This window comes from Tenrec ecaudatus, chromosome 6 (genome assembly GCF_050624435.1).
Source record: "Tenrec ecaudatus isolate mTenEca1 chromosome 6, mTenEca1.hap1, whole genome shotgun sequence".
Lineage (NCBI taxonomy): Eukaryota > Metazoa > Chordata > Mammalia > Afrosoricida > Tenrecidae > Tenrec > Tenrec ecaudatus.
In genome coordinates this window covers 159,999,333-160,143,511 of record NC_134535.1, presented here as the reverse complement: position 1 = coordinate 160,143,511, position 144,179 = coordinate 159,999,333, and the positions used below count along the sequence as shown (strand labels likewise).

The following is a 144,179-nucleotide window of genomic DNA, read 5'->3' as shown; positions in this document are numbered from 1 at the left end:
CAAGTCCTTCCCACCAGTAGGTTGGGAATTGTGGCTGCGTCTGGTGAGGGGTACAGGCTCAGAAATCTCTGGTCATCCTGCCCCAGTTCCCCTCTCACAGAAACCCCCAGTCTGACTGTGGAATAACTGACTCCCCCAGGAACTGAAGAGGAAGCACCATTCCAGAGCCCCCAACTCCCATGGATGTGTTATTTCTCTTTGTTTTGCTTCCAAAGAAATGGTTGGCTTCACGATCTGTTATTAAGGCTTCCCCATCAACTAGGGCACAGCTGTCCCCAGCAAAGCCTTCCCACCACCAACCCCCAAGACACGTCCCCTGGAAAGCCTCCACACTGCCAGTGGTCCAGCTGTACTCTCCAAAGCCCCCGCCCCACTCAGGGTACAGCTGTCCCCAACAGAGCCTCCCCACTGCTGACGATCAAGCTGCAACCAGCCTCCAGACACACGTTTCACTTCACTTTGGATGCTTCCAATGTTTCTAGATGCATGCGTTGTATATTCTACGTTCTGTCTATGAATGCAAGGTTGCAACCATTCCTTTTGTTTCCGGGTTATGCCCTATCAACAAATGAAGGTTCTCCCAGTTTGCTGCATCCACGTCAGTAAGGTCAGCTCTCCTTTGAGGAGCCAGCTCTTCTGCAGACGTATTTTGAATGCTTTCCAACTTCACAGCGCGACTTCTGGCGACTACCAGACAGTGTTCTACTGCTATTGATAAGGTGTTCACTGGTCAAGCCCTCCAAAGTAGGCTGCCTATTTTTTCTTCTTTGTCTGCTCTTGGTAGAAAGATGAGGCTTTTTACTCTTGTAAAGAATTACAATACAGAAACACACAGAGTGCGGTTCTACCCAATCCTGTAGGGTCCCTCTGAGTCAGAATAGACCAGATGGCAGCGAGTTTGGTTTAGTTTTGGAGTCTGGGTTTAGGATGAAATTCCTGCTGAAATCTGTCTCCCAAGGGCGACCTTGCTGTTATTTGAAATACTAGTGGCATAAGTTCCAGCAGCACAGGAGCGACCAACATATGACAAGCTGACATATAAGTGGTGGAGTCAGCGGATAGCGCTGAAAACTAAATAAATAAACAATGTTTATTTTTAACAAAAAGAGTTCAAAGTTTAAAACCACTGTCCACTTTTAGTACGATCCCTTTAGAAAAAGACAAATCTGTCTTATCAGGCCACATAATCCCATCAGGAACCCATAGCAACAGGTGAAATGATTATAGTCCGTACTGACTTCAAATCCTAGGTGATTATTGACACATTCAGAATATCAGTCAGCCATCCGATAGCTGACTATTGGTGACCAGGCTTGTAGTTGACTAAATGTTTTAAAGGGATCTATGAGCCCTGAGTGTTTAAATGTTGTGTGCTCGGTTACCACATTCTTGGCATGGCTTCTCTCTGTCCTGTGTGCTGTGAGGTACCACAGGGAGCTGCCAAGTTGAAGCAGGATTTTGTTTCACGGTGACATCAATTTACAAAATGCCAGATGAGCCACTGCCAAAAAGTACTTGCTCATCTCTTCTTCAACAGCAGGGGAATCTTCCTTTCTTTTTCTGGGGTTGACTTTAGGAAGGTTCAGAAATGAACTCAATCCCTCTCACCAACCCCAGTCCATACCTCCCAGCAATTCAACTTGAAAAAACCAACAACACCAAATAAACCTGGTCTGAAAAATTACCACCACTCATATTGTCATGAAAAACCACTGTCTCTATTTAATGCCAAAAAGAGAATGGCCTGTATGACTTCCTGGCTGAGCAAACACTTAAAGTGAGCAGCAGTTGACTGTCATAGGGAATGCATGGGCCAGGAAGGGTGATAACCTCATTGGCTTGATCCCCTCTTCCCCCACCCTCCCAGTATGGGATCTAGCATTCTGTGGAAAACATCTTTTCTTCACTGCCCCCTAGGTTGGGGTGCGGGCAAGCAGGATCCGAGCTTGCTTATGTGCGAATTTTGGACTTTCACTGGCTGCGTGACAGGTAAGGGGCCACAGGACACCTTTGGAATTTTGAGAAGGCGGGTGAACGTTACATCTCTCAGTCACAGACCAGGGAGGACCAACTAAGTAGAAAGTTCATGGAAGGGGTTGGCCATGACCCAGGAGTCTTCAATTGTCCACAATCGGGCTTTGGGCCAGGAAAAGTCATAGATGGTTTATTTTGTGAAGAATTAAATGAGTTGCTGGGCTCACTCCCTTAAGAAACAATCTCATCTTAGACTTTTCGCTCTAAGAGGAGTCCTATCTTTAAATAAACAACTCTTTCCATTCCTTAAGGCTTGAGAGTTCTCTAATGAGGTTAAGCCAACTGTCAGCAGATGCAATTTCTAATTGATTCATAAAGCAGGTTCTTACTTTGAAAATTTCCACAGCTACCATTAAAAATGAAGATAGGTAGAAAGCTGGCAGGTGTGGGATATATTTAGTCAACTTGGATGTTTTTCACCTGGTATTATTGGGTCCTGGGATGTGGTTGAAAAGAATTCTGATGTTGCCCAAATGGGATGTGATCAAAGCTGTCTTTCTTAGAAATGTGGAAACTTTGAGAGTTTATCTGTCCCTTGATCATTTTCCTTATATTCTAGGAATTCAACTTCTAGACTAATACAAACAAAGAAACCAACCAGAGGGCATAAACCCAATAAGAAAATTATATTGTCTATAATTACCCCTTCTTGTGCAGACTGCTGCCCACATTGGGAACTGCCATCTTCACATTTAATCATTAAGGCACAAAATGTTAAACTCTTCACATTTAATCATCCACTTTATTTAGATATCAGAGTATTTTAATTACTATTACCTTATTTATCTTTAATCTATACCTTGGGGATGTATCACTTGGGTAAGCGTAGGAAATGTCTTACTTTAAAAAGTCACTACTTTATTTAAAGCTATCTGATGCTGTTGTTTTGTGTCATCAAACCAATTATGACTCACGGTGACACCATTAGAGTAGAAGAATTCTCCCATAGGGTTTCCTATGCTGTGATCTTTTTTTTTTAAATAAAGTTTTTAACTTTAAATATATCTTATAAAAACTAGTTTCTATAGCTGAGAAAAGGCCTAATTATAAAACCACATAATATAGAAACCATAAAGAGAATAGCAAGCAATTTCATCAAGCCATAAGAAGAATGATTATTAACTGGTAGGCATTTTCTTAGTACTGTAAGAATCATTGAACATTGCAAAATTTTCAGGACACTTTTTTAACAACAGGAAATGTTTAAAACAGAAAATATGTAATCTCAATAAAAGCATACTAAGTGATAAAAATGAACATACCTCCCTGATTTTAAAAATATATAGACTACTTGGATTTTTTTTCACTTCTCATGTTATTTTTTTAATGTATTTTTAATTGGGAGTTGTACAGCTATCATGTCATTGCATAGCTCAAGAGGAGCCCAATCTTTAAGCAAACAGCTCTTTTCATTCCTTAAGGCTTGAGAGTTCTCTAATGAGAACCACCGCAGTGTTTCCAAACATTGTTTTCCTTCCTGAACTCCTTGATATCAGCCCCCTTTTCCCACCCCCTGCCCACCGCCAGTGTACCCTGCTACCCACCCAAACCCTTATTCTACTTGTTGTCCTTATAGGCTCATCAATCCAGGGTTTCATATACCAAAAAAACATATAACACAAATTCAAGAGGGTGACGCCCCCTAACGACATAACACGTCTGAGGGAAATCCCAATATCTAAGCTGTAATTGTCATGGGGGCAGATTTCCAGGTCTCCTCTGGAGGAGACCACGAGACGTCTGGTTAGCAGCTGAGCACTTAGTAGGGGTGGGGGTGGGGCAGGGCACCAAGGGTCTTGATACGTTTGAGAAGACTGTGCTACATATCACCTGGACATAGGTTCCCTTTTAGATGTGAGGAAGCTGACTTCAGTGATGGGTTCCTTAGAGGTGTTTGTAAAGGACCGTCAAAGGGATGCACCACTCTGCCACTTCACAACACTCATTTCAAAGAGAAGGAAGTCGTCTCAGACTTTGTTCGCCTTCACCTGCTAGGGCTTTGGGTGTAATGGATACTTCTGTGTAATTTCCTATTCAAGGCGTTTGCCACTTGGTAGAGCTGTTTCTCAGCACTGTGGCCATTCAAGTCTGTAACTTGACCCCTCCATTCATTCTCAGTGGTCAGTGGACACTTGATAGAGAGGTAGACATGTCCACTTAGAAAGTCACCTGAAGCCAGAGGACAGTCGGATTTGGAGTGAAATGAACCTTGTGGGAAGCTAAAAGGAGGCCAAAAAACCCAAACCAAACCAAAGGCAAACTCACTGTCACGGAGATGATCCCAGCTCCCAGAGATCTTCCCAGGGTTTCAAGACTGTAAATCTGTACACAAGCAGACAGCCTCACCTTTCTCCTGAGGAGCAGCTGGGGTGAGGGGGGGGAGGAGCTTTGAACTGCCCACCTTGTGGTTGCAGCCCAATGCTTACTGGACAGCACCTCCTGGGTTCCTGGAAAGTAGGCCAAAGCGCTTCCGACTCAATGCAGTTGGACAGCTGTGGGGGAAAGCTGGGCAGGGGGTGACCTTTGACAAATTGCAATACCCTTCTAAGTCCTAATCTCTCTCTTTAAAATGAGATGGTCAACATAGATGATCTTTAAAACTCGTCTCTATGTTAAGCATGTTCTGAAAAGGAAATAAACTAAGTTCTTTTTCAAGGCATTTTCAACTTGGGGTACTTTGGGCTGAAAAGTTTCCAGACTTACGACTTCAAGGCACCGTCTGGGTCCTGAGACCTTTGAGTGTCACGGTACCAAAGCCCGGCATCACGGTAGGTTCTTTCCAGCTACTGAAAGGCCTGGCCTGTGTTTTGTCACCTCTGCAGCTGGAGATGGGGAGGCTGCAACACCCCCACCCATTGCTGAGCACTTTTACTTTTGTTTTCCTGCAAGGGAATTTCCCTTGGTTCCCCCCAGGGAAGGTCTTAACCTGAAGGGGCCCCTGTCTCTCCTCTCTTTATACCAGGCCATTCACTGCGACAAAGGGGGATAATCCAACTGTGGTCATTGAGTCCCTTCTAATTTATTGTGGTTCCTTGCATGTCAGAGTAAATTATGCTTCATGGGGATTTCTGTTCTTTCTTTTTTTTTTAAATCTTTTTATTGGGGCTCATAAGGCTCTTATCACAATCTGTACATACATCAATTGAGCAAAGCACCCTTATACATTCGTTGCACTCGTCATTCTCATAATTCACCTTCCACTTGGGTTCCTGGAATCAGCTCGGTTTCCCTTTTTTCCCCTTCCCTCTCCCTCCCCGATCCCACCCCTGGTCCCTTGATAGTTTATAAATAATTTTACTGGGGCTCATACTGCTCTTACCACAATCCATCCATCCATCGTGTCAAACATCCATGGGGTTTTCAATAGCTGATTTTTTTTTTTTTCAGAAGTAAATCCCCACATTGTCTGTTCAACCTGCTTCTGGGTTAAATAAAGCTGCCCAACTTTCTGTTAACAGCTCAGACACTAATGTTTTGCATCACTCAAGGGTTTTATGAAAGAAAGCAGATTCACAATTCTGATGAAGAGCGCCTTCTACAGGACAGAATAGAACTGCTCCCAGGGATTTTCAAGACTGTAAATCCTTCCAGGAGTCAAAAGCCTCCTCTTTCTCCTGTGGAGCAACCGGTGAGATTGAACTACTGACTTTGTTCATAGCAGCCCAGCACCTAACTCAATATGTCAACAGCCTTTCTTCAAGAAAGAAAAAGAGAACCTTAATTCAGTTGAGCGCTTCAAAAAGTTGAAAATCTCAAACCGAGGTGGATAGCCCCTTCTTGGAGTACCACCTGCTGGCTGGGGAGAGGGATGGACAGAATCAGGGCACCTTCTAGCTTCTCCAGTCTGATTCTTCTCTCCCATTCCCAGCCTCTATTTCATACTTCCTCTCCAAAGGAATTAGGAATGCATGGCTTTCGTACTTTTCAATTCAAGAAGCACAAGTGTGGATCTTTGACCAAACAAGACTTTCAGTCAGAAAGCATGACCCAGTCCACTCTCTGCTCTCTGCCCCCGACACAGGTAAAGAGTGAGAGGGATTAAAGGAAAGACAATTTGGATGCGAGTGGTGACAGAGCATGGGAAACCGCTGAAAAGATCAAACTTGAACCACGTTTGTGTGTCCTTGGCATTTCCAGTAGCCAGATATTCAGAGTAAAGAGTTCGCCCCACTCCTTCTTCCCTCCCAAGTCATAGATTTCCTTTCTCTGCAAGTTTTTAAGCAGAGCCTAAATGACTTGTGTTTGTCAAAAGCACTGCAAAGATTTCCTTGCACTGCGCAAGAGGCGTGGTGAGTTAAGCATCGGCTTGCTGACCAAAAGGCCAGTGATTTACTTTCACCAGCTCCTTCACAAGACAAAGGTGAAGCAGTCTGCTCACAAACCCCCCAGAGCAGTTCTACTCTGGCCTGTAGGATTTGTGTTTGCTGGGATAAGCTTGGTGGCTGTGGGTTTGTTCGGGTTTCACTTGGTTTGGGGCTGGAGGCTGATGTGAGAGCTTCTGACCCCTTCACACTGAGAATCTGCTTCCTTCTCTCTGGACTGACAGTGCATGAACCTTGGCATCAATCTATGGCCGCCCCACCCGGGACCTACTACGGCCGCAGGGAATCTCTACATTCTCCCAGAGACTCCCTCTCTAGTGAACTCTTCATCTCGACATGTATCAGGAGGAAAGAAGGCAGGATTTGAAGATTTAGAGCTCCCTCCTCCTTTGCCTTCCTCCTGGTGACCCCTGCTAATAACTTGTTCAGGACGTTTTGGTTAGGTGGGGGCAGCCGCTGCTCCTGCAGCACTGAGGGAGATGCCGGGAATGGGCCAGAGGGCCTCACGATATAAAAATGAAGCCCATGGATCAGCCCTATCCACACAGCAATGAGGGGATTAAACAGCGCTTCTCCCTAGTCAGACAACTGAAGGTGGCTTGCTAAGGGTGATACTATGAGGGGGCTTCAGAAGCCATGGGGAAATTCCTCTACCATTGAATTCCCCTTTCCCCACAAGCTTTCCGAAGCCCTCTCATTTAAGAGCACTGCTGCCCAGTGGGGATAGGAAGAAAAAGGGGGCACCCCAAAACAGACGAAGCACACTAGACAGATAGGAGAAGCAACAGAGCCAGGACTAGAAGCCAGGGTTCTTCAGTTCCAGTCCAGTGTTCCCTGCCTGTCTTTACACTGACCAGACTTCGATGATATTTTCCTTCAGCCCCCTGCTTTTCATGCTTTCCACAAACACCTATGAACTTTCCCTCTGGACCAGGAACTTTGCTGCATGCTAGGACTGCAGAGTTGAAGAAGGTCACATGCTGCCCTCCCTGGCTGTCAGACCGCTCATGGCTCAAAGTGGAGCTGAAACATCTGCTGAGCAGGGCCTCTCCCTGGGGAACTGCCAAGGGCAAGCCAAGAGTGTTAGCCAATGAGTCAACAAGCCCGAATTGACTTCCTCTACCCTGCCCTTTCAAGAAAATCATTCATTTAGGGGAAATGGCAACAGATCCCCCTCCTGGAATGATAGCTATTTTGCCTTCTCAGTTTGATCTGATGCCTTTGGCTCTTTGACTGAGATTCTCATGCATCAAAAAGAAAACACTAGCCCCAAGGGGAAGTGTCTTTAGAACCATGACTCCTGACACTGGCTGCGTATTAGCATGTGTATCTGGATGCGTCAAAAAACGATGCCCACGCCCAACCAATTAAATGAAAAATCTCTAATAGGAAGCAGAGACTGTTATTTTAAATTCTTCAGCTGATTTGAACTAAAATTGGGCCATTTAGAGAGCGGCAATCATGGTTTCCGTGGTTGGTCTGATTCCGTTACTATTTCCAGTCACTAAGAGAGGGTCCCGTAGTGCAGTACCTCTCACACCTGCTTATTATTATTATCCTCTGTGTTGCTCTTCTCCTTTTGTAATGACTCAAATCAACATTCAGATCTGAAAGGAAAGGAACCTGTGGGTTTCATAGCGTTTCCTGGGACGTGATTGCCCTTTTCTTTTTGATTTGTGGACCATGAACACACTGTCGCACAACTCATCCCAACAGTGGCAGGATTCCGGCAAGGTCCCCAGGTATGTAGTTCTATTTTCTTACCTCCACCCCCACCCCCGTGACCTACCTATCTTTCCTTCCCGGCACCTGCCCTCCCTACCGCCTCCTCTGGCCTCACCATAGACTTCAAAGTTGGCTTCTTTTGATGTACAAACCACTTTTCTTTTTTTTCGCTTTTTCTCAAAGTGGTGTCGTGGAGCATTTGTCTTTGTGTAATTGATTAACTTTGCTTTCTGAAAGAGCCATGTACACAATAAGTATGCCCTGCTGCTCTTGGCTGTGCATTAGTGAATACTCGGGCCTATAGGACCCCAACCACCATGGCCGTACACCGGCTGCCATTGAAGTGGTTCCAGCGCATGGTGACCCCAAGCCTGTCAGAGTAACACTATGCTCTGCAGAACCTTCCAGGGCTGGTTTTCTTCTATTTTCTTTTCCTTCAAAAGTCGATCACCACAGCTTTCTTCCGTGGTGCCTCTGAGGAGACTCAAATCTCCAGCCTTTCTGTTAACAGCTGAGTGCATTAAGCATTTGCAACTCCTGCGTTTAAAGTCATCTCTGGTCCTTGGAGTCTTGGTTCTCTGCTTCCCTCTTTCCACCCTCAAAGGGTAGCCTTGGCTGTCTCTCTGGCATTTGACTGTGCTTCAAAGAAAACACTGCCTTCGACTCAAGCTGCCCCAGCAGCCCGCGAAACAGGAAATTCTGAGCGCTTCTGGGCATGAGTCAACCCCATGTTCAGGAATTGCCATCTCTGCCCACGGAAGCACCCACTCTTTTCTGTTTGGGACCAAAATAGATCCCTCCTTCAGAAGCCTCACTGCTTGTTCTACTCTCAGCAGTAAAACACAAAACCACAGAGAGCTGTGGAGTTGTTCAGAGGTATAGCTGCTGCGCCAGTGGAGAGACACAACAGAAGGGGTGGGGGTGGCAGATGGCAGCAGGAAACATTAGGTTGTTGGGGACAATCTTGCTTGGGGACAGGACTTCCAGTACCTTGATTGTTCATTCCTTTGTCTATTCATTCAGCAAACATTTATTAGCAAATACTATGTGTCAGGTCCAGCACAAGAGATAAAAGGCAAATAAGACCCAGTCCTTGACCTCTAGGAGCTTACCATATAGTAGGAGAGCATAATGAGTTAGGTGCTAGAAGTTTAGAGACGGAGGAACTCACAGATGTGTACGACGACCAAAGCATTGTTTTTATAAGCAGTTTTATTGGCATATAATTCATGTACCATGCAATTCAATGGTTTAATTTTTAATGTGTGATCATCACTGTAATCAATTTCAGAGCATTTTATTTATACTCATTCCCATTATTATTAGATCTTCATTATCCCCCAACCCCCTCTGCCGTAGGAATCTAGTTACTGTCTCTATGGATTACCTATCCCGGATGTAAAGAAAATCATACCCCTACCCCCAAAATGACAACACAATCTCAAACACAGAAAATCAAAAACACACAATCGTAAAGAAAGCAGAAGACAGCAGAACTGGGTGCTCAGAATTTAAACTCTAATACAACTTATTATATTTAATCCTTGGATCACATGGGCTGGCATGCTCTTTCTATGTAGACTTAGCTGACACCTCCCTTAGATGCCTACTAGTTTTAAAATAAGTCTTTGACTGGTTTTCAAAAAAGTGGCCATTGAAATGAGATGTCAACTAAGCCCACATGGGAGAAACACACCAACATCTCTGATCCAAGGATTGTACATTTTATCATCCCAATTGAAAGGAGGGAATAACATCAGAGCTAATATTATGGGATTCTGATGTGCAGAAGTCTATAGATAATAGTGTAAACCCAAAATACATTTGCAGGATCTGAGCAGAGAATAAGCCTCTGATGATTTCCTTCTAACTCTAATGGAGGGATGGGAATAACCTGGTTGTCAGACAGAATATTAGACGATTACAGGAGATTAAAATGATAAATCTGACTTGAATGGCTAAAATCTTATCCCTTGATCAACTTTCTGATATACTTTGTGCTTGATCTGGGTTTTATTTTTCATATTGGAGTTTGCCTCTGGTGTATTTCGTCATTGTTAATAGCCTTTTGGGCTCTTTGTCATGTTTTTTTCTAATTCTTTGGCATATGAAATCTAGGCTAGGTGAATCGGCAGAGGTGGCAACTAGAATGAGGGTTCTTGAGGAGTATGGTAGGGAGCAGGGGGTGCGGGTGGCGTAAGGCGGCGATGATATCAAGGAGCTCAAGAAAGAGGAAAACACTTTGAAACTGATTGTGGTAGCTACTGCACAACCCTGCTCGATATGATTGAACTATGGAATGGTATAGGCCAGCTCCTAATAAAATGGTTTGGAGAAAATAGGCAAATAAAATAAAATGAACCTTTCTTAAAGACCCTGGACAAAAAAATCATATCAATGTGAATGAGGGGGATTGCAGAGTGGAGACCCCAAACTCATCTGTAGACAATTGGACAGATCCTTACAGAAAGATTACAAGGAAGAGATGGCCCAGTCAGGGTGCGGTGTAGCAATGATGAAACATACAACTTCCCTCTACTTCTTTAATGCATCCTCCCACACACTATCATGGCTCCAATTCTACGTTACAAATCCAGCTAGACCAGAATATGTGCGCTGATAAGAGCTCAAAACACAGGGAATCCAGGACAAATTAACCCCTCAGGACCAATAATGAGAGTAGCGATACCAAGATGGGAAGGGGAAGGTGGGGGGAGAAAGGGAGAACCGATCACAATAATTTACCTATAACCCCCTCTCAGGGGGATGGGCAACAGAAAAGTGGGTGCAGGGAGACATCTGTCAGTGTAAGACATGGGGGAAAATTATCAAGAATAAATGAGGGAAGGAGGGAAAAAGAATGAGGAGCTTATACCAAGGGATCTAGTAGAAAGAAAATGTTTTGAAAATGATAATGGTAACAAATGTACAAATGTGCTTCACACAATGGATGATGTATAGATTGTGCTAAGAGCTGTACGAACCTCCGATAAAATTATTAAAAAATAAAAAAGCCTTCAAGAACCCAGGCACTATTCTTTGTAATAGTCAGGCACCATCTGGTTTCTTTAGCACACTTTGCGATAGCACCATTGTGATAGGTAGGTTTATTGTGCCAACCTGGCCAACAGGAACATGTGGGATTAGTAAGATCACAGTTTGATTGGAGGGCGAAGAGATAAAAGGCTTGACAAGTCTGATCTCTTTCTCTTGTTTTCTGGTCATCAGACCAGTGTGTAGCTGTTAGTTCTCCGCCTCAACTTGTGAGCTACACTACCTGTGGGACAGCCAACCTGTGGATCACGTTGCCAGAGCTTGAGGTTCCTTCAAGACCTGCTTCACCACCCTGCTGGTGTGTACATTGCTTGTGCTTGGGACTGTTGGATCCTGTCATCTTGCTGACTGTCGGTGACCCACCCTGCTGTTTGCTGCCTGTGGCCAGACTACCTGCATTGTCCTATAGAAGACTCAACTTTCTGCTTCTTTGATCTTGGACCCAGCAGCGCTCGTGAGTTGAAGGACTTCCAGTATATTAACTGTTCCATGGAAGTGAGTTGAACTGAGCCCTCTCTACTGCTGTGTGGACTAATTAGCTGTTATATTCCTTCATGCTCTATCATCTATCTATATATCTATGTTCATAAGTGTCCTGGTTTTGTTTCTGTAGAGAACCCTGTCTAATGCACCAATATCTTCAGGGATCTCTTCGTGAGGGCAAGCATTGAACACAGCCATCTCATAAGAAATAATTGTTCTTAGATCAGGGCTTGTGGTAAACTGAGGACATCATAGAAAGTATTTGACCTTATTTCTACAACTTGCAACCATGGTCGGGCATGGAAAACCAGCCCTATTTTGAGAAAGATCTCCATTGTTCTGAGATAGAAATGTTTTCTTTTTTTTTTCTTTTAACAATTTATTGGGGCTCATACAATTCTTATCACAGTTCATACATATACATACATCAATTGTATAAAGCACATCTGTACAGTCTTTGCCCTAATCATTTTTTTCCTCCTCTTTTCTTTTTTTACATTTTATTAGGGACTCATACAACTCTTATCACAATCCATACATATACATACATCAATTATATAAAGCACATCCATACATTCCCTGCCCCAATCATTCTCAAGGCATTTGCTCTCCACTTAAGCCCCTTACATCAGGTCCTCTTTTTTTTCCCCTCCCTCCCCTTTCCCCCCTCCCTCATGTGCCCTTGGTAATTTATACATCGTTATTTTGTCATATCTTGCCCTATCCGGAGTCTCCCTTCCCCCCTTCTCTGCTGTCCCTCTCCCAGGGAAGAGGTCACATGTGGATCCTTGTAATCAGTTCCCCCTTTCCAACCCACTCACCCTCCACTCTCCCACCCAGCATCGTCCCTCACACCCTTGGTCCTGAAGGTATCATCCACCCTGGGTTCCCTGTACCTCCAACCCTCATATGTACCAGTGTACAGCCTCTGTCCTATCCAGCCCTGCAAGGTAGAATTCGGATCATGGTAGTTGGGGGGAGGAAGCATCCAGGATCTGGGGGAAAGAAATGTTTTCAAATACATGTTCTCCAGGCTGAGTAATGTACCCTCCCCACCTCCCACCCCCCCCCCCCCACAGTAGCCCTCCATTAATGAGCAGCCAAAAAGGAGTAAAGGGGCTACTGTAAAAGATGAATCATTTCTGTGTCTGGCTACTTGCTATGCTGAAGGGTTAGCTGTAGATAAGAGCAATCCGATTCTATAGCCAACCCACCTTAAAATGTAGCAACCCCCTGGGGAGAGGGCTCAGGGGCATTAAAGGTCAACGACCACTAGGCCAAGATGATGATTCACCTCATTGTTTATTTATTATGTTACCTGCTCATGATATTGCCCATTGACCATGTAATATGTGAGCTGTTTGAAGTGCGTGCCTTTTGAAAGGTCTGTAAGCCCCATTCTATATACCCCTTGGAAAACACATTCACTCTCAGTCCTGACATGGGACAAGGACACCCTGTAACACGCTGTCTGTCTTTAATATTTTCCATCATCACAAAGTCGCTTCTGAGGACCTGTTCAAGTGTTGGAAACCCCCCTCACCCTGACAAGGGCTTAACTTTGACTTAGAGCTGAAAATTCACTCAGATAGCTAAAATGTATTATTATTATTAATCCTTTTCTTGGGAGCTTGTGTTAGTCTTGGCAGACTAGAGAAAGAAATTCATAGAGAGATGTGTATAAGAAATAGCTTTATATAAAGAGTAATTGTACATTAAGAAAATATCCCCCCTCCGGACCAATAATGAGAGTAGAGATACCAGGAGGATAAGGGGAAAGAGGGGGACAAAAGGGGAACCAATCACAAGGATCTACATATAACTCCCTCCCTGGGGTACAGACAACAGAAAAGGGGGTGAAAGGAGACATCAGACAGCATAATACAGGACAAAATAATAATAATCAAGGGTTATTATTATAATCAAGGGTTCATGAGGGAGGGGGGAAATGAGGATCTGATACCAAGGGCTCAAGTAGAAAGCAAATATTTTGAGAATGATGATGGCAACAAATGTACAAATGTGCTTGACACGATGGATGTATGTGTGTGATAAGAGTTGTATGAATCCCCAATAAAATGATTTTTAAAAGAAAAAGAAAGAAAAAAGAAAACATCCCAGCCCGGTCCAGAGCAAGTTCATAAGTCTGATATTAGTCCATATGTCTGATGTCTGTTTATAAAATTCTCTCCAGACTAATGAAACACATGCAATGACGTTGAATGCAAGAAGATCACAGGCCAGAAGGTGGGAAGTCTTGTGGATCAAGTAGTTTTGTAAGCATCTCAGCACTGACAGAGGTCTCCACGTGGCTCCTCCAGCTCAGGGCACTAGCTCCATGTGTCTGGTCAGCTGCAATGTCTCCCCGGGAGTGAGTCTTGTCAGTAGAGATTCTCCAAGGATCCAAACATCCACTGCATGGACTCTGACAACTCAAAGTGACCACACAGCACAGGGTAGGACTATCTCTCTGAGCTTCTGAGACTGGAAATCTTTCCTGGAATGGAAAGCCCCGTCTTACCTGCCTTGGTGTAAGCTGCTGCTGGCTTCAAATTGCTGACCTTGCAGCCCAATGAGTGACCGCTCGTCCACCAAGACTCAGCACATCTAAGATCAGCAACTGCCTCCAACTTACACTGATGAACGATACAGCGAGGCAAACCTGGGTGCTTTGTTTTATCAGTATAAGTAATTACAGTTAAAATCAAATGCCAGGAATTTGGGGGTTGGGATAATATAGAGAGCAGACACGCTGGAATTTTCTTTTGCTTATGCATCTCCGTTACAGAGATCATGGGATCATGCCAAATGTTTGTTTGCTTAACTTGATTTTGAATTGGGGAGAGATTTACAGAGCAGGTCACTAGTTTATATCCAGTGATTTACACGCATTTTGTTTCATCTCATGGATTTCAATCTCCTCAGTGTGCCATCATCACTGACCTTGCTTCCTTCTGGGGTTTCCTGCTCTTGGCCCCCCTTGAAGAGCAGCTGTCTGCTTGTTTCCACAGCACTAAGCAGCATGGAAGCCCCATTAACAGAGAACACTACAATTGTCATGTGCCCAACTGTGTCTGACCCACCCTACTCCCCCAGGACCTCTGCAAGGAATGAACTCATGAAACGTCTTAGTCCTCTTGAACTTACTATGTCTCCAGAAGCACAGAAACCGTGTTCCCTTCTGCCTATTAGTAATGTTTGAGGATCCTCCAAGCAACCAGGCCCAGCTCTTCAGAGAAATGTATCAAGTTACCCAGTGAAGGAGGAGGAGGAGCTCCTGGTGGTGGGAGTGTTCCCCCCTGGAGGTTCAAGTCCCACAGGCACCTCAGAAGAAAGGCCTGGAGATCTACCTCTACCAAGGGGGCCTTTGAACACTGTGGAACACAGCTCTTCGCGGACACACCCGAGTCGCCACGAATGGGGCCGACTTGATGCCAACAGGTCCCCCCAGCCAGGGGAAGACTGGATCAGCTCTGTTGCGGCCCCCAGTGTCGTCTGTGTCAGTGTCCTTCTGTTGGTGGGGGTTTCCTGGCAGTGCCTTCACAGGGCTCCAGGCTGTGGGCTGGGCTTTCAGGAGGCTTCCCCCTTTCAAACCCAGCTGAGGACAGGTGTGGTGTCTATTTCCGGCCCTGTGGTAGTGACAGCTTTGTCAGGAACGGATTTAGCATAAAAGGACCTTTGCAAAGAGAAAGTGCATGATTCTAAGTGGAAAGCAAAACAAACAGCAACCAAAAAGAAAAGAAAAAAAAACGTTTGCTTTGTTTTTCTTCTTCAAAAAAAACCAAGGCAATTCCCCCAGACATCCTGCTGAGCCACAGAAGACTGCAAAGGGTTAACGCTCATGCTCTTGATGTGCAGTCATTTGGCATCTTCCTCACTTTGGCTTTTGCTGCCTTTCACCCACCAGGCCACCACTTTCACTTTCCCTCCTCCTGACCTGCAGTCTCTCTTCAGTGGGTCAGGGCCAAGGAAGAGACCCCGTGGGGCAGAAGTGGTTAAGAACTCACTTACCAGCATCACCTGGAAGGTCCCATCCTCCCCAGAGGCTTCTTGGAAACCCCTCCTGGTGGTCTGCTTCAGGGGCCACATCCCCGAACCCCCTGCGGGGCAGTTCTGCTCTGCTCTCCTGGGGTCCCCAGGACTCAGAATTGGCTTCACAGCAAAAGGGGGTGGTGGGGGCAGTGGAGCTGAGAGGCAGAGCAGGCAGCTCAGAGCCTCCAAGGCCTGCCTTGCCTTGTTCCCCAGGGAACAGGAGCCTTGATCCACACCCAGGCCTGGGGCGCCTGCTGCCCCATGGAATCCTCTCAACACCCCAGGAGCTGCCTGCTGCTCTCACTCCACTTTCACAGGTGAGGAGGCAGGGCTGCTGGGCAGTTACTCACTTGCCTAGGCTGTGATGGAGCTGGAGTGAGTGCTGGACCAGCCCTGCTGCTGGCACTGGGTTTGGAGGGACGCTTCCTGGCAGGTGCCTCATCCCCATGGCTTTCTGAGGCAAGCCTTTGGCTCCCCTTTGCAGTCCTCCTTGGCCCATCCCCAAGTTAATCTCTCTCCACGGAACTTTGATGGGGTCTTTCCTCTTTCCAAGAGCTCAGATCTGGTTCCGTTGGGACACAGCACACTGTCCCCCGCCCAGCAGGCTGCCCTGTGGACTAGCAGGCACGGCCCTGGGCAGTGGCGCGCGCCCAGCTTGGTGCAGCCCAGCCTGTGGGCTGTTCTTTGCCTGCGGGTGCAGCTTCCTCCTGCGCCTGGGATTTCAAAGTTTGCCTCCCCTGGGCACTCTTCTCGCGGCCGAATGCATCTTTCCAATCTCATCTGCCTACTGGAATTCTTCCTGACCGGAAAGCATCTTGGGAGCATGGGTCACAGGAGTCTAACCGCCTTGAGTTCAAATCCTAGCCTGGACTTTCCTCACCAGTATTTGAGGTTCTGTTTCTGATGGCGCTAGCAAGGTGGTGGCGGTAAAGTGCATACTAAATGAGTAAATATTGTGGAGGAATGATAGGATGGACAGGGAACACAGAGGGAAGCTTTAGACCCCACGCCGGAGAAGCTTCCAGAAGGCTGCTTAGAGAAATGACAAGGAGGGGACACTGTAGGGCAAGGAGGAGTTTAAAAGGTGGAACATAAATGGTGAGCATGAGCAACATGAAAGAGAGGCGATGTGGTGAGTCCCAAGACCTGCACATGGTTCTGCAGGGCAGAGGGTTTAGGGGTGAAGGGGGAGTGGAGACTTTTGAGTGGGGGAGCTGAGATATGTGTGGAAGCCCCCTGCCAAGTCTGTGGGTTGAGACTGTGTCCGGAGAGAAATGGCGCACCACAGAGGCATTTTACACAGCTGTTTGTACTTCAGAGACACAGCATCGGCTCCACGTTGCAGAATGGTCAAAGGCGCCAGAGAGGGGCGAAGCTCAAAGGCCCTGCAGTGCTGTAGGTGAGAGGTGATGGTCAACAATTGTTTTCCACCTCTGGGGGCCTTGGTTTCTGTTAGTATAAAGTGAGAATATCAAATACCTCACTTGCTATATAAGCTTACATAAGATTCAAAATATAAGCAAAACCATTGTTGTCATGTGATTCTAAATTCACGGTGACCCCGTGTGTGTCAGGGTAGAACTGCTTCAGTGGCCGTAATATTTTAGATGCTGATTGACAAACCTTTTTTCCTACATGCCTTTGTGTGGGTTTGAACTGCCAACCTTTTGGTCAGTAGCCTACTGCTTACCTCTTCACCAATGCTCTTGCCCTATCTAACTGAATTCCACAGAGTACTCTGTCATGTTAGGTGTCGGAGCCAGCCGACGAGTCGAACAGTCCTGAAAGGGGGAGTGAGGATTAAGGAAAAAAAGAGAGGCAGAAAGTCTTGGGAGGGCAGCAGTCTGATGGACTGAAGCACCTGAGTTGATTCTACACACTCCTTATATCCATGCAGAAACAACCCAGGGTTAATTATCTCATTGTTCAGCAAGCACATTTGATGCACATAGCAACTCTATTTTCTGACAAGCCAGACATCCTTGAGAAAATTAAACCACCTGTTTTCCCTAGACCTTGCTTGCTTTCTTGTCCTTGACAGTCTGTTCAAAACGTAGTCACAGAAGAAATCAGCAAACACTTAGGTCATAAGACTTCTCAGCCGTTTCAAGGATGAGTCTTAATGGGCTTCAACAGTTAGGATAGAATGCTGTTAGCCTGGAGTGTACCCTTCACTAACTGACCTGTTCCTGCAGTGAGGATGCTGCACAAGGACCCGTTTCCTCTGTTCGGTGAGTGTCCTGTCCCTGTCCTTGCACTTCCAGACAGGCCTTACGCCATGCAGGGGCATGCACAGTGGGCCTCCAGGAACTGAGAGGCTTTGGGGGGAAAGCATCCATTCTCTCTATGTAAGTGAAAAGCCTGATAGAGACTCTCTAAGTCCGCTTTCAGCCATAACATCCCGTGGTTTCATATACACTTGCCCTAAACCCAAACCACATTCATTCCTGTCAACTCTGTTTTGACTCATGATGCTGGTTCCGTGTGATTTGAAGTAGAACTGTGCTTCGTAAGGTTTTCAATGGCTTTTTTCCCACCCCTCAGAAGTAAATCGCCAAGTGTTCCTTCCAAGGCACCCCTGGGTGAACTTGAATCACCTGTCTTGTGATTAGTAGCTTAACTTTTTGCACCTACCCTGACATTTCCATACCTGCCTTAAATTGTTGTTAGTTGACTGTAATTCTATTTCAACTCATGGCTTCAGGCATAGTGTATTATTTTAATGGGTCCCTTCCAGCCAAAGTCTCTAACTTCCACGGGGGTGGGGGTGGGGTGGGGTGTGGGGTTGATGACTCACAGAGCTTCAGTGGAATACCTCTGAGGCTTACAGTGGAGTGATATGTCCCTTTGGGCATTTATTAGCAGACCTGAACGAATTCTGTAACAGCTCCTGATCAACAACCCAACCCTGAGCATTTCTCGCTGGCTGGCGTTACAACTTGTTAGCTTCTTTAATTATGAGTTTTGTCTGTGAGTTCTCTGTAACCATTACAATGGGTATTATAGCCCAGAGACTGGTGAAGGAAGATAGCAGTCTGTAAGACATGGGGCGGGGGATTATAAACTATCACGGGTTCATGAGGGAGGGGGGATATGAGGAGCTGATATCAAGGGCGCAAGTGGAAGGAAAATGTTTTGAAAATGATGGTGGCAACATATGTACAAATGTGTTTGACACTGTGGATGGATGTATGGATTGTGGTAAGAGCTGTAAGAGCCCCCAATAAGATGATTTAAAGAATAAAATAAAATAATAAAGGTAGTATAACTGCAATCACAGTTTTATAAAGTATTTACTTGAATAAAGTCTGTAGTTAAAGGATGCAAAGGGAACAAAAAATAATGAGTACAAGAAAAGAAAGTACTCTAAAATAGATTGATTGTGGTGTGATTGTACAACTCTTCTTATTATGATTGAATTATCAAGTTGTGTGATATGTAAAGTATATGCCAATAAAACTGTTAAAAATAAATTAAAAAAAAAGAAGCCAGAGAAGTAAATGAAAGCACGTGAATTTAGATAACACAAGGGGGAGCCCATGTGTCCATAGTTATCAAGGTTGGGACCTTTCAGAAACAGACCTCCAGATCTGTCTTCCAAGGCTCCTCTGGTGACTTTAACCATCCAGTGTTTGGCCTCATCGAGGAGTGCTTCAACATTTGTACTGTCCTGAGATCTAAAGTTGTCCTACAGCTTCTTAAAAAGCAGCATCTCTTCAACAGTCTGCTGATAAAGTCACTGTCCTTTCAGCAGGACAGCTAGCTCCACGGGTTGTTGCCGTTGGCTGTCAGTTCGATTCTGGTACTGATAATAAAGGAGAGTAAAACATATTGTTTTCCCAGAGGTATTCCATTTATGTCAGAAACAACTTACATTGGAGTTATGAGACCATAAACCTATCATAACTCAAGGACAACCCGTGCTAAAACTTCAAGGGATCCAGAAAAGCACACAGATTAATGCAGAAAAACAATCAAGTGAGCACCATCAGGATTCAATAAATGTTTATATTTACTTTGATTTTTGGTTCCTCTTTAATAAATTGCAGTGTTACAATGGAGGACTGTCTGTTTACCGAAATTCCTTCTTCCTCCAATATGATGGTGCTCTTGAACTTGGGGTTGTATCTTCTGATGTCATCATACTGCTACTTTTTGGTTTAGTTTTTGTGTATTTTTGAATATTTATAATGATCATTTTTCTTTGGTTTATTTTTCTTTCACTCAACACTGAGTTTTGTTGTTATATATACATATATATTTGTAATCATTTCATTGGGTACTCTTACAGTTCTTATAACATTCCATACATCAATTGTGTGTTAGTCTGGGTACTTTAGAGAAACAAATCCATAGCAACTCATGCATAAGAGAGAGTATTATATAAAGGTTAAGTGTGCATCAAGAAAACATCCCAACCCAAAGCTGCCAAAAGTCCATCATTAATCCATTAACACATATGTCCAACACCAGTCCACAAAGTCCTCCTCCATCTCACAAAACAAAGGCAATGATGCTGACTGCAGGAGGAAAGCTGAGTCAGTGAATGTGTAAGCACCTCAGTGCTGGCAGGGGTCTCCACAAGACTGCTCTGACACCCAGGGCTGCATGGGGGTAGGTCCATCTGGCTTCTCCTTGGGGATGTCTTTCAGGAAGTCAGCCTTGTAAGCTGAAGCTGGGAACTGCTAAGGCAGCTGCACCCTGGTCCAACCATCACAAAGCAAGAGACCCGAGAACTAGAAAGGCAAGTCTCGCTGAGCCATTTCTCTCTCCGCCCTTCAACCAACCCCGCATGTGTTTATCAGCCAGGTTGGCACAATTAACTAACTAACTCAATTTGTATCAAGCATATTTGTACGTATGTTGCCATCAACATTTTCTAAACATTTACTTTCTATTTGAGCCCTTGGTATCAACTCCTCTTTTTCCCCTTCCTCTCCACCCTACCGCCCTCATGACCCCTTAATAAATTATAAATTGCTATCATTTTCATATCTTACACCGACTGCTGTCTCCCTTCCCCCACAGCTCCTGTTGTTCATCCCCCTGGAGAATCATTGCTATGGGTTCTCCCTTCCTCCCCTCCTCCCCCCTACCATCATCCTCCCCTCCTGGTATCACTACTCCCATTTCTGTTCCTTGAGGGGTTTACCTGACCTGGATTCCATGTGTCATGAGCTCTGATCTGTACCAGTGTAAATACTCTGGTCTAGTCAGAACTGAAAGCCAGAACTGGGGTCATGACAGTGGAGGGTAAGGAAACCAGAGAAATATTGTGTGTTTCATCGGTGCTATACTGTCCCCTGGTTGACTCATCTCCTGCTTGTCACCATTCTGTCAGGGGGTGTCCTATTGTCTACAGATGGGTTTGGGGTCTATGCTCTGGTGCTCCTCATTCTCAACAATATATTTGTTTGTTTGCTTGTTTCATTTGGTTTGTTTGGTTAGGGTCTTCTGGTTTCTGTTACCTGATCCATAGACACCTCATGATCACACAGGTTGGTATGCTTCTTCCATTTGGGCTTGTTGCTTCTCTGCTAGATGGCCGCTTGTTTATCTTCAAGCCTTTAAGACCCCAGATGCTATATAATTTGATAGCCGGGCACCATCAATTTTCTTCACCACATTTGCTTATGCACTCATTTTGTCTTCAGCAATTGTGTCAGGAAGGTGAGCATCACAGAATGCCAGGTTGTTAAAAAAAAGTGTTCTTGCATTGAGGGAGGGCTTGAGCAGAGGCCCAAAGTTCATCCACTTCCTCAATGTATTGCTATATAAATATATGTACATAGGTCGATACCTCTATTTTTATGAATTAATATACTTACATAAGTGCACACTTATGTTTATACCTCTATGCATACTTTGCTTCCTAGACCTTTCCTCTGTTTCCTTTTACCTTCCTCCTGCCCCACCATCAAGCTTACCCTTCTTCTGTCTCTTAGTAATTCCTCTCAGCTAGGTGCTGTTGCTACAACACCACCATCTCTACGTTCCCACTGTTGCTTTTAATTCCCTAGTTGTTCCCCTGTCTTGTTTGCTCACCACTCCTTTTCCCTACCAACTCCCCCAAGTCCTCCAGGAACCGTTTGGTCCTGTTGCTTTCTTCTCGAGCTTGCTTCCCATGCCTATCTATAGGTAAGCAAAACAACAATTACAGAGACTCAAAAAGAAAACAAAAGATTGAATAAAAAGAGAACAAAACAAACAAAAAAGAAAAATAAGCTAGCTAAAATAAAACGAAAACACATACATAATTCCAGGTCTGTTTGCTGACCTTTATGACTCACAGGTCACTGCCCCTCCTAGCCTGAGGTTTATTTTGGGGGCTCCTCGGGGGCTTTGTGGTTTTGCTTTGCTCCTGTTGCTGATCTGTTTTACTCCCTTCTTGGTTCGCCCCACTGTGGGGGTGGTCAGACTGGACACACTCCCACTACGTGTCCCCAGTATTGTCCTCTATTGCAGTATGCTCCACGGAGGCCGCATCATGTCTCAAGCTGTTGTTGGCCCTACAGTCCTCTTTGTGCTTTAACAGCTCCATGCAGAGACATTATCCTCAGGGCGTGGTGTGCCAGTATACGGTCTAGTCCCTTGCTCTCTCTTTTTCCTTCTTCATTTGCTTTTGCATGGGCATGGCAGGCCAGCCGTCTCCCCAAGCTTTAGCTTTAGTTTTGTTCTCTCTAGCACATTCTTCCGGCGTGTGTGTGTGTGTGTGTGTGTGTGTGTGTGTGTGTGTGTGTGACTGGCTCTGATAGGGACTGTCCCTGTAAACCTCTCTGTTCACCAGTTGCTCCATGTGGTTACATTGTCCTCAAGGTTTGGTGTGCCATGCTGGGGTCTGCACTCACACGCCCATTTCTATGGAGACATAAATAATACCATCCCCTTGGGTGGATTAGTGCCCTACTCTCCCAGTACCATGTCCCCTTCTTTTTTTAACCCCCCTTTCCCCACCGCCCCAACCCCTTTCCCCTTCTTGTGTTAGAATGACATGTACACCCTTGGCTTTGGTCTGTCCCCCACCTGATTGCCTGTACCTCAACTAGTAAAGTGTGAAATAAGTGGCTTTTCTTCTATACCTACTGTGCTGATTATACTTATCTCAGGGGACTCATGTTGTACTTGTTTTTTGTGTGTGATTGGCTAACTTCGCTTAGCATAATGTCCTCCAACTCTTCCCATGAGACTATGAGCTTCATGCGATCATCAGTGCTGTTTAGCGATGTGTAGTACTCCATTGTGTGTATGTGTCAGAGTTTTCTAATCCACTCATCTATCGATGGACATTTTGGTTGTTTCCAATTTTTTGCAATTGTGAATTGTGCTGCAATAAACATTGGAGGGCAGAGGACTGGTCGTGGTCTATTTCTGACCTTTTCTGGGTGTATGCCCAGTAGAGGGATTGCTGGGTCATAACGTAACTCAATTTCCATTTGCTTTAAATATCTCCAGATGGCTTTCCACAGTGACTGTATGTATCTACAGGACCACCAGCAGTGGAGGAGACTTTCTTTCTCATCACATCCCCTCCAATGTTTGTTGCTCTCTGATTTTCTGATTTGGGCTACCCTCAAGGGTGTTAAATGGAATCTGATAGTTGTTTTAATGTGATTTTCTCTGATGCCTAATGATCAGGAGCATTTCCTCATATATTTATTGGCCATTTGGGTCTCCTCCCTAATGAAACTTCTGTTTAGGTCTTGTGCCCACTTCTTCAGGGTGTTAATTGTTTTCTTCTTTTGGCAGGCTCGGAGGGTACTATAGATTTTAGTAATAAGCCCTTTGTGTGTTGTGTTATTGCTAAAAGTACTCTCCCAGTTTGTGGGTTCTCTTGTTACTCTCTTGGTGAAGTTTTTCAACACACACACGCAGCTGTTTTATCCTTAGTGTATCCCATTTGTCAATTTCAACTTAATCTGTATGTGTTCCCTTCACTATTACAGTTAGCCTATGTATTCCTTACACCAAGGTTCGTAGGTTTGTCCCGAGTTCTTTGTTGATGATGCTGATAGTTTGGGGTTTTACTTCTAGGTTTGTGATCCACCTTGAGTTTGTTCTTTTGCATGGCATGAGGTAAGGGCCTTGTTTTATTTTTCTACAGGTGGATATCCATAGTTTCCAGCACCACTTGTTAGAGAGGGCATCCCACTTGATGCCTTTTGGACCCTTGTCAAAGATCAGTTGTCTATATGCTGATGGTTTTATTTCTGGTGTTTCTGTTCTTTTCCATTGGTCTGAGTATCTGTCAATATTCCAGTACTGCACTGTTTTGACCACCATGGCTGCGTAGTAGGTGTTAAAGTCAGGTAAAGTGAGCCCTCTGACTTTTTCCTTCTTCTTGAGGAGTTCTCTGCTAATTGTGGGCTTCTTCCATCTCAATATGAAATTGGTGGTCACTTTTTCCAATTCTTTGAAGAAGGTTGTTGGTATTTGAATTAGGATAGCATTAAACACATATATAGTGCCTTTGGTAAAATTGACATCTTTACTATATTGAGTCTTCTGATCCATGAGCATGGGATATTCTTCCATTTGTGTAGGTAACTTTTGGTATCCTGTGGTAGGGTCCTGTAGTTTTCTTTGTATAAATCTTTTGGTTTTTTGCTTAGATATATCCCTAGATATTTCAGTTTGTTCTTGGCTATTGTGAAGGGTACTATCTTCTTGATCTTTTCTTTCCTGGTCTTGCTGATGTATATAGAAAACCAATAGACTTTTGTTTGTTCAGCTTGTATCCTGCCACTCTTCCATATTCCTCTATTGCTGCCAGTAATGTTGTGGTGGTACTTTTGGGATTTTCAATGTATAGAATCATGTCGTCTGCAAAGAGTGACAGTTTCACATCCTCCTCTCACAGACAGACGCCTTTAATGTCTTTCTGTTGCCTTCCATTGTTAGTTAGGACCTCCAGTACGATGTTGAAAAGAAGTGGGGACAAGGGGCATCCTTGTCTGGTCCCCCTTTTCAGTGGAATTAGTTTTGTCTTTTCTCCATTGACTATGATGTTGGCTGTTGGCCTTTTTGTATATAGCTTGTATTAACTTGAGGAATTTTTCTTCCATTCCTATCTTCTTTAGTGTCTTAATTAACAATGGTGTTGAAGGTTTTCAAATGCCTTTTTGTGTCTATCGATATTGTCATGTACTTTCTATCCTTTTACTTATCAATGTGGCAAATAATATTGTTGGACTTTTGGATATGAAACCATCCCTGCATCCCTGGAATGAATCCCACCAGCTCATGATGGATGATATGTTTTATCTACCTTTGTATTCTATTGGCCAATATTTTATGAAGTATTTTTGCATCTGTGTTTATTAGAGATATCAGTCCATAGTTCTCTATTTCTGTGGGAAACTTGCCCTTTTTGGGTATCAAAGTTATACTGGCTTCGTAGAATGAGTTTGCGAGTTTGACATCTTTTTCTATTCTTTGGAAAAATTTATGGAGGATCAGTGTCAAATACTCCCTGAATTCTTGGTAGAATTCTCCTGTGAAGCCATCTGGTTCAGGAGCTTTTTTTCATTGGTAATTTCCTATTTATTTATTTATTTGGTAGTTTCTTGATAACCATATCGTGACCAACTTCTATCTGGGATAATCTAGGAAGGGATTGTTTTCCCAAGTATTTGTCCATGTCTTCTATGTTGTTGAATTCATTGGAATACAGACCTCCATAATACTTTGTGATTATCCTTTTAATCTTGTTGGGGTCCATTGTACTTTCCCTGGTTTCATCCCTCATCCAGGCTATTGATGTGGATTCATTGCTGTCATCTCATGCCTTTTGTATTGGGTGTTTTCCTATCTCCCTTCATATCAGTGTGCTGTGTTTATGGGGAAGGGGTCATTCATTCTTGCCTCTATTCCCCTCCGAGGCAATCTTATTTGGTAATTGTTTTCGGCGCATTGACTTCTGGATGGAGTTGCACTATATGGTGGTCTCCTGCTTGTGCTTGGTGGATGTTGATCTTCTGACCACAGTGAGTCAGCAAGGATTCTCCACAAGGTTGGGTGTCTTAGGGATTATTCTTTGAGATTTTCCTTGTTTGTGAAGACTCTTACCTCACCATCTATCTTCATAGATCATTTAGTAGGGTAGATGATTCTCAGGTTGGTATTTTTTTTTTCTTTCAGCTTTTGGAAGATGTTACTCCACTCTCTCCTCTTCACGGTATCTGCTGATAGGTCTGAGCATATTCTTACCTGAGCACTTTTATATGTGACTGCCTTTTTTCCTCTTGATGCTCTTAAAATTTTCTCTTTTTCCTTGAAGTTGGATAATTTAACTATTATGTGCCTTGATGAGTTCTTCGTGGAGTTTAGTCTAATTGGTGTCCCCTCTGTTTCCTGTATGGATGTCTGATTCTCATTCATTAAGGTGGGGAAGTTTGCTTCCAGGTATTTCCTCCCTAACTTAGCTGTTGACTTCTTTCTTGTGTCTTGTTCTAGTAGACCAATTATTTGAATATTGTTCCTTTTCATGACATCTGTCATTATTCTCACATTTTCTTCTACCTCTTTGATTATCTTGTTTGACTGTCTTTCCCATGTGTTGAAGTTGCCCGATTGTCCTCAAGATCACTGGTACGACTATCCACCTCTTTTAGTCTGTTGTTGAGGTCTGTTATCTTGTGTTTTGCTTCTGTTACCTCCTCCATTAGTTCTTGTATTTCCCTTTGGTTTGTGGTCATCATGCCTTCTGTGGCTCTGTTGTGGACTTCATTTCCTCTATCATCGTGTCCTTATTCTGCGTTGTTTTCTTTATATCCTGTATTGCTCCAAGCAGAATTCTAAAGATTTCTTTTTGTCACAGATTAATAGCTGTTTCTTCTATGAGCATCATTAAGTTTAGGACTTCTTCCACTGTTGCGTTTTGTTTTTCTTGTTTTCTTGTTGAGGGCGTTGAAGTATGTTACTGTCTGAGTGTTGTTTTGGAAGAACTGGGTGCCATGTTCTTGGGAGACTGAGGGGCCCTGAGCTCTTTCTCTGTGTGACTAGTAAGAGTGGTTTCCAGTACTACCTGTGGCCTACTGTGGTTGTGGGTTGGGCTGCTCTGTAGATGAGGTGCTGAGTTGACTCAGTGGCTGGAGGCAGTGGGGGACCTCTGAGGGTGGGCTGAGGTCTGTGACTATAGGTATGCCACTAGGCTGGGTTGGGGCGGGCCTGCAACGTGGGTACTTGCCTGGTCTGGACTGTCTGGCCACAATTTGCAGTATTTTAAAGACTATCTGTGGAGTCCAAAACTTGTAAAGGACTGGACTGTGGCTTACAGCCCCTGGCTTTCCAGGTTTTGTTATGTTAAAATCCTATGCTATGCTCTGGGAATTAGAGTTCTGTCTGTATTGCTATGTTAATATTATGATAATAGATCAGGACCAGGTTTCTGGCAGCTTACACTCAAAATTATACAAAGAAACACAGCCTAGAATTGCAAGCATTAATTTTTTCCTTTATATAATGGACTTGTGGGGTGCCAGGGTATCAGGGCTATGTTGTAATGTCCCCCAGGGACCGAGGACCAGAATAGCAGAGTGGGTTTGGGACTGACTGGATCTGAATTGTTCCCCCGTCCCCCCCACTGCACTCCTGTATTACTCCCAGCTCTCTCCTGCATAGCTATAGCACAGGTAAATATCCCAGGGGCTTTTCAATTGCTTCAAGTTTGTGACTAATTATCTATCATTATCCACACTGGCAGGTGCAGAGCTGGGGAGAGGTGGAAAGGGGATGGCCTATGTAGTCACTCTGTTCCTGCTGGGAAGGATTGGGGTAGGTAGCAGAGAGAAGAACTCTGGTGTCAGATGTTGTGGCTAGTTCTTGAAGGATCTCTGTGAGCCTGGGATTATGACCACTTTTAGACAGCAGCCTGGGGAAATTACTGTGCACTGTGAGTCTTTGATCTTGGGCATTGGAAGGGGTCCCACTGGATCTGGTAAGGGATTAGTGGAGTGTGCAGGCTATGTGGTGAACTTAGAGCATTTCAGCAAGTTTTTTAATGGATTCATGGGCAAAAATTGTAAGGGGAGGTCTGAACCAGACCCTAGTACACTGAATCTATTTTTAGCACACTGCCTCTCAATATTGGCCTCCTTACCTTTTAATTTTCTGACCTAGCTATAGGAGAACCAGGTGGGTGATTCTACCTGGGTGCCATTTTTACTTCTCCCCTCAAATCTTCCAACATTGTGTTTTTGAGATTTGTTCTTGATAAACCAAAAACCAAACCCACTGACATTAAGTTGATTATAACTCATAGTGACTCTGTGAGATAAAGCAGAATTTGTACTGTTCCTAAGGCTATAAATCTTTGTTTTGTTTTTAACTCTCTGTTGTGAGGTTAACAAAGCAGATTTTCAGTTTTACTTTCAGCAATTTGTACACATTTTGTTTCAACTTATCCATTTCAATACCCTTGCTTATCCCACTAACTCCTAGTATTTCCTATTTCCAATCCTCCTTCTTTCCCAACCCTCTGTTCTTGAATGAATGCTAACTTTGGGGGTGAGTTCAGTCCCAGATGGGAAGGATCACTAGGGGCCATAGTCTTCAGGGTCCTACCCATCTCTATCTGACAAATAAGCCAGATCTCCTTTATGATTTTCTGTTCTGTTCTATATTTTCCTCCAACTCTATCTAGGATCCTCTAAAGTAACCATTTTCAGAGCAGTTAATAAAGGTACCTGGTATCATCTAGTTTCTCTAGTCTCAGAGTCATGCAGAATGATATTTTTGTAGTTCATTAGTCAATTAGACTAATTGCTTCCATTTATATTTCTGTTTTGATCACTTGGCTATCCTCTGGACAGGGAAAGACCAATATTTGCACCTAGGTTGGCTACTCATGAGTGTTTAAGACCCTAGTCCCTTCTCTCCAAAATAGGATGTAGAACATTGTCTTTATAAATTATGTGTGCCAATTGACCTTAACCTTAGTATTTCCCAAAACTATGGTTCTGATCCCCCAGGCCCTGTGCCTCATTCCTTCAATACATTTAGTTGTGTCTATGAAAATTTCCCAACACTTGTATGTCTGTTTGTTGTACAGTGACAGCTTGCATGTTACTGTGATTCCAGAATCTATGTCACTAGTATTTCACATGCCAGCAGGGTCACTCAAAGTGAACAGGTTTCAGTAGAACTCCTAGAATAATTCCTCTACTTTATGCACTGAAAACTTTATGCACATCATCGAAACACTGTTAGATACTGAAGGCCTAATGAGTAGAAGGAGAACACTGTCAGAGACAGTGCCAGAAGTTGAGTCCCTCAGGTCAGAAGGCACTCAAAATAAGACTTAGGAAGATCTGCCTTCTTGAAATAGAATTGACCAGAGGAAAGTCTGTGAGAGCCAAGCCTTTTTGGATCTTTGTTTGCTGATGGGGAATGACCCAAAATGAGAAAAAGTAGCAGCAAAAATATATTAAAAATCAGAACTTGAAATGTACAAAGCATGCATCTATGAAAATTGGAAGTCATTAAAATGAAATGTAATGCATAAAGATTGATATTCTAGGCACCGGTGGACTTAAAGGAATGAGTGTTAGCCATTTTGAATCAGGTTTGCTCTGGTGGGAGCAACTCAGTCAAGAGGAATGATGATGCATACATCATCAATAGCTGTCTGTCATAGGATTATAGCTATCTGCTTTCGAGGAAATTGAATCAAACAATTATTATTAAAATTTATACACAAACTACGAAAAGTAGTGATGAAGAAATTGAAGAATTCTACCAATATCTTCAGTCTAAAATTGATCAAACAGTCAATTGGAATGCAAAAGTCGGAGGGAAACAATAGTTTGAAAATATGGTCTTGATGGAAACAAAGCTGGAAATCACATAATAGAATTTTTGTAAGATCAGTAATGTGTTCGTCTGGGTTGACTAGAGAAATAAATTCATAGACACTCATGTGTGTAATAGAGAACTTTATATCAAACAGTAGTTGTATATTAAGAAACAGCCCAGCCCGGTCCAGATCCAGTCCATAAATCCTACATTAACCCATATGTCTGAGACCAGTCTATGATTTCCCCTTCAGACTCACACAATACCTGTAATGATCCTGAGTGCAGGAAGATCACAAGCCAGTGGATGGAAAATCTTGTGGGTGCAGGGGCGGTGGACAATCTCAGCACTGGTGTGGGTCTCCATGTGGCTCCTCCAGCTCCAGGGTTCTGGTTACATCAGTGTGTCCATATGGCTTTTCAGCAGGAAGACAAATAGAGTGTCTATGTGTATCTGGCCTCCAGTCAGCTATTCATCTCCATCGCGCCTCCAAATGAGGTAATCAAACTGATACCTGATTGACAGGCTAGACTCCACTCTTTTGCAAGTTGACAGAAACTTATGTAGCTGCCACAAATAACTTGTTCATAGCAAATGCCTTTTTCAACAGCACAAACGATTACTATACACATGTATTTCTCCAGATGAAAAACACAAAAATAAAATTGACTATATCTGTGGGAAGAGATGTTGGAGAAGCTCAACATCAGTAGCTAAAACCAGTCCAGGGGTGGACTGTCAAACAGACCACCTATTGCTCATATGTAGAAGTGGATGTCACAAGAGACCCTGAAACTTGCTTTTAATTGCAGAGTAGCTAAGACAAATTGAAGAACTGATTAAGTCAAAGAGCTGCACAGAAAATTCCAAAGGCAGCTTGAGAAGACAACGTAAAATATTATAATGAAATATGAAATAAACACAGAAAACCAAAAGGAAGAACACACTAACCATATTTTAAACTGAAAGGACTCAAGAAAAAAAAAAGCCAAGCCTTGAGAGTCAATATCGAAGGATTCTATGGGGAAAATATTGAATGACGCAGGAAGCATCAAAAAAAGATGGAAAGAACCCACAGAGTCATTCTACCAAAAATAACTAGTCGACTTCCACCATTTCAGGGGATAGCATATGAGCAAGAACCAATGCTATTGAAGGAAGAAGTTCAAGCTGCACTGAAAGTATTTAGCCCAAAACAAGGCTCCAGGAATTGATGGAATATCAATTGAAATGTTTCCATAAGCTGCAGAAGCACTGGAAGCACTCACTCATCTGTGCCAGGAAATTTGGAAGACAGCTACTTTGCCAACTGACTGGAAGAGATCCATATGTGTACCCATTTCAAAGAAAGGTGACCTAACAGCATACTCAAATTATAGAACAATATCACTGTTGTCATATGCAAGTAAAATTTTGCTGAAGATCATCCAACAATGGTTGTAGCAATACATTGACAGGAAACTGCCAGAGACACAGGCCAGATTCAGAAGAGGACGTGGAACAAGGGATGTTGCTAATGTCAGATGGATCTTGGCTGAGAGCAAAGAGTACCAGAAAGATATCTACCTTTTTTTAATTGTCTGTGCCAAGGCATTTGACTGTGTGGATAATAATTAACTATGGATAACCTTGAGGAGAATGGGAATTCAGAATGCTTCATTGTGATCATGCAGAACTTGTACATGGATCAAGAGACAGAACAAGGACTTCTACATGGTTTAAATCAGGAAAGGTGTGTATTAGTGTTGTATCCTCTCATTATACTTATTCAATCTGTAGGCTGAACTAATCATCAGAGAAGCTGATTATATGAAGAAGAGTATGGCATCCGCAAAGGGCTTAAGTGGAGAGCAAATGCTTTGAAAATGATTAGGGAAAAGAATGTACAGATGTGTTTTATACAATTGATGTATGTATATGTATGGATTGTTTTAAGAGTTGTATGAGCCCCTAATAAAATGTTAAAAAAAATTATTAAACTAAAAAAAAAAAAAAGAGTGTGGCATCCGAATTGGAGGAAGGTTTAGTAACAACTACAACAGGCAGATGAGACAGCCTTGCTTGCTGAAAGTGCAGAGGACTTGAAGCACTTGCCGTTGAAGATCAAGGATTGGAGTCTTCAGTATGGATTACAACCCAATGTGAGTCAGAACATAATCCTCACAACTGGACCAACAGATGACATCACATGAAGCTGTAATCAAAGAGCTGAGACAAAGTGTGCATGGATTGTTACGTGGAAAACAGATTTGCTCTGTAAACTTTCACCCAAGTCAAGATGGAAAAAAAACAACATTTTTTAAAGTAAAGAAAAAACATAGTGTTTTAGTCTGGTTACTTTAGAGCAACAAATCCACAGGAACTCATTTATAAGAGACAGTTTTATATATAAAGGTTAAGTGCACAACAGGAAAACATCCCAACCCAGTGCTGCCTAAGCCCACAAGTCCAACATTAACCCATATGCCCAACACCAATCCACAAAGTCCTCCTCCATCTCACAAAGCACACATGGTGATGCTGACTGTAGGAGGAAAGCCAAGTCAGTGAGCGTGTAAGCATCTCAGCGCTGGCAGGGGTCTCCACACCGCTGCTCCAGCACACAGGGCTGCATCGGGGTAGGTCCATGCGGCTTCTCCTTGGGGATGTCTTGCAGGAAGTGAGCCTTGCCAGCTGAAGCAGGGAACTGGCTAAGGCAGCTGCACCCTGGTTCGACCATCACAAAGCAAGAGACCCGAGAATTTGAAAGGCGAGGCTCACTGAGTCATTTATCCCGCCGCCCTTCAATTAACCCCACATGTGTTTATCAGCCAGGTTGGCACAATAAACTAACTACCTCATGTAAGTTGCCTCTAAGAGACTTTTGGTAAGATTTGGATGTCATGGGCAATTCTGATGAGGCCCCAGAAGGAAGCATTCTCTTAGAGCATCCAGGTGGTGCCAGTAACAAAATGTTGCCAGAAATGTGCACTTTGGATATGCGTCTCAAACCAAGCCAAACTTACTGCAGTCAAGCCAATTCTGATTTGTTGAAACCCCATGGAAATTGTAGAACTGCCCTTGTGGGTTTCGGAGTTTGTCAATCTCTGTGGACCTCGAAAGTCTCATCGTTATTCTGAGGAATGGCTAGTGGTTTCATGGTGCTGATCTATGATTAGCTACCCAGTGTGTAACCCAGTATGCTGCCCCTGGTGAGGCTTTAAGAGAAAATAATGAGCATGTGATTGAACGTGGAGCAAAGGGGATACGTTTCCTTTTTTAAAAAATCATTTTATTGGGGGCTCTTACGACTCTGATCACAATCCATCCATACATACATTGTGTCAAGCACATTTGTACATTTGTGGCCATCAACATTTTCAAAACATTTGCTTTCTACTTGAGCCCTTGGTATCAGCTCCTCATTTCCCCCTCCCCCCCACTCTCCCCACCTCATGAACCCTTGATAATTTATAAATTATTATTTTGTCATATCTTAAACTGTCTGATGTCTTCCTTCATCCACTTTTCTGTTGTCCATCCCTGTCCGTTCCCCGGGGAGGAGGTTATATGTAGATCCTTGTAATCAGTTCCCCCTTTCTACCCCACCTTCCCTCTACCCTCTGGTATCGCCACTCTCACCACTGGTCCTTGTAGGAGGCAGGTTGGCTGGTCCAGGTGTTTCTTGTTGGGTGACCAATTAGTCCCCTGTGCCTCTGTGTCTTTGCAGACAAAAGCATTGCCAAATAACTCTGTTATTTATGACCTTGCAGCTAAAAACATTTCAAGATAACTCAGTTATTTACAACCTCTTTAAGATTGTTTTGAATCTTGCATATCCCTGTGCTTATCTTAGAACATAGTGCTCTTATTATTCAAATATTAAGAAAGTGCTACTAGTTAAGTAACATTTGCATAGATAAGCGGTTAGGAATGTTTTTTAAAAGCAAGTTCTTTGATGGTTATTGTGTAACCATTCCCTTTTAAGAAGAGTATAAAAACCAAGCTTTGAATATACTCGGGACTTCAGTCCATCAGACTGTTGTCCTCCCAATCCCATGCTTTGTATATGTCTCTTTCTTTTCCTCTCATCAGCACACCTCATTTCAGACTTAGCTTGATGCGGGATAGCTGGTCTAATTGCCTGCAGGTCCTGAAGGGATCATCTGTCCTGAATTCCCTGTGTTTCCAGTTCCTATCTTTAACAGTATCCATCCTCTGGTCTAGGATGTTTTACAGGGTAGAAATGGGATCATGATAGTGGAAGGGGAGGAAGCATTTAAGAACTAGAGGAAAGTTGTATGTTTCATCATTGCTACACTGCACCCTGACTGGCTCGTCTCCTCCCCGTAACCCTTCTATAAGGGGATGTCCAGTTGCCTACAGATGGGCTTTGGGTCCCCACCCATCCTCATTTACAATGATAAGATTTTTTGTTCCTTGATGCCTGATACCTGATCCCTTAGACACCTCATGATCACACAGGCTGGTGTGCTCCTTCCATGTGGGCTTTGTTGCTTCTAAGCTAGATGGCTGTTTATTTACCTTCAAGCCTTTAAGACCCCAGATGCTATATCTTGATAGCCGGGTGTGGTATGAAGTGGGTGGGGGTTGCCAGCTCCCAACACTAATCACGGGTTCGATAAGCACAGTTGTACGGTTGAGATGTATAAATATTATATTAAAGTCATCGAGAGCATGAGAGATAAAAGAGAGTGTCAAATAATGGAGTCAGACACATTTCATGGTAGCAATGCTCACCTCAGCCTCACTTGATGGTCCACGTGGAGAGAGGGGGAAGAGAACAGGTGCGGCCGGCACAGCAGGGTCCCCGGAGTCCACTCTTATCAGACGACCCTCAGGGGGGTGGGCAGCGTGGGCGGAGACACAGCAGGGGTTCGTCGGGCAGCAAGCAACTTGGGGGACTAGGTAGGAAACCAGACCATATTCTTTAGCTAGAGGGGACGCGAAGGTGATGCCCTGAGAGCTCCCAGGGAAAATGGCAAAAAAAGGAAGCTGTACATTGGTTGGTTTATTTGGGAGGAATCCCGTAGGTGTCATCTCAGCCTAAGTCCGCTGAGTGCCCGCCTCCCCTCCCAGACAACACAGAATCCTTCATCACGTCTATCATCCTTTTACATCGTAGACGAATATGGGACTTCTTAGAAGGGCGTCAGGCTCGGTAGAGGAGAGGGGTAGTGAAAAAAGAGGCGCTCGGGTAATGGATGGACAGTGGGCTGCGACAATGTGATCAAGCATCGGAACAAATGTGCAAATGGCGCAGGACCGGGCTGATGGGCATTGGGTGGCTATGGGACCGAACCAATTCGATGGCACCTAACAATATAGTTGCAAACTGCTTAGGTGTAAAACTAAAAAACAAACAAAAACCCTCCCTACCATCGAGTCAATTCTGACCCTGTAATTTGCAATCAAAGGGAAAGAATATGCTGAACATTTTTATAGGTAAAAACTGAAGAAAAAAACTCCAAACCTTGATGATTCTATGGGAAACTATTGAACTATCCAGGCAACACCAAGAGAAGTTGCAAGTCGGGCGGAGATGGAAAGAATATACAGTCACTGATCCAGGAAGAATTGCTTGAGGTTCAACTAAACTATAAGAATTGGGCATCAGCTCACCCTCCCGACACAACTGCTGAAGCCAAAGCGGGTGAACAAGTAAATGTGGTAAAGAAAGCTGATGGCGCCCGGCTATCAAAAGAGATAGTGACTGGGGTCTTAAAGGCTTGAAGATAAACAAGCGGCCATCTAGCTCAGAAGCAACAAAGCCCACATGGAAGAACACACCAGCCTGTGTGATTGCGTGGTCCCGAAGGGATCAGTTATCAGGCATCAAAGAACAAAAAAAATCATATCACTGGCTGCACACCTCCATGATAGGATTGCTGAAGACAAATGGGTGCATAAACAAATGTGGCGAAGAAAGCTGATGGTGCCCGGCTATCGAAAGAGATAGTGTCTGGGGTCTTAAAGGCTTGAAGGTGAACAAGCAGCCATCTAGCTCAGAAGCAACAAAGCCCACATGGAAGAAGCACACTAGCCTGTGCGATCACGAGGTGCCAAAGGGACATGGTATAAGGCATCATGCAAAATATATATATATATATATATATATATATATATATATATATATATATATATATATATATATATATATATATATATATACCATAGTGAATGAAGGGGGAAGTGCAGAGTGGAGACCCAAGGCTCATTTGTCGGCGACTGGAAATCCCCTCATAGAGGGGTTTAGGAGAGGAGATGGGTCAGTCAGGGTGTGGTGTAGTACCGATGAAGAACACAGCTTTCCCCCAGATCCTGGATGCTTCCTCTCCCCAACTACCATTATCCAAATTCTACCTTGCAGGGCTGGAAAGGGCAGAGGTTGTATACTGGTGCATATGGGAGCTGGAGGCACAGGGAATCCAGGGTGGACGATAACTTCAGGACCAGGGGTGTGAGGGACGATGCTGAGAGAGTGGAGGGTGAGTGGGTTGGAAAGGGGGAACTGATTACAAGGATCCACATGTGACCTCCTCCCTGGGAGATGGATGGCAGAGAAGGTGGGGAAGGGAGACTCCGGATAGGGCAAGATATGACAAAATAACAATCTATAAAATATCAAGGGCTCGTGAGGGAGGGGGGAGCGGGGACGAGGGGAAAAAAAAGAAAAAAAAAGAGGACCTGATGCAAAGGGCTTAAGTGGAGAGCAAATGCTTTGAGAGTGATTAGGGCAAAGAATGTACGGATGTGCTTTATACAATTGATGTATGTATATGTATGGATTGTGATAAGAGTTGTATGAACCCCTAATAAAATGTAAAAAAATAAAGAACTGGGCATCAGGATTAGATGAAGATTCGCTACCAACCTGGGATATGCATGTGATACAAACTTGCTTGCTGAAAACTAAGAGGTCTCGAAGCAGTCAAGTCATCTTCATCAGTGTGAAGATTCGACGACACAGCCTTCCATATGCATTGCACCTTAACATCAAACTAAAATGGTCACCACTGAATCAATAAGCAATATCATGATTGACAGAGCAGAAAGTGAAGCTGTCCAGAATTTCCTTCCACTTGGACCTATAATCAATGTCTATAGAAGTAGCAGTCAGGACATCAAACGACAGATCACATTGAGCACATCTTTGGCAAAAGACCCTTTTGTGAGTATTGATTTAGGTGTTGGACTGCCAAGTCAATGGTTCAAACCTACCAGCCACTCTGCAGGATAACAATGAGGCTAGCAGCTTCCTGCAGTCTCAGAAACCCTGAGGAGCAGTTCTGTGCTGGCAGTGGGCATACATATGCACTCAATGTCGTGCAATATATTGAGCAAATCTTTCCCCTTTTACTGCCTTCAGCCTTGGTGAAGTTAGGACAAAAGTAGATTTTAAAAGTGCAGTATAAGGAAGAAGAAGAGCAAAAAATTGTAGTGTTTTTAGTACTGAGTCTCTGCCTCCCCCGCTCCTCTGGGTTGGTGTTATCATTGAGCTTTTACCATAGAACATTTCACTAGAAAGCTGAGCGGCATGGCTTAGTTGCTTATTTAGCTTCTGATTCTATGAACTGCCTTAGTTGGGAAATTCTCTTCCTGCCTCTAACCGGGCTGGTGGGGAAGCACTGGGAGGCAAGGAGAAACGTCCATTTCCTTGGCTGACACTGCAGCCCCTCATTGTTTAGGACTGGTTCAAGGCCCAAGTGCACTTAGTTTATTGGCATGGGCTCTGTTCCGTTGGAGGAGACTTGATGCTCACTCAAACAGTTGACGGGTGGATCCTTGAATGTGACCTACACACACACACACACACACATACCCAAAAGGGTTGCTCCTGCCTCCCTGTGTCCTCTGGCCATTCGTCACACAAACTGTTGTTCAGTTGTCAGCAACCTGGTTGTGAGTGCCCGACCTTCAGTTTCAAAACAGGGCAATCAGTAAAACTCAGTTCTTCACCTCTGGACCACAGTTCACAAAGCACATTGCACAGCCAACCTCTCGGCCGTCCTGTGCATCATCGTGACAGCTGGCCATGTACTGGCACTGGCCAGAGAGCTTGTGCACTCACTCGACCTCTAACCCCAAGCCCAGTATTCTTTCTGATGAGCCACGTGAGCTGCCATGCCATTCATTTCACAACTACAATAATTAATTATGCATTGGCTTGGAAGTGGGCTAGATGACCTCACAGACTCCATGTCCTTGGATTCTGAGTATTAATGGAGCAAAACGATGTATTACATCTGTCTGGTCACCTTCTGATCTTCTGTTTAATTCATCTATTTTTACTGCTTGCTTGGATGGACAGAGGGCCAGTGTAGAGAACTGCCTCACGTGGGACTTAAGTCTATTATTCACGGGACCAAGCTCACTCCTGCCCAGTAGCAACAAAGAAAGTTCGAGATAGTCTTCTATGCACAAAGGGTCAAACTAGAGTCTCCCTGAAATGTAGATTTCATGGTCTCTGGCCTGTTACTACCCCCATTAGCCTTTTTCCTGTTTCAAGGTTTGGCTTGAACGACTCTGCCTGGGATATCTTTTTCTCCCTCTCCCTATCTCTCTGGCTCATCCTTGTGTCTTTTCAGTAGCAGCTCCCAACAATTATAAGTAATACATTTCCTTTTCTTTCCCAGCAGAGCAAGGCTGTATCTCTCTCAATCACCTGGTGTCTCCTGTCCTGAGCACCATACAGGATAAAAAGAACTCAACTAAGATGGAGAATGGTCATGCAGAATTTAAGGCAGCATCCACCTGTGGGGAACACGCTTGTGTTTCAAACGCAGTGTCTTTGCACTCACAGAGAAATGGACTGGTCTCTCAAGGAGCTCTAAGTGGTGTTGGGGTGAGGTGGAGGCGTCTTAGAATGTCTCTCCCTTCTGAAGTTTCAGGATAGCCCATGTCAGGACCAGCAGGACTCCGGCAGGCAGAGGGCTCGACTCTATGATTTCACAACATTCCATCTCACAGCAGCTCCACATGTGTATTGTATATGTGCGTTTTTATTATGCACATGCATTGTTTGGGGAGGTGGACACATCATACCTTCTTACACCGTGAATTCCAAAAAAACAGACATGGTCTAAGGAAAAAAACAGAAGGTAGACTTCAACTCTTGCCATTGAGTTATTTCCAACTCATAGCCACAGAGTAAAACTACTATACGTCTTTATAGGGAGTAGACAGCCTCACCTTTTCCCTACAGAGCAGCTGGTTTGTTTGAACTGCTAACTTTGTGATTAGCAGCCCACTGGGTAACCCACTACATCACCAGGACACCTAAGAGGAAAAGTAGATGAAGAAAACCTAGTCAGATAGACTCCTGCCAACTACTAGCTAGAATTTATCTAGCCTTTCCCCGGGGACCTCTTGTCTCTTGTTCTCTGGAGTCGTTCATGTGGCGGTGAACGGAAACTGTCCAGTCACAGATTATGTCACATAACCAGAGGTTCAAAGGTCCGAGGTTGACTCAGGCTTTCTCAGAAGGAAGGGACATTTTATCGTTGAACAGAGGTTGGCGTCTTTATGGAGCTGCTTATTCTGCACTTGATCTTAGCCAACACAGAGAAGTGATGGAGCTGCCGGTTCTGGTTTCCCTATAAATGTTTCCAGAGTTGATCCTTACCCCTTCAACACTCTCCCCCATCCCTGTGTATGTTCCCAGCGGTGGCACACACAGCCAAGCACCACTGATGGGGACTGACGGTATCCCAGCTTGGAGCAAAACCAACGCTACTGCCAAACTCAATGCACACAGACGCACACACACATGCACACACGCGCACACACACGCACACACACGCACACCACACACGCGCACACGAAAGGCGAGAACAAGCACAAACACTACCATGAGCAAGATAGCCAAGACCCAATGAGCTCTGGAGGCGATGTGGGAGGATCGGTGCACGGCCGTTCCAAAGAACACACTGGGGCAACGACAAAAACCATCCCCATTGCTGGACTCAGTAACAGACCTGAGGAATGTGTGCATACTGAAAACCCACTCACTGCCGTTGACTCAATTCCAACGCATATCAGCCCTGGGGACAAAGCAAAACTGCCCCTTTGGTTGTTCAAGGCTGTACATTTTTCTTAGAATAGTCAACTAAAATTCAGTTGCCAGGCCAGACATGTTAACCATTTTCAACCATCAAAGGACTCCAAATTTGACATATGAATGACAACTATTTTTTAGTAATCAAAAGAGATTTTGCTTATATGAGTTATATCTAGTGCTAGCTACAATATTAAGGAATCAAACCCGAGAAATTAAAAAATATTATTTATTCAGTCTTTTAAAGATTAACAGGACACAAACTCATTACATGTCAACATCAGAGAAATGGTATGATCATTTATCATGATCATAGCCTCTGGAAAATGCCACTGTTCACAGATGAAAGGTGAAAAAAGTAAAATAATATTTTAGTATTATTATAAAAAGAATTTTGATCCCATAGATCCCCTTCCTCCAAAATGGTAATGGTAATTCCATTGGATTTTGTTCATGTTAGATAAAAACAAAACCAAAAAACTCTGCTCTGAGATTCCTCTTAACTGTAGTCTATCTAGAAAATCCATCTTGCATGGAGAGGGTGGGAGAAATGTGGACAGGGAGTCTGGTTGGGACTTGGTTGGAAAGAATAGTCAACAGTTCTTTAATCTGGACCTAGAGCTTGCCGTAATCCCCACCATCACATGATTGATTTAAAGCAAAACATCTTGGTCAACTTACCACGATGGGAAGAGAAATCTTTTATGTAAGAAATCAATAACACCTGATGCTGAATTTGTTCAGTAGGAGTGGAGAGTGGGGGTGGAGAAGTCTAATTCAACGTTCTCAGTGTGATCTCAGACCGGCAGCAACAGCACCACCTGGGAACTGCTTAGAAATGCATGTTCTCAGGCACCATACCAGATCTGCATACTCAGGAGCCTTGGGGTGGGCCCAGCAATCTGCATTTTAACAAGCCCTCCAGGTGGTTCTGGTTTGCTAAACTTTTTTTGCTAATGTTTGGAAGCCATTTTATGACATTTTCCATCATTACATTTGGTCAAAATGCTCTCCCTCCTCCCCAGCACCTCTCTTCCCTCTTACTTTCCTTCCAAAGATTAAATGTGTTGATTCCTTTCCAGTGTTATTACGTCACTTATTTGGAACGTTCACATGTGCACATCATGTGTCCATCTGGAAGCATCTAATTGGTGCAGCCCCAGTTCAATGAATCAGTGATGCACAGGCAAAGTCATTTTATGTAAAATTCAGTCCTTGGGACTTTGGTGTAGCCTTTGGGTCCCCAAATTAACTCTAGGAAATTCCTTTCAAATGTTGAAGCTCTCCAATTGCAAGGGCTTGGCTGCTCTGTGTTAAGGGTTGCCCAGTGACATTATGCCACGGATAATGTTCTTTACAAATTCCCAATTCGAAATTGAGTAGAAGAGCCGAGTTTAGAGGGCTGAACCGAGAAGAAAACAGAGTTCATAGATCCACAGTCCAGAGAGTCCCTAAAGGATACACATTAGAAATGTCATCTGGCCAATGAGCTGGCTCACCGGAGCATGGAGAAGGATTCATATGGAAGGCCAGTTCCACAGGATAGGAAGTGTGTGTGTCTATTTACATTAGTGCTAGGGTTTCACTTGGGGTAGTCTGAACTAGGAAGGGAGGAGGAATTCTCATAAAGCTGCTTTTCTTTGTTCTGTAGGTACAAGGGGACTTTGAAAAGTTGGTAGGAAATGGAAGGAAAAGGTAATAAAAATTTTCCATGAGCTTTTGAAGGCCCCTCTTAGTGTGGAGAGAATGTCAAACCGTAAGCATTAATGAACACATAGACATGTCCCCTCTTTTCCTCCAATGACTTTGGCATTGGAAGCAGGTAAAGCCCACTCATTGTGACAACTGGCCGGCTTAGACTTGAGGTTTCAGTTGCCAGGTGTTATCCCAGGGCATCACAAGAGGATCTTCTTGGATGAGTGTTGTGACTTCTTTGGCTTTGCCTTGTGCTCCATGACTTTTGTTGGCTCTTCTTGGCTTCTTATCCCTCTTGGTTTGCTAGATGACTGTTCTACGCTTCCTCCTGTAGAGATGAGTCAAGTCAGGGCCATATGTAGAATGCTGCACCAAGAACAACGTGGTCCCCACCCCACACCTATGTGGACAGAGCCTCACCTTTAGTCCCAATGGACTTGTTAACTTTAAATTCCACCCCAGGAGCCTACCACCTTTCCACATGCTGAAATCTGACTCTAAGGACTCTCCATTTCTCCAGAGGCCGAGATCGGCTGCCCGAGCTTAGCCTCCGTTCTGTGGCTCTCACATCATGATCATTAATTTCAATGTGCTATGAGTGGATCTGAGAAAGAGCGCCAGAAGCCTTATCCGTTTCTCTGTCATCCCAGCATTGAGGTTGTTATATGAGGAGGCTTCAAAAAATTGATGGGGACATTTCGTTATCTCCCTTTCCCACAACTCTGTAGACCCTCGTGAGTCAATATGAGCCTGTTCCAGCACATCCCTAACTCACTCTCGATTCTGACTCATGGTGACCCTAGGGGACAGAGCAGAACTACAGCACAGGGTTTCCGAGACTAAATCTTTGTGGGAACAGACCACCTCCTCTTTCTCTCCAAGGTGGCTTTGAATCACTGACTTGCAGGTAATAGCCAATTGCTTAAGTTGCTGCACCAAAGTGTACCACGATCAGCCCTTCATTACCTCTCAATTGCTTTAAAAAAATCCTTGGCTAGATAGGATATGGTGATCATTCAATCATTCAAATGCAGGATTCAAATAACTCAAATGCAGGATTTCTATTTCAACACAAGAGGGCATAATCTTATGAAATTATTGCCAGGAGAGAATGTTGGAAAAAACTGTCGAATCAAAGGACTCATTCTGAGATTTCTCTGTGAGGCTCCAGAAGATTGTATTTCTGGGAGTCCCGTGGGAGCACGTATCTCAAGCAGTTATTTCCTTTGCAATGTACACTCCAAGCCACTGAGCAACATAAACAAACAACAACAAGCCTCTTGCCATTAAATTGATTCTGATTAATAACCCTTTGCCCAGCCCCCCCTAAAAAAAACCCTAACCCCCCTATCACTGAGTCAATTCTGACTCATAGTGACCTTCAAGGACAGAGTAGAATTTCCCTCTTTGGGCTTCTCAGGTGGTAACTCTTGATGAGAGCAGGAAGTCTCATCTATCTCCTAAGGGATGTGTAGTGGCTTCCAACTGCTGACCCTGTGGTTAGCATCCCGGTGGGTCCATTCGTGGCTAATAGTTCAGAGCTTACGTGACAGTGCTACCAGGTCTCCAAGTGACCCTATGAGACAGATAAGGGTTGGTAGGGGTTTCAAGGCTGTAATTTTTTATGATGCTGTTGGTGTAGTGGGTTATGGGCTATGCCATAGGGGCAATAGGCTCCTAACCAGAAGGCCAGCAGCTCAAGGCTACTAGCTCCCTCCTTGGGAGGCTTTCTAATCCCATAGTTATAGTCTCCCAAACCTCCAGGGACAGTTCTGCTCTGTCCTCTGGGGGCGCTATGATTTGGAATCAGATGGATGGCAGTGGGTTTGGCTTTGGGTTTGAGATTTTTTTTTTTTACAGCTTTATTGGAACCTCATCCACCTATCATACAACTCACGAGTCCAATCATATGAAGAAGAATTATGCAATCATCACCACAATGAATTTTAGAACATTTTCCTTTTTTCCCCTCACATGGTTAAATTGCTTTTAAAATGAGTTGCGTAACAGTTGATGTATGCATGGATAGTGATAAGAATAAAATGATTTTAAAAAGTGAGCTGTGTAATCACAATCAGTTCTAGGACTCCATCCCCTCTCCCGCTTACATTGTTTGCTCCGCTAACCCTCCCACCCTCCTCATCTGCTACCCCACCCCTACCTCCCCTATAAACCTTCCAATCAGTTCTTATCTCTATGCATCTACTCCTGTGCGCTTCACAAACTGGGAAACCCAACCGAAACAATAAACAATGAAAACAACATAAAGTGGTAAGGATAAGATAATCATAATACAAAGATAAAAATACAAATAGTGAGTAAGAAAGGAAAGACCACCAACAGTATTTGACTTCCTTCTAGTGACGTGGTAGGCAGAAAGATCCCGGCTTCTGGAGGCTGGCTATCAAATCTTGATCTAGGGGCTTAATCTGTCAAAGCTAGAGCTATTCCAGAAGTCATTGGTTGTACACTGTAATGATGTACTTAAGATAAGCCTACAGCTTGCCTAGAGTAAGCCCTCAACAAATGTTAGTTTCCTTTGCTTCCCATTTCCCTCTTGTCTTTGGTATCATTCATTGACTCTGTTAATGCCCTATTTGACTAATTCTTCCTCTACTAATCCCCAAAGAGCTAGTGACTTAAGGGCTGCATCCACGACATCAGACATCAGTGCGTCTTTGTGAAGTAGCATCAGACTCACCATTTCTGCCACCAGGTGAGCCCACTCAGAAGCAGGATACTGAGCAGCAGGAAAACACAGCTAGCCACTGTCAAAAGAGAACTCAGATCAGCAAAGGAGGGCTCTGGCCTTGGTGTTGTGCGTAGCAGGAAGCTGGGTCCTAAAAGCAGCCTGGGAAAATCCCCCAGTTTCTTCTTTGGGATGGAACTCTGCAGTTTCTGCTTCCCTGCCCTGGAGTGTGAGTCCCCCCACAGGACTCCTGTGAATACAACCAAGGGGAGGGATGCTGTCTTTGCTTAGGAGACATTGTTCTTTCTGGGGGAGCAAACCGATGGATGCTCTTGGCACCAAGGCCAAGCCTCATTTAAGGAGGCAGTGTGCAGCAGAGCCTGGATCTGGTCAAAGAAACATTGACACGTAAAATAACTGATAAACAGAGCATCTCCCTTGAACGCTTTCATATTTCCAAAATTCTACCTTCCTGTGACACTAGAGGGAGGTTCTAAAAAAAAGATTTTTAGTTGGTGCCTGAAAGCCTGGGCTTTTTAAGGTGTATATGGATGTCATTTCTCTATTCCCCAGGTTATGTTGCCTCCCTCCCTCCCTAGCCTCATCCCTCACAGACACAGGGTATATTATCCTTAAGATCACAATACGAGAAATTGGTTGGGGCTGTGTTGAAATTTGGCTTACAATTTACTGTAAGTGATTATTGTAATCTGTTATACAATAATCTGTAATTAAGGTGCCAGGTTGGTATAGTGGTTACACGCTGGGCTGAAAACCGCAAGGTTAGCGGTTTGAGACCAGTATTAGCCTAGTGAGAGAAAGACAGGGTCGTCTAGTCCCATAGAGTTCCAGTTTTGAAAACCCACATGGGGCAGTTCTATCCTGTCCTACAGAGCTGGAACCGACTCGGTGTCAGTGAGTTGTTGTTGTTTTTGAGAATTTGAAGTGAGAATATTACTCTCTGGAGCAGTTCTTTCATGAACATTGTACAGCATAAGGAGGGGACCGTTTTAAACCAATCATCCGACCGACCGACCAACCAACCAACCAGTTCCACAGTGTCTGCTTGGCGTACATTCGGAGAACAGCAAAAGTGACTCTGACCCACCTGCCATCTGATACCATGTAGTAACTATGAACGTCTTCATGGTTGTAACCACTTCTGTGTGTTTTTGAGAAACTGTGACAAAGAGAGATACGTTTATGTCAATGGCAGGGCAGCATGTGATAGTTAGGTTTATTGTGCCAACCTGGCCAATAGGAGCATGTGGGTTTAATCAGGTCGCAGTTTGATTGGAGGGCAAAGAGATAAATGGCTCTGCAAGGCCTGCCCCCCTTCCCTCTGGTCTCTGGTGGTCGGACTTGCATGCTGGAGCATGATGCTGCTTTAGCTAGTTCTCTGCCTCAACTTGTGAGCTATCCTACCTGCGGGCCAGGCCAACCCATGGATTGTGAAGCTAGAGCTTGAGGCTCCTTCGAGACCTGCTTCACCACGCTGCTGGTGCATATAGCGTTTGAGCTTGAGGCTGGAGGATCCTGCCACCTTGCATTGCTTGTGTTCAATATCTCATCCGGGCCTGCTTCCCTAAGCTCCTGAGCTAATGACTGTTGGTGACCCACCCTGCTGTTTGCTGCCCGTGGGAAGGCTCTACTTGCCTTGCCCACAGGAGGACTCTGTTATCTGCTTCCTTGACCTTGGACCCAGCATCCTACATGAGTTAAAGGACTTCCAGTATCTTAACTGTTCCATGGAAGTGAGTTGAACTGAACCTTTTGTACTGCTGTGTGGACTAATTAGCTGTTATATCCCTTCTCGCTGTATACCCCCCCCCCCTCTCGATATAGATATAAAATCATAAATATCCTGGTTTCGTTTCTCTAGAGAATGCTGCCTAACACAGAGCACCTGACTGTATAAACTTAGGGCTCTTCAATGAATTAGGAACTAAGGAGTGAAAAAGAAGAGGTGTGAAAAACAAGTGGTGACAAGGGGCAAAGTTTAGATTCTCTATCTTGAGATTTCCGTCCTCCTTCTAGTCATCTTGATGGATGTCCCTGTTTAGGGGGAGACAGGAGACTGTAAGGGTTGGGTTTTCTTCTCCCTGCTCCTTGACATGTTGGAGGAGCAGGGGACCCACCGACCAGTGAAGGATCACCTTTAATATGACAGATTGATTCTCTGTTAGCATAGCTTGCTTCAGACAATCGACTTCCCTTTCTTGCAGTGTGACTTAATAACCAAGCATCTGTGTTCATAGAAACTCCACCCATACCTGTTGTTATTGAGGGACAGGAAGGCTCACTCTCAGGAAGAACATCAGTGCTTAATTCAGCCTCTTCTTTACCTGGGGGAGAAAGTAGTAATTTTGGTGAAACTTAAAGATGGGGTGGTCACATCTTTCCCTTATTGCTCATCATATGGGTCAGAAATCTTGGTTCAACCAAGAATCTTGGTTCTAGGCACGTCTTTGAGGTCCCACCTCAGTGTCACAGAGAAACACTCACATGGCCACAGTAAAACAGAGTGAGAGGGGATTCTACCCTGACCTTGACTTCCCATGAAACTCTTAGCAACTCTATCTTTCCATGCTTGCTGCCCAGCCCTGGATTCCACCTTCTAAATGGGTAACATCTTTGGAAACTGAAATGTCCGACCAAATGGGTCATAATAATAGAAATATGATTGAACCATCAAATGAAGTTGAAATATACATTCACACAAATGACACCCCCTACCTCCACCCCACCCCAACCCCCCCCCCCAAAAAAAAAGAAGAAGAAAGAGCGGCTGCTGATGCTGCTTGTGTACAAACAAAAAACTCTCATGAATTTCGTTCTTTGATTTCGACTATTAGGGTCATGATTTCATGGGAAATCCCCATTAATTGGCCTAATAACAGTTTGAGTGTTTCTGCTCTATCTCTTAGTCTGTTGATTAGTGCCTGGGGCTCTACGTGTTGGCTATTCAAGACACGACAATTGGTCACTATTCATCTGGAGCAACTGGGAGGTTAGAGTACTACCTAGTACCCAGCTACCATTACTGAACATTTTGATCCAAGGATCTATAGAAGAATCCTAGTCAAAAGAGGGGAAATGCAGAACAGAATTTTTTTAATGATTGTGGACTACATTCTTTCTGTAATTCATGGAGGCTGGATGGACTCCTAGAAGTATTGCCCTGATAACATCCTTAAATTGTAATCCAACCTATCCCTTGAAGTCTTAAAATTGAACAATAGTTTACCTTCGCTAGTAAAAAATGCCTACCTTGGGTATCATGCTATTTTAAGAGCTACCTATATGGGATCAAATTTATAAAAACAACTCAAAAGATTAGATAGGAACACTCAAGGGCAATGAATGCATATTAATGAGGAAGGACAACACAGAAAGGGAGGGTCAGAATGGTTGCACAAGTTGAAGAATGTCATCGATGCCACTGGATTGCTCTTGCCAAACTGTTGAATTGGTGAGTTTTGTCGTGTACTCTCAAAAACTACCAAAAATTGAAAGCATAAAAGGACACAATAATACAAAAAACAATAGCCTCTTCCTATGTCTGTGTATTAACACCTTCAAGACACCTTTCAACTGACTACCTAGTTAGTGGTAGGAATGATGATGTAATGGCATATCATCTAGTTAGATGTTTTTCAGAGAGCGTGTAGATTTAGGGATGGCAGCAATGTCCTTCAGAGCTGTATTAGCATATGGTCCTGGTCAGACTATTTTACAATTAGAAGTGTACGGATCAATATATTTTTGAATGTACACCTAACCTTTCCTTTTTTAAATGGAAGCCTAAGGACTGGCTAGAATTTGAGGGCTGAGCATTTGTCTTCTCAATCAAAACCACAAGCAATAATGGGATCAAAATATATTAATCAGAGAATAAATCTACGAGTATCCCAAAGCAAGAATCAGTGCCACCAGTAAATCAGAAAGTCTGGGTCTTTGAAGAACAGTTCTCAGATTGAGGAAGAAAACCACAGACCAAAATATCTGCTAGAGAAGAATGTAGTACCAAGGGGCGATTATGTTGAGGATACTCCACGTTCAGAGGAAATAGATTTGAGGAACAGGGGAGTTCCTAGAAGTTCCTCAGAGGTGCAAACGATTGACGTGTTCAGCTGCGAACCCAAAGGCTGGCAGTTCAAGTTCACCCGGAGTCAGTTTTGGAGAAAGGCTTGGTGATCACCTTCTCAAAGCCTGTCACTGAAAACCCCCTGGAGTAGTTTTACTCTGAGGGACCTGAGGTCACCTTGACTTGAGATTGATTCAAAGGCAACTGGTGGAGGTGTAGAGACATTCCTTGGGAATGACACTGAGAGGAGCTATGTGGCCTTCCACATTGGGTCAAGCAGAAGGACATTTGCCTCTGGCCTAGAGCAGCAAGTACGGAGTGTTGAGCTGAAAAGGCAGGGCAAGGTTCCGGGTGACCAGCAACTCTCAGAAGGTATGGGAGCCTATCACAGATGAAAATGTACTGACACAACCTGGCTGCCAGTGTGTCTTGTCTTCCCCTCACATTCATTAAGGCAGGCTTTGGGAAAGAAGCACAATATTCCCGAAGAATCCAAGAGGAGACCGAGGTTGTAAGAAATGGTGCTGATTCAGAAACCAGTAAGTCTTACTGTTAAGTGTAAATAACCTTTTAATTGTAGAAAGTGTGATGTGTGAGTATGTACAGTTTCACAGTGAAAATATCGGATTACCTCAACGGGACTGGGCTGTACATTTACCTGGGTGAGTGTGTGTATACGTGCTTGCAGAAGTAAAGAGAAAGGAAGTCAATGAAGGGTGAGGTTTTTCTCCTCTTAGGTCAAGGATGGTTGTGAATAACTCCATATGTTGATCCCAAAGACATGTCTAAATATGTGTTTGAAAAATACAAGTGAAACCACCAGAAGAATAAAAATAAGACTAATAATTTCCAAGCCACGAGAGGAGAAAATGAAAAGATAACTCAATCCAATAAAAATAGAAAATAAGCAGAAATTATAGAAAGATAAATAAGGTGGAGGGAGGGTGGGGTGGAAAGGGGGAACCGATGACAAGGATCTACATATAACCCCCTCCCTGCGGGACCTACAACAGAAAAGTGGGTAAGGGAGACGTCAGTCAGTGTAAGATATGACAAAATAATAATAATTTATAAATTATCAAGGGTTCATGAGGGAGGAGGGAGTGGGGAGGGAGGGGGGAAATGAGCTGATACCAAGGGCTCAAGTAGAAAGCAAATGTTTTGAGAATGATGATGGCAACAAATGTCCAAATGTGCTTGACACAATGGATAGATGGATGGATTGTGATAAGAGTTGTATAAGCCCCAAATAAAATGATTTTTTTTAAGCGAAGAATGTAGAAAATAAAAAGGGTTTAAAAAAAGAAAGAAGGAAAGATAAATAGAACACACACTATAAGGTGTCAACAATTAGTCTAGTCCACTAGGACTTTAGACCCTATCCTTTCAAGGTACACAACATCCTTCACGGACCACACCAGAGGTGTTTGATGTGAAAATCCTACAAAGCAAACAGGGTTTCCCCTCAAACTCTCCTGAAGCAGGTTTAAGGAACTGACAGTCTCTGGGTCTTAAGCGGAAATGTGAGAAGAAGCCGATGATTGCTCCCCCAAGGTATGGAATTAGCGGTCGCCAGCCTTTGGTTGGACCTCTTGCTTTGAGGATGCCCAATTCATAGTGGCCTGGGTCCACCATACATTTACTATTTTAATGTCTTCCTTGCTTCCTAAGGACATGCAGTAGTCTCATAGGCATGGTTCATCTTCCTTTGTGAATAAGTGTTATTAAAAGTTATTAATTCCTATCACCCACCCCATTGTGTCAATATGCCCACACGTAAGAGCTTAATCAATATAAGTCAACAATTCATGTATTGCTGTCTGAACCTGACCTATACTTGTTCAATTTCTTTTTCTCCGTGTATTAATTCTATATAGCATAGGCTAAATTAATGACACTACCAATAAAATTACCTTGTGCCCAGGTATCATTACTAGTGCTCCTTATTATAAAATAACGCTGTCTCTAAAATAAACCAGAGACATACATGACCTTTAAGATATATTCATGAATTTTGGGCTTGCACTTAATTCTAGTTCAAATCTAAGAATAATTAGTTTCATGCGTTTTAATCAAAGGCAGAATTGATGCCATGTCCTCTCCTCCACCTGCCATTGGCATTCCCTAACGTGTTATATAAAAATAATGTAAAATTCCCTAGTCCACATACAACATTTCTCATTGGTGGCTATTATAGGAGTAACCTTATTACAACATCAAGCCAGCATCCCCAGCCACAGTGTACCAGCTTCCTACTTCCCATCTCTCACTTACTCTTCTTTTCAATTCATTAAAAAAAAAAACCCAAAAATGAACTCACTTAATTCTTGTCCAATCTAAGACCAATATGTTCTTATGACAAAGTCTTGCTTGATACTCGATCTCATGAGGAAATCACTGGAGGTATGGGTGCTACAGCAAAGGGGTGACGAAGAAACAAGATGGTGCCGACTATCAGAAAGAATGGAAACTGGGATCTATTAAAAGTTTGTCTTCCAGAGGATGCACAGTGGTGCAGTAGGGATCTGGAAACACAGGGAATCTAGGACAGATGAACCCCTCAGGACCAGCAGTGACAGTGGCGACACCGGGAGAGAAGGGGTGTAGAAAGGGGGAACTGATCTTGGGGATCTACATGTAACCTCCTCTCTGGGGGACGGACAACAGGAAAGTGGGTGAGGGGAGATGCCGGGCAGTGTAAGATAGGATCGAGTAATAATTTATACGTTATTAAGGGTTCGTGAGGGAGGGGGGAGCGGGGAAGGAGAGGGAGGGAAGAAAGGAAAATGAGCTGATTCCAGGAACCCAAGGGGAAGGTGAATTTTGAGAACGATGAGGGCAATGAATGTATAGGGGTGCTTTACTCACTTGATGTATGTATGGATTGTGATAAGAGTTGTATCAACTCTAATAAAATGATTTATTAAAAAAAAGTTTATCTTCAAACAAGCAATCATATAAGTGGGGCAGCAACTAAGTCTACATGGAAGAAGCACATCATCCTGAGTGATCCAAAGATTGTAAAGAATAAAATCCAAATCAGATAAAGGAAGTGGTATCAGAACTTAAATTGTGAATACCCAATCACCCCAGCCTTAGGTCTAGCAGCTCAGGCAGCGGGCAAAGCTTTGAGACAGTTCTAGGTGCCTCGAGGTCCCCAGGCATCTGGCAAGCATGCGCCCCACAGCCAAGTGCCCAAAAGGAAGGTCAGCTGTGCCAAAGGGTGGTGAAGGAGGAGCCCAAGAGGAGATGGGTGAGGTTGTCAAGGAAACCTTTGCCTCCAAAAGTGGAGATGAAGCCAAAAAAGGAGGCAGGAAAGGATGCATCTTCAGACAAAAAACATGCAAGCCAAAGGGAATACAGACTGAAGTAGCTAACCAAGAAATTAAAACTACCTGCCCAAATGGAGAAACAAAAAATGAGGAGAGTCCAGCCTTTGATGAAGCAGGAGAAAAAGAAGCCAAGTCTGATTAATATTTATCTATCACCTCTTATCAGGGGACCCTGTTATCTCCCTTCTTGTACCATCTAGAGGAATATTTTCATCAACAATTTTGTAAATGCAAGTTTTTCAGTAGCTCTAGAAACATTTTTAAGAAGGAGGAAACCCTACTTCATCCCAGCTTTTGAAGTGTAACTGCCTTTTTAAGAATTGAAATAATTTACTGGCTGTTTATTTTTTGGGATAACCAGAAAATAGTGGAATGTCGAAACGTGGGAAGATTTGACTACATTGGGTGTCAACATAGCAATCAATGGGATGGGGGAGGGAGGAGTGGGAGGTTCAGTCCCTAATTTAAAACATACTTAATGGTAATTGGGAGTCATTGTCATGCATTTGTATGACTTGAATGTTTAAAATATTTAAAAATCTGTTTCCATGTTGTTGTTGTTTTCAGTAGAATTGTGTCTGAAAACTATTTTATCAGGGGAACTGATCACCATGGTCAATGTATAAGTGCCGCCCCCCCAGAGGGGCGAACAGCAGAAAAGTGGGTGAAAGGAGATGTTGGACAGTGTAAGACATGAAAAACATAATCATTTATAAATTATCAAGGGTACATGAGGGAGGGAGGGTGGAGAGGGAAGGAAAAAAATGAGGAGCTGATACCAAGGGCTCAAGTAGAAGAAGATGTTTTGAAAATGATGATGACAACAATTGTACAAATGTGCTTGACATAATGGATGGATGGATGGATGGATGGATGGATGGATGGATGGATCGATCAATCGATCAATCGATGGTGATAAGAGCTTTAAGAGCTCCCAATAAAATGATTTAAAAAATAATAATAAAATTAAAATTTTTAAAAAGAAAACCATTCTCTCATCATTGCTTTCTTGTCAGAACTGTGTGAATTCAGTAACACCTGTGTGAGAGTTCAGTTTTCCTGATAATTTTGCTGTGTGCTGTGCAAGGTTGAACATTTGAGTGTGTAGTGTGTGTGACAGGAAACTGTGAATTAGTGGGACTTAAGATGGAACAGCTGATCAACATTGGAAGACAATGGTATTTGCAAACCTCTTAAAGAAAATTTGCCTCCAAATTTAAAGTTGGAAAGTTGCTGGAATGTAGGGTTTTGGTATATGCATTAAGAATTGTGTATGAATTGTTCATACTGTCGCTGTACTGATCTCAAAAAACCAATAAAATGCCAATTACAAAGGAAAAAAATGTAATATCCTGTTTGAGGTAGTTGTTTTATTGTGCCAACCTGGCCAATAAGCACATGTGGGTTAATTGAAGGGCGGAGGGATAAATGGCTCGGTGAGCCTTGCCTTTCTGGTTCTTGGGTCTCTTGCTTTCTGATGGTCAGACCAGGGTGCAGCTGCCTTAGTAGTTCCCGGCTTCAGCTGGCAAGGCTGACTTCCTGCAAAACATCCCCAAGGAGAAGCTGCATGGACCTACCCGGATGCAGTCTTGGATGCTGGAGCAGCCTTGTGGAGACCCCTGCCAGCACTGAGATGTTTACACATTCACTGACTCAGATTTCCTCCTACAGTCAGCATCATTGCATCTGTTTTGTGAGATGGAGGAGGACTTTGTGGACTGGTGTCGGACATATGGGTGAATGTTGGACTTGTGGGCTTGGGCAGCACTAGGTTGGTATGTTTTCTTGATATGCACTTAACCTTTATATAAAACTCTCTTATGCATTAGTTGCTGTGGATTTGTTTCTCTAAAGTACCCAGACTAACACACTGTTGCAGAAGGGGATGGATGACAATGGAAACCCATTTCCCATTTCCAGAGTCCCCATGTGGATTCAGTCTCTCCCCTCTGAACATAGTCCAAGGAGGGGAACAGCCTTGCTATCAAACACAGCACTGTAAAGTGGATGACGGCGATGTAGGTAGTTTAAATACCTTATCATTTGGTCTCCCTTTTGGGCCACTTTAAAGTTAACGTTTCAGCTTTTAATATTTTCTGCTTTAATTTCAATTGAGGTCTTTTCTGTGTTTTGTCTAGTCATTGTGGTTTTTTTGTTGTTTTTGTTTTGCTTCCTGTTTGTGTTTCGCTTGATTTTCTGTGTATGAAATCAAGGATGGGTAAATCTATAGAGACGGTAACTGGATTACTAATACTGCATGAATTATAATGAATAATATTGCTACTTAAATAAACTAAACCCATGATGCTGCTGTGAGTTGGGTGTTAGGTGGCTAATTGTAGCTCAAACTCCCCAACTGCTCTTCAGAAGAAAAAGGAGGCTGTCTGTACCTGTAGAGATTCACAGTCTCATATTTAGACTGCACATCATCACAAGGAGTCAGAATTGACTCCATGGCAGTCTCAGTAATGATCTTGCCCGATGGAGGGAAAGTGTTGTGGACTCAAGATGTGTGCCACAATGCCTGGAAACAATACCTGTGTCCTTGGTGCAAGTGAACCTGGGTTGTGTCCACCTTGCTTTCCCACAGATCAGTCTGCAGGTACTTTCGGCACGGCCTCTCTGTTGGCCTCGATAGCCCTCGATGCACTGGTATTGAATTGTCTGCCCCACTGTGAAAAAATAGATTCTCTCCACGGCTTCATGTTCCCACGACGGAGGCTCCCTGCAGTGCCCTAGAAGAGGGACAGACAATTCTGAAGGTCAGATGGGGAAGATACCTTGTGAGTGAATCCAAGTCGTCTCTTTCTCGAGACCAGTGCTGAGTTCTTGTTCTATTGTTCATATTTTTCTCATTCAGCAAGTGTGTATGGAGAGATTTTCTAGGCATGGTGGGATGAAAAACTCAGCAGCGGTGGTCAGTGTGCTGATGGAGGAGCAAGGAATCACTTGGGGAGCACAGGGAAATGAATGATTAATTCTGAGAACATATGAAAACGTGACAAGGGCTTGATGGAAAGCAGGCGTGGGAAAGGCGGGTCTGAGCCAAGTGGGAAGGGCAGACTCAAGTGTAGATTCAGATTCGGGCCAATGAAATGTGAAGCGCTTCCAGGCTTCTTACTGGACACCTGAGCCAGCACCTTCTCCAGCGGCGACTGGTGTTCCTCTTGAGAAGAGGGGGTCAGGGCTCCAAAGCCAAAGCCCCCAAAAGGGAAGAGCTGAGAGAATCTCAGAGATGGACCTTGATCTCTGATGGAGCCAGGCCTGAAGTTTGATCCAGATGGGCCCTGTTATAGACAGACAATTCTCCATGCCAAATAACTTTCTATTTGCCGCACTAAAGCCCAGGCCTGCTTGAGGTTGGACCGTTGGAAATCAATCCTGTTCTGATTTTCTTTCACTTTGAGGACCTATTACTTTCCCATCACTTCCATGTCATAGCAGCCCTGGGCCGGGCTGTCGGCCCTGAGAGTGGTGTGAGTTTCCAAGAAACTGCGGGCAAACACTGCTGAGCAGCTCTGGCCCAGGCGCTAGCCGTAGAAAGGGGATAAAATGATGGGCTCAAGACACGTTCCTTCTTTGGGCAACACTGCAGCCTACATGCGAGACGAGGGGCGGCCTCGAGGAGTCCGGCAGAGCACCTGGCTATTGGTTTGAAATCTCTCTCTTACCTGGAAGGGTTACTTGTTCCGGAGACTCCACTTGACGTTCCATTTCCATGGGTTTGCTTTCTTCCTGCCCTTTTGGTGGAGGTGTAACGGGCTTTTCTGGGTTGCCAGGGGCTAGAACAATGTGTGGAATGAAGCAAATCACTTCCCAGATACACAATGGATATACAAGGGTAATAAGGGTGTTACAAGGTGTTACAGAGAATGCAGGGGTAGAGAATGGGTGGTAGGGAAGGAAAGGGGAGTTTGCGAGTAAATAATGAAGATGGGGTAGGTGGGGGGAGGGATCCCTGGAGCTGATCGTGATGGAACAGTTCATTTTGGGGGTGAATCAACTCTGGGCGAGCAGGAATGCTCTAGGATGGATGTGGTGGCGACTGTAAAATCCCCCCTTGATGTGTAGGAATGATCGAACTGTTCAACTCTATGAGACGTGGCTTGTGAGCCAATGAAATTGTTGGGGGAAAAAAGAAAACCATCCATTGATTTATTCCCTTAATAAAAATGGCTGTCTCATGTCTGGGAAGTGCCAGGCATCATCTGGGCACTGCTTACAAAGATGACCCAGACATAGCCCAGACCCTTGGGTCATTCTCAGTGTGGCTTGCTGTGAGGCAGCCTGTCACTAGCCTCTTGATAGTCATGTGCATAATGAGAACGCCTGCAATATATCTCAGGAAAAAAATGAATGATGTTCCCAGCGGCAGTGTGTGTGTGTGTGTGTGTGTGTGTGTGTGTGTCCCCAGAAGGATATTAATTCTTCCCATGGATCCTGTCAACACTGTGCATAAATATTTGGGTGACTGCAAAGAGGAGGGGACTGGATCAATGACCCCACAGGCTCCTTTGCTCCTCCAAAGCAAAGCAGAACTTTAAAAGTTCAAGAGCGAGAATCTTCAAGCAGTGACCAGAAACTTGTGCTCTGACATGCCACTGTTGTGGTGTTTGGCCAAGGAGTTGCATTCGGACAACGTAAAGAGATGGAACACAGAATTGGAGCTTAGTGTGAGGGCAGGAAAGATAATGAGATGCTTCTAATTTATGTGGTTTGGGAGGAGCCAAGGTACCGAAGCTCACCAACATCATCTCCTAGGCTACAAACCCAAAAGACAGATAGCTTATTCACTAGATTGTAATAAGCCTACAATGAATAAGAGACCTGTATCCGTAGGAAATGGCATTCCTGTCAAAGAACTAGGATTACAGGAAAAAGGTTCAACAGCAAAAACCTGGTACCAGATAAACTCAGATTGAGAGCGGGTAGTTTTAGAAGGTGTGCTGGGGAGTCGTTCAAGGAAGGCGATCTACCTACACTGTTTAAGCAGGAGGCCTTGTCGACTCTGCTGATCTTCACCAGCAACCATAATGTTTGGGGTACCAGGTCTTGGTAGCCTCTCAGCTGTTCTTTAGCCCTTTCATATGGACCAGGTAGCAAGACACATTATCAGCCATGCATTGGCGATCATGCCAGGCACATAGCAGGTGCTGGGAGCTAGTTGGTGACTTGGGGAAGGCCATTTGAAGCAGGAGTTTGCAACCATGGCTGAGAATCAGCATCACGGGTGAGATTCTGTGTCCCACCTCTGGGGATTCTGATTCATCAGGCCATGATTAATCTGTGGACAAGCAAGGGTATAAAAAAAGATATCCACTGCTGATTCCAATTACATCAAGCATCTGGGACTGGGAATACAGCTCTTATGCCAGAGTTGATATCCTTCTATAAAGAAATTAAAAGTAAACCACCTATTTGAAATCCTGTTTTCCTTCAGCTAATTTTGAGCCCAAACACCTGTTTAATCTGCCTGTGGGTTTAACATTTTCCTCTCTCTCCTTCCAAACTCTACCTTCACTTTTTCCTCCCAGCCCCCCAAAGGCTCTTATTGAACTGGGCATCAAACAGCAAATATTTGGGGGGTGTGGACTCTTTGAGTGCATTCCCCACACTCTGGAATGCCATGTTCTGACCCAGGACCGGGAAAAGCCCTGGACCCACAAACTGCTTAGCAAAACTTTCTCCTAGATTATATATTTTTTCATCCCCCAAATAAATCCCTGAAAGGTCCCACAGAACCAAGGGTGGGAAGTATTAGAAAAAGATAAGACCGTATAATGCAAAATAACTGTCTGCTTGCTCCCTCCTTTTACTCAGTAAGAAGAAAGTTCTTCTCTCATCGCCTGATTAGTTTGGTGTTGTTTTTTTTGGAGGGGGGGGGGGCGGTTTCTGGAACTTTTTCCATAGAATTTCAGGATGGTCATTGAAAATGACATAGGTGAAGGGAAAGAGTGAGAAGCTCTTAGGAATTCACACTCATGTTGTTTGGGCATAGAACTGGGAAATAAATGGTATAATATGTCTGCTTTGGAAAACAAAAAAGTTTATTCAACTTTTTTGCAGATCAACAGTTTCCACTAGAACTGTTTTCAAATAGTCTTGTAACTTCTATTGTCATTTCTTCTTCCACTTGCCCTCCTGGAAGGTAAGCTTCTTGTGAGCTAGGTCTCCTGTATCTTCAGGGTCTAAGGAGTCCTTAGTAACTAATAACCCAAATCTGTTCCTGCTGAGTTGCTTTTGACTCATAGCGATCCCACAGGACAGAGTAGACCTGCCCCAGAGGAGCTAATTGTTATGTGCTAAATATTTGTTTACTGAATAAATATTTCAGGGAATACTAAAATCAGCTAATATCTGAAAATATAATATACCGCTAACTTTTCAAAAGGAAAATGGCCCAGCCGCATTTGTCTTTAGAACTAAGTAAAAAATAAAAAGCTGAACTTTCTTGTCAGTGTATCTGTTTCCCTGCTCTTGAGAGTGACCAAAGGATGCACTTACCAGTACTTATGCATTGACATTTGTTTTCCCACGAAGCGTGACCAGGAGATGCGTTGCATACGATATATTCATTATGTATTCTGCGAAAGTCTCTCTTGCAGTCACACACCAGCAAGGTGCCATTTTTGTATGTGTGGGCTTTGTGGGTGGCATATTTGATTTGTGGAGGATCCTCGGAGCAAAACTCTGCAAGCAAACATACTAGAGGTTCAGACATTTTCTGTGCAATGTTCACATTTCAAATGATTGAATTATCGGATCCTATGGTCTTCCCGTTCTTAAAGAAATCGATACACACTGTCCTTTTGCTAGGTAGGGATGATGGCTGCCACAGGTGTTCTTGAGAGCCCTTTTTGGAGATGGTTTCCTACATGGCTCAAACGTTAACCCAAATGCATGGAGAAAGGGAAACCTAGAAGGCTGAAAGGGTAGATGGGACAACTAGGAAACAGCTGTCTACAAGATAGACCCACACCCAATTCTATTACTATTTACGTTAGCTGTAAATGAACGAAGTACATTATTTTAAAAGGTAGAGATTTTAAATATGGATAAAGTAGCATGACCCAATTACAAGCATGTCCTCAAGAGAATATACTTTAAATACAAAGATAATGCTTAGTTAAAACCAAAGGATACAAAAAGATATATCATGCAAAATTAAAGGCAAAACGCTCACTTTTGGATAATCTCCATCATCAAATATTCAATTCTCTTCTCCCAACTCTTCACCAGTAAATAAAAATCAGTAAGGTATGTATTTAGGCATTATGAACCAACTTTATAATTGTCATTTATGTCCAACAAATGCAGACTACATATTCTTTTCAAGTGCACATGGGACGGCTATTGAATTAATCAAATCGTGATTCAAAAATGTCTCCATAAATTTCAAAAGACTTACTGTATATACTCGTGTATAAGCCGAGTTTTTCAGCACAAAAAATGTGCTGAAAAACAGGGGTTCAGCTTATACAAGGGTCAGTTGCACCCCAGCGAGGTGTAACATCTCGCTGCCCCCTCCCCCAGGTAACAGGATGAGCACCCACCCGTTATCTCCTCGGTGATTGCCGTTTCTCCACTGTTCATTCAAAGCCCCACTGACACTGCAGGGCTTTGAATGTTTGTTTACTCACATCTAACCAACCAGAGTCATCCTATGACGTAGATGGCTCCAATTCTCAGAAGTACCCGTAGCGATTCTCTTATGCCGGAAGCTGAACTGGTAAGGATGTGTCTGTGGCTGCGCTCCGTCTCTCCCCTCTGGTCTCTGTGTTAATTCACATCCTGCATCCCCTGCCCGAACAGACTACCCCCACCTCCTCTGCTAACACCTTGCCGGGGGTGGGGGGGGGGGTGGAGGGAGTGGCATTACCATGAAAGTTCTTTTTAAAAGTCTTGTTTTTTTATCCTATTAGAAACGGATACTCTTGAACCAAAACAAAAATGCTGGTCATATGAGGCTGGTTTCAAAATGAAGGTTGTGTCAAGAGCAGAAGAGAGCAATAACAGTATTGCAAGTAGGGAATTCTGTGTTGACAAAAAGCAAGTGAGGGAGTGTTGGAAAATGAAGGCTGATTTGGAGCAGATTCCAAAAGCTAAAAAAGCGTGTCATGGTTTAACATCTTTTCATGGGGCTCTAGAGAGTGAATTGCATAAATGGGTTCTGGAGTGTCGTCAAAATGGTTACTGTGTAACATGCATGGGAATCCGCATATGTGCTCCACAAATGGCTAAGGATTACAAATATAAAGCACCAGGCATTGACAAATTTGTTGCGTCATCAGGATGGTGTACCCGCTTCATGAATAGATTTGGCCTACTATGTTTGAGACAAAGAACAAAGATTTCCCAGAAATTGCCATAAGACCTTGAAGAAAAAATTATGTCATTCCAGTCATTTACTATAAAACAAAGAAGGATTTATAATTATGACCTGGCAGATATTGGGAATATGGATGCAATTGCCATGACTTTTGATCTTCCAAGCAACAGAACTGTGGCAAGTTTAGGAGAAAAAATTTTTTTTTCAAAACCACAGGAAATGAAAAAAATAAACCACTTTACAGTTGTTCTATCATGTTTGGCTAATGGAACTAAGCTGCGTCCTGTCATTATTTTTAAAAGAAAGACCTTGCCTAAAAAGATCAATTTCCCACCAAGAATTACTGTGTGTGGACATGTTAAATGCTGGATGGATAAAGACTGGACAAAAAATGGCTGAAAGAAATTTGGAAACGACGACCAGGAGCAGCCTTAAAGAAAAAGCCATTGTTACTTGTTTGGGATATGTTCAGAGCCCACCTATTGGATGACATAAAAAAAATTGGCAAAATCTAGTAAAGTTACTTTAGCTGTTATTCCAGGTGGGCTTTCATCTCTACTGCAGCCTCTGGATGTATCTTTGAAGAAGCCTTTTAATGACCATGTGCGAAGGATGTGGCATGAATGGATGTCATCTGGTCAAGCTTGACTAACAAAAGGAGGAAATCTCATGAAGCCTGACATAGAGTTAATAGCAAAGTGGGTTCGAGATGCATGGGAAGACATTCCAGAAGACATGGTGCGACGTGCCTTCCAGAAATGTAGTATTAGTAATGCTATGGATGGCAGTGAAGATGGCGCTTTGTATGAAAATGACAGCAGTGATGGTGATGACGGCGATCTCAGTGAGGACAGCGTCTATGATGACCTCACACCAGCTGAAGCTCTGCATTGGGATACGGATGATGATGAAGGATTTTAACTCTTTACATTTTAGCTTGGTTGCTGATTGAGCTCAGGGAACAGTACTCTTAAGGTATCATTGTTGATATCTTACTGTTTTTGTTGAACCTATTTTCCACTTACTGTGCTGGTTTCCTAATGTTAAATGACTTATCCTTTTATTATGTTTTGTATTTAAAATAAACATTTAAGTACATTACTCCACTGATGTCTCAATTTTTAGTAATTTTATTTTCATTTGTTTTGATTATTGAAACTCACCAATAGTCTGCATTTTCTACCCTAGGCTTATACTCAAGTCAACCAGTTTTTCTGGCTTCCCAGGTAATAATTACGTACCTTGGCTTATACTCGGGTTGGCTTATATTCAAGTATATATGGTAAATCTTCTTTAAAAATAATTTTACTGGGGGCTCATACAAATTATATTACAATCCATACATCCATCCATTGTGTCAAGCACATTTGTAGATTTGTTGCCAACATCATTTTCAAAACATTTTCTTTCCACTTGAGCCCTTAGTATCAGCTCCGCATTTTACCCCCTCCCGTCCCCACCCTCCTTCCCTCGTGAACCCTTGATAATTTATAAATTATTATTTTTTTTTCATGAAAAGACTTAAATCTTACAGAGTATATCCTTTGACCACAAGGGGATAAAAATTTAAATAAATAAGATGTGTAGAAAAACTCAAATGCTTGAAAGTTTTAAAATACAATTTAAATAACTCACAAATCAGAGAGTAAATCACAAGAGAAAATCAGAAATAGTTTAAAATGAATCATAATAAAAATACAACCTACCTAAAACTTGTGGATAAAGTTAAAGCAGCACTTAGAAATTTATCATGTTAAATAATGTTAGAAAAAAAGATTTTAATGAGCTATGTTTTCACTGTAAGAAGCTAGAAAACATAAACAAATGAAATCCAAGGCTGAAGAAGAAAATAATACAGATTTAAAAAGAAATGGATGAAATATAAAACAGTCAAACAATAGTGAAAGTTAGCAAAACAAAAGAGCGCATTCTTTGAAATGATTAATAAAACTGACAAACTCTTAGCAAGACTGAAGAGGGTGTGGTAGAGACAGAGAACAAGCAGCCAGGACAAGAAATGAGGCTCATCACTGTCAATTCTCCTGACACAAAAAATGGGATGAGGCAAGCCTATGAATACTTGGAGTAAATAAATTTGACAACTTTGATGAAATGAACAAATTCAATGAAAAGTAATATTTGCCAAAATGGACACCGGAAGAATTAGAAAACAAAACAGCACCGTCTTGATTAAAGTAGTTGAATTCATAGCAAAAATCATTCCCAGAAGAACACTCCAGGTCCAAATGGTGTAACTGATTAATTCCACCAAATATTCAAGGAATAGATGAAGCCCTGCCCAAGCTGGGTTAAATGTAAAGACTAAATAAAAAGAAAATAAAGGGGAAAAAAAAGGTAGGCTGGTGATTCATTCCCTCTGGAGTTGTTTACCTAACTTGCTTCTTTCAAAGTTGCTTCATATAAAAGTAACTGTCGTGGGAAGCATTCTAAAGTAGAACCATTCATATCCGGTCAAGCCAGTCTGTGCAATCTGACCCATACCAGGGAGGCACCCTTGTGTTCATTTACATAAACAGTACCTGTTTTATGCAAACTGCTTCAAAAAGTAGAGGGGACATGACATCCTATAATCCATTTTATGAATTCAGCAAAAGTCTGACTTTAAAACTTGACTAAAACATTGTTAAAAAATTACAAATCAACATTCTTTATGAATATAGATGCAAAACACACTTGAAAAGTATTTACAAATCATAACCAGAAATATGAAAAAAATGAAACATTGTGACCATGTAGGATTTCACTTAGACTGGCTTAGCATTAGCCAACCAAGTACTATTACACATTACAGTTATGAAATAAAGAATGAAAATATCAGTATATTCAGAAAATTAAAATTTTTCAAATAAAATGATTTAAAAAGAAAAAAAAAGCTCTCAACAAACTAGAATAGAAAATCAAAATCCTCATACTGGATCAATAGGCAGCATGATGATAAACTGAGAAAAAATTGAAATTGTCCAGGATTTCATCTTGTTTGGATCCACAATCAAGGCTCATAAAAGCAGGAGTCAGGGGATCAAACGAGGATTGCATTGCATTGGGCAAATCAGCTGCACAAGACCCAAAAGCAAGGATGTTAATTAGAGGACTAAAGTGTAACTGATCCATGCCATGTATTTTCAATTGCCTCAGATGCCTGTGAAAGTAGGACATCGAATAAGGTGAAAAATATTGCCAGAAGCCTAAAGAAATCTTTCTTTGAAGTAGTACAGTCAGAATTCTCCTTAGAGGCAAGGATGGTGAGACTTTAGACATGTTGTCAGGAAAGACCGGTCCCTGACATCATACTTGGTAAAGAGACAGCAATCACGAGGAAAGCCCTCAACAAGATGGACTGACACAGGTCTACAACAGTGAGCTCAAACATAAGAACAATTGTGAGATGACACAGGATCGGGCAGTGTTTCTTTCGGTCGTACATAAGGTCACTATAAGCTGAATAAATTCAACAACATGTTTTTTGAATTCTTGAATGTCTTTTGCAGCTGATTTGCCCAATGGGTATTAATTGTCAGTCCAAGGGGAATGAAATTCTTCACGGCTTCAATTTCTTCACTGCTTTTTGTGATGGTGTGTAAGTGCAGTGAGTGATTTTGTCTCCTTTATGTGGAGGCGTAATAATAAGTGCTTCTAGTTTGTCTTCACTTTCTGCAAACAAGGTTATGTTATATACGTATCTCAGGTGATTAATAAATTTCCCCCAAATTCTGATGTCATGTTCTGTGTTCTTCTTATATCCAGGCCTCTCTTTTATTTGTTCAGGATATAGATAGACTAGGTAAGGTGAAAGATATAGCCTGGCCCCACATTTTTTTCCAATTAAAAAAAATCATTTTATTAGGGGCTCATACAACTCTTATCACAATCCATACATTAAGTGACACGATATTCCCTTTTTCTGTCTCAGCAATTGCCTATTGATTCATTTCCAGGTTCTGCATGAGTACAATTAATTGTTCTAGGATTCTCATTCTTCACAATGCTATCTAAAATTTGTTATGATGCGTACAGTTGAATACCCCTGTGTATTCAACAGCCAAGAAAACACAGGTAAATGTTCCTTTGCTTTCAGCCAAGATGTAGCTGACATCAGCAAGGATATCACCTCCTTCCAGTCAGGAAGCAGTGTACCAATGATGAAAAACTGAAACATACAACTGTCCTCTAGTTCGTTAATGCTTCCTCCCCCCACACTATCATGATTCCAATTCTACCTTACAAATCTAGCTAGACCAGAGGATGTACACTGGTACAGATAGGAACTGGAAACACAGGGAATCCAGGAAGATGATCCCTTCAGGACCAGTGGTGAGAGCGGTGATACCAGGAGGGTGGAGGGAAGGTGGGGTAAAAAGGGGGAACTGATCACAAAGATCTACATTTAACCCCCTCCCTGGGGGAAAGGCAACAGAAAAGGTGGTGAAGGGGGACATCAGATGGTGTAAGACATGATAAAATAATGATAACATAAATTATCAAGACTTCATGAGGAAAGGAGGTTGGGGAAGGGAGGAGGAAAACGAGGCAGAGATACCAAGGGCTCAAATATAAAGCAAATGTTTTGAGACTGATGAGGGCAACAAATGTACAAATGTGCTTGACACAATAGATGGATGTACAGATTGTGATAAGAGTTGTATGAGCCCCCAATAAAATGATTAAAATTAAAAAGGGATATCATCTCCTGAATCCAGTTTGAGTTCCTTGCTAATGTATAGCTACAGCAATTTTTGAATTAGCTTCAGCAAAATTTTGTTAGTGTGTGATATTAATGATACTGTTTGGGAATGCCCATCTTCAGTTTGGTCACCTTTCTTTGGAATGGGCATGGATATGCATCTCTTCCTGTCTGTTGGCTGCATCACTGCCTTCCAAACTCTTTGGTATAGATGATGGAGCCCTTCCTGTGACATCTGTTGGTTGAAGCATTTCCATTGGTATCCCACCAATTCTGACATCTTGTTTTTTGCAAAATTTTCTTCGGCATGGGTTGTGTATTATAGATATAAACACAAGAGCTTTAAAGAAATAATAAAGATAAATTGCTTCTCATGTAGAGGTAGATAAAATTTTCTAGAAGTGAAATTAAATATACTTATCAAAAAACAAAATAAAAGTAAAGCTTTGGCTTTTCAAATGCATTAGGAAAATGAAAAAGCAAGACATCTATTGGAGAAAATATTTGTAACATATAACTGTCAATAGACTTGGGTCTGGAACATATTATGCATACACATACATGCTGCAGACAACTACTGAAGGGCAAACAACCAAATAAATAAATGGACAAAATCTTAAAAGAGGATGGATTGTTGTCACTATGGGTGCTCAACACCACTTCAAGGTAATACAAATTGACAACCACCAAGAAATAGCTTATTAGAATGAATAAAACATTGAGAATATCAAAGAAAACAGACACCAGAACACTTAAATGTGGGGTGCAACTACTTTGGAAAATTGAAAGTTGTTATTTTTAAAAAAAATAATAAAGTTAAGGATATGTATACTCTCTGATACAGCAATTCTATCCCTAGGTATTTATGTAAGAAAGGTGAAAATTGTATCTGCAAAAAGACTTGTATGAGATACGTATAATAGTGTTATTAGTAATAACCAGAAATAGGAAAAGTTCAAATATAAATCTAATGGGAATGTTGATTATTTTCGGTATTTAAAAGTATCAGAACTCATCAAACTGTACGCATAAGACCTGTGTATTTCGTTGTAAGTAATTTTACTCAATATTAAATTAAGAAAGAGACTTCTCAAATGAGAGGTACTGCTTGGGCAGCCCACAGGGGGAGTTCTCCCCTCTCTTAGAGGGTCACAATGAGTCAGAACCAAGTAGATGGCAGTGAGTCTGGTCTTTGGTTGGGTTTCTTTTTCCCTCTGACCCCATCAAAGGTTGACACAATCAATTAAGTGCTAGGGTAAAAAGTGGGGGGCTGGAGCCCACCCACAGTTGTCTTGATGTCGGGCCTAGGGATCTGCTACTGAGAGGTCACAGCTTTGAGAACCCTGTGGAGTATAATTCGGTTCTAGATTCAGTTCTGGTGGTGGTGAGACAGAATCCAGAAAATGGCAACATGTATCCACAGCCACCGGAACTCTCAGAGAATACCTTCCTCTGGCTCAAAGCCACCAGGTCTTGGCACTTTGTTCCTGCAATCCTAGGAAAGATCCGAGATGGTCCTTTGAAAGGCATAGGGAGGAGCCCATTCAAAATCAGAACCTAAAACATGTAGCCTATCCACACGGGTCTCCTTGACTGTGCCTGACTTACTGACATCGTTGCATTTTTTTTCCCTTGGGATATTTGTGGATTGGTGGCCTCCTGGATTCCCTGCTCAACAGAAGGACAAGAGTCTTTGCGCCTTTGACTTCTTCATTGGACATCCTGGCAAATAGCAGTGACAATAATGGAGATAATAACTTCCTATTGATGATATCACAGGATGGGTGTGGGGAAGATGATATGTGAGGCGACAGACTCTCCTTTTACTGATTTTATTCCCTTTAAGGGATTGCTGAAGAACAAAATTCTCCATCTCACCACGGCCCGGTATATGGAGCTTCATTTCATAGATGACCAGAACAACTTAAGCAAGGAGAAACATCAGAATAGTTAGGACTTCAACCCAATTTTTAAAATGCTGGACAACTGCATTCTCTTTTAGAGGGGATCGATAGATTATGCTATCAATCATCCGCACTGTTTCAGAAGGGCACGGGTTCAAATCCCGCTTCTGAGATTTCAAACAAATGAAGAGAAATGTCATGAAACGAGGTCTTATCTAGCGTCTCACGCTCTTTTGCTCCTGATCAGTGGCCCTTGCACAGTAACAAAGGCAACGAGTGTGCATGCAGACCAATGGCTCTTGGGCTGATTCGGAATGGGGACACCCCTTCATTTGTTCCACTACATGCCCTCAAGCAGAAACATTATAAGTTTGCTCTTGACTCCATTTTTAGAAGGAAAAGAGAATCAAAGTGAATTGTGCTCAGAGACACGTGTGTGCTCATTGAATGAGCCAGGGATACCACCAGGATGTTAACAAAGCAAATACATGGACAAGCGTTGGTCATTTGCTCAGTTAGCTACTCCCTACTGGCAGAATGACATCCATACATCGGATTCTCTACGCTTGCCAGAACTGATGCTGGGTATGTTGACAGCATGGTGACATGCAACCACATGAGAGTTTTGTTACGATCCAAGCGACTCTGTATGTTTAACAAGCTCCTAAATAATGTTAAGGCTGCTGGTTCACGGACCATAGAGCATCAGCATCTGGCTGCTAGCAGGCCTGGCTGCTCCATCCTTCCTCTCTACCTGTCCCCTTCTCTGAGGCACATGCCCTCCTGTGTACGGGGAAAGGAGCCCTCAGTAGGTGCTGAATTTTCTTACAGACAATGTTGAACCCTGGTGCTTTATTCCATATCAGGGTGCGAGGCAGGCTTCCTGGACTGCAGGAAAAGAGTGAAGGATGAGTGGTTTGGTTTCTTTGCTTTGCTTTTCTGCTGCTGTTCAAACCAATGGGTTCCTGTGACCCATCATGACAACATGAAAGACACAGAGAAGGAAGGGGTTTCAGAAGGATGTGGGTGGGTGTGAGATAAGAATTTTGCTCTGTGGGTAAATCAAGGTCAGGCTGTGTTCAGCTCCAGACCAGGCAATACTGAGTAAACAACGCCATCTTTCCCCTCTCCGTCTTGCTGTGTCATTGGGGTTGGGGTCGAACACTGGAATAGGTCATGAAGCAGAGAAGTCCAGGTGTGGATTTACTGAGCATCATACGGGAGCACAGGAGTGCAGCAGGAGCCTGGGGCATCTGGCAAAAATATTTCTTTTTTTTTTTTGCCCTAAAGCCATTCATCATCTACAATAGATCCAATAAGAACGTAAAAGATTCACACAAGTCCAAGACGAGCTCTCACTTCTTTGGGAAATCCAAATCAGGGCTCTGGGCCTCAGAGGAAATGAATGGATTTGGTTTAAAATAAAACAGCACGGAACCTGTTCCATTTTCCTCTTAGAGGAATATCAGAATGCTAGAGGTGAGAGAGACCCTAAAGATCATTTAAGTCAACCTCCATGTTTTATAAGGGAGGACACCGAGGCTCTGGCCACTCAGTGAATCTGTGGCAAACCTAGGATCAGGGCCAGGACCCCTAGTTGCCAGTTCAGTGCTTCCCCATCTCAGAGTTCTGTTCAGGACAAGCTGGGCTTTCATTCGCTGTCTGAAGGCGGTCACTCCCTGAGAAGTAGAGCTGCCAGGAGCCGATCTGGGTTATGGGAGGTGTTTGTGAACTGTTGTGGTTTAATTCAGATAATTATCTTTGAAGAACTCAGCAAGCACAAACCTTCCATTCGGGCTATTTTTAATAGCAACAACAACCTCCTATGCATTGCTCTTTTGTTATGTTGCCTTTAATAGTAATTGCAACCCCCAAAACCGGTATTCATTTCTCTGTCTTACATAGCAGGAGACTGAGGTTCAGAGACATTAAGTAAATTGCCCAAAGTCAAACAATTGAAGGAGACCAGTAAAAGCCTACTAGTGCTGCTCTCATTTCTGCCTTTTTTTTTTTTTGCTTTCAGGAAATTCTTTTCAAATAACCAAATTAAAAACATCAGGAGGAAGCACGGATAAAGAGAAAGTTGTATGAGGAAGTTGTTTGCATTGAACAAAAGATACCCTCAAGCTCTACTCTCTGAGTGTGATTCCGAATAATTAACCAGCAACCAATGGGGGCATGGACCTTAATAGTTCTTCCCTTGGTAGAGATAAAACTTGGCCCAGCTATGACCCTTTAGTTGCTGATGTGTCGGGGTCTGAAGACTCTGTTGGAAGGGCCTGGGTAAGCTCAAGGCAACTAATATGTACCAATACGTTCAGAAATATTTCAGTTTTTTAGCTGTCTGTTAAGAGTGTCTGTCAGGCAATAATAAAATTCAAATATGACAAAGGGATAAGTATCAGAGCTTAAATTGCAAACACCCAATTTGCAGAAGGCTGTGGAGGACAGTGGGAGCCCAAAACGATCTGCAGAGCATCTAGTCAGATCAAACCATTGGCATTTCCCCTCTAGCCACAGGCAAGGGTCTCCAGCAGCTTTCCTGTCAGATAAAGATCATTGTAATCTTGATTACGCTGGATCCAACTTGATACTCGGTCAGTTGACCTCCCTCTTGACCCAATCTGAAATTGTTCTCGGTGAAAATACTTCTTGCTTGTTCCATGACAAAAATTTCTTTCCTGGCTTTTAAAACTCTGATGGTGGTCTTTTCTCTTTTTTACTCACTATTTGTATTTTTTATCTGTATAGAATGATTACTTTATGCTTACCACATTATTTTGTTTTATTGTTTCTGTTGGGTTTTCCAGTTGGGAAGCACAGGAGGAGTAAATGCATAGACATAATATAGTGTAGGGGAGGGGGTGAGAGATAGGGAGGTTGAGGGGGTTGGGGAAACAAACAATGTATGCGGGAGGTGGGATCACTAGAATGGATTAAGATTACAAAATTCATTTTAAAAGCATTTTAACCATTTAAAATGTTCTAAAATTTATGGTGGTAATGATTATATAATTCTTGATATGATTGGATTTTGTGATATGTGGATTATGTGCCCATAAAACTATCTTTACAAAAGCACGTGTCAGGGTTATATGCTCGCGTTATACTTATTCATACTTAATGCTGAGAAAATTATCCAAGAAACTGGGCTGTATAGATAACAATGTTGCAACAGGATTGGAGGAAGATTTATGAATAATCTGAGCTCTGCAGATGACATAACCTTACATGCTGAAAATGAGGAGAAATTGGAGCACGTGCTGATGAAATAAAAGCCTACAGGATTCAGAATGGATTGCAAGTCAGTGTAAAGAAAGAAATTCAACTGGACCAACAGGAAGCATCATAATAAATGGAGAGAAGAATGAAATTGCCAGGAATTTCATCTTGCTTGGATCCACAAGTAATGCTCATGCAAGGAGCAGTCAGGAAATAAAACAAATTGCCCTGGACGCATCTGCTGCACAAGACCTCTTGAAAGTGTTGAAGAACAAAGAGGTCCCTTTGGGGACTAAGGTGCACCTGACCCAAGCCAGGGTATTTTCAATGGTCTCACATGCATGGGAAAGTTGGGCATTGACTAGAGAAGACCGGAGGATAATCTATACACTTGAATTATGGTGCTGAGAAAGAATATGGAATGGAACAAGGTCTGCCAGAGGCACAAACAAATGTGTCTTGGAAGTACAGCCACAGTGCTCCTTACAAGCAACATGGCGAGACTTTGTCTCGTGTCCTTTGGAGAAATGATCAGAAGAGACCTGTCTCTGGGAAAGGATATAATGATTGAAAAGTAGAAAGGCAGCGGCAAAGGAAAGACCTTCAACAAGATGGATTGACACAGAGCAATGGATCAAACATAATGATTGGCCCCTCCAGGTCCAACCTCAATGGATCAGATCACTATGCAAATTATGCTGTTTCTATGATATTCTCCAGGGTAGTGGTTCTCATTGTATGTTCTCAGAATCACCTGACACTGGATTTCCTGAGACTCTTACCGAAAATTCGTAAGTCACAGGACAGGGCAATGTTTCACGGAGTCACTGTGAGTTGGAAACCATTGGATAGCACTTAACAACAATAACAATTAACCTCTATATTTCTAGTTCCATTATTACAAGACTTAAGGCAAATGCATTAATACAAACCCAGAAGTCAGTACAGATAGTGATATCTACTTAGAAATCATAGAATCTCCAAACAGTTATCCTCAAAATAGGTATCCAGAATATTAAATATTTGGACATTTAATAACTTTTTACAAATGAATAAGTAAAAAGCAAACAAGCTAATAGAAAAAGAGGAGAAAAATATACAAACAGGCAGATCACAGAGGAGGAGGACACAGTGTGACCAATAACATATAACCACCTGCTAAATGTCACCAGCAATCAGTGAAATGCAAAAGAACCCTGAGAGTTTACTTCATTTTTCATACTGTCAAGAAAAACTTTAGGTTTCCCAACACGAAATGATGGTGTGGAATATGTGGAAAAATTGAAGAAATCTCATAAATTGATGGTGAGTATGAATTGGCATAACCACTTCAAAGAGAAATTTGAAAATAGAGTAATTCAAGTGGAGCTATAAAATCTATGACCCAAAGTTCCATTTTTACACAGATTCCCTAGAAAAATTCTAGTACATGCATGCAAACTCAATGGGCTCATTATGACATTGCTTATAATACTGATAACATTCCAAATCAGGAACTGGATTAAGAAACTCTGGTAGAATTGCCATAGAATACTATCCATGAATTTCAAAAAATAAACACACATGATCAAGGACCTTCATAGCTCAGTGGGCAAAGTGTTGGATGGCTAACCTAAATGTTGGAGGTTTGAATCTGCCTACTGCTCCACGGGAGAACGACAAAGTAGCCTGGTGGGAAAAGATGGAGCAATTGGCTTCCATAGTCACAATCAATGAAATGGCACCAATTCTGATTTTTTTTGTTAACCATGAATGTAGCGTCATAGAGAGGGGGCAAAGTTATAAGTATTTTATAGACATAAGCAAACATCTTGAGGGAATAAGTCACTGGGCCTTGGGGATCAGGACCATAGTTTTGGGGAATGGTTAGGTCAATTGTCTTAACATAATTCATAGAGATAATATTCTGTATTCTATTTTGTAGAGTAGGGACTAGAGTCTTAAAAACTCATTAGCAGCCATCTAAGTTAGTGACTAGTGGTCTCTCCTCTCTAAAGGAAAGAAGAGTGATGAAAATAGAAAGACATACAGAAGCAATTAGTCCAATGGACTGATGGACCACTCAAGCATCAGTCTCCACGACCCTGACGCCAGAAGAACTCGATGGTGCCAGGCTACCATGACCAATGGCTCTGAAGAGGATCACATTTGAGGGTCCTGGATAGAGTGGGAGGAAAATGTAGGACAGAACACAATCATAAAGGAGACCTGGTTTATTGATCAGATAGAGGATGGTAGGTCCTCTAAGACTATATGACTTTTAGTCACCCTTCAGATCTGGGACTACTGAATTCACCCCAAAGACAGCATTTACCCAAGAACAGAGGATTAGCAAAGCAGGCGGAATGGGGATAGGAAGCATACTTGGAAGAAGTGGGATAAGTCAGGGGATTGAAGTAGCTAAGTTGAAACAAAATGTGCATGAATTATTGAATGTAAAACTGATAATCTGCCGTGTTTTCCTTCACCTAACTCACAAGAGAAAGTTACAAAACAAAGACAAAGATTTCCAGCTCTAGAAATTAATAGACAAGTTCTACTTGTCCTGTGCAGTTACTATGAGTTAGAATCAATTTGATATCAGTGGGTTTGGTTTGGGGGTTTATCAAGAACAAATCTCAAAAATAGTGTTAAGTGGGGGAAAAAAAGTAAACTGAATAAAATATAATAGTTATGAATATTCAAAAATGCACACAATCCCCAAAAAGTAGTAGAAATTGCGTCAGGAGATGCACTGTAAGTTCAAGAGAGCAGTTATATTGGAGGAAGACTAAAGCTGTGTAGACCCCAGGGCTCTGCAGTGGATCAGCACCATTCATTTGAAAAGAATAATAAGATACTTGGACCAAACAAATGACACTGTGAATCTTTTCTTAGAGTAGGATTTTCTGGTGCTTACATGGCAGTGTTCTGAATTAATCTTGGTACTTTTCTGTATTTCTTGGAGTTTGAAACCAGCTAGTCCTTGAGTTATGATGGGTCTCTGGGTTTGTTGGCTCTACTGTAAGTTGACTTTGACATAAATTGAAAAACTCTTAATTTTCAAAGAAAACTTTTAATGTCCTTTAGTATCAGAATGTTTATAATTCTAAGCTCCGAGCTCTTGGAAGTCAACATCTGAGAAGGGTAAAATCAGCAAGTTAGACTGTAGCACTCTATGTAGCACATGTTACTGATGGTAAGATGCTGAAAAGCAAATCAACACAGATAGGCATGAAAAGCAACTCGAACATGTCATCAATTGGGGACTACCTGCAGTACAAAATATTTTTGAACACATGGTTGTTTTCCTTGGCATTCAAGTTATCAGATAACTAATTTTTCTCTAAAGCTTCTTCTGAAGGAAGCGACAGAAAGTCCCTCTTCCATGACAGTTATGGAAGGACAGAGGGTTAGGATTGTCAAGGATTTTGTCTTGCTTGGATCCACAGTCAATGTTCATGGAAGCAGGAAGTCAAGGGATGGATTACACAACACAGTGCATTGGCTAAATCTCCTTCACAAGACACCCTTAAAGTGTTGAAAAACAAGGATGTTGCTTTGAGGACTAAGGTGTGCCTCACCCAAGCCATGATATGTTTAATCTCCCCCTATGCATGAGAAAGTTGGACATTGAATCAGGAAGACCAAAGAAGAATCAATGCATTTGAATTATGGTGCGAGTGAAAAATATTGAAAATACCACGGACTTCCATTAAAGAAAAAACCAAATCTGTCTTGGTAGATGTACAGCCAGGATGCTCCTTAGAGGTAGACTTTGTCTCACATACTTTGGACATGTTGTCAGGAAGGATGAGCCAAGCAAGGAAGGCCGTGAAGGAGCTGGATTGACACCATGGCTGCAATAATGGGCTCTGACTTCAGAACAATTGTGAGGATGGCGCTGGACCGGTGGTGTTTCATTCTGTTGTAAGTAGGGTTGTTATGAGTAGGAATTGACTCAACGACACCTAACAACAACAACAATGTGATGGCTGGAACGACCTCTCTTTGGTGAGGACTATGATGTTAGCCGATGTTGATGACTTAAATGGCTGGACGTTTCCCATCCCTAGCTAGAGGTTAGACAGGTGTTAGCGGGTGAAAGGGGCGATACTAACATACAAGAGAGAAAATAAAAACAAAGACGGGGGACAGGTAAGCTATAGGGAGGTTTGATAAATTGTCTAAATTGCTGAGTGCAAAAATGATCTGAAGTGTAAAGGTCCACCTAATTCGCAATAAAAATGGAAAAGAAAAAGGAAATCATCACAAACTGGTAGCAATGGCAATATTCACTGTGTGTTCAGAAGGGCTTGTGGCATAAAATAAGGGGGATATTTTTTAAAGTTAAAGAAAAAAAAGGAATGATTCATGGGCTGACATTATATCGATGGATAACTGGGAGGATAGCTTGTCCCTTAACACATTTTTAAAGTATAAGGCTTATTTTTTTAAATAAATTAGATTCAGTTATTTTCTTTTTTTATTTTGGAAAGAAAAGGAGTCAAGGAACCAAAATAAGTTTCCAATGAAACATTAAGGGTTTGTTATTTTCTATTCCTGAGAGGCCTCCAATATGGTAGTGGCTTAACAATCTTCTGAACATGAAAGAGTTAACCACAAGTTTACCACAGCCTGTGACGCTGATGAAAATTAAAGGGTTATCAGATTTTTAAAAGGACGGTGTGTGTGTGTTGAAATATACTCTTGTTCTTTCTCCGAAATCTAAAAACGGTGTTTTTCTTGAACCTCTGAAACCTATTTCTTGGGACAGAATAATATTCTTTTAGTAGAAATATGCTAAATCAGTAAATTCCACCCACAATCTTCAGAAAGAGCATAGGGCGTTCTGAGAAATTAGACAGGAGAGTTGAGAAGATTTTTTCAATTGGATAGTACCGGAATTTCCCTGAGATTAACAACAATCACACACAGAAAATAACTGAATAGGTAAATAGCAGGGTCACTATGAGTCAGAATGGACTGTTACAACCAAGGGGGCTTACAGTCCTGCTGGGAGGGCGATGAGTGGTGAAGAGACCGTGCTTATAAGTCAGCTATGGGGCAAGGCTATAGAGTGCCCGGGTGGGACAAATGGCCCTCTACACCGCCCCTAGCCTAACCATTGGCAGTTCAGCTCCATCACAGGAGTCTTGGCAGACCAGTCCAGAGATTTGCTTCTGGAGAGTCACACCTGTCAGCATCCTGTCACACAGGATCGACATGAGACAGGAATCAATGTGACAGCAACTGTTTTTGTTTGGATTTTTAAATCTTACTTCACCTCCCATCCAGTGGGAATGTGTTGTTCAAATGACCCTTTCACAGGGGTCACCCGATTCATCACAGTAACAAAATGGCAGTGATGAAGTAGCAATGATGATAATTTTATGGTTGCGGGGGGGGGGAGGTTCACCACAACACGAGGAACTGTCTGAAAGGGTCGCACATTAGGAAGTTGAGTAGCCCTGTTCTATACTCAGAGGAACCCTAGAGGTTGGAAACACCTGTCTGCCATCAGCTCTCGCCTAGAGCACTGCAGGGCCTTTGAGCTTCGCCCATCTCTGGCGCCTTTGGCCATTCTGCAACGTGGAGCCGATGCTGTGTCTCTGAAGGACAAACGACTGTGTAAAATGCCTCTGTGGTGCGCCATTTCTCTCCGGACACAGTCTCAGCCCACATACTGGGCAGGGGGCTTCCACACATGTCTCAGCTCCCCCACTCAAAAGTCTCCACTCCCCCTTCACCCCTAAACCCTCTGCCATGCAGAACATACTTTAGACCTGCTGTTTCCAAAGGCCAGTCAAGGAGGGGAGGCCCTGAGGGAGCTGGATTGACACCATGGCTGCAACAACAGAACAGTTGTGAGGATGGCCCAGGACCCAGCGGTTTCATTCTGTTGTAAGCAGGGTCGTTATGAGTCAGAATCGACTCAAGGACACCTAACAACAACAGCCTTAACAACAACAATGTGATGGCTGGAACAGCCTCTCTTCCGCGAGAAGTATGATGTTAGGCGGTATTGATGACGTAAATGGCTGGATGTCTCCCATCCCCAAGTAGATGTTACACAGGTGTAACACAGGTCTTGGGACTCTTTCGTGTTTCTCATGCACGTAAGTTTGCTTCCACCTTTTAAATTCCTGCTTGTCTTACAGGGCTCCCCTAGTGGTCATTTTCTCTAAGAAGCTTCCTGGAACCTTCTCCAGCTTGCTTCAAACTCCTTGTACGTATACCGTCTCTAGGACTCAGAAGAGACTACATGGCAGTGAGCCCTGCACTGCTGACCCATCGTCCTCTTCCTTCTGGGTCCGGTCTGCCCCCTTCACTTTGCTAGTGAGGGTCTTTAAAAACAGACCCTCAAAGAATGTTTCAAGGAAGCTGCAGGCTAGGATTTGAACTCAAGGCGGTTAGACTCCTGTGACCCATGCTCCCAAGATGCTTTCCAGTCGGGAAGAATTCCAGTAGGCAGATGAGATTGGAAAGATGCATTCGGCCACGCGAAGAGTGCCCAGAGGAGGCAAACTTTGAAATCCCGGCGCGCGAGGAAGCTGCACCCGCAGGCAAAGAGCAGCCCACAGGCCAGGCTGCACCAAGCTGGGCACGCGCGCCACTGCCCAGGGCCGTGCCTGCTAGTCCACAGGGCAGCCTGCTGGGCGGGGGACAGTGTGCTGTGTCCCAACGGAACCAGATCTGAGCTCTTGGAAAGAGGAAAGACCCCATCAAAGTTCCCTGGAGAGAGATTAACTTGGGGATGGGCCAAGGAGGACTGCAAAGGGGAGCCAAAGGCTTGCCTCAGAAAGCCATGGGGATGAGGCACCTGCCAGGAAGCGTCCCTGCAAACCCAGTGCCAGCAGCAGGGCTGGTCCAGCACTCACTCCAGCCCCATCACAACCTAGGCAAGTGAGTTACTGCCCAGCAGCCCCGCCTCCTCACCTGTGAAGGTGGAGTGAGAGCAGCAGGCAGCTCCTGGGTGTTGAGAGGATTCCATGGGGCAACAGGCACCCCAGGCCTGGGTGTGGATCAAGGCTCCTGTTCCCTGGGGAACAAGGCAAGGCAGGCCTTGGAGGCTCTGAGCTGCCTGCTCTGCCTCTCAGCTCCACTGCCCCCACCTCCCCCTTTTGCTGTGAAGCCAATTCTGAGTCCTGGGGACCCCAGGAGAGCAGAGCAGAACTGCTCCGCAGGGGGTTCGGGGATGTGGCCCCTGAAGCAGACCACCAGGAGGGGTTTCCAAGAAGCCACTGGGGAGGATGGGACCTTCCAGGTGATGCTGGTAAGTGAGTTCTTAACCACTTCTGCCCCACGGGGTCTCTTCCTTGGCCCTGACCCACTGAAGAGAGACTGCAGGTCAGGAGGAGGGAAAGTGAAAGTGGTGGCCTGGTGGGTGAAAGGCAGCAAAAGCCAAAGTGAGGAAGATGCCAAATGACTGCACATCAAGAGCATGAGCGTTAACCCTTTGCAGTCTTCTGTGGCTTAGCAGGATGTCTGGGGGAATTGCCTTGGTTTTTTTTGAAGAAGAAAAACAAAGCAAACGTTTTTTTTTCTTTTCTTTTTGGTTGCTGTTTGTTTTGCTTTCCACTTAGAATCATGCACTTTCTCTTTGCAAAGGTCCTTTTATGCTATATCCGTTCCTGACAAAGCTGTCACTACCACGGGGCCGGAAATACACACCGCGCCTGTCCTCAGCTGGGTTTGAACAGGGGAAGCCTCCTGAAAGCCCAGCCCACAGCCTGGAGCCCTGTGAAGGCACTGCCAGGAAACCCCCCACCAACAGAAGGACACTGACACAGACGACACTGGGGGCCGCAACAGAGCTGATCCAGCCTTCCCCTGGCTGGGGGGACCTGTTGGCATCAAGTCGGCCCCATTCGTGGCGACTCGGGTGTGTCCGCGAAGAGCTGTGTTCCACAGTGTTCAAAGGCCCCCTTGGTAGAGGTAGATCTCCAGGCCTTTCTTCTGAGGTGCCTGTGGGACTTGAACCTCCAGGGGGGAACACTCCCACCACCAGGAGCTCCTCCTCCTCCTTCACTGGGTAACTTGATACATTTCTCTGAAGAGCTGGGCCTGGTTGCTTGGAGGATCCTCAAACATTACTAATAGGCAGAAGGGAACACGGTTTCTGTGCTTCTGGAGACATAGTAAGTTCAAGAGGACTAAGACGTTTCATGAGTTCATTCCTTGCAGAGGTCCTGGGGGAGTAGGGTGGGTCAGACACAGTTGGGCACATGACAATTGTAGTGTTCTCTGTTAATGGGGCTTCCATGCTGCTTAGTGCTGTGGAAACAAGCAGACAGCTGCTCTTCAAGGGGGGCCAAGAGCAGGAAACCCCAGAAGGAAGCAAGGTCAGCGATGATGGCACACTGAGGAGATTGAAATCCATGAGATGAAACAAAATGCGTGTAAATCACTGGATATAAACTAGTGACCTGCTCTGTAAATCTCTCCCCAATTCAAAATCAAGTTAAGCAAACAAACATTTGGCATGATCCCATGATCTCTGTAATGGAGATGCGTAAGCAAAAGAAAATTCCAGCGTGTCTGCTCTCTATATTATCCCAACCCCCAAATTCCTGGCATTTGATTTTAACTGTAATTACTTATACTGATAAAACAAAACACCCAGGTTTGCCTCGCTGTATCGTTCATCAGTGTAAGTTGGAGGCAGTTGCTGATCTTAGATGTGCTGAGTCTTGGTGGACGAGCGGTCACTCATTGGGCTGCAAGGTCAGCAATTTGAAGCCAGCAGCAGCTTACACCAAGGCAGGTAAGACGGGGCTTTCCATTCCAGGAAAGATTTCCAGTCTCAGAAGCTCAGAGAGATAGACCTACCCTGTGCTGTGTGGTCACTTTGAGTCGTCAGAGTCTGTGCAGTGGATGTTTGGATCCTACAATAGTCGTGCACATCTGTTTGTCCGTCTGGCTCCAAGCTTCTACTCTAGCACCCAACTTGTAGTGTCCTTTCCCTCTGACTAGATGGGGAGCTCCTGGAGGCCAGGAGTTGGGTCTTATTTGCCTTTTATCTCTTGTGCTGGACCTGACACATAGTATTTGCTAATAAATGTTTGCTGAATGAATAGACAAAGGAATGAACAATCAAGGTACTGGAAGCCCTGTCCCCAAGCAAGATTGTCCCCAACAACCTAATGTTTCCTGCTGCCATCTGCCACCCCCACCCCTTCTGTTGTGTCCACTGGCACAGCAGCTATTCCTCTGAACAACTCCACAGCTCTCTGTGGCTTTGTGTTTTACTGCTGAGAGTAGAACAAGCAGTGAGGCTTCTGAAGGAGGGATCTATTTTGGTCCCAAACAGAAAAGAGTGGGTGCTTCCGTGGGCAGAGATGGCAATTCCTGAACATGGGGTTGACTCATGCCCAGAAGTGCTCAGAATTTCCTGTTTCGCGGGCTGCTGGGGCAGCTTGAGTCGAAGGCAGTGTTTTCTTTGAAGCACAGTCAAATGCCAGAGAGACAGCCAAGGCTGCCCTTTGAGGGTGGAAAGAGGGAAGCAGAGAACTAGGACTCTAAGGACCAGCGACGACTTTAAGACGCAGGAGTTGCAAATGCTTAATGCACTCAGCTGTTAACAGAAAGGCTGGAGATTTGAGTCTCCTCAGAGGCACCACGGAAGAAAGCTGTGGTGATCGACTTTTGAAGGAAAAGAAAATAGAAGAAAACCAGCCCTGGAAGGTTCTGCAGAGCATAGTGCTACTCTGACAGGCTTGGGGTCACCATGCGCTGGAACCACTTCAATGGCAGCCGGTGTACGGCCATGGTGGTTGGGGTCCTATAGGCCCGAGTATTCACTAATGCACAGCCAAGAGCAGCAGGGCATACTTATTGTGTACGTGGCTCTTTTAGAAAGCAAAACCAAATTTTTTCATAGCCAGACATGTATGTGAGGATGTTCTGAAGTTCATAAAAGAAGGGAATGGAAAGATAATGGAATTTTCCCACCAACTTCTTGAAGTTCCTCTGTCCATCTTTGACCTTGAGGGACAGTTTAGAATCATGGTACAAATTGCAGGTCTGCCATTAGACTGTTGTGTTATTGAGTCAAGTCCAAGGCAGCATGAGAGATCAGTAACGGCCTGCGGAGTTTTCTCTTCTGTGGTCTTTACAGGAACACAAATACCTGGGGTTTCCCGCCTGCAGAGCAACTGATTAGAACCAGAGGGTGCTAATCAAGCACCCACCCTCTAATCTGCAGTGGAGTGTTTAACCATTAACTCTTGGGAATTAGAAGATGTGGGTTCAAATCCTAGCCCCTTTCAGAGTGTATTGTCCTGGAAAACTTACTGAGCCTCTGGCAACCTCAGTTTTGGTGTTGCAAAACTTATTTAAGACCCAACTTAATCCACATGAAAAAAGAAAGACTGTGTTTTAACGCAGTACCTGGTCAACCGCACAAATGTAGCATGTCTTAGCTCTGCGGTCAGCAGGGATTAAAATGTCTCCTGGAACAAGACTTGGAGCAAATGAGCCTCAAAGGGGGGAAATGGGTATTAGCTTCACAATTAGGGCGCGGGCAGGTTTCACAGTTTCCAACTTTGCTCATCTTCTCTCCCACTTGTTGGAGTTCAGGTGTTAGTGATTTGATTATAGGAACCAATTGACTTCGTATCATTTCCTTTTCATTTTTTAAAAACATACTGCTTAGTTTTCCTCCCATGGGAATAACTACTCAATTGCTTCATAATACAAGGAGAGAGAGAGAGAGAGAGAGAGAGAGAGAGAGAGAGAGAGAGAGAGAGAGAGAGAGAGAGAGAGAGAGAGTTTTGTTAGGGGAGGGTTGGGAAGAAAAAAGGGAAAAAGAAACCCATCTAAGTTATCTGATCCACATCCTTACCCATGGGCAGGCCTACCTACAGGAAGAGAGATTCCTGATCCCGATCTTTCACCTGTGCTGCCTCTACTTTCCTCCTCCCAGCAACCCATGCCATCCACAATTTGATGCCGTTGAATCTACCTGGGTTGAGCCCTGCAACCAGAGCCGGGTCCGAAGCCCCACATTACTGTGTGGGTCAGAGATAAAAGTGAGCAGGCAGGATAGAAGCTTTGTGGTATGTGGTTCACTGAAGCTAGGTCAGGGATAAAAAAGATTGATGTATGCAAATAAGACTCCGGATCTCTTTGAACATTATCACTTGTCACTGGTTGGTTTTAACTCATGGCAACCTCACACGTGTCAGGATAGAACCATTCTTCATCAAGTTCTTATTGGCTGGTTTTTCGAGGTAGATTGCTAGGCCTTTCTTCCTAGGCGTTCTGGGGGAATGTAACTTCCAATCTTTGATTAGGAGCCAAGGACATTTACTGTTTCATTACCAGGAACTGTTTGGTGTGGTTTGTTACTGGTGATACTGATTCAGAGGTCTGTTGTGTCCAGGAATTCTACTAGGGTCCAAACGTCATCTATATACACTAGTGGATTATGGTGAGAGGAAGAACATTTGAATTCTTTTTTGTTTGTTTGTTTGTTTAATCCTTTTATTGGTGACTCCTACAACTCTTATCACAATCCATCCATCCATCCATCCATTGTGTCAAGCACATTTGTGCATTTGTTGCCATCATCAATCTCAAAACATTTGCTTTCTACTTGAGCCCTTGATAACAGCTCTTCATTTTCCCCCCTCTTCCCTGCTCCCCCCTCTCTCAGGAACCCTTGATAATTTATAAATTACTATTATTTTGTCATATCTTACACTGTCTGACGTTGCCCTTTACCCACTTTTCTGTTGTCCATCCCCTCCAGGGAGGAGGTTATATGCAGATCCTTGTAATCTGTTCCCCCTTTCTACCCCACCTTCCCTCCACCCTCCCGGTATCACCACTCTCACCACTGGTCCTGAAGGGATCATCTGTCCTGGCTTCCCTGTGTTTCCAGTTCCTATCTGTACCAGTGTACATCCTCTGGTCTAGCCAGATTTGTAAGGTAGGATTGGGATCATGATAGTGGTGGGGAGGAAGCATTTAAGAACTAGAGGAAAGTTGTATGTTTCATCGTCGCTACCCTGCACCCTAACTGGCTTGTCTCCTCCCCGAGATCCTTCTGTAAAGGGATGTCCAGTTACCTACAGGTGGGCTTTGGGTCCCCACTCTGCACTCCCCCTCATTCACAATAATATGATTTTTTTTGTTCTTTGATACCTGATACCCGATCCCTTCGACACCTCGTGATCGCACAGGCTGGTGTGCTTCCTCCATGTGGGCTTTGTTGCTTCTGAGCTAGATGGCGCTTGTTTATCTCACTTGAATTCTTTTTGTGTGGGCAAAAACATTCACTGTTATCATTGGAACACTAATATTTATGGGCTCAAGTTGTACAAAGGGGCTTTTCCTTCTTTTTTATTATGAATCATTTTATTGGGGCTCTCATACCTCTTATAACAATACATACATCAATTGTATCAAGCACATTTGGCATGTTTGACATACATATGTTGCCATCATCATTTTCAAAACATTTTCTTTCTGCTTGACCCACAAGGGGGCTTTTAAAAGTTCATGGGAAAATGAATTTTTTCTACAAAGGTTTTGAGAGTCCCTTATGTATGAAATATAGGCCATTTATATAATTGTCCTAGTAATTCACTTTTCTAAGTTAGTATTTTGTGGAGCATGATCCATGTGATGCTCAATATAATGACAATTACACACTATTATTAAAGAAAATGCTCTTTTTTTCTGAACTAAAGAAAATACTCTTAACAAATGCCAAAACCTAGAAGAAATGGGCCAATTTCTAGAAGTATATTCCCTATGTAAATGAGTACAGCTTAATATAGCAAACCTTAACAGACCCATGACACAAGGAGAAATATGTCTGGTCATTAAAAAACTCCCCCAAACAAAAAAATTCAGGACCACCTTATTTTACTAGGGAAATCTATGAAGCATTTAGAGAAGCTATTCAAATACTGTCAAATAGGACAGCACACTATCAATCTCATTCTATAATCCTGATACCAAAACCAGCCAAAGAATTGAAAACTCAGATGAATATCACTTATGAACATGGATGCTAAAATTTCCAACACAATTCTAGCTAATCAAATTAAAATCATTAAAAATACATCATGGTTAAGTGGGATTTATACCATGAATGCAAGGATGTTCCATAAAAGGAAAATAATCAATGCACTTTACCACACAAATAAAGTAAAAGAACTACACAATTATGTCAATTGATGAAGAAAAGACATTCCATAAAATTCAACGTTGATTCTTGATTGAAAAAAAACATTCAATAAAGTAGGAATAGAAGATAAATTTCTCAACATAAAAAAGGCCACCCATGGAATGCTGTCAGCAGTTTGCTGAATGGAGAGAAATGGAAAGCGTTCCCCCTCTGAAGGAGAGCCAGATAGAGTTGCCCTTGACAACGGCTCTTATTTAGCACAGTGCTGGAAGCGTCATTGAGAGTTAGTAGACAAAAGAAAATAAGGGCATGGGAATTGGCAAGGAAGAAGCAGAACAATTTGCAGATGCTGTGATCTTATATACAGGAAACAAAAGATGTGGCAAAAAATTGCTGGAATTATTTGAAAACTTTGGTGATGTGGAAAGCTATAAGATTAGCATACAAAAAATCAGTAGGCTTCTTTGTATGAAGGAAAAAGACTCTGAAAACAAATTTAAAAAGCAAAAAAAAATGACTACATACTCTAATGACTATCCACTGGAATATTCTGATGGCAGAGTGGTCATGAGTTGGGCTGCTAACTGTGAAGTTGGCAGTTCAAAGCCACAAGTGGCTCCTGGAGAGAAAGGGGAGGCTTTCTACTCCCATGTAGAGCTGAAGTCTCTGAAACTCACAGGGGGCAGTTCTACCCTGTCTTATAGGGTCACTATCTACATCAACTTGATATAAGTGATTTTCGTTTTGTTTTGTTCTGTTTTGTTTGAGAATGTTCTATTGTCACATTAAAATCAACGTATCAAAAATTAAATCCTTTGCATTCCCCACAAATTTGACTTTTAAAATTTTTTCTCCCAAGACTCACTCAGGATCCAAGTACAAAAGAAGAATAAATTCCGAATAAGTTTAAAAAAAAAAAACTTAAAATAACCACCCCAAAAGAAAAAGTACTTAAGATTAAGTTTAATCAGAGAAACTAAAGATTTACACAAAGAAAACTATAAAGCATTGCTATTAGAAACCAAAAGACGCTTACAAAATGGAAAAGCATCAATGCTCATGCATTGGAAGACTTAATACAGTGAAATGGTTATCATCACTGAACGCACTCTGTAAATTCAATGCAATTCCAAGTCATATCCCAGCACAATTCTCCAAATGAATGGGAAAATAATCACCAACTTCATATGGAAAGGAAGGAAGCCTAAGATAAACAAAACACTACTGAAAAACAAACAAACCAAAAAAAAAAGAATAGTGGGCATCTCACTCTTCTGATTTCAAAACCAACTATTCAGCTGCGCTAATCCAAACAACTTGGTATTGGGACAAAGATAGCTATGCAAACCATTGGATCAGAACAGAGAACTCAGAAATAAAACCAAGCAGCTACAAACCTCTGATTTTTTATAAAGAAATAAAACACAATACATAGGAAAGAGATAATCTTTTCAACAAATGGTTTTGGAAAAATTGGACCTGCACATGCAAAAGAATGAAATAGGACCCATATTTCATACCATATACAAGGTGAATTAAATATTTAAATATAAATCCTAGAACAATCATGATCATCAATGAAAAAAAAAAGTCCCCTAAGACAAGGCACACTACACTACCAAACAAACCATTAACACTAGAGACAAAATAAGCTACTGGTGCCACCCAAAGATCGAATATCTATGTTCACCAACAGACTTTATTTAAAGAGTAAAAAGAGAACTCATATCCAGGGGGATAAAATCAGAAATGATAAATTGAATATAGGGCTAATTCAAAAAACTCTGTAGCAAATTATAATACATTAGAAAGAGGAGGGGGGGGAGGACCTAGTGCAAACCTGGGCAGAAACAGGAATAGACAATTCACGAAAGACGACACGGAGTGACCGGCAATCATATGAAGTGCTCGGGATCTTTAGCTATCAGAGAATTTCAAATGAAAATGAGGAGATGCTGCCTTACAATGGCACCCATAGCTAATTTGAAGGAAAAAATTAAATCCAACACCCGAAACCAGAAAGTAACTAATGCTGGAGAAGCTTGGGGAGGTGGGGAGGATCAGAACACATATATTGCTAGGGTGAATGCAGAATTGTTTAGGCACTATGGAAAACAATATGGCATTTTAAAAACTGGAATAAGAGCGCCATATGATGCCGCAAACTCTCTATTCCGTATATACCCCAAAGACATAAAAAACAAACTATGAATAGACCAGTGCATGCCCATGTTTATCGCAATGATATCGGTAGCAGCAAAGTGACGGAAACGGCCCAAAGCCCATCTGCGGAGGAGTTACTGACCAGCTCAGCGGGGAGATGAGGGGACAGGGAAGGAGGGAGGGAGGGGGCAAGGGAAAAAAAAGGAGATAGGGCTTCCAGAACCGGGGGTGGGGGTGGGGAGGAGGGAGGCTTCCTGGGATACTGTCACGGATCCCCTGAGTGGGGCTGTGCAGCTGTGTCCTGCAGGTCATACTCCACAAATTTAAAAATGAAAGGAAGTTCACCGCCTTGTAAACCCCATGAAGCCCTCCAGTTTTCTTTTCTCTCAGATCTAAACACTGGTTTGAGGCATTACAAAAGGAGAACAAGTAACATTGAGAATAATAATAAGCAGGTGTGAGAGGTACTGCACTGCAGGACCCTCTCTTAGTGACTAGAACTGAGTAACGGAATCAGACCAACCATGGGGCTCACTATTGCCTCTGCTGCATTGGCCGTTTCCAGTCCCAGCCCACCTTCAATCATCTGAAGAACTTAAAACAGCAATGTCTGCATCTCATCCGAGACGGTTTATTTAATTGGTCTGGGTTGGAGACGAGTGTTGTTTTTGTTTAGTTTCGATGCATCCAGATACACACGCTAATACGCAGCCAGTGTCAGGAGTCATGGTTCTAAAGACACTTCCCCTTGGGACTAGCTTTTTCTTTTTGATGCATGAGAATCTCAGTCAAAGAGCCAAAGGCATCAGATCAAACTGAGAAGGCAAAATAGCTATCATTCCAGGAGGGGGATCTGTTGCCATTTCCCCTAAATGAATGATTTTCTTGGAAGGGCAGGGTAGAGGAAGTCAATTCGGGCTTGTTGACTCATTGGCTAACACTCTTGGCTTGCCCTTGGCAGTTCCCCAGGGAGAGGCCCTGCTCAGCAGATGTTTCAGCTCCACTTTGAGCCATGAGCGGTCTGACAGCCAGGGAGGGCAGCATGTGACCTTCTTCAACTCTGCAGTCCTAGCATGCAGCAAAGTTCCTGGTCCAGAGGGAAAGTTCATAGGTGTTTGCGGAAAGCATGAAAAGCAGGGGGCTGAAGGAAAATATCATCGAAGTCTGGTCAGTGTAAAGACAGGCAGGGAACACTGGACTGGAACTGAAGAACCCTGGCTTCTAGTCCTGGCTCTGTTGCTTCTCCTATCTGTCTAGTGTGCTTCGTCTGTTTTGGGGTGCCCCCTTTTTTTCCTATCCCCACTGGGCAGCAGTGCTCTTAAATGAGAGGGCTTCGGAAAGCTTGTGGGGAAAGGGGAATTCAATGGTAGAGGAATTTCCCCATGGCTTCTGAAGCCCCCTCATAGTATCACCTTAGCAAGCCACCTTCAGTTCTCTGACTAGGGAGAAGCGCTGTTTAATCCCCTCATTGCTGTGTGGATAGGGCTGATCCATGGGCTTCATTTTTATATCGTGAGGCCCTCTGGCCCATCCCCGGCATCTCCCTCAGTGCTGCAGGAGCAGCGGCGGACCCCACCTAACCAAAACGTCCTGAACAAGTTATTAGCAGGGGTCACCAGGAGGAAGGGAAAGGAGGAGGGAGCTCTAAATCTTCAAATCCTGCCTTCTTTCCTCCTGATACACGCCGAGATGAAGAGTTCACTAGAGAGGGAGTCTCTGGGAGAATGTAGAGATTCCCTGCGGTCATAGTAGGTCCCGGGTGGGGCGGCCATAGATTGATGCCAAGGTTCATGCACTGTCAGTCCAGAGAGAAGGAAGCAGATTCTCAGTGTGAAGGGGTCAGAAGCTCTCACATCAGCCTCCAGCCCCAAACCAAGTGAAACCCGAACAAACCCACAGCCACCAAGCTTATCCCAGCAAACACAAATCCTACAGGCCAGAGTAGAACTCAGTTCCCCAGAGTTTCTGAGACTGTGAGTCTTTAGGGAAAGCAGACGGGCTCATCTTCAGCCTGTGCACCATTGACATTTTGGTTAGCAACCCACCACCCGCCTCTTGCCCAGTACAAGGGATTCTTTTGATACATTCAAATCATTTAAACATTTCCAGAGAAACGAAGCCCATGACTTGGGAAGGAAAAACTTGGGTGAGAAGAATTTAAATTTCAAATTCACTCCGAGTGTTTGGCGATCAGAAACTCACCAAGGACACGTAAACTCCTGGTTCAAGTTTGATCTTTCCAGCGAATTCATCTCACCCAACCTCTGTCACCACTCTCGTTCAAAGTCTTTTCTTTTACCCCTCACTCTTTCACAATGTCATGGGCAGAGAGCAGACAGCGAACTGAGTCGTGCTTTCCCTCTGGAAGCTTTATCTGGTCAAAGATCCACACTTGTGCAACTGGGCGCCTCTTGGATCGAAAAGTATGAAAGTCATGCATTCCTAATTCCTTTGGATAGGAGTATGAAATAGAGACTGGGAAATGGGAGAGAAGAATCAGATTGGGGAGGCTTGAAGGAGCCCTGGTGCTGTTCAGTCCCTCTCCCCAGCCAGCAGGTGGCACCCAGGAAGGGTCCTCTCACATCTATTTGAATGTTTACTGGGAGGAGAGACCTTACAACTTTTTGAAGTACTCAACTGAAGTAAGGTTCTCTTTTCCCTTCTTGAGAGGAGCCCCGGTGGCATAGTGGTTACGAGTTGGGCTGCTAGTGGCAGAGTCAACAGTTCAAAGCAAACAGCCTCTCGGGAGAAATAGGAGGCTTTCTATTCCAGTGAAGTGCATTCTTGGAAACTCACGGGGGCAGTTCTGCCCTGTCCTATAGGGTCACCAGAAGGACAAACAGATCTGTCTTGGAAGAAGTACAGCCAGAGTGCTCCTGAGAGGCAAGGATGCTGACACTTTGGACATGTGGTCAGGAGAAACCAGTCCCTGGAGAAGGACATCATGCTTGGTAAAGGGGAGGGGCAGCAAGAGAGAGGAAGGCCCTCGAGGAAATGCATGGAAGCCATGGCTGTAACAACGATGTGGTAGATATATAATCATTGGTCAATTTGAGGATTAAGAATGTAGGGTGGATATAGTGGTGGGCATAGCTGCCTTCCAAGAATGTAGGGAGGAGTCTAGCTTGTCAATCAGATCATAGCCAATGAGGCCTCTGTGTGGGCGTGGCCTTCTCCTGAAATTCTGGGAAATCCCGTAGTTCCTTCTTGGAAGCAGGAGACTCTCTGCTCATACCCTGGGAGACATAGCAGCTGACAAGACACATGGACTCACCCTGATGTAGAGACCCCTGCCAACGCTGAGATGCTTCCAATGCCACTGGATCCAAGGACTTTCTACCCACTGGCCTGTGATGGCCTACATTTGGCATCATTGCATGTGTTTCGTGATTCTGAAGAGGACTTAATAGATTGGTATCAGACATAGGGGTTAATATCGGACTGATGGACTTGATCTGGACGGGGCTGGGATGTTTTCTCCGTGTTCCGTTGCTCTTGTATATAAATCTCTTTCTTATACACATATGTGTGCCCATGAGTTTGTTTGTCTAGTCTACCCGGACTCACAAAAATGTACTCGAGCACAGGAGTTGTGGTGAGGACAGTGCATGACAGTGAGTTCCCGTCTGCTGTGTGTTGTGTCGTTCTGGGTCAGAAAGAACTCAGTGACACCTAGCACCAACAGAGGGTCGATCTGAGCGGGAATTAAATCCAGGACAGTGAGCTTCGTTTGGAGATTTGGGTTCCCAGTTGCTCTGAGAGAGAAAGGAGAGCCTTTCTACACCTGTAAGTATTTGCTGTCTTGGAAGTCCAGGGACCCTGATTTATTCTGTTCTGCAGGGTCAGAATTGGCCCAAGAGTAGTACGTTTGCTTTTGAGTTTGTTTTCCAACTTGAAGTCCCGGAATGGTACAAACAATTCATCTCCTCAGCCATTCTCTGAAATGTTGGCAGCTCTAGCTAGCCCAGAAGCCAGTTGGATAAAAGGTCTGGCAATTTTTCTCCTGAATCTATCAGCCATTGAAAGTCACAGTTGAGTTCTACTTCAACTCACAAATTGGAATGGGCTACATGAGCACTGTTGGATTATCGGTTGCCCTCTTTGTCGCAGTGAATGGCCTGGTATAAAGAGAGGAGAGACAGGGGCCCCTTCAGGTTAAGACCTTCCCTGGGGGGAACCAAGGGAAACTCCCTTGCAGGCAAACAAAAGTAAAAGTGCTCAGCAATGGGTGGGGGTGTTGCAGCCTCCCCATCTCCAGCTGCAGAGGTGACAAAACACAGGCCAGGCCTTTTAGAAGCTGGAAAGAACCTACCGTGATGCCGGGCTTTGGTACCGTGACACTCAAAGGTCTCGGGACCCAGACGGTGCCTTGAAGTCGTAAGTTTGGAAACTTTTCAGCCCAAAGTACCCCAAGTTGAAAATGCCTTTAAAAACAACTTAGTTTATTTCCTTTTCAGAAGATATTTAACGTAGGAAGGGGTTTAAAGATCATCGATATTTAACATCTCATTTTAAAGAATGAAACTGGGTCACTGAGGGGTGCTGCAATTGGCCAGAGGCCACATCTTGCATAGGTCTCCCCCACAGCTGTCCAACTGCATTGAGTCGGAAGCACTTTGGCCTACTTTCCAGGAACCCAGGAGGTGCTGTCCGGTGAGCATTGGGCTGCAACCACAAGGTGGGCAGTTCAATACCCACCCCTACCCTCAGCTGCTCCTCAGGAGAAAGGTGAGGCTGTCTGCTTGTGTACAGATTTACAGCCTTGAAACCCTGGGAAGATCCCTGGGAGCTGGGATCAGCTCCGTGACAGTGAGTTTGCCTTTGGTTTGGTTTGGGTTTTTTGGCCTCCTTTTAGCTTCCCACAAGGTTCATTTCCCTCCAAATCCGACTGTCCTCTGGCTTCAGGTGACTTTCCAAGTGCACATGTCTACCTCTCCATCAAGTGTCCACTGACCACTGAGAATGAATGGAGGGGTCAAGTTACAGACTTGAATGGCCACAGTGCTGAGAAACAGCTCTACCAAGTGACAAACGCCTTGAATAGGAAATTACACAGAAGTATCCATTACACCCAAAGCCCTAGCAGGTGAAGGTGAAAGAAGTCTGAGAGGACTTCCTTCTCTTTGAAATGAGTGTTGTGAAGTGGCAGAGTGGTGCATCCCTTTGACAGTCCTTTACAAACACCTCTAACAAACCCATTAAAAGGAAGCCCTGGTGGTGTAATGGTTACACATCAGGCTGTGCTCCGCAAGGTCAGCCGTTTGAAACCACCAGCTGCTCGGCAGAGGATTGCAAGCTGGGAAACTCATAGGGGCAGTTGTGTAGGAGTGAGCGTCCGCTCGGTGGCTGTCAGTTAGTCTAATGAACCCATTAGTGAAGCCACTTAAAAGGGAGCTTGGTGTGTGTGTGTGTGTGTGTGTGTGTGTGTGTGTGTGATATTTAGCACAGCCCATTCACAGAGCCCTGGTGGCCCAACAGTTAAGTGCTCAGCTGTTAACCAAAAAGGGTGTCCTGGTCTCCTGGTGTCTGATCCATAGGAGAAAAGACCTGCTGTCATAAAACAAGAACAGAGCCTAGGGAACCATCTGGGGACATTCATAATTGACTTGATGGTACAAAACAACAACACAGTTGTAAAGGAAGTCGGGACTTAAAAAAATAAGATTTCCTATTCTTTCCAAACTCCTATCTCTCCAAGGTATCTCTTGCAGATAAGCAAGGTAGGACTGACAAGAATACTCTGAGAGCCAGAGAGAGTGGATGATTAAATGGGAAGAGTTAAACATTTTGGGTCTCAATGACAAATGTGAAGGTGGGAAATTCCAGTGTGGGCAGCAGGCTGAACAAGAAGGGCTAGTTAGAAATATCGCCTTCATGGTTTCTGCACTTTGTTGTTTCCCTTTTATTTGTTTGTTTTAGTCTCGGGTTAACGATCTGATCATATAATTTCCTAGAATGAAAGAAAGATGATCAAGGGACAAATAAACTCTCAGAATTTCCACAATTCTAAGAAAGGTAGCTTCGATAACATGCCGTGTTGGCATCATCAGGAGAATTCTCTTTTTAACCACATCCCAGGACCAGTAATACAGAGAGTGAAAAACAGCCAGGTTGACTAATACATCCCACATCCCCCACCCTGCCACCCATCATCATTTTAAATGGTCGCTTTGGAAATTTTCAGAATAAATCTGCCTTATGAATCAGCTAGAAATTACATCTGTTGATAGACTGCTTAACTTCATTCGAGAACCTTCACCCCTTATGGAATACAAAGAGTTGTTTGTTTGAAGACTGGAGTACTCTTGTATAAAAAAGTCTGAGATGAGGTCCTTTACACCCTGGGCGGTCTCTAGGACACATGTTGAGTCTACATGAGTTTATTGAACATGAGTTAAATGGAAGTTCAGCAGTTTCTTTCTCTTTGGCCATCTTAGTCCTCGTTTATCTCCTGGTGGGACCATTTCAAGGACTTTGTTTAGTGTCTTAGACGTCTCTGGGTGGCACTAATAGTGAAACAAGGAGAAGAAGAATGGGAGATTTTGCTATTCTGTGATGGACTGACTTCTCATTTGGCAAAGATCTTGTGATAGCCAAGCTAGAAATTACCTTAAAAACCTTCCAGAAATCAGCCCAGCTTTAACTCCAAATGGGAGAAGTTTCTGCTCCTGGATTAGTACATCGTCCAACACAACTTGGTCACTTCCCCAAAATAAGCTAATAAATTCCTCATATGCATCATCATGTTTTGCTCCTGACCAAAATTTTAGGAAAGCTAATTGGTCATATAATCCTAAACATAAGGACTGAACATTAAGGGTATAACATGATAGAGTTTCAAATCTTATTTGTCTTACTGGCTAAGAAAGGGAAGAAGTTATTTTCAAATCTATATTGAATAAGGAAGAATCATTTGAGATAGAAGCTCGTGCTTGCTTTCATTCTTCAGAAAAATCCCTGAGGGAAACCAAATTCATTGACATAAAGTCAGTTCCAATTCATATGACACTGATGGAGAAAACAGAATTATCCCTTTGCATTTCTGAGGCTTTAAGTCTTTATAGAAGCAGATAACCTCATTTTGCTCCAGGGGAAGGCTTGTGGGCTTGAACCACTGACCGTGTGAATAAGAGCTCAATGTGTACCTCACAATGCCACCAGGGCTCCTTCCACTTGAAAAGATGTATGTACACAGAATATATATATATACATATATACACATATGCATATATACACATTCACTACGGCTACCCCACTGCCATCAAGTCAATGCTAATTCATTGCAGCCCCTATAGGATAGGGTGGAACTGCCCCATTTGAGTTTCTGAGCCTGTAACTTTTTATGGGAGTAGAAAGTCTCTTCTTTCTCCTGTACACGCATACAACACATTCAAAATGTTCATGGAAAAAAATGAATGAAAAGGTAATAGGGTTTTCCAGGAACCTTGCAAAGCCCCCTTGTATATATTTGTAGATACCTATGCATGGATGTATAGACACATATAGGAAAGAAGTAATCTCTTGAAAGTGGTTATCCTGACATTTTCTAAACTTTCCATAGTTGAAGTTGTAAGGAGCCCAGTGTTATTTCCTGAAGCAGTGAAGATAAAGCATACGTCCTTGGGGCTACACATCTTAGACTATCCCAGTGTTTTATCTGAGAGTTCCCAGCACGAACCTGGACTTAATGAGATTCCTAACGTGATGGTTTTCTTAAAGTATTTCCTTACCGCCAATGGAAAACAAAATTAATTGAAGAATAAAATAATTTCTTGAGGAATCTGTTCATATGTATCCTGTGAACATTCATACATCATGTCCTTTGATTCCTCACAAAACGAACCATCAAAGACTTTGTATGGATGGCAGAGAGCCGAGAGCCATTCCATTTACAGGTTGCCCCCCACTGAGGCTCCCTGGGTCATGGTTATGTCCTTACATGAACTTTCTACCTAGTTGCTCCCTCCTTAGTCTGTGGCTGGGACATGTAATATTCACTTGCCTTCTCAAGATTCCCACGACATCCCATGTCCCCTTACCTGTCATGCAGCCAGTGACCGTGGTGAGAATCCATAATCCGCGTAGCAGCCAACCTGGTGTCATCTTCCCAGCACCTGGACCTGACTGTCTATTTGGGAGCAGTGAAGAAAAGATGTCTTCCCCAGAGTGCTGGGATTTGCCTACCAGCCTCTTCTTTGCGCCATGGGGGAAGAGGGGATCAAGGCACTGAGGCTGTCATCCCTGCTGGCCCGTGACAGTCAAGTGTCGCTCTCTTTAAGTATTAGAATGGTTTGTTCAGCCAGGAAATCGTACCCGTCACTCTCTTCTTTGGCCTCAACTAGAGGAAGTGGTTTTTTGATGACAATATAGCTTGTGGTAATTTTTCAGACCAGCGATTTTTTTTCAAGTTGAATTGCTCGGAGGTGTGGGCTAGGGTTGGTGAGAGGGATTGAGTTGACTTCTGATCCTTTCTTTGTTACACCCTAAAAAGGAAAGGGAGATTCCCCTGCCATTCAAGGAGAGATGAGCAAGCACTTCTTGGCAGTGGTCTCATGTGACATTTCGTAATCTGATGTCACCGTGAAATGAAATCCTGCTTCGAGTTGGCAGCTCCCTGTGGTACCTCACAGCACACAGGAGAGAGCCAAACCATGCCAAGAGTGTGGCAAGGACCACGTTGGCCCTGGGCTGGCATTTCCTTAAGTTGTGTGACCACATTGTCGCTGAGGGTCAAGGTGACCCCGAGTGCCCCGTGCACAAAGAAACTGAACTGCTGTAACCTACAGGCTTTTATTGTTGATTTTCAGAAACAGAGAACCATTCCTAGTCCCTCTTAGCTTGGAAGATCTACTGAAATCTATCCCGCATTACAGTAACACAGAGGCCCTCACTGACAGGTAGCTGGCAGTGGAGTTTGAGGTACATGGGCCAGGAATCCATCCCTGGCCTCCCGGAAGGTAAGAATTCTACCTGTGAACTACCAGTGTCCTGTCTGAACATACCTTGGAAAAGCCTGCTGTTATCAAGTCAATTCCAACTCATAGCAACCATGTGATGGCACAGAAGTGCCCCATAGAGTTTCCTGGGCTCGTACAGTCGATTGCCCAGGCTTTCTTTCATAGCACCCATGGGTGGAAGTGACCAGGCAACCTCAGGTTAGCAGTTGAGCACAAAACAGTTACACTACTCAGGGGTCGTAGATCTCTTGAAAACATCTAGTGGGCTGCAAGACTGTTCATCAATCTTGAGGTATCAGCTGGCTGGCTGATATTCAGAATCTATGAAGAATCTCTGAAGATTTGAAATCGGTGTTATGGGTTCATGGGGGTGATTTGTCATTTTACAAGATAGTTTGCTTCTAGGTTTGTCTCCCTCTACTGAAAGTAGACCTTGGTTTTTAGACTCTGCACTTTTTTGGGGTAAAAGAAATCTTATTTATTTATGTATCACAGCTACTGTCTGGTTCTATTACTTTCTGGTCGTTTGCCTTACGTTGGTAGTTGGTGTGTTACTGTAACGTTGGAAGCTATGCCCGTGGTATTTCAAATAACAGCAGGGTCACTTGTGGTAGACAGATTTCAGCGGAGCTTCCAGATTAAGAGCAGACTAGGAAGAAAGAATAAGCAGTCCACTTCAGAGGGCTTAACCAGTGAACACCTTATCAATATCACTAGAACACTGTCTGGTAGTCGCCAGAAGACGCTCCCCTCGGGTTGGAAGGCATTCAAAATACATCTGTGGAAGAGCTGGCTCCTCAAAGGAGAGCTGACCTTAATGACGTGGATGGAGCAAAGCTTTGGGGACCTTCAATTTTTGATGAGATGTAATTCAGAATGAGAAGGAACCATTGCAAACCTCCATTCTGAATCAAAATGTGCAACGTACCAAGTATGTATCTAGGAAAATGGGAAGCATCGAAGGTGATGAATCACCTCAAGATGGATTGCCTAGGCTTTGCTGGGAGGGCCACTTGGCCTGCAGCAGTGGGGATGGTCCAACCTGGTGTAAGTTTTCCTGGAGTGGGCATCACCTTTTATTTCACGAGAGAGAATTGAGCAGAGAAAAGCAATCCCATGATCATCAAAAAGAAGAGTCGGGTGTTGACTATGTCCTTTGTGCCCAGCATCCCTCCATGGGGACTCTCCCCGACCCAGGGAAGATCAGCAAGCATAGAAATTTCCAAGGAATCCTGGGTCCACACATGTTGACAGCAGGCAAGAACTTTTCCCAGAACTGCTAGAGAAGTCGGTGCTCTGAAGTTAGACTTGTAGGTTCCTAGACTGTGAAAGAAAGTTTGTGATATGTGTTATAGCATCACTGGAGAACTGAAACCGAAGGCAGAACCCCTATCAAAGAACCACCAGCGTCTCACTCATTTTCTCTCCAATATGAATCGTGATCTGATCAGCGGCTGTGAGTTTGGATTTTTGAGAGTAAATCTTGAACTTTCTTGTCCCTCCAACTTACCTAGGACAAACCCAAACTCCCTACCGTTGAGCTGTGGTCAGCTCATAACGGCAGACTGTAGGACAGGGTAGACCTGCCCCTGTGGGTTTCTGAGACTGTACCTCTTTCCAGGAGTAGAAAGTCCCCTTTCTCCTATGGAGAGGCAGCTGGTTTCCAATTGCTGACCTCGAGGTGAGCAGCCCAGTGAGTAACCACTAGGCCACGAGAGCACCATCACTGACTAGGGAACTTGTTACATGTGCATTTATTAGGTGACACTACTCCCCCCCCACACACACACATACCCTAATACAAACACACACTCACACACATCCAGATTCTACTTCCATAGGGCTGTGGTCGAAACCAAAGAACTCGGATGGTACTGTGGGCTAGATGTTGAGCTGCTAATTGCAAGACAGGTCAGACTCACCCACTGCTCCAAGGGAGAAAGATGAGCTGAGTGCTCCCACAAAGAATTTTGTTCTCTGCACCCTGCATATGATCCCTAGGAGTGCCAATCAACTAGATGGCCATGACCTTGGTTTGGGGGTCCCCACTTCCATTAGAATGCAAAACTGTGTTCCGTGTATTGCTCCAAACTTAAAAGAGAAAGGAGGAGACAGGGAATGCGAAAGGTCTCAGAACTGCCTGTCCTGAAAATTGCAAGAGAGCCTCACCCGTTAAGTAGGTTAGTGTTGGTTGGCAAATCAGCCTTGCGGTGAAAATCTGGGTCAGCTTCCCATTACTCTGGTGATGTCTCACCTCGGAGAACAATCTGCCCACTCCTTCTGTAAAATTGGGAGGAAAAACCTATGTCACTTCCAAAAGGTGACACACACACACACACACACACACTGAGAGAGAGAGAGAGAGAGAGAGAGAGAGAGAGAGAGAGAGAGAGAGAGAGAGAGAGAGAGAGAGAGAGAGAGAGAGACATAGGAGGGCTTCAAAAAGCTTGACTAAAATTTCCACTTTACTTACTTGTAGTCATCAGAAAAGAGTTTAATTTTACATAGGAGGGCCATCAGATGGATTACATAAAACCAGATACCAATGTCCACCTTCTCAGTCAGGGAAGTAAAATAGATAGACGTAACAAATGGACTCTCGACACAGAACTGAAGTTTTCTTTAGATTGTTATTCTTTTTATAAATGCATTATTAATTGGGAGTTCATACCTATATCATGAGGTGACTGTCAGCAGACACCAAAATTCATTCATTACAGGCCGTGAAGATGGGGAGAGGTGCAGAGTTAGCACTTGCCTTTGGGCAAGACAAAGAAAAATGAAACATCAGCAATAGTTAGAGGCTCTGAAATTGGTGCTTCTTTCTTGCGTCCTGGGACATCGCTGGTTCCACAATCAGACCGAGGATCCCTGTGAAGAAGCTGGGTGAGCAGGATGACCAGAGATCTCGGACTGTGTGCCCCTCTCCCACCCAAGGGAAGCACAGTGCCCATCCAACTGGTGAGCACCCGAGCAATTCTGCTCTGGTCTTTGCTGGCTCAGAAAAGTGGTCTGGAGCCCTGGTTCTCAAACTCAGACCACGAGTCATTGAGTCCCATGAAGATCATCTGGGCTCATTGATTATGCAAGGAGAGCACTTGGGTCAGTCTGGGTAGACTAGAGAAACAAATCTAGAGGCGCTCATAGATGCGTAAGAGAGAGCTTTCTATCAAGAAATAATCGTGCATCAATGAAACATCCCCGTGCAGTTCAGATCAAGTCCATACATTCAATATTAGCCCCTATGTCTGATACTAGTCCATGCATTCTTCTTCAGGCTCAGGAAACACCTGCAGTGATGCCAAATGCAGGAAGATCACAGGCCAGTGGGTGCAAAGTCTTGTGGAAGCATCTCCAGGGCTCTGGCTGCCATCAGCGTGGCTCCATGGGACTCTTCAACGGGAAGAAGAAACAGAGTGAGAGGGTGCCAGCCTCCAGGGGAAAGAGAGGAAGTCCCCAGAATCCTCATGAGACAGTCACACCCACCAGGAGGCACATCAGACCAAGGCCTGATTGACAAGCTACACTTTACCCCTTCCCTCCATTTATCAAGTTGACATGAAATTATGTAACCACCACAGCACTTTAACTCATTTAAATTACTCACCAAATATTTTATTTTCGTATCGGGCCATCATTTTTGCCTTCAGCAACATAAAAAAATTTCCAAACTAGCAATGCTGCCTGTAAGGTGACCCAGGAATATATATATATATATAAACCAACCATCGCTATATGAATGGATTTTGAGCTCACACTTAATGTTAAGCCCTAACCTTAAAACAATTACTTCCTATTATGTGACCCTACTCAACAGTTGGCCTCTTGAAGTGATCACTGAAGATATGGTTGCTGTAGCAAAATGTAGTGAGGAAGTCAGATGGTGCTTGGCTATCAGAAGAAAACACTTTCTGTGATCTTAAAGGAGTATCTTAAACAGTTCTCTAAATGAGGCATCAACTAACTCCACATGCAAGAAGCACGCGATCAAAGAATTTTTAATACTAAAATCCATGATCAGAGGAAGGAATTGTATTGCAGCTTAATTAACTGAACACTGTTTGCAGAAAAATCCCAAAATCCATTTTCAGAGTTCTTACATGGATTAGATCTCCATTGAACTCCCTATTACTATCGGCCAGAGATGTGAATAGTCTTGCCTTCAGAGAGAGTGCATTGGGAAGTGGATTATCTCCACCCCCATGACTAGCCCAGAGAGGGACAATCTCCTTTACGGAATTATTTGGGTGGGTTCTTGTTGGAGATCATGGCACTGAAAGTAGGTAGTATAGTCAGAAGCCATGTCCCGACTGCCACAGGGAAGCCCCTGGCTTCCAAACCTCCCCACTTCCTCCACATCCCCCCCCCCCCACTTCCCATCTCCCTCTGTGATGTATTGTCTTCTCCTTAATCCAAGTTAACAACTCCCCAGCATTGTGTCCCCTACCCTTTTTTCCTCTCCTAGCCCAGGTCAAAGACTGCTTCATTTGATACGAAACCTATGTTTTGCCAGCACACTGTGCATGTCCCAATCATGGTCTCCATCCTGCTTTGTGAGTTCCGTTAGTAACTATAACGTATCGATCAGCTGCCAACCATGTTTTTGTAACTCTTTCTTGTTTTTGTTTTTGACCTCTCATGTACTTTGCAAAACTCTGTTTCTCAGGAAACCCTTGAACCTCATGCTAACGGTCTCCCTCATCTGGATTATAGGTCTCTGCAGCTGTCTTGTTCTTCTCTCATTTAAGACTTTATAAATGTTCTCACCTTAAAAATCCGTTGTCTGTGGGTAGATAGTTTTATTTCTGGGGCCTCCATTCTGTTCTCTGGTCTAGGTGGCTCTCGTGTACCAGTGCCCAGCTGTTTGGGCTACTTGGCTGTCTGAGGTTGGGAAGTGAAGACCTCCTACTTTGATCTTTCTCTTCAACGTGTGCTCTGCTGACCCTGGGTCTGGTTCCTTTCCATCTACAATTGGTGAGTAGTTTCTCAGTCTCTTTGAAAAAGGATGCTGGGATCCAGAGCATTTATTTCTTCAATTATCCAGTGGTTTTGAGCAAGTTGGTGTTGAGTTTCTATGTAGCTGATACTCCCCCTTGATCATCCTACTTCTAATTTTATAAAATTGTCTAAGAAAATGGGTTTTTGATTCTTGATGATTTTGCTTTTATTAAGGCTTGCTTTGTGTCCTAGCACATGGTCTGTTCTGCAGAAGATTCCATGTGTGTTGGAAATAGCTGTACATTATGCTGGCTGTGTACAGCATATTGGGTAAAGTGTTCTTTGTGTGTCTGAGTTCAAGTTGACTCTGCTGCTTAATTTTTTTAATGTCTTTATTGAATTAGGTTCTGGTTGGTCTGTCCTTCCCCGAGACTGGTGTATTGAAGTGACTGATGATCGAAGAATTGTCTATTTCCTCTTCAATTCTGTAAGACAGTGATTAGTCTACTTTGAGGGTCTTTCATTGAGTGCATGATATTTATCATGGCTATGGTCCAATTGTCCCTTTAGTTGTTATGTAATGTGCACATTTGTCTATGGATACTATGTATACATCACGTACACCTTTGCCTACGTATACCTGCTTGTGCGTATACATATATAGTTATATACATAAAAAATGAGTATATATACAAGGGGCCTGTAGAAAGTTCATGGAGGAATTAAAAAAAAATAATGGGATTTTTCCATGAAATTTTTGAAGCCCTCTCGTGTGTGTGTGTGTGTGTGTGTGTGTGTTCACACGTACTGGTGTGCATGCTGGAAAGAGAGAGAGAGAGCTGCACAGACCCTCATATGTTAAAACATAAAAGTAATGTTACAAGAAACCCTAAGAAATTAATTATGCTTTTAGTTTTGTTTTTTTGTGTGTGTGTGACTGAAACCAGTGCACAATAGAATGATGGTATCACCAGCATTTCAGCTTTTAAGAAGTCAGCGAAGCCCTTGACATTAGACTCTTAAACAGAAGCGTTGACTTCCTTCATCTGAGAAGAATCGACAATGCTTGTTTTGAAGAGTAGAATGTTAGTGATTCAGCGAAAGAGAGCCAAATTGTTAAAAATTAAAATGAAAGAAAGGAGTAGGACTCCAAGAATTGGAAGAAAGGTAACATGCAAACCAGGAGACAGAGGAATTCCTCGAGTTAGGGAGGGCACAACAGGATAGAAAGTGCCACCAGTGACGGGGTCTTCCCCTCTGGCCGCATGCAGCTCCTACAAATATAAGGGGGGCTTGAAGAACTGCAGCGCGTGTCCTCTGCGGCCAAGCCTGTGGTGGAGGAATGTCCTGTGAGGCGCTCTCTGCAGTTCTCCCACTATAGCTGGGTCTGAACGCTGGCTTGGGTGGTAGAAGGAGCCACAGTGACAATGGTGTACCGATTAGAGTGTTTTGCTTGTTAGTACCAGAGCTCACACCGGCCATTAAAAACAATAAGGCTAGCCCACAAAAATTAAAGAGGAAACTTAAAAGCCAAGTCTCAGAAAGGAAAGAGAGCAGGTCAGGTCAAGAGACCTAACCAACCAACAATGCGCAGCCTCTTAAGAGATCCATTCTCGGGATGGGATCTGCCATCTGCCATCTGCCATCTGCCATCTGCCATGTGTTTTCTATCTAGATATCCCCAGCTGCAAGTGAAGTGCCAGGAAAAATGAGCATGATTGGCTTAGCCAGCTGTTCACTAAGCAAGGAAGGGAAAACAGTTAGTTGGCAGTCCTGCCAGGGTTGTTTTCTGAGGTTATTTGCAGGGTGCTATTTACTTAAAGAAGAGAATATGCTGGCAGAACATAAATTTCCACTACCGACGATGACCACCATGAGCTAAAGAAATGCCCCATCCAATTTTCCCTGACCCACAAAAGAGCCAGGATTAGTTTCTGACCTGTTTCTGAAGGGTCTCTCTGGTAGTTACATAATCTGGTGTCAATTTGGGATTTGAGAGGATTAAGAGCGAAGGGGTGGGGTCTAGTTGGTCAATCTGGAGATAGCCAATGAGACCTCTGTGTGGGCATGGCCTTCTCCTCAGAATTCTGGGAATTGCTGCATTTCCTCCTTGGAGGCAGAAGACACACTCTCTCTGCTTACTCCCTTGGAGACTCTCTGTTAACAAGGCTGACTCCCTGTGAAACATCCCAGAGGAAAAGCCACATGGACCTACCCTGATGCAGCCCTGGGTGCTGGAGAAGCCACTTGAAGACTCCTGTCAGCATTGAGATGCTTACAATGCCACTGGATCCACAAGACTTTCAACCCACTGGCCTGTGATCTTCCTGCATTTTGTCATCATTGCATGTGTTTCTTGAGTCTGAAGAGGATTTTATAGATTGGTATCAGACATATGGACTAATTTTCGACTTGAGCTGGACTGGGCTGGGGTATTTTCTTAATGTATAATTACCCTTTATATAAAACTCTCTCTTGTACACTTATGCATTTCTATGAATTTTTTCTCTAGTCTACCCAGACTAACATACTCTCCTTGTGATAGCTATTTGATTTGTGATCTATAGAATAGGTGTTTTAAAAAGAAAACACACAGCAATAATTGCTGGATTACCAGGAGTATAATCACCAGTATCACATTTTATATATTTTTATATATACTGATGCATAAAAATCACCAGTGCTATATTTTATATATTTATTATGTTTTATATATACTGATGGTTACTTATACAACCTCTTGTTAGTTTCAATAGTGTATCCTTCTCCTGGTAATCCAGTGTTACACTGCTTCAATTATTGCTGTGTGTTTTTGTTTTAAAAAACCTATTTTTTGAGATAATTACTCTCCTGCCATTAACCTTCTGAATTCCAATCTCTTTCCAAGTATACTGAAGAGTAAATTATTTAGAATTCTCTAAAATACCAATGAGACTGTTGATATTCTAATTTAAATCGTATCAAAACTACACACAAATCCGGGAATATCTGCTATTTCTAGCGTTCTCATCAGACAGTAAGGTATTTTTCTCTGTAGTCAAGCCTCCTTTTATTTGTTAAAATTTTGTGTGTGTTTGATACATATTATATACTCTCATACTAACTTAACATACAATTCATTGTTGTTATTATTGTGAATTAAAAATATTTTAGTTTTGACTGATTGATAACGGCATCTGAATCTATAACACGACAATATCATGTTAGAGGAGGAAGTGGCTGTAGGATCAAAGATTTCATGGGACTTGAATCCACAATCAAAGCTCATGGAGGCAGCAGCCAACAAATCAAATGACATATCGCATGATGCAGATCTGTGACACACACACACACACACACCTCATGTATGGACAAAATCAGAGGACAGTAGACTCAGCAAAGTTAGTCAATTTACTTCAGAGGATTAAAATAAAAATTTAAAGCATATGTAAGATGGTAGTTTGTTTTAACCAAGGGGGGAAATGATTTAAAATTATTGAAAAAGTTATGAAATGGAAACAAGTATTTAAATAGAATTCAAGCATCTGTGCAATTGATATAACATCAACTCAAAAGAGAAAAGGCCTAAAATAAATTGTTTTACATAAAGGCAGAATAATTATGACAGTTTCTTTAGAGTGATATTTTATAAATCTACAACTGCAACAGATAGAAATGGAGCCTGTAATAACCAGTTGCATGGAGCTGATTCTGACTCATGGCAAACCCATGTTGTCAGTGTAGAATTGTGCTCTGCAGGGTTTTCAGTGGCTGATTTAAGTGATCCTAAGCCTTTCTTCTGAGGTATACGCTGGGTAGACTTGAACCTCCAACCTTCAGCTAGCTGCCAAGTGTGTTAACTATTTATATCTACCCAGCACCACAAGTTGCTTATGAAACATCTAAAAATACTAGCAAATATCTAATAGACAAATACTCAAATATCTAAATAAACAAGTTACACACACACACGCCTCCCAAAAACAAGACACTCAAACCTCATTTATAAGGAAAGAAACATAAATTAGTTCTGAAGTAAAGTCCAAACTTGTTCAGTAATCCAGAATCAAGGGAAAGTATGGATACATGTTTGGGAAAGTGCCTTGAAGACACTATACTACAAGCCAAACTCATTGCCATCCAATTGATTCTGATTCACAGCGAACCAATAAGACAGAGTAGAACTGCTTTTCAGGGTTTCTGAGACTGTAGATCTGTCCAGGAGCAGATGCTGTTTTGCTGCTGCTGCTGCGCTGTTGCTTCTGCTGCTGCTATTATTAAATGCCTTTGAGTCGATTCCAACCCATAGTGACCCTGTGCACAACACAATGTAACCCTGCACCACCCTCTCCATTGTTCCGATGCTTGAGCCCGTCCTTGCAGACACTGTGTCAATTCATCCCAGTGAGGGCCTTCCTCACCATCGTCATTATCAGAAGTAAACCATTTTGCAAAAATCATTTGACATATTTTCCTTTTTCTTGTCAATTTAAGGGTGCTACAGTTTGGTAGCCAGGACTCTGCTGCATTGACATAAGTATTTTTACCTACTCTGTCTAAATTAGCCACTTACCCATAATGGAAAAATATTTTTGTCCTAAAATATAAATAAATAGTGGTAATTTCTAAAATAAAGACTAACTTTAGTTTGTGAAATTACAGATGTTGGTGCTTCATCTTAAAAATTGATGTTCACGCTTAAACATATAGCCTGAATGGTTTATAAGGATGTTATTAAATGGCTACAAAGAAGAGTAGTTAGTATGACTATTATTCAAATTTACAAACTAACCATTAAAGCCAGTGATGAAGGAATTGAATCAAGCACGAAACCAAAATTCATTGATAATCAATGGTCATTGGAATGTGAAAGTTGGAAACAAAGAAGGTTCGGTAGCTGGAAAATATGAACCTGGTGATAGAAATGAAGCTGGAGATTGCATAGTAGAATTTTGCAAAACCTATTACTTTTTCTTTGAAAAAGGTGAGGGAGAAATGGAGAACAGATTACAGGGATCTACATATAACCTCCTCCCTGGGGGGCGGAAAACAGAGAAGTGGGTAAAGGGAGATGTCAGATGGTGTAAGACATGACAAAATAATAATAATTTATACATGGGGAGGGGGAGCTTAGAGGAAGGAGAAAAATGAAGAGCTGATGCCAAGGGCTCAAGTAGAAAGCAAATGTTTTGAGAATGATGGCAATATATGTACAAATATGCTTGACACAATGGATGGATGGATGGATTGTGATGAAAGTTGTATGAGTCCCCAATAAAATGATTTTTTTAAATAAAGAAAATACCTTTTTTTCCAAATGTAAATGGCAATTATACACATGGACCTCACCTGGTGGAACACACAGGAGTTAAGTCCATTACATCTGTGGAATGAGACTATGAAGTTGAATATCATCAGCTAAAACATCAATATCATCAGCTAAAAGGTTTGTAGAACATTCCAGATTGAAGCTGAAGAAAATGAAAACAAATCCATAACCAAAGTATGACTTTGAGCATAGCTCACCTGAATTTTGAGAACATCTCAAGAACAAAGTGACCCATTGAACACTAATGACAGAAGACCCGAGGAGGGTCTGTGGCAACATCAAGAACTTTATACACGGAAAAGCAAAAGATCATGGAAAAGTCAGGAGAGAAAGAAAACGCCAAGGTGGATGTCAGAACAGACTCTGAAACTTGCTCTTGAAGGTAAATTAGCTAGAGTAAATACAGGAAACGATGAAGTAAATTAGCTGAATAGAAAATGCCAAAGGGCAGCCCAAGAAGACAAAGTAAAAGGGATTACCAACTAAAAAAGCCCCCCTCCCCACAGTTGACTTCACAGTAGAATTCTACCAAGTATTCAGGGAAGAACTGAAACAAATCCTACACAAATTCTAGCAGAACATAGAAAAAGATGGCAGACACCCAAACTCTTTCTATGAAGCTAGTATAACACTGATACCTAAAGCAGGCAAGGATCCCACAAGAATTGACAACTACGGATCGATATCTCGAATGAACTTCATTGTGAAAATCCTTAATAAAATACTTGCCAATAGAATACAAAAATATATAAAATGAATAATTCGCCATGACCAAGTGAGATTCATTCCAAGGATGCAGGGATGGTTCAACATGGGAAAGCCTATCAACATTATTCGCCACATAGACAAGAAAACAGGATAAGAACTTCATGATAATATCAATAGACACAGAAAAAAACATTCGACGACATCCAACACCTACTCCTGTTTAAGACAGTCAAGAAGATAGGAATGGAAGGGAAATTCCTCAACATAATACAAGCTATATATGAAAAACCAACAGCTAACCGGATAGTCAATGGAGAAAAGACAAAAACAATCCCACTGAGAAAGGGGACCAGACAAGGTTGCCCCTTGTGCCCACTTGTATTTAACATCATACTGGAGATCCTAGCTAACAACATAAGGCAAAGGAAAGACATTAAAGGTATTCATTTGGGGAAAGAAGAGGTGAAATTATCGTTCTTCACAGATGATATGATTTTACAAATGGAAAACGCCAAAAGTTCCACAAGAGGAGTGCTGGAAGCAATAGAGGAATCTGGCAGAGTGGCAGGATACAAGATCAACAAGCAAAGCTATTGGACTACTCTACACATCAGACAAGACCATGGAAGAGGAAATTTTAAAAAGGTAGTGCCTTTTTTTATAAGTTTCATGCTATACTGATACAAATGCTAACATCTTTCTTCAAAGAATTGGAAAAACTGAATGCGGACGTATATGGAGATGGAAGAAGCCCCAAATTAGCAGAGAACTCCTCAAGAAAAAGAACAAATCTGGAGGGCTTTCTCTACCTGACTTTAGTACATATTATACAGCCACAGTGGTCAAAACAGCCAGGTACTGGTATAAGGACAGATGCTCAGACCAATGGAAAAGCACCGAAAACCCAGAAATGAAATCACCAGCATACAGACAATTGATCTTTGATAGGGGCCCAAAAAATATCCACTGGGAAGTGGATGCCCTCTTTAACAAGTAATGCTGGAAAAAAATGGTTATCTACCTGCAGAAAAATGAAGCAAGACCCTTACCTCACTCCATGAACAAGAATAAACTCAAGGTGGATCACAGACCTCGAGGCAAACCCCTAAACTATTAGGGTCATCAGTGAGGGAATTGGGACAAATCTGAGAACTTTGGCACAGGGAATACATAGACTTTCAGAAATAGGGAAGGACAAACACAGAGAAAACATAAATTGACAAGTGGGATTTACTGAAATAAAACACCTGTGTACATCGAAAGACTTTGCCAAGAGAGTAATAAGAGAGCCCACAGACTGGGAAAACATCTTTAGCAATGACGCATCAGACAAAGGTCTTATTACTAAAATCTATAATACTCTGCTAACTTACAATAAGAAAAAAAAATAGCCCATTGAGGAGGAGGGCAAAATACCTGAACAGAAGTTTCACAAGGATGGAAATCTGTATTTTGTTGGCTATGCAAAACCACTCAGCTGTGAGGATCATAGCCATCTATGGATAACATTGCAAGCAATGAGAATTCCAGAACACTTAGTGGTGCTCATGTGGAACCTATACATTAGCCCAACAGAACAAGGGGATGCTGCCTGGTTTGAAATCAGAAACTATGTGTGACAGTGTTGTATGTTCCCAGTAGACTCATTCTATCTGTAGACTGAGCAAATCATCCAAGAAGTTCGGCTGTATGAAGAAGGAAGTGACACCAGGATTGGAGGAAGGCTCATCATCAACCTGAAGTACGTAGGTGACACAACCTTGCTTGTTGAAAGTGAAGCATTTCGAAATGAATGTCAAAGAATACAAGCTTCCGTATGAATCACACATCAATGTAAAGAAACCAAACACCCTCACAGCTTGTCCAACGAACAGCATCATGATAAACGGAGGCAAGATCAAAGTTGTCAGTGATTTCATTTTACACAGATACACAATCAACATTAATCAACTAATTAGCATCAGACAAGAAATCAAATGATGTACTGTAGTGGGAAAATCTACTGAAAAGTACCTCTTTCGAGTGTTTAAGAATAAAAATGTTGCTTTGAAGACTAAGGTGTGCCTGACTCAAGCCACAGTATTTTCAACTGCCTCCTATACCTGTGCAAGCCAGACAACGAATGAGGAAGATCAGAGGAGAACTGATGCATTTGAATTCTGGAGTTGGCAAAAAAATATTGGAATGACCATGGGCTTCCAGACGAATGAATAAACCTTTCTTACAGGAAATAAATAGAACTAGAAGGTTCCATAAAATAGAGGGCAGCGAGACTTGTCCTCACAAACTTTGGACATGTTATCAGGAGACACCCATCCCTGGGGAAAGGCGTCTTGGTTGGTCAACTAGAGGGTCAGCAAAAGAGTAATATCCTTAACAAGAGAGACTGGTAGAGTGACTGCCAATGGGCTCAAACACAACCATGATAGGACTGGCAGCGCTTCGATCCCTTGTCATAGGGTTGTTCCAAGTCAGAACCAACTCAATGACTTCTGACAACGGCGACATCTTCTGACCTTCATGAAATCATTGTCGATATTGTTGCTCTTTGGAATGTTCTGCCAGTTAGCAATCATATAGTTAAAAAAAAACCTACTGAAAAAAAATACCAGAAAGTCACCAAAGGTGTTGGATCAAGCAAGACCACCTGGACAAACCAAAGCAGTTCATGATTGCAGTATGCCTGGCCCTCACCCTTAACATAACCCCTTAGAAAAACAATGGCTCCACAAAGAGTCTTAGGATTCTAAAAATGAACTGAATGGTCTCCACGGAAAGTACCAGAGTTTGCAGACAAAAACACTGACCTGATCTCTTTCTGAGATTGGGGGTATTGGTGAAACTGTGAGATGATCTTTGAGCATTCCAAGCCAGATATAACCTCATTGCTAGAAACATTTTCAGTTGTGTGGGTGATTTCTTCAGCAGCACTTCCTGGTACCCCCAGGGCCTGCCCCACCTATTTAGCTGGAAATATTTACTAGCTAATATTACAGAAACTGGCTGGAGGTTCAAACATGCCAGCCTCTCAGATGGAGGTAGATGTGGCAGTCAAGACTTACTACCTCCGAAAACCTACACTGTCCTCTTACTACCATTGAGTCCGCTCCAGTTCATAACAACCCAATATGATGGGACAGACCTGGCCCTTTGTGTTTCCAAGACTGGAACTCTACCTGAGTAGGAAGCCTCACCTTTTTACTGACTTCATCATATAGGGGTTACATAAATCAGAACTGCCTTGACAGCAATGGGTTAATATTATTTGATTTGGGGGTGGGGGCATGTTATACATTTAGAGAAAAATTGGAATTACAACATAAAAACTTTCTCCCCTAAGCTGTTTTGAAAGTAAGTTGCTATTGTAATGTCCCATCACACCCGAATACTTCAGTATTTTCTACAATCAAGAGCATTCTCCAAAATTACTATAATAAAAAACCAAAACTAAACCTGCTGCCATCGATCCAACTCATCGCTACCCTATAGAAGTAGAACTGCCATAAGGTTTCTGAAACTGTAAATCTTTATAGGAATAGACAGCCTCAGCTTTCTTCCTAGTAGCACAAGTTTGTAGCTAGTAGGTGAATGCTTAATGTCACCAGGGCTGTCTTAAATACAATAAAACTATAAAAATCTTGAACTAGCAATGGTGCCTTACTGTCATTCAATTCTCAGAGCCAAATCTCTGAGCTAGTCTCAAAATAAAAAACAAACAAACTCACTCTCATCAAGTGGATTCCAATTCAAAGTGACCCTGTGAGGCAGGGTGGGTTTCTGAGACTGCAACTCTCTGTACCTTGTCTTTCTGCTCTAGTCTCAATAGTGACCTTTAGACAGGATGCAGTTCAGAACCATTTGGTTTGTCACATATCTTTCACCTCCTTCGGTCTACAACATTTCCTCCTTCTCTCAACTGTCATGAACCCAAAACTTCGGAAGGAGGCTGACCACTTCTTTTATAAACTGTCCTTCAACTAGGATGCATTTTTTGTTTTCTCATGACTAGATTAGGGTTTCACAGTTTGGGCAGGGATAACAGGTGTGGTGCTCTGTTCTTCTCATCGCATGTGTTTACAATGCCAATCTATCCTATCACAGATGATGTTCACTTAAAAAAAACCATTTTATTGGGGGCTCGTACAACTCTTATCACATTCCATCCATCCATCCATTGTGTCAAGCACACTTGTACATTTGTTGCCCTCATCATTCTCAAAATATTTGGTTTCTACTTGAGCTCTTGGTATCAGCTCCTCATTTTCCCCTCCCTCCCCAACCCCCTTCCCCACGAACCCTTGATAATTTATTATTATTTTGTCATGTCTTACACTGTCTGACGTCTCCCTTCACCCATTTTTCTGTTGTCCGTTCCCCAGGGAGGAGGTTATATGTAGATCATTGTAATTGGTTCCCTCTTTCCACCCCACCTTCCCTCCACCCTCCCGGTATCGCCACTCTCCCCACTGGTGATGTTCACTTTTACGATTGATTAAAACAGTGTCTTCCAGGTGTCTTGTTCACATTACTCTCTTCCCCTTTGTCACAAATAAGCATTTTGTGAAATGATGTAAACAACTCATTGTTCATCACATTTTTCATTTATACATTTACCTATTGAGCTCTGCTTAGACTTATAATTTTCTATTTTACCCAAGAAGTTATCTAGTATTGTAGTTCTTTATTTATATGCTCAAATCATCTCTGTTTGGGGGGGAGCAGGAAGGGAGGGAAAAAATGAGGAGCTGATGCCAGGGGCTTCAGTGGAGAGCAAATGTTTTGAGAATGATGAGGGCAATGAATGTACAAATGTGCTTGACACAATTGATGTATGTGTGGATTGTGGTAAGAGTTGTATGAGCCCCTAATAAAATGATTTTTAAAAAATGATCTCTGTTCAGCTGGAGCCCATTCAAACGGGCTTCTGTGTCATTTTGTCAACCAACAAGGTCCGCGGGTTGGAGCCACCAGTCACTCCAAGGGAAAAAGGAGACTTTCTACTCCTGTAGAGTTAGAGTCTTGGAAACCCACCGGGACAGGTCCACCCTGCCCTGTAGGGTGACTATGAGTCAGAATTGACTTTATGGCAGTGGGTGTCGGTTTGACTCATCCTGTAGAAGATGCTTTTGATTTTTGACATTTTGAACGGTTTCTATGGGAGAAGGTTAAAGTCAATGGAAGAAAAATAGAAAACTCAGAAATAGTCGCATTCAACACTTCAAGAAGAAAATTACAGTCTTTTCTATGAAGTAGTTCTCTAAACGGTATTTGAAACAACTTACTAAGGGAGGCCTTAAGCAGAACAATCTTCGGGATTGGATTCATGCGGTTGCATCTGACAAGGAGTCTTACGAGCTTCATTTTTTCTGGATTAGTCAAGATGGATCTGAACCCGAGAACTAGGCAAAACCTCTTTATAAGATTAAGCTTACGAATAAAATGTGTGCACCATAAGAAAGAAAAACATATCTAGGGATGGACTTTCACTGGTGAATTGAAAATTTATACTGTTAAAACATACAAGCATTAATACTGTATTATTATGTTAATGAAGTTTTAATATACCTGCAAGTGTTTCTTCAGTGTTTATGCATAGAAAGGTAGGTGTTCTACTATATACTAAAACCTACGTTTGACTCACTGGTATTAAATGGAAACCATACCTGACAGTTGCCATTTACACACAAGTTCCATTCAAAGACAGACTCAGGAATGAACTCATTTATAATGAGGGGCAGCCTGTAACCCCTAACAAATGTTGAGTGTGTGCCTGACATGAAACCTAGCGCTACGCTAGGGTCGAGGGTAGATCCACGAATGAAGACCAGGTACCTGCTCAGGTGGTGCTCCCTAGTGACTCCAAGAGAAGCAGCGATGGGCACTTGAAAATGGAAAACGACGGATCCATTCTGAGGGATCTTTTCAACATCAGGCCTGCCCTCCCCTCCCCTCCCCAGCTGGCACCACATGAAAGCAGCCTCCCTCTCTCATCTCACGGTTTCATCTCTCTAGAGGAATCAGGTGTGATCTCAGGGTCAACATCTAACCAGAAGAAAAGCCTGAGCTTTCTCGGCCAGTTGCAGTCAAGACATGAAGTCGTCAAGGAGACCTGGATGTGCTCCTTAGCATCCATAACAAAGCTGCTTTTCCAAGCCCACGGTGCCCCAGGCCTTTCTGAACCTGAAGCCAATGGTTCCATAGCTTATTTTTGACAGAGGTCATGTGCTTTCCATGTATCTCTCCCGAAGGTGACTCTGACTCAAGGTGACGTTATAGACATCCCCTCGTCCCAAATCGTTCCCATAATGGCTGGCATATTCAGAGGCCTCACTGCAGCTACTGGGCTGCATCTCACTGAGGCTCTCCCCGGACCTCATAGACCATTCGGTCCCCACTGTTCTCCCTCTGAATGAGATGTCAAAAGCGAACACGTTGAACAACGCTTTGTTATGATTCATAGGGCTTGCTTTGGCTGAATTTGGGTCTTTCTTCTTAGTCTCTCTCTTTGGAAGCTCCGTTGAAATGTGTCCACCCTGGGCAACCCTGTCGGTATTTGAAATATCAATGGCATAGCTTCCAGCCTGACAGCAACACACAAGCCACTAGAGTATCCCAAACGGACAGGTAGTGGTGGATCTATTCTTGACATACTTCAATTCAAATGATTAATGATGTAGGAATGAGGCACTCACCCACGAATCTGGCAGATGCACAAATAAAAAGGGACCCTATTCTGAAAGAATCCACAGTCTAATTGTGGGTATCGGGGAACAGAAAAGCCCCTCCCTAACTTCTAACCTGTATGTTAAATGGACAATCTCAAGAACAGTAAACAAGCCACGTCTTCAAGAAAACATATTTCTAATTCATGTTAAGTGGATAGATGAATGGGTGGATGGCTGGACAGACAGACACGTGGACAGTATCTGGGCCAACTGCTCCCTCCCATTGTTTTCAGGCATGTAACAGCCCTTTAGGTTTTGCCCTACTTGGCACGATACAAACATTCTTATTTCTCTCAAACGCCAGTAGAGAATGCTGCTGCTAATTCTGCGAAATCTACAGGTGCATCCTGTTTTTGTAACACTGAGTTGAATTTCTACAGTTTGTAATTTCCACCAGATTTTTATGAGACAGGGCACAGGGGTCCTGTGGAAAACTGAAATTCACTGTGAACCAAGTCACTTCCTCCTCTACTCAAATGTCTAGCTCCCAAAGAGCTATTTGACTGTTGTGAATTGCCCCTGCGCATGAAATGCCACAAAGGTAACCACTTGGGAGAGAAGGGAAACAGTGGTGTTGTATGAATCATAGAGCAAATGTGCAGTCCCTCGCCGTTGACAATGGACCGGGCCGTCCTTTGGCAGTGCGCAGTGACCATTCTGTTGGAATCCCACAGAAAATGTAAACCAGTCAGCTTTCTTTATTCAAGTTCCATTCGAGAACTGGCTCTAGTTCACAGATGGTTAACATACAAGGGGATGGGGATGGGGGTGGGGTATCTTCAAAAAGTTCGTGGAAAAATGCAGTCAAAAGATCACAGATTTTTTTTCCTACAAACTTTTGGAAACCCCGGAGCTCTGATGGCATAACGGATTACCGATCGTAAGGTTACCAGCCACTCCAAGGTAGAAAGATGAGGCTTCCTGCTCCCCCAAAAGATTGACAGCCTTGACAACTCAGAGATAGCAGTTCTACTCTGCCTACAGCGTCACTAGGAGTCGATTTAGTGGCAGTGAGGTGTTGTTATTGTTGAAGTACCATTCTTATTATCTCTCTCAAGCCAGTGCTGAGTGCAGTGGACCGGGTATGTTCACGGGGAGTATGAAGTCATGACTGTATCACTCTTTGTCTACAATTGCTTTCCAACTGGTTTCCTTGACTCAGTTTCTCTCCCCCCACATTTGCCATGTTCATACATGTCTTACAGTGTCGTTTCTGTATGTCTTTCTGATGTATAACTCTAGTGTTCTCCCTCTATCCAAAATTTAATTCATTAGATGTTCTATATCAGACTCTCCATAAATAGCCCTTGCCCATCTTTTCAGCATTAATCACCCACTGTTCTCAGCCAGCCCTGGAGGCACCAACAGTTGAATTCTAATTATTAAGCTAAAGGTTGGCCATTTGAACCCACTGAAGAGTGACTCCCAAGATAGGCAAAAAGTACCGACCCCACAGAATGCGGTTCCACTCTGCCCCACATCTAGACGCCCTGCATCCAAATCCACTCAATGGCAATTGGCGTAGTGTTCTTCATGAAGTCTCTGGGTGCTGCAGACAGTTGGCCTGTAGCTGCCACCAGGAGGATTAGAAGTTTGAGTTCACCCAGATGTGCATCGGAAGAAAGGCCTGGAAACCTTCTCCCCCCCAAAATCAGCCATTGGAAATTGTGTGGAGCACAATTTTACTGCAACACAAATGAGGCATCCACGAGTCAGCGTCAATTCCACAGAAACTGGTGAGATTCTCTTTCATGTTATCTTTGCTATAGAAAAACAGACACCTGAAAATAAACCACCAAAACGAACCTGCTCAGTATTCTCCCAGTATGCCCTCTTATAATTTCGGTCTCTCAGCTACATCCATACATCCATTTAAATGCAGCTCAGGCAGCATCTACCCAAGGACAAAGGTCAGAGGGTTAGGAAAAAAAGGAGGAATGGAAATAGGACACACACGGAGGATGTGGAATCAGTGATGTTTCACTGAGGGCATTGAAATGGATGAACTGAATCGAGATGTGCCTGAATTGCTGACTGCAAGAGCTATGATCTGCTCTTTACCCCTTCGTCTAATTCAGAATTAAACGTTTGGAAAAAAATAAGACAAAGGTCAGCTCAAAGGCTACCTCCTAGAAGTCGTCCGCCCTCCTTCTCCGTCTGGAGATGCTGTCACCTCATCTGCATCTCAGTAAGATCAAAACCCCTAACACTCACGATGGGATTAAGCACTCCCTATGGGACAGAGCGTAAGCTAAACTTTTCACACGTGTGAGCCCACTGGCTTTTGTCAGCAGTATGACGCGATAGGTGCACACCCACGAGTTCCATTTTGCAAGGAAGACATTGAGTCTCCATGTGGGTCGAAACTTGCCTGCCTTCCATCAGTAAGGAATGGAGTCTTGTCTGGCCTGAGGTCTTTCTGGCTCGTAACTATACCTCTATTCCATTGTCTTCCACACATCCCCATTCCTAACTGTGACAGCTCCTTGGAGACATGTCTGACCAGCATCACTGTACTGTAAGCATCCTGAAAGGCAGACTGTGCACTAAACCACCTTTCTGTTCTCTGTGAATTTGAATAGTGATTTGCATATAAGACCTAGTAAGCATCTGTTGAATGAATGATTGAATGGAAAACCCTTTTGGACCTCTGATTTTGGGAAACAAGACTAATATGGTGTGTTAGGGTTCCCTAGAGAAACAAAACCAGAACACTAATAATTATATATATATATATATATATATATATATATATATATATACACACAGATAGAGAACATAAAAAATTAACAGTTAATTAAATTATATAGCAATACAAATGGCTCAGTTCAATTCACTCCCTTGAGACAGTTGTGAGACACTGGCAGTCCTTCAAGTCTTGAGAGCCCCCGGGTAGTCTTCTGTAGAACAATTCAGACTATCTGGGCACAGGCAGCTAACAGCAAGGCAGGTCACCACCAGGCAGCCAGATGACAGGGTCTGACAGTCCCCAGCTCAAGAGATGTAAATTCCAAGAGTGTGGTGAAGCAGGTCTTGAAGGAACCTCAAATTACAGTGACACCGTCCATGGGTTAGGCATCCCACAGGTAATGTAGTTTGCAAATTGAGACAAAGAACAAGCAAGGCAGCCGCACACTGGTCCGATGGTCAAAGAGCAAGAGACAAGAGAAGCGAGGCTCACTGAGCCATTTATCGCTTCGCCCTTCAATTAATCCCACATGTGTTCATTGCCCATGTTGGCATAATAAATGTTAACTATCTCATATGGCATCAGCCTTAACTGCTTCTCAGCAAGTTACTGGGTGGAACTGGCTTTGAGGAGAAAACTATTCCATTGCTGTCTGAGTCCCTTGTGTTGTTAGGTGAACTGCTACCCAGGTGGTTTTCTACTCATAGCGACCTCATGTTTTAGAGTAGAGCCGCCCACAAGTTTTCCATCGTTATGGGTACAGATTGCCACATCTTTCTCGCCGGGAGCAACTGAGTGGGTCCTAACGGACCACCATTTGATTGGCAACGGAGCGCTTAATCACTGCAGCAATCGGGCTTCTATAGCTGAGGCTACCATCTATGTATTGTAATGTGCTAACTTACAAAAAGACAATACCTAATCATCTATAATACAATGCACTGTATCACAAAGAGTTTGGTTGTAATTACATATTCCGTTTAAATAGGGAGAAGGGTCTGGCTCTGAACTACAAAAATCAAAACAATGGGAGGCAGTTAGCCTGCCAAGGTAAATCTCTTTCTTTGAGGACTGTTTTCTTTGACTCTGGATTTGCTTTTAGACCTCCCGAACTGAGCTGAGGAACCCCATCTTCTGAGCGAGCAGGTTGGGCAAGAAGATCATGGAGGGATAAGTATACCATTTTGCCTGTTAGTAGGTCCTTTGCCCCCCCTACATAAAAATATCGCCGCTTTCTCAACGATTCTTCCCAGAAACTTCTGTTTGCAGCATCAGATGGAGCAGGTGGGGAGGAGCGTGGTGGTGGTGACCTCAGCAGGAGTTTCCTGGGCCAGAGGATTTAGAAAAACAAAGCTTGCCGTGTCTGGAGGGTTAAAGTAGAATAAAGGAGTCCACCCCTTAGAAAGAAGTGTGAAGGGCCTAGAAGTGACATTTAGAATCCAAATATCAGTTTCCATGAATCACCTTGGTTGTTCAGGGTATTAACAATACCTTGAATTTACCCCCACCCCACCTCCTTTTTTTTAGTTCAAAACGTTTTGTGTAAGGAGCCTCATTCTGATACCCATAAATCCTTTGTGTTACTTTCTGATTGATTATGAAACTTGGAAACAGAGGGGTATTATCATTTGATAGTGAAACATTTCAATAGCTTCTTGATTGAAATTTCTCTGATATCATATTCATCTTTGAATAAGAAATGCCTAGCACAGTTTTTGGCACAGAATAGAGGCTCAGTAAATAATTAGTAGTTACTTGTTATTTAAGTGCAATGAACATACTTTAAGTTTGATGAAATTTAGCCCATACTTTATGAGCTGGGCTGCTAATCACAAGATCAGCAGTTCAAAACCACCAACCGCTCTGTGGGAGAAAGACAGGACTTTGTATTCCAGTAAAGAGTTACAGTCTCGAGAACCCACAGGGTCAGTTCTACTCTGTCCCACAGCGTGAATCACTATGAGTCGGAATCACTATGAGTTGGAATTGATGTGACAGCTGTGAGTTCTTTTGTTGCTTTGTTTTGCACACTTGTATCCACGGTCTCATTTACACCTCTCCAGAAAATTTCCTTATGCCCCTTCCTAATGAATATGACTTCGGGCTAGAAATAAGGAGCCCTGATGGCACAGTGGTAACTTGCTGGGTTACTAACGACAAGGTCAGCAGTGCAAAACCACCACAGCCCCCCAGGAGAAAGATGGGGCTTTCTACTTCCATAAGAGTTACAGTCTCGAATCACTACGGAGCCAGAGGAGGAAGGGAGAGGTCTCGAGGATAGCAATATGAATGAGTTGAAATCACTGCAGGATAAAATTAATCTGTTTCTGATGTTCACACAGTCTAGGGGGGAAGGGGGTTGGGGGAGACCAGCAGTAAGTTATCTGTCTCAAAATGACTGGAAGTTAGATGCTGCAAAAGACCATTCCCCCCCCCCCCCAAATCCTGAACTCTATATATAAGAGAGTGTGAAAGGATCGTTGGATAGGAAGAAGTTAGAACAACTATACAATGGATGCAAAGACCCTCAAGATGGAAACATAATTGGAGTAGCTGGTATAGAGCAGTTCGGTGGTGCCCTGGCACTCGATCCATTCAACACCAGGGTGTGGATCATTGTATGGAAGTCCAGAGCAGTCACGCGGTGGGAGTTCTCCAAACAGGAATTCATGGTTGCATGACGGAATAAGCCCATGACAACACAGAAAACCAAAGGCCCAGACACCCAAGATGGGACAAGAAGTGAAAGGACCAGGATGATTTTTTACCAGTTTACTGTTAATTTTGCAAAGCGTCTAGGACAAAAAGTATTAGATCTAGGAATGGCCATTGCCTACTGGAATGCGATGCTTAGCGGAAGATTTAAATTCTTAGACTTTTGGAATAAATTTTTGTCGGGATCCCTAAATGATCGATATGGAATGATAGTTGGAATCTCCTCTTAGACTTCAGTACAATGATTGCAGATGACATGTCTAAATATGATCAAGAAGGAGCCGGGCCTGTTCTCACCGATGACTTTGGAACTTGCATGTCATCGAATCGCTGGCTGGAAAAGTACAACGGTGTAGCACCCGGGGAACTTTCTAATCGAGAACATACATAGTCTGCACATTAGATACAACAGAAAATTGCACAGTCGATTTCTGCTGGCCGCACTGAACTGAAAATCAGGGTTGAGGCAAAACTTTAAGGATGTACCTTGCACGGGATCGTATTCCATTCTTCAAATGGACTTATCTTCTAGTCTGGGCCACTCTACACATTTCTAAATGCCAACGAGTGGAGCGCATCTTAGCTCTGTAGATCATCCAAGTTTACTTTCCCATAAATCTTAGAAGCTTGATGGTGATTACTTAAAGGTTTCCATTCGCGCATAAAGCACAACGCTGTACCTTCAAAGTACTCTCCGTTACATTTAATACAATTGTCAAATCTGCTATTCCATTCTTGGAAAGATTTTTCGAATGCATCTGTTTGGATGGCTGCCAGCACCTCGTTTTTTTCTTCACCTCTTCTATGTCATCAAATTGGTGTCCTTTCATGTCCCTCTTCATTTGTGGAAACAAAAGGAAGTCACACGGAGAAAGGTCTCGTGAGTAAGGTGTGTGGGGCAACAGAGGCATGCTGGTTTTCTGCCCAAAAAAGACTGAGATGGCTGCGTGAGCAGGTGCATTGTCGTGGTGGCAAAACCAGTCCCCCATTTGCCTCAAATCAGGACTTTTTTGTTGTACACTGTTATGTAATTTTTTTAAAGAACCTCTAAATAGAAAGCTTGATTAATAGCCTGACCTGGTGGAACGGACTCCAAATGCATACAAGTTGACATTTTCATTCGTTTGGGAAAGTGATGGACGTCCAGAACTAGGTTTGTCATCAATCGACATTTCATCTTTTTGGAAACGAGAATACCACTTGGACACATGCGTTTTTCCCATAACACTGTCCTTGTAAGCTGTGTTCAACATCACAACAGTTTCTGTGGCATTTTTCCCAAACAAGAAACAAAATTTCACAGCCCCACGGTTTGCTTAAGTCGGCCATCACAAAGAACAAAGTTCAAGTGAAACTGCTTTTATGAAAAAATTCACTGTGATCAGAGAGCACCTTCCCAGGTGACATCATTGGATACACTGACTCAGAGCAAGTTGCTAGACGCTCCCCTAGAGGGAAAATGCATTCAGCAGAGCTTTTTTCTGTTTTGTTTTGGTTTTGGGGGGCATGGTGGTACCCCCTGGTACTTCAGTGTATTGGATCTGAAATGGTGGTTTGGGGGGATTGTTTTTCTTTTCCGTAGATCACATGTATTACTGATGTGAATAGAGTGATGAAAAAAAGTCAAAATAACAGGCGTGGAAACATTTTATGATAACTTGATCATACCTGAAAAGTTTTGGGGTTTCAGACCCTGGTTTCCAAAAGGTTCTACAGGAGTAGTCTGCACTTACCTGATCCATGTTTGCCTAAAGTTCTTCTGTAGGGAGCTTTAAGTTAGAAAAGGCTCGCATAATATTAAACTCTTTCTACATTATGCATTACATGATTGGATCTCATTACGATTTTTGAAAGGCGTAATGCCTGTCAAATGTGTTAAAATATTTCATTTGTTTTGACTCTTTTAGGTTGCTACACAATACAATATTCCAAATTTAGACCCAAGGTTTAATTATTTATTTATTGCCTTTGGTCATTGCACTGTAGAACATAAACAAAATTCCCTTCATTCACAAGGCGATAGCAGGAATTAACTTTTGAAAATGGTTCTGATAAGTCATGAAGTTCAAACTTTAGAATATAGGTACTGTTCTTTCAGATAAATAGTCAGTTTTTGATGCCTTCTAATTTTGTTGGAATTGCTTTAACTGCTAATCGCCGTGGTTGCCAATGGTGTACTTGAAGAGCAAAGATTTTCAAGCAAACATACACTTAATGCTCAGATACCAATCTGACTTTTGTTTACAAAAAATACCTAATCTCTTGTTATTGGTTTTGTTTTATTCAAATTAGCACAAGTTTCACATCAAAGTGGAATGTTATCTTGTATGTTTTAAAATCTGTGTGAGTCCTGGTTGACTAGAGAAACAAATTCGTAGACACTCTTATGTGTATAAGAAAGGCTTTTATATAAGAGTAATTGTATGTTGAAAAAATCCCAGCCCAGTCCAGATCAAGTCCATAAGTCTGATATTAGCCCATATGTCCAATACTGTCTGTAAATCCCTCTTCTGAATCATGCAACACATGCAATGATGTCGAATGCAGGAAGATCACAGGCCAGTGGGTGGAAAGTCTTGTGGATTCAGTGGTGGTGGAAGCATCTCAGCACTGGTGTGGGTCTCCACATGCCTCCTCCACCTCCAGGGCTCTGGTTCCATCGGTGTAACTCTATCTGGCTTGTCATCAGGAATGTGTAGCAGAAAGAGTGTGAGTCCCACCTCCAAGGAGGAAGTCAGGAGTTCCCAGAACCCTCAGGAGAAAGCCATGCCCACACAGAGACATAATTGGCTATCACCTGATTGACAGGCAAGACTCCAGTCCTTCGCTCAAGTTGACAGGAGATTATGTAACTGCCACAGGGTATTTTTTCATTACAAGACCGTTTGCTTTTTATGTGGAAAATACTCTTTTTGTTGTTGATGTTCACTTACAGATATGTGAAAAGAGGTTATTGCTGTCTTAAAATAAGCATTTTTTAAAAAGTTAAAATTCAAAGGCTGCATGACTCTGGTCTGTAGTAGGGATGGATTTTGTGTGGTACATCCACACACTCTGCAGAGTCCGGTGTTTAAGTTAGTGTAGTGATGTACTGCAAGATCAGTCATTTTATGCAAATGTTCAAATAATTTTTCTTTAATAATTTTATTAGGGGCTCGTACAACTCTTATCACGATCCATACGTACATCCATTGTGTCAAGCACATTTGTACATTTGTTTCCATCATCATTCTCAAAACATTTTCTTTCTACATCAGCCCTTGGTATCAGCTCCTCATTTTTTACGTGGAATAATTTTAAGAAATAATGACATACATTATTTACCTACATGATTTTGGAATGGAATAGAAAACCTCCTCCATAGATAATATATGAATATGTAAATCATATCCTTAATTCAAGAATACAGTTGTACCAAAAGTTTGAAAAGATCTAGTCAGGTTTTGGAATTGGTTTGTTTTTTTTTTTTTTAAGGAAAGAAGGAAAATAAAGGAGAATCTTGCTGCTTTCAATATTTCTTGAATTTATTTTTTGTAAATTAAAAGGAACTTAAGTTATGAAAACTTTTAAAGATATATATGGGTGGATGGATGAACTGTTTTGCTCCCTATCTTGAAGATTTTGAGTTAATAGGAAATTTTTTAAAAATTGATTCAAGTATGCTGTGTTTTTGAATAATATCCCAATAGATTCCTCCCACCCCCAGTATAATTTTTCTTCGTAAAAATTTGATATTGGTTCATGGTCCAGTGCCCTGGAGTTGTAAGGATTTTCCCTTTTAAACAAAAGTGTGTTTCCTATCAGTGTGGTACTACACATGTATCATTACTGTGTACTTAGAAACAAAAATACACAAAGCTTCTGAATATAATTATGTAGCATAAAAGTTAAGGCCGTTCGCTCTATGAAGGCATCTGAGAATTAAAACTATTCGTAGTGCCAGCAAGAGAAGGCTGATTGAACGTCCTATGATCATTCTGAGGAGAAATGCCTGGTTACAAAGAATATTTTGTACTACAAAATGCTAACAGTTGTCCGTGTATGAGCGTGTCTGTGTGGGAGTGTGTGAATGTGTGTCTGTGTGGGAGTGTGAGAAAGAGACACACACAACTTGAATGGCTTTAGTTCATAAGTGCTTCAGTCTTCATCCCAGTAAACCTGGGATTCTTTGCCCTTGGCATCAGCTCCTCATTTTTCCCCTCCCTCTCCACTCCCTCCTCCCTCATGAACCCTTGATAATATATAAATTATTATTTTGCCATATATTACACCCACTTTTCTGTTGTTCATGCCCCAGGGAGGAGGTTATATGTAGATCCTTGTAATCAGTTCCCCCTCTCCATACCACCATCCCTCCACCTTCCCAGTATCACCGCTCTCACCACTGGTCCTGAAGGGATCATCTGTCCTGGATTCCCTGTGTTTCCAGTTCCTATCTGTACGAGTGTACATCCTCTGGTCTAGCCGGATTTGTAAGGTAGGATTGGGATCATGATAATGGGAGGGGGGAAGGATGGGAAGGGAGAGGAAGGATTTAGGAACTAGAGGAAAGTTGTATGTTTCATCATTGCTACACTGCAACCCTGACTGGCACATCTTCTTCCGGCGACCCTCTGTAAAGGGATGTCCAGTTGCCTACAGATGAGCTTTGGGTCCCCACTCCGTACTCCCCCTCATTCACAATGATATGATTTTTTGTCCTTTGATGCCTGATAACTGATCCCTTTGACACCTCATGATTGCCCAGCTGGTGTGCTTCTTCCATGTGGGCTTTGTTGCTTCTGAGCTAGATGGCCGCTTTGTTTACCTTCAAGCCTTTAAGACCCCAGATGCTATATCTTTTGATAGCCAGGCACCATCAGCTTTCTTCACCACATTTGTTTATGTACCCTCTTTGTCTTCAGCGATCATATCATGGATGTGAGCACACAATGATATGATATTTTGTTCTTTGATGCCTGATAACTGATCTGACAGGAGATTATGTATCTGCCACAGATATCCTTTGCATTATCTCTGAAAGTTCAATTGTGTTTCTTACAATCCCTGTCATGTTGCCCAGAGAGATAATAAAAGCTTCAACTAAATCTTTTCACATATTATTTCAAGGTACTAATTTTTAAAGACTAAAATATACTACTTGAAAACTTTTTCCAGGAAGAAAAAAATTATCCTCAGAGCATTGTGATGGCAAGTTTGGGGGAATGAAGAGATGCCAAATCTTGTTTATCATATTTAAAATGTTTACAACTTACCGAGCCATTTTTTTTTAATTAAGAGCACTGTCGTGGTGTAGCATATGGTGTTGTAAGTATGTGTCCTTCATTAGACTTTTAAAAGTTTTAATGAGAGAAAGTAAACTTAATAAAGTAACATGGAAAATCTTTTTTTAAATTTTAAATAAATAAATAGTTATAGTCTCAGAAACCCACAGGGGCAGTTTTGTCTTGTCCTATCAGGTCAGGACACTGTGGCACACAGAGATTCCCTTAATTTATTAACTCAATGGCAGTAAGGTGTTTGGTTGTTGTTTTGCCCAAGCGAACACATTTTTCTGATTTCCCCATTCTATCGTATCATCCCTTGCTCTTTTACTTCCTATAAATGGAAGTATTTATGGCGTTTGCTTGTTTTTTTGATGGGAGACAACAGATCTTACTTCTTTCCCTCAGCATAATGTTTTTAAGATCCATTCATGTCATTTTATGCATCAGTAGCTGTTTTCAGTTTCTATTACTGCGTAGTATCCTATGGTATAAATATACTTTAAAATATTATACATTCATTCATCGGGGGAATTCTGTGCTGCTAAAGGAAAGCTTGGTGGTTGGAACCCATCAGCAATGTGCAGGAGAAAGATGAGAGAATTCTCTTCCACAGAGAGATAGATCCAGCTGTAGGCACCCTATGGTCCAACAAGATTGCTTTACGTGAGCGTCCATTCACAGTGTATTTGATATTGGTTTCCAGTGGCTGGACATTTGGATAGTTACTATTCTAAATAAAGAGGCTGTAATATTCTTGTACGAGTCTTTTTGTGAAAATAAACAGTTTCATTGGACTGGAATAGCTGAGTTGTACGGTAAGTGGATATTAACTGTGAAAAATCTGAACTCTGCCAAGCAGTGTGAAGAAAATCCCAGTAAACATTCTGTACATGTTGTCATCTAGGTATACCACTCAGTTTTCTTTGGTCTACAAGGGGGTACACCCCCCCTCCAAAAAAAAAAACCAGAATTGCACTGGCTGGAGTGGAACTTTCATAGTACGCATTTTGAAGCAACTCGCCCTGAGTTAGTGCACCCAGTGGCGTTGCCTGGGAAGGTTCTCTCTGGCCACAGTGAATTTTTCATAAAAGCGGTAGTGTTTTGTGATGGCTGATTTAAGAGAATAGCATACAGCTGTGAAAGTTTGCTTCCTGCTCGGGGTGGGGCAGGGAGAAAGGCCACAGAAACTGTTGTGATCTTGAATACAGCTTACAAGGACAGTGCTATGGGGAAAACTCAAGCATATGAGTGTTTTTTTCATTTCCAAAAAGGTAAAATGCCGATTGATGACAAACCTGGTTCTACAGGTCTGTCAATTTCCCAAAACTGTCAACATGTAGAGTTCATTCCATCAGGTCAGAACTGTTCATTAAGCTTTCTATTTAGAGGTTCTGAAAAAAAATTGCTTAACACTGTGTGACAAAAACAGTGGTAAATGGGGAATGGGTTTTGCCACCATGACAATGCACCTGCTCACACAGCCATCTCAGTACACCAGTTTTTGGCCAAAATCAGCTTGCCTCTCTTGCCCCACACACCTTCCTCACCTGTGGAGAGAAAAGCCAGCCCCCCACCACTAATCAGTAAGTGCAATTGTACGGTGAAGATACATAAAGATGATCATAAAGTCATAGAGAGCATGAGAGATAGAAGAGCGATTGAAATAATGGACTCAGACACAATTCATGGTAGCTTGCTCACCTCCTGGACTGGACTGTGCAGTCCCTGCCTCCAGCATCTCAAGGATCTTTATCTCTCCAGACCGGGTCTTTACAGCCCTTTCCCTCAGTGTTCCAGGATGATTTACTCACATACCACATCCTGACTCAGACCCTGCGACTGCAGCACCAGAAGGCCTCCTTCCCCTTATCAGTACATATGTCCTTGACTCAAGCCCTATATAGGTCCCACTGCCTCACTGCCAGGTGCGACTTCCCTGACCTACCTCGTTGGGTCTCAGAACTCGCCCGGGGGCTCAAGATGCCCCCTTGCCTTTCTCTGCTCTCCCTTCCCTCCCAGGAGTTCTTTCCCTGCCTCAATAAAATCTTTCTCAACGGCGCATTCCCCGCTAAATTCGATCTCTGTTCTGCACCTCCGTCCCCAACCTCTCAGTATTAAAGGTAATGGAAAGTATTTTAAAGGTGATAGGGTTGTTTTGGAAGATAATTTAAATACATAGCTTTTTTGGGGGGGATTCTGGAGGGGTTTTTTTCGGGGTGGGGGTATCCCTTCGTACATCTAGTAGAACTGCTGGGTTGTTTGGTACATATATGCTGATATTATAGAAATAGTTTTCCAAAGTTTATTTTAGCCTGCTACCAGCAATGACTATATACCGGTCTAGTTCCCCAAGTCTTCATTAACACTTAGTATTGTCTGTCTTTTTACTTGTAAATAGTGTGTTGGATGTGCAGTGGTGTCATATTGCAGCCCTAATTCACATTTTCTAGATGGGCAATAATGTCGAGGTTCTGTTAGGTAGTCTAGCATAAGGGCTGGGGCATCCGTTACGCATGCCCAGAGGTCTGAGCTACGGAAACAGAGTGGCGCACTGCACATGCTCAGAGGTTCAGGTTTCCCGCTAGGTGAGTGCTGCACCTGGATTGGCCCACCTAGGCCAGGTGAATTCAATTCAGCCAGTGGGGTTGACCAGGGGTCGTCCACCACGCCTCCCTGCGGAATAATTGAAAAGGCAGGAGCCCGAGCTGGTTGTATGACTTTGGGAGCAGTTTCCAGGCAGGCTGCACGTTCGTGAAGAGCCCAGTGGGTGCCTGTGTAAACCTGAAACTTCTTCTAACTCTCAGAAAACTCACTCAGATCACAAGTCAGGCTTCGGCGTGAATTCTTTCTCATGAGGAGCCAAGGACTCAGGTATATCTATCCCCAGAGAGATCTAACAGTTCTTTTATAGACTAATGGGTCGTTTGTACAGCTTCCTTTGAGTCTCTTTAAGTCTTTTACTCGCTTTTATAAATTGAGGTGTTTGAGTTTTAAAGATGTAAGCTGATGCAGGAATGGTGTTTTTTTTCCCGTTGCCCACTGGGTCACTATGAGTCAGAACAACTCAATGGCACCCAACAACAGGGATAGAAGTAGCCAGGAAATATTTGGATGAAGGTAAAAACCACATATATTCCACTTGTCCCTAGGAAGAGATCATGCACATTAGCAGTGCGATAGCAAAGTGTGGTGAAGAAAACAAATGGTACCTGGCTATCAGAAAGAACAGCGGGTGGAGCCTTCCTTCAGGCGTGTGTTGAAACAAGCAGTCGTCTAAGTGAGAGGTCAACTAAGTCAACATGGAAGAAGCATACCCGACTGTGTGACCCGAAGATTGCAAATAATAAAACCCAAGACCGGAGGAGGGAATGGTGTTGTAGTGTAAATTCTGATCACCCAGTCTGAGAGGGCTAAGAATGACAGCGAAAACCCTAAATCCAGTTGCAGCAGTCTCGTGTAATTTTAATTTTACAATTTTAAACCCCAAACTGTATAGAAAACTCAAATATAACATCAATTGGCCTCTGATAGTCAAAATGTTTCCTTATAACTGAAGCTATCTTCTTACTTTTAGATAATGTCTCAAATTCAGACACCGAGTGAATTATAGTATGTATCGGGTTCACATTTAGAAATGCGTTCAGATATTTATTTTTTAAGTGTATACTCGGCAGAAGAGATGCTTCTCAAATATTTCCCAGACCCAATATGTTCTCCTGATCACCAACCATTTAAAAACCCATGAAGACATATTAGATCTATCCTTTGATAAAAGCACTAAATGCCTATTTAAGATTCCTTTTGAAAGCATAGCCTGACATAATTCAAACCAGAAGTGCTATCATTTGGTTTTCTCCAGAACACTGAGTTTAAATGAGCAAAAATTTACATAAATTTCTAGCTTTTGAAGAGAAATATTGGCTTCATTAGAAGAGTTACCTCCAGTGAAACATTAATTCGACCTAAGTTCTCTTTAGGCAGAAATAAAAATTATTTCCCACCAGCCTCCCATAATTTCCTAGTGGACTTATAAGAAGCAATGGTCTTGGGTGAATATTATCATGGATTTGGATTAAATTCTGAGGGAAGGAAAATCACATAACCTCTGCAGGCCACAAGGATCATTTAAAGGGCGTGGAGAGTGTATGAAGGGTGATGGAACCGTTTGAACTAATAGTGGTAGTGGTTCCCAGCATGGTGCATGGACTTAGGGACTGGTGATCGGGATACAGTCCTTGTCACTCAATTGTGCATGTCACACACGTTCAAGTGACAAATGACTTGTGACATCTGTTGTTAGCGATCGGAAATGGCTTGGCATTTCCATGTTCCTCACAAACTTAGCATAGTTGTTGTTTTTAAAAAAATCAAATGAGGTTCTGAACAACCCTTCACAGCTGACCTCAATGGAAGAGCTGATGTTGGAGACCAAGTCTCTGAGACAGGCAGAAGCATGTGGTGTTCCTTAGGCCCAAGTCAAAGGGCTGGGGGTTCAAAAAGAAAAGAAAAAACTCAGAAAACTTTACATCCATAGTGAGATAGTTAAGGTTTATTGTGCCAACACGGCCGATAAACACATATGGGGTTAATTGAAAGGCAGAGAAATAAATGGCTCGGTGAGCCTCACCTTTTGAGGTCTCTGGTCTCTTGCTTTCTGATGATTGGACCAGGGTGCAGTGGCCTTAGCCAGTTCCCTGCTTCAGCTGGTAAGGCTCACTTCCTGCAAGACATCCCCGAGGAGAAGCCTCCTGGACCTACCCTGATGCAGCCCTGGGTGCTGGAGCAGCCGTGTGGAGACCCCTGCCAGCGCTGAGATGCTTACACATTCACTGACGCAGCTTTCCTCCTGTGGTCAGCATCATTGCGTGTGTTTTGTGAGATGGAGGAGGACTTTGTAGATTGGTGTTGGACGTATGGGCTAGTATGCACTTATGGGTTTGGACAGCACCGGGTTGGGATGCTTCCTTAATGTGCACTTACCCTTTATATAAAGCTCTGTCTTATACATATGAGTTTCTGTGTATTTGTTTCCCTAGTTTACCCAGACTAACACACATAGTTTCTGAAAGGTGACTTTTGTGTATGGAATCCTGTTGGAATCTCTTTGTTGGAATCTCGTGTTTTGTGTGCACCTGAAAAGACTTTTGCCTAGTGCTTGTTTAACATGTAAAGAGTTGCGTAAGAATTCCCACACCCTTCAGACACGGGGTCTTTCTCCCGTATAGGATCGAACGTGTTTGTTGACCTCGCCTGAGGAAATAAAACTGCTCCCACAAAGAACCCATGCGGATGGTTTTTCGCCAATACGTTTCCAAAAATGAGTGATGAGAGAACTGGAACCGGCAGATGCCTTCCCACGGGAATGGCACCCACGAGGCTTTCCCCCAGTGTACCTGAAGTAGGAAGAGTCAAGGTGCTCGCCTGGGCAAATCTTTGACCACATCTACCGCAGGCATATGGCTTCTCTCCGTGGCATTCATTTAGAGATTGCCGAAAGCTGCGAATTACAAATCGCATACATCACATCTCTAGGGTGTTTCCTCACCACGATGCATGAGCCTGTGAAAGAAGGATCAGCATTTCTGAGCGAATCCTTTATCTTATCATTCACGTGTGTATGGCTTCTCCCCTCTATGTATTCTAACTATATTTTCCCCAAGCTGGGTGCCCTGGATAAATGCCCGTCTAAACAAGTAGCAAATATAAGGTTGACTCCTTTGTGTGTCCTCTTGTGCCTGCTCAAGCTGCTGGCTTCTGGAAATAGAGAGTACGCATTCCTGTCTCCTTTCTGAATTCTCATGAGAGACGTTCTTATTTCATCCTTTAATGTAGTGTTTTACGGTATTCTTAGTAAGTACTCTGGGCAATGGTTTGTCCTGCTGAATGAGTCAGTCACTATGAGTCGGAGCTAGCCTGGCAGCACCTAGTAACACTCTTTGTCATATGCATTTTCTTTCCATTTTACTTTTTCTTAGTAATTTTTTGGGTACATTTGTTGTTTTTAATGCAAATATTGCACTATTACCTAATATCCAGGCCAAATAGTGAATAAGCCCAGATATGTCCAGTGGAGAGGAGGTGAAATATGTAGAACAGTCTACACATACACCTGGAAGCTGTTGTTGAGCTGTTATTTGAAAAAGGGATTAGACTCTTATTCTGAAATGTGCCCAGGACTAGAACAGGGGCTATAGAGCAGAAACCACAAGATTATTGATTTAGTTCAACTAAGGAATTTTCTAGGGGCCACAACTGACCAGATACGGACAGCCTTAGCATAATAAGTTTCTAGCTACTACTGGACATAAATTGCTACCTTCTCTCTAGCTTCCTGGGCTTGCATGGTCACCTGATGGGTGATGTCCCAAAAGTTCAGCAGGCATGAAGTCGTCATTGCTGTACTTAGCGGGGATAATGTATTCCCAGTTTTCTCTTATACCATGTCTTCCCAGAGGGGGTATAAGGCAGGCCTCAGAATGTTTAGGCAAGTGTCCTGCATATCCAATCTCCCCCAAACTCTCTCCCCTTTCCAAACTTCCTTTTCTATCAATGACGCTAATGTGTGGATCTCTAAAACCCAAAACAAACTCACTGTCATTGAATCAATGCTGACTCATAGCAACCTCTCTGTGAGCTTCTGAGACTGTAACTGTTGACAGGAGTAGAAAACTCAATCTTTTTCCCTGCAGGGTTGCTGGTGGTTTTGAACTGCTGACCATGTGGCTTGCAGCCCAATGTGTAACCACTGCACCACCAGGGCTCCTATGGATCTTTATGTGCCTCCTGTATTTCCCAATAGGAGTTCCAAGTAAGTGACAAAAACAAATGCAGTGCCATCAAGTGAATTCTGACTCATCATGACCCTGCAGGACAGGTTAGAACTGCCCCTATGGGTTTCTAAGACGGTAACTCTTTCCAGGAGTAGAAAGCCTCATCTTCTCCTGCAAAGGAACTAGTGGTTTTGAACTACAAACTTCGAGGTTAGCAGTCCAACTCATAACCATGACACCACCAGGGATTCCTGAGAGAGAGAGAGAGAGAGAGAGAGAGAGAGAGAGAGAATCAATTAGCATCCTCAAAGCACAACAATTTGGGTACACTAATTAAGGATTGAATTAGATGGTGGGGTTAAATGGTGAATAATCATTGAGTTGATTCTGACTCATAGTGGCTTTAGGTGTGTCAAAGTATAACTATGCTCCATGGGGTCTTCAATGACTGATATTTTTTAAAGTAGATCACCAGATCTTTATTCGGAAATACCTCTGGGTAGACTGGAGTCTTTGGCCTTTCGGTTAGCAGCCAAAGCACATGCATGGCTTGTACCACTCAGGGCCTCCGGCTGGCTTGAAGTTCCTTTTCATACTAAGGTTATGTGACTTTCTGACCATTCGATCCATTCCCTTCTCTCACTTGCGAAAGTAAAGACATGACCGTTGGCAGGAGACTGACCCCAGCCTGCGCTCAGACGCGTGTCGGGCTGTTTTCTTGTTGTGCCGATCCAGACAAGCAAAAAGAATGTCTTTTCTCAGAGCAGAGGGTAAGCAACTAACACAGAAGAGAAAAACCAAGAGTCAGAAACAAGTGAAATTGTCCCTCCCCACACCCCCTCCCTTTTTTTCTCTCATAGTAGGCAGAAGCTGCCTTTGCTTTTGCTTGAGGAAAGGGTCTTAGATATAAAGGAAATAAGATACCTGTGAGAAAAAAGTGAGTTCCTGAGCACGTATTGTTCTGTTTCTTTGAAGGTCACCGTTTGAGATATTTTGATAAAGACATCCTCTTCTTGTGCAGGTGGCCTTGGTGCGTAGAGATATGGTCTCACTGTGGTACATGTAACCGCATGCTGACTTCCCTGCCTTGGCAATGTTTAGTCACGGAGCTGCTGCCTTACCTGGAAATGTGGTGGAAGTGAGATGGGGGAGAAACGGAAGAAAACGCTTTACATTTTTCTTCTGGTCATCTTCTTCACTTTCAGAATCTTTATTTTAACAAGATTCCCCAATGATTCTTATCATTCCCGCCTCTACCCCCTCTCCGTGTGATTCTTCAGAATTGCAAAGATCTAGATTCTGATTTCTCTTATCTGGGGTGGAAAATGCAAATCCACATCAGGAGCTCACACACCAGAATGAACCAGTTCTAAATCCTGGACTTTAGACTGTGATTGCATTGGGGGGTGAGAGGGCTTTGAGAAGCTATGATTGGGCTAATAAAAAGACCGTGATGTGTATCTTGTGTTCAAGCAGGATCATAAATAACTCATGGAATAAATCATTAATACATAAGTGAATTTATTATTGCACATCAACACACTGCCTTTGAGTAAATTCTGACTCATAGCGACCTTATAGGACAGGGTAGAACTGCCCCTGTGGGTTTCCAAACCTGTAACCCTTTACGGTAGTAGGAAGCTTCATCTTTCTCCTGAGGAGGTACTGGTGGTTTTGAACTACTGACCGGGTGGTTAGCAGCCCAATGTATGACCATTATTCACCACCAGGGCTTCCATTATTGCATATAATGGAGTCCAAAAGTATTGCTACAAAATCTTAGAAACCTTATTAAACAAAAATATTGAGATGTGAGACACCTGTTTTGGAATAGATGCCCCCCTCTGTTCACTCTTGAAGATGGTGTTTCCATCTCCCTAATGCTTCCACAGAGAATTCCACCCTTTTTAACGAGCACTGCATCCAATCTGCAATGTTGGCATCTCCGAGGGGCTCAAATAATGCTTTGTTTAAGCGCTCTCTGAGTGAGGGGAATAAAAAGAAGTCTGAAGGTGTCAGAGCAAGGCTGTGGGGGTGGGCGGGGTAAGGTCTCCCAGCAAAGTTTCCACCTCCCCTTGAAGGATGAGCAGGTGTGTTGTCATGATGGGAAAAATTCTTCCGCACAACTTTCTGCTCTTTTCTCACCAATGTAGTTTTGAGCTCCCCCACCCAACCCCCCACACACAGCCCATCACACACTTCATAATAGGCCTCCATGATCACCCTATGATTTTTAAGAAAATGTATTAGAATGACCCCTGGGAAATTCCCCAAAACTGTCACTATAACTTTAGGAGCTGACTTCTCTACCTTGAATTTAACTGGCCCCACCAATTCCTTTGGAAACCACTGCTTTAATCAGATTCCTCCTGTTTCTGAAGGCACGGCAAGGAGAAGAAGAGCAAGGTTATCAACGCATGAACTTGTTAGTTGTCGTCCACCGTTTGCAGAGCCACACGTCAGAACATTTTATTTAGAATCAGCTGTGTATTGAGACCCTAGTAGCGACACTTTGTTATTGACCCTCCTATGACAACTTATAGATGATCTCATGGAGTCTTTATTGTAAAAGACTTTTTAAGGATAAGTTATTAAATAGCATGCATGTAGCCTATCCACAAACCATAGAGCTTAAACATAAATTATCTGCAGGAATACACTAGAACAGGGGAAGTGTAAGCCCCCATAGAAGTAAAATGAGAAGTTATTCTCAATGAATACCTGGGGGATATCTGGGCTATGCATGAAGATAACATGTATGTGGCAAGTGGGCAGAGTTGAAATGTGCATGCAGTTTGTTTTTTTTTAATTTCTAAATAAAAAGATTTTTTTTTTACTTTATTGGTGTCAAATTCAGTATTTTTCTTTTTTAAACCACTTTATTGGGGGCTCATACAACTCTTTTTTTTCTTCTTTTACATTTTATTAGGGACTCAAACAACTCTTACCACAATCCATACATATACATACATCAATTGTATAAAGCACATCCATACATTCCCTGCCCCAATCATTCTCAAGGCATTTGCTCTCCACTTAAGCCCCTTGCATCAGGTCCTCTTTCCCCCCCCCCTCCCTCCCCATTCCCCCCTCCCTCATATGCCCTTGGTAATTTATACCTCGTTATTTTGTCATATCTTGTCCTATCCGGAGTCTCCCTTCCGTGCATGCAGTTTTTACAGAAAGTTAAATCAAATAAGTTTATAGTTGCCAATGCTACAGAAAGATGAGGTTGTATGATCACCAGCCCCAAAGGTACTTCTACGCGATCCTCTAGTGTGAGTTGACATGAACAGTATTGGCAGTGGATTTGTTCTGTGAGTTTATTGAAAGAAAAGATGAGGCTGTATGCTCCTGGAAAGATGCATTGCCTCAGAAACCCTACATAGAGTTGCTATCAGTCAGAATTGACTCGTGGCAATGGGTTTGATTTGGGTTTGGGATGAAAGAAAGAATGCACAAACAAAAGGAAGCGTGACTTTAGAGTTTCTGAAAAGGAACCTAAATGGTAAGACTTTGTTGCTCATAGCAGAGAATGCTATGCCCACCCAACATGAGTGTCTCCTGAACTTGGACTCTGCCTGAGGAAGACACTGGCAGTCTGGTAGAGAATGGTATTGTATTGTAGAAGGCAGCCTGAGATAACCTGGCCCCTGATTATCTTTGTCCTATTCGCCTAAGTTCCAAATGGCTCTCACCTGAGTCCTCTGCCTTCGAAGGAAATCAGAGGTAGAGTCTCAAAAGTAGAAAGGGCCTTAAGGTCATCCTTTGAAATGGTGGCCTCCTGACTCACTGATGGGTCTTTCCCCACAGTGAAGCATGACAAATAATTAGTTGCTAGAATCCCAGACCACCACTTGTCTGTCCACATACCATGGTGGGCTTGCATGTTGCTTTGATACTGGTTATGTCACTGGTATTTCAAATATCAGCAGGTTCACCCAAGGTGAACAGGAGTTGGAATGACCTTGGTGGTAGGCATGAAGCTGGAGATCACATCCCAGAATTTTGCAAAACCAACGACTTCTTCATCGCAAACACATTTCTCAACAATATGAACAATGTGTGCATATATGGACCTCACAAGGTGGAGTACGCAGAAATCAAGTTGACTATCTCTGTGGATGTCAGCCTAAATGAAGGCACAGGCTGACTCATAGGTAATTGCTCATACGTAAGGTGAAGTTCATGAAACTTAAAACACGTTCACAGGAGCCAAAATCCTTGAAATTTGATAACATCTCAATAATAGCTTTGACTCACCAAACAGTAATGATAGAAAACCTGAAGAGCTGTGATTGACATTGAAAGCACCACGTATGAAAAAGGAAAAGGTTGTTTAAAAAAAAAGACAGGAAAGAAAGAAAAAATCAGAGTGGATGTCAGAAGAGACTCTAAAACTTGGCCTTGATCAGAGAACAGCTAAAGCAAATAGACGAAATGATGACAAAAAGAGAATTGTACAGAATATTTCAAAGGGCAGCTTGAGATAACAACATAAAGTATTGATATGTTCAAAGACCTGTCATTAAGAGGGGAAAAAAAGGACATGCTCATCATATCTGAAACTGAAAGAACTGATGAAAAACTTCAAGCCTCAAGTTGCAATATTAAGATTCTATGGCAAAATATTGAAAGATGCAGGCAGCATCGGAAGAAGATGAAAGAATGCATACTCTCTGTACCAAAAGAACTCATTGACATCCAGCCATTTCAAAAACCAACACATCATCAGTCATTGGTGGTACTGAAGGAAGTTGCACTTAAGGCATTAGTGAACAACAAGGCTTCAAGAATTGATGAAACGCCGACTGACAGGTTTCAAGATGCCAACGAAGCACTAGAAGCGCTCATTTGTCTATGCCAAGACATTTTTCAACAGCTCCCTGGCCAACTTGCTGGAAGAGATCCATATTTGCACCCTCCCATTCCAAAGGTAACCCAACAGAATGCTCAAATTACCTAACAATATCATTCACATCACGTACAAGTAAATTTTTGCTGAAGATAATTCAGCAAATGGTTGCAGCAGTACATCGACAAGGAACTGCCAAAAATTCAAGTTGGGCTCAGAAGAGAATGTGGAACAAGGAATATTATTGCTGATGCCAGATGGATCTTGGCTGAAAATTAAGAATAACAGAAAGATGTTTGCTTGTGTTTTATTTAGAAGAAATTCAACTGTGTGGATCCTAATAAAAAAAATAAATGAATAGTGTTGAGAAAAATAGGGACTTCAGAACACTTTGTTGTGTTCATGTGGAACCTGTACATGAATCAAGAAGCAATTATTCAAACAGAAGGATGGAATGTTGCTGTATTTAAAATTAGGGAGAGTATATCCAGGTTGTATCCTTTCACCATACTCATTCAATCTATTCAGAGCTAATAATGCAAGAAGCCAGTGGAGAGGTCTGAGGGACTGGCTCCAATCCCAACTATGTGGACACCTACCCCTCCCTTCAGAAGAATTTATTTCAGAGGACAGCACTGAAGCTGCAGCTCAGGGAGAGGGATATGTCCGATCAGAGCACATGGGAGCTAATGAAAGGAGAGGAATAGTGAGTGGAACACATCTTGGCCCATCAAGTCTTGAGGATGATATTCCCGCTCCGAGTAGCTAATCCAGACAAGACAAATGTCCAGCCCCACTATGAGATACTACATTCCTCACTGACCTATAACCCTACAGGGGACAACACTGGAGACACAGTGTGGGAATCGCGCAGGATCTGATCCCACCACATCGAGGCAAAACACTAAGGGCGTGCAATAGAGCAGGGGGAACAGAGCAACAAAGTCCCCTGGGAATACCAAAAGTAGATTTTGGGGCCAGGACTTGGCACCCCATCAGACTCGACTGGAAAACACTCCTAAAAGCCAACAAACAGTCCTTGAACTAACTACAAGTTTTTCTTTTTGTTGTTGTTTTGTCATTGACCTTTTGTTTTTGTTTTGTTTTTTGCTTAGTTTTCCTCTGTCTTGTTTTTGTGCATGTTATTATCTCCACAGTTCTGTCTAAATAAGATAGGCTGGATGAACACTCTGGAGGAGAAAACAATGGGACAGACAGTTCCAGGAGGACATGGAGAGGGGTTGGGGGGGAAATAAAGTGGTATTAACAAACCCAGGGACAAGGGAACAACAAGTGATCCAAAACTAGAGTGTTTTTTAACGCTGGTTTTGATACAAAAAGTCAAAGGATGTTCTTGATTTCTGTGTATAATACTGACTTAGGATGAATTTTTAAGAAATTGGAATCCAAAATCCTGAGTTGGAATTGGATGAAAACCTGAAGACCCATCTAAAATTTTAAGTCAAACTGGAAGATCATTATGCTATGCCACAGTGCAGCTCTCTTTGCCTATGGTTACTATGTGGAGTAAGGGATAGAGATTAATAGAGTTAGCTTTGGAAGCAGAGAGTGCAGGGTTCAAGTCCTGAGGAACCTTGACCAAATAACTTCTCTTAGCTGCAATTCCTTCATCTAGAAATGGGAGGATAAAACTACTGTGGTAGTTACATAATCTGTTGTCAATTTGAGACTTAAGAGTGAAGGCGTTGAGTTTAGCCTGTCAATCAGGTCACTGCTTGATGACTTCATTTGGAGGCACTAAGGAGATAAATAGCTTGCTGGAGGTGGGACACATGCTCACTCCCTGTGAGGAGACATTCTTGCAGACGAGACACATGGAATTTCGCTAAAACCCTGGAACTGAAGGAGCCACGTGGAGACCTCTGCCAGCGCTGAGATGCCTCAACTGCCACTGGATCCACAAGACTTTCCACCCACTGGCCTGTGATCTCCCTATATTCGACCTCATTGCATGTGTTGTATGAGTCTGAAGAGAACTTTGTTGATTGGTATTGGCTAATATGGTCTAATATTGGACTTATGGACTTGATCTGGACTGGTCTGGGATGTCTTCTCCATATTCAATCGCTCTAATATATACAGTTCTTTCTTATACACATGAGTGTCTATTAATTTGTTCCTCTAGTCAACCCAGGCTAACACAGCTTCCTTAGAGGGCTGTTGTGAAAAATAAATCAGATAAGATGCGTAAATCATGTTATATACCAGACCAGAAGCTGGTATATATAAATGGCATGGTTGGTCAGAATGGGCATGGTGGGTGTGATCCAACAGGATTGTGGCGATGGAATTGTAGAACCCCTGTGGTGGTATCATGGCTATGCCATCGGGCTACAGATTGGTTTGCAATCTCCAAGGTCAGCAGTTCAAAAACATTCATTTCCTTGGGAGAAAGGCAGGACTTTCTATTCTAACCATGTTGCCGGTTCAGAAACCCGCAAGGGAATTTCTACCCTGCCTTACAGGGTCCCTCTCAGTCAGAATCAACTGGATGGCAGAGAGCTTTTAGATAGATCTCTCCAGTGGCCATGGCACTATTTTACTCTTTACTTAAATAATCTCCTCATCATGAGGCCGTTTCAGTCAGACAAATTCATATTTCATTGCCGTTTAGCCACTTGCTAGTTTTGTAGCTTCAACACATCACCTGCCTTTTTTTGAGTCACCATTACCTGTTCTGAACAATGGCCCAAACCTGCATTATGAGACTGGAACCCATGTGTGCTCCAAATAGCTAGAGGTCTTGGTTCTCAGCCCAAACACTGATTGCTCACGTCCATTCAGCGACACCTTGAGAGAAAAGCCTAGTGTCTACTGCCAATAAAACCAAACACAGTTCTCCTCTGACACACTCACCATGAGCCAACGTTCACATGCTAGCAATTGGATACTTTTGTTTATCCCCCTTCTCTTATAAGTGAGTTATTAGGGGTAAATGAGATGACTTCTTTTAAAATTACTAGCCCGTGGTTTGCATAGTTGTTATTGGTAGTCGCCATCCATCCAGGTTCCGACTCATAGCTACCCGATACACAATAGAACAAAGCACTGCCCCATCCTCACAATCTTTCTTGTGTTTGAGTCTACTGATGCAGTCACTGTGTCGATCCATCATGTTGAAGTTTCCTTCTCCCGAGACTGGTTACTCCTGACAACATGTCTAAAGTACCTGAGAAGAAGTCTTGCCATCCTTGCCTCGAAGGAGCATTCTGGCTGTACTTCTTCCAAGACAAACTTGTTTGTTCTTTTGGCAGTCCATGGTACTTTCAACATTCTTCCTCAATACCAGAATTCAAAGGTATCAATTCTCTTTCTGTCCTCCTGATTTGATGTCCAACTTTCACATGCATCTGAGGCAATGTAAATACTTGGATCAGGCACACCTTAGTCCTCAAAGTCACATGCTTGCTCTTCAACACTTTAAAAAACTCTTGTGCAGCAGATTTACCCAATGCAATGTGCCATTTGGTCTCTTGACTGCTGCTTCCATGAGCATTGATTGTGGATCCAAGCAAGACAAAATTCTTGACAACCTCAATTTTTTTCTTCATTATTCATGATGCTAGCTACTGGTCCATTGTGAGGACTTGGGCCTTCTTTACATTGAATGGTACTCTATACATAAAGATGGAAATCCTTGATCTTCGTTAGCAGTTAGTGCTTCATGTCCTCACTTTCAACAAGCAAGGCTGGGTCATCTTACCGCAGGTTCTTAATAATAATAAGCCTCTGTAGTCTATTCTTAGTCAGGGAGCTCTACTGAAACTTGTGCATTTTGGGTGACCCTGCTGGCATTTGAAATACCAGTGACATAGCTTCCGGGATCACAGCAACACACAAGCTACCACAGTATGGCAGACTGACAGACAAGGGGTGGGATCACCTCTATAATTCTATGGATGTATTCTTTCCCCTTGCCTTTATAAAATCTTCTCTTTTTACCCTTATTCTATTCACTCTTACCCTTCTGAGCTGAGGGAGACTGTGGGCAATGGGAGTTGGAGCTGATACTAGTGGTGTGCTTCATTTCCAAATAAACAAATCTCTTCACACTTTTTATTTCTCGCTGGGAAGGAAGGTTAAAATAAAATTTTGTCGGTGAAACATGGCTTACAGAGAAATTTGAGAACCACCATCGTGTGATCAGGAATCTTGAAGTTTCGTTCTCTCACGTCCCAGCCTCCAGCTCTGATCACAGTTCTTTTCACACCTTGACTTGATGGAGAGGCAGTGACTGTGGGTTGAAAGGCTTGCTAGTCCCTCCAAACCTTCTGATGACAGGTAACCTCATCTCCCGTCCTGCCACAGAAGTCAGAGATTGGCTTTGATGACTTGATCACACCTTGGGGACCACATGAAGGTCTTCATGCAAAGCTGTACTCAAGATCAAAGTCCTGGAGCCAGACTTGCCTTCTGCCCACGTCCTTTGGAGATGGCTTGGCAGGACGTGATGGAAAAGATGACAGCTCAAGGAGCCATCCCTCAGATGTGGTGAGCAGAAGTTTTGGTTTCATTGCTTGAAGACTGGGAATCTCACAGTTGGACGGTGATAAAGATAGTCTATAATTTTTAATTGTTTTATTAGGGGCTCATACAACTCTTATCACAACCCATACATACATCGATCGTGTAAAGCACATTTGTACATTCATTGCCCTCATCATTCTCAAAACATCTCTCCACTTAAGCCCCTGGCATCAGGTCTTCATTTTCCCCCTCCCTCCCTGCTCACCCCTCCCTCATGAGCCCTTGATAAATTATTATTTTGTCATATCTTGTCCTTCCGACGTCTCCCTTGATCTACTTTTCTGTTGTCCATCCCCCAGGGAGGAGGTCACATTTAGATCCTTGTAATCGGTTTCCCCTTTCCAACCCACCCTCCTTCTACCCTCCCAGTATCGCCACTCACACAACTGGTCCTGAAGGGATCATCCATCCTGGATTCCCTGTGGTTGCAGTTCCTGTCTGTACCAATGTCCATCCTCTGTTCTAACCAGACTTGCAATGTAGAATTGGGATCAGGATAGTGGAATTTGGAGGAAGCATTTAGGAACTAGAGGAAAGTTGTCTTTTTCATCATTGCTCCATCACACCCTGACTGGCTCGTCTCCTCCCCAAGACCATTCTGTAAGGGGATGTCCAGTGCCCTACAAATGGCCTTTGGGTCTCCACTCCGCACTCCCCTCTTCATTCACTATGGTAAGATTTTTTGTTCTGATGATGCCTGATACCTGATCCCTTCGACACCTTGTGATTGCACAGGCTGGTGGGCTTCTTCCATGTGGGCTTTGTGGCTTCTGAGCTAGATGGCTGCTTGTTTACCTTCAAGCCTTTAAGACCCCAGACGCTATATCTTTTGATAGCCGGACACCATCAGCTTTCTTCACCACATTTGCTTATGCACTGCCTTGTCTTCAGTGATCGTATCATGGAGGTGAGCACTCTATGATATGATTTTTTTGTTCTTTGATGCCTGATAACTAATCCCTTCAACACCTCATGATCATACAGGATGGTGTCTTTTTCCATGTGGGCTTTGTTGCTTCTGAGCTAGATGGCGCTTGTTTACCTTCAAGCCGTTAAGACCCCAGATGATATATCTTTTGATAGCCAGACACCATCAGCTTTCTTCACCACATTTGCTTATTCACCCGCTTTGTCTTCAGCAGTTGTATCCAGAAGGTGAGCCTCATAGAATGCCAATTTAATAGAAGAAAGTATTCTTGCATTGAGGGAGTACTTGAGTGGAGACCCAATGTCCTTCTGCTACCTTAATACTAAACCTATAAATATATGCACATAGATCTATTTCCACATCCTCATATATAAATATATTTGCATATGTACATGCCTTTATTTAGACCTCTATAAATGCCCTTTGCCTCCTAGCTCTTTCTTCTATTTCCTTTGACATTCCTCTTGTCCCACTATCATGCTCAGTCTTCATTTGGGTCCTCTCAGTTACATTACCCTTGATCATACCGTACCAGGCCTCCCACACCATCCTCGCCACCGATTTGGATTACTTGTTTTTCCCTTGTCCCTGGGTTTGTTAAAACTACTACCTTTCCCCTCACCTCCCCCTCTCCCATGTCCCCCCTGGAACTGTCGGTCCCGTTGTTTTCTCCTCCAGATTGTTCATCCAGCCTATCTTATTTAGACAGACTTCCAGAGATAATAACACACACAAAAACAAGACAGAGCAAAACCAAGCAACAGTATACAACAGAACAACAACAACAAACCAATGACCAAAAAAAAAAAACCAACAAAATAAAATACAAGAAAGAAAAGCTTGTAATTAGTTTAAGAAGTGTTGGCATTTACGAGTGTTTTCCAGTCCAGTCTATTGGGGCACCCCGTCCTGGCCCCCAAGTCCACCTTCAGCATTCCCTGGGACCTTGCTGCTCCATTCCCTTGCTGTTCTGTCGCACCCCCTTTGTGTTTTGCATCGGTGTGGTGGGATCAGATCGGGTGCAATTCCCACACTGTGTCTCTGGTGTTGCCCCTGTAGGTCTATGGGTCAGTGAGGGACATCATGTCTCATAGTGGGGCCAGCCATGTAGTCCTCTCTGTAGACTGGCTGTTCTAATTGGCAACATTGTCCTCAAGGCCTGGTGGGCCAGGGTCTGCTCCACTCTCTCCTCCTCCCCCTTCATCTGCTCCCGTGTGCTCCTATCAGATATGTCCCTCTCCTGGAGCTGCAGATTCAATGCCGTCCTTTGAAATAAATTCTTCTGGGGGATAGTCTATAATTTTATGGACTATTTTAGGAATATGCAGAGGTAGACTTTACACTTTAAAAATATCCACTTAAAGTCATAAGGTAGGTTTGGAATTGCTTTATATTTTACAGTTTTATTGGCGGGAAATACCCACAAGGAATTCACAATGCCTTTCCCTTCAAGTTGCTAAAAGATCTCAAGCAGGCAGTCAATGATTATGGTCCAGACTCTCATTTTGTAATTAGCATGGTAAGGGCCTTAGCAGAGTCTGAGAGCTGGACGCCTACAGACTGGAAAGTTGTAGTGAAAACTTGCCTTTATTCTTCAGAATCCTTGCAATATCAAATGCTATGAAAGGAAGCAGCCCTTGTACAAGCTCAGAAGAACGCTGAGGATAGGATAGATATAGGGATTCATCAATTGCTAGGAGATGAGAATTATATCACAGTTGAGTCTCAACTACAGTTTACTGAACAGACAATAGGACAGATACGTGAAGTTTGCTTACGTGCCTGGGAAAAGATAATTCTATCAGAAGAGAGAAAGCCGAGTTACACGGCTATAAGACAACGGAATGATGAGCCTTATGCTGACTTTGTGTCCCGACTGGAAGATGCTATTTCCAAATGTGTGAAGAATGCCCAGGCACTAAGAGACCTAGTGCATACGCTATCTTATGATTTCTCCAATAAACACTGTAAAAATGCCTTGCGCCCTTACAGGGAAAAGGGCACACTGTTAGATTATCTCAGGATATGCAGGAATGTAGAGACAGAGAAATACAAGGCCAACCTCATGGCAGCTGCATTGGCAAATTATATTAGACCTAGAAGAAAGTGTTCTAGCTGCAGGAAGACAGGTCATCTTCAAAGAGAGTGTAGGCAGAGCAGGCTGTGTCTGAGCATGGACCAGGACCATTGAGATCAGGTTTAAAGGAACCTGAACTCTGCCCCCGCTATAGGAAGGGAACTCATTGGTAGAGTCCATGTCGCTCAAAGTTCAGCAGTGAAGGGTTGCCATTAGCAAAGGCTTCCCAGTGTGAAAATAGAGGAAGGAACTTGGTTCAAGTCCTGCCTAACAGAGCTCAGAAGGCAAGGCCTCAGCCTAACCCAGCAAGAGAATCTTTGAATGGCAGAAATTGCAGATATCTCCCAGCCTCACGGCAGGAGACCAGACCTAGCCAAACCGGCAAAAGCCCAGCCTCTGTTCTCACTGCGGTTGGTTTGAGTAACCAAGAGATGGCTCAGAAGCCCTTGCAGCAGCCTGTTGATTCTAAAAAGCAGGAACCTCTTATTGAAACAGTAATACAGTTTCTATCAGGAAGTTTTAACCTAAGTACTCAGGGAATTAAACTTAATACTGGAGTTAATCAGCATTGTGAAGTAAAGCCAAAAGCTGCGATTAAATCAGAAATTAAGAGTGGTAATTGGGGACAGCTACCTAAAAGAACTGTAGAATGTTTATTAGGAAAGTCTAATGTGAGTTCTCAAGGTGTTCTGATTGTTGCTGAACTTATTGTTCAGGATTATGAAGAAGTTAAGGCAGTGATGAATTCTGATATATCCTGGTTTATAAAAGAAGATCGCTTAAGCCAATTTTTGCTTCCTTGCATTCCTAGAGTAAAAATATATGTCTATCAGGAAAGAATACTTGAGAAGTTTGACCACCCTTTAAATCAAGGGGTCTTCTGGAATGCTGTTGTGGGGAAATGACAGCGCCCCCACATGGAATTAGAAATTGAAGGGAAAAGGTTTTTAAACTTTGGATGGGGAAACATTTCCTTAGGGCATTCAGGAGGGCCTAAGACCCTCCCATTAACTTCCTCTAAATCCAGCATGGAAGGAATGAGTGAAGTTAACCAAGAGAGATGATTGCAAGATTGTAAAATCATATAATGTAAGAAGCCTGAAGGGCAAAGCGGCTTAATCGAGCCTGTAACCTCATTGGTAAGCTTGGAGAAAAAAATGTCGGTTTGGTAAGTTACTTCAAGAACAGCTGAACAAATTTATTAAGAATCTTTTCAGTCTTTCAAAGTATGATAAGAAGTTCTTCCAATTAGTTAGCTCTCTTAATGCTCTGAGAGCTGAGAGCGAAAATTTACATAATAAGGAAGGCTATCTAATTAGTCCTTATACTGAGTCAAACCCTAGCAAGTTAACTGAGAGTTCTAACAGTGCTTTGAAATCTAAGTTGTTAAAACAGAAGGGGAAAAAGAGGAATCTTATGTGTGACAAAGTTCACTTAGTCATTTTAACCAAAAAAATTTTCTCCTTACTAATAAAATTAGGGAAGATAAACACATTTTCACTTCTACAGAGAAAATTGATCCTAAGAAATCCGAAGATGATGGAAACCACGTTTGGGATCCAGGTCCATTCACCTGGAGAAAGGGCTATGCAGTTATGTTTTTACAGAATAAAACTGATGGACTCTCCTTAGAAGGATGCAACCATGTTTGGAGAAAGATGGACAAAGGAGAGATGGAGAAGCCACCCAATATTAATTATAATTCCTTTTTCAGGTTAATGACATCCCGAAAAGAGGGGCTATTTGTTTATATTTTCACAGGCAAAGGAGATAGGTGAATTTCTCTTCAGCCAGCAAGGCCCAGAAGAAAGCGGGAAGCTGATGTGTGACCAGACCCTGTCCTGTTACTGAAGTTATCCAAAACGTCAAGAAGACCTCGCAGATTACTGAGATTGACGATTGCTGACTGCTGAGATATTTCTTCCATTGCTGACGCTAAGAGAAACTCTGGGACTCTATCAAAACTGAACATTTTATACAATAGTGACTCGACTATTACTACAGACTGTTGTTTTGCTGAAAGATAACGATTTTGGACTTGTTAATTAATGCTATAATGTGATTGGAATGTAACTGATTTCTGTGTAACTCCTTACCCATATAATGTAACATTGCATGATTGGGATTTGATTAGGAAACATTTGCAAGGGTTTAAGGGAAACATTTCATTAGATGTTGATCAGCTTAAAAAGGATATTTTCTATACATTCAAAGAGAGGCTTGAGGATCTCCTAGCTCTGATATAATTAAGCATTTGGTGAAGGGCATGGAAGGATTGGACCCTCGTGCTTGGGTTCAAAGTATTTCTCATAGGCTGGGTTCCAGCCTAACAGTGCTGCTCGCTATCAACGTGTTGCTTCTATAGAAAGTTAAGGCGTATGAAGGAGGATCATACGGCCTCTATGGCACTTTTGAAGGTCGTGCATAAGGCAAATACCGTGGAGGAGCAGAAAACCAGAAGAGAGTGTTTAAGGATGAATCCTTCATTGTCTCGCAAAGGAGCCTGGAAGAGGTAGAGGGGGACCTCCGCCCTTGTGAGTTATAGGTAAGTCCTAATCACATTCTCATGACATTGTTCCTCAATTTACCCTCCTGTATGGTGCTGCTCTGAGGTTGTCTCTTAAAGCACATAGCTTTTGTTGTGTGGCCAGCAGCTTTAACTGTAGAAGCAGACATTTCTATTTGGCTCTATTTTCTTCCCGCCGCGGCATCCAGCCCCTCTCCTACCTTCCTCCAATAGCAGATCGGCATGGGGGACTTTATCCTCCATGCCTGGATTCAAAATGTTTCTATTAAGCCTGAATTTTGGGCTATATTAATTGGATCATGAAGTTTTGCCTTGACAGCTTTCAATGTATAGAAAATAACCATGTTGCCCATGTGGCTTTTGAATTTTATATATAAAACAAAAGGGGGACTTGTGGGAGGGAGGTCAGATGCTCACAGGCATCCT

The 144,179-nt window shown here is 43.0% G+C and overlaps 1 protein-coding gene and 1 pseudogene across 1 annotated transcript; one reads left to right on the top strand and one right to left on the bottom strand.

The window, feature by feature from the left end:
* Positions 1–39,750: 39,750 nt before the first annotated feature.
* On the bottom strand, positions 39,751–87,105 carry IL2RA (interleukin 2 receptor subunit alpha). Its single transcript, XM_075552424.1, has 8 exons — positions 86,944–87,105; positions 57,806–57,991; positions 54,973–55,083; positions 53,839–54,036; positions 46,156–46,227; positions 44,991–45,062; positions 43,895–43,961; positions 39,751–41,521 (listed from the first exon to the last, which is right to left on the bottom strand). The coding sequence occupies exons 3-8, from the start codon at positions 55,019–55,021 to the stop codon at positions 41,497–41,499; spliced, it is 483 nt and encodes a 160-aa protein (XP_075408539.1). The 5' UTR covers positions 55,022–55,083; positions 57,806–57,991; positions 86,944–87,105; the 3' UTR covers positions 39,751–41,496.
* A 29,246-nt stretch (positions 87,106–116,351) lies between these two features.
* LOC142451311 (DCN1-like protein 1 pseudogene) lies at positions 116,352–117,137 on the top strand (annotated as a pseudogene).
* Positions 117,138–144,179: the final 27,042 nt, after the last annotated feature.

Excerpts from the sequence above, each read along its gene's own strand:
- IL2RA (XM_075552424.1), bottom strand. The coding sequence starts at position 55,021 with ATGGAAATGGAACGTCAAGTGGAGTCTCCGGAACAAGTAACCCTTCCA. Across the intron at positions 45,063-46,155 it reads CTGTCCCTCAATAACAACAG|TTTCTCAAAAACACACAGAA; the intron begins GTATGGGTGGAG and ends TCTTTGTCACAG. Across the intron at positions 43,962-44,990 it reads TACATGGTATCAGATGGCAG|TGGCTAGCTGTGTTTTCCTG; the intron begins GTGGGTCAGAGT and ends CTCTTTTGACAG.